Below are 142,672 nucleotides of genomic sequence, written 5' to 3'. Positions count from 1 at the left end.
AAAGGAGATTGTGAGCCGCTCTGAGACTCTTCGGAGTGGAGGGCGGGATATAAATCCAATATCATCATCTTCTTCTTCTTCTTCTTCTTCTTCTTCTTCTTCTTCTTCTTCTTCTTCTTCTTCTTCTTCTTCTCCTCCTCCTCCTCCTCCTCCTCCTCCTCCTCCTCCAAGCCAGTCGATGGGGCAGGGAGGGCTTTGAGAGCCACACAATATGTGTGAAAGAGCCACATGTGGCTCCTAAGCCACAGTTTGGTCACCCCTGGTATAAACCATCCCAGGTTCGATTTGCAAAAAGGTGGGGGGAGCAAAACTGGAAGCTCAGAACAGCTCAGGTGAGCCGTTGAAAAGCAGCCATAGTTTCGGGATCTTACCCACATGCAGGGCTGCTGCTTCTTCTTCTTCTTCTTCTTCTTTTTAGCAGGAACGCACAGGAATGCAGCTCCGGCTGGCTTGGTCTCAAGGGGTGTGGCCTACTATGCAAATGAGTTCCTGCCGGGCTTTCCTATGAAAGAAGCCCAGCTCAAAAATGACTGGCAATTCGCCTCTCTGGGAAGAACGCTTCCCTGCCTTGGTTTTTTTTTACACAGATGCAACAAAGCCTTGATTTATGGCCTGCTTGCTGCTGCAAAATGCAGTGGAGAGCCTAGTTTTTTTTCTTTTTTTTAAGATTTCATGTATTTGCAGAGGAGAACAGATTTATCACCTCTCCCCCCCTCCCCCCCACCCCCGGCTGCTGCTAACCAGATCTCAAACTTCACAACATGCTGGAGTCTGCAAATCCAGATGTGTTATTCAGTCTTCAAAGGCAGCTGCGGGGAAGTGCGGAGATGGATTCGGAAAGCGTTTCTACTGCAACACAATTTCTCTGAGCTACCCCACCACCCCCCAAGTTTGCCTAAGCCCTAGCTGGAAAAACAAAAAGGCCAGGAGTTGAATTCTTCCTGGTGCTGGAGCTTCAAACAGCACTGGATGGGGGTGATTTTCAAGTGGGCTCGGTACTGGGTCCCATGCTCTTTAACTTGTTCATAAATGATTTAGAGTTGGGAGTGAGCAGTGAAGTGGCCAAATTTGCGGATGACACTAAATTGTTCAGGGTGGTGAGAACCAGAGAGGATTGTGAGGAACTCCAAAGGGATCCGTTGAGGCTGGGTGAGTGGGCGTTAACGTGGCAGATGCGGTTCAATGTGGCCAAGTGCAAAGTAATGCACATTGGGGCCAAGAATCCCAGCTACAAATACAAGTTGATGGGTTGTGAACTGGCAGAGACTGACCAAGAGAGAGATCTTGGGGTCGTGGTAGATAACTCACTGAAAATGTCAAGACAGTGTGCGTTTGCAATAAAAAAAGGCCAACGCCATGCTGGAAATTATTAGGAAAGGAATTGAAAACAAATCAGCCAGTATCATAACGCTCCTGTAAAAATTGATGGTGCGGTCTCTTTTGGAGTACTGTGTGCAGTTCTGGTCGCCGCACCTCAAAAAGGATATTCTAGCAGTGGAGAAAGTCCAGAAAAGGGGCAACTAGAATGATTAAAGGGTTGGAACACTTTCCCTATGAAGAAAGGTTGCAACGCTTGGGGCTCTTTAGCTTGGAGAAACGTCGGCTGAGGGGTGACATGATAGAGGTTTACAAGATAATGCATGGGGTGGAGAAAGTAGAGAAAGAAGTACTTTTCTCCCTTTCTCACAATACAAGAACTCGTGGGCATTCGATGAAATTGCTGAGCAGACAGGTTAAAACGGATAAAAGGAGGTACTTCTTCACCCAAAGGGTGATTCACATGTGGAATTCACTGCCACAGGAGGTGGTGGGGGCTACAAGCATAGCCAGCTTCAAAAGGGGATTGGATAAAAATATGGAGCAGAGGTCCATCAGTGGCTATTAGCCACTGTGTGTGTGTGTGTGTGTGTATGTATGTATATATATATATATATATATATATATATATATATATATATATATATATATATATATATATATATATATATATATATATATATATATATATATATATATTTGGCCGCTGTGTGACACAGAATGTTTGGACTGCATGGGCCATTGGCCTGACCTAACATGGCTTCTCTTATGTTCTTATGACTTTTCCCTACCTGTGACCCTGGAGACCCTAAGCTGGATGGGCCGGACTAGCCCAATCACGTCAGATTGTGACACGATAGAGGTTTGCAAGATGATGCACAGGATAGAGAAGGCAGAGAAAGAAGTACTTTTCTCCTTTTCTCACAATACACAAATTCGTGGACACTAAGATTTGCCGCTCTCACGCTCCTCTTTTGCCCCGGGCTTCCGTCAGATTTCACTAGCGTAAGGCTAGTGGGGAATGGGTCTAAATGAAATTGCTGAGCAGTCGGGTTCAAACGGATAAAAGGAAATGGTGATGTACTGAGTTCTGAGACGTTTAGAAGGCAACATGCTTTATTGGCGAGTGCATCACAAAGAAAACATGGCGGGGCCAAGCCCCTGATTTTATACATCTCCCGGAACAACCTCCTTACCTGGCCAGGTCCAATCCTGGCCAGTTAAACTTCCCGGCACAGATCTTCATAGGCGGAGTGCATTTTCGTCCTTACGTCCAGCGACCTGCGGTTCACCGCTGGTCACCTCTGCGGTCACGCACTCGCACTGGGTTCTAAATTCAGGGACCGAATTGCAAGACACAACACTCCTCCCCCCCCCCCCCCCCCCCCCTAGTTCAAGAAACATAGTCTTTCAAATAAGTCGGTGGCCTTCATTCCCTGCTCGACCTCCTAGGTTCAATCCGAAGAGCCGGAGCAGCTGCTGTTGCTGGTTCCTTGTTGTGGGGCGAAACCAGAAGAGCGCTGTCCAGTGCCTGCAGCCGCTCCAGGGACTCCCCTTGCCCCACGCACTGGGGAGCGGTCACTCCAGCCGCTTTGCCCGCAGGGCCGCCGAGGCCAGCACTGGCTGGGTGGCTTCTGGTGGCGTTACCGCTATCACCCCGCTTCCCCCAGCTCTGCTGGTTCTTCTTTCAAGGTGCGACGGCGCAGCAGATCAATGTGTCTCTGGAGGAACTGGCCCCCTTCTGACGAGACCTCGTAAGAGCGGGACCCGGTGACCTGCAGCACCCGGGCTGGTAACCACTCCGGCCCACTTGCAAAGTTCTGCGCATAGACCGGGTCCCCTGGAAAGAACCCCCTAGTGGCTTCTCTTGGGGGAGTGGCGGAGGTCTGTGGCCCTGTCGGGATGCAACCTATCTAGACTAGTGGTTAACCTCCTACCCGGTGGTTTAACCTCCTACCCGGTGGAGAGCCGGTTTGGTGTAGTGGTTAAGTGTGTGGACTCTTATCTGGGAGAACCAGGTTTGATTCCCCACTCCTCCACTTGCACCTGCTAGCATGGCCTTGGGTCAGCCATAGCTCTAGCAGAGGTTGTCCTTGAAAGGGCAGCTGCTGTGAGAGCCCTCTCCAGCCCCACCCACCTCACAGGGTGTCTGTTGTGGGGGAGGAAGGTAAAGGAGATTGTGAGCCGCTCTGAGACTCTTAGGGGTGGAGGGCGGGATATAAATCCAATATCTTCATCTACCTCACAGGGTGTCTGTTGTGGGGGAGGAAGGGAAAGGAGATTGTGAGCCGCTCTGAGACTCTTCGGAGTGGAGGGCGGGATAGAAATCCAATATCTTCATCTACCTCACAGGGTGTCTGTTGTGGGGGAGGAAGGGAAAGGAGATTGTGAGCCGCTCTGAGACTCTTCGGAGTGGAGGGCGGGATATAAATCCAATATCTTCATCTACCTCACAGGGTGTCTGTTGTGGGGGAGGAAGGTAAAGGAGATTGTGAGCCGCTCTGAGACTCTTTGGAGTGGAGGGCGGGATATAAATCCAATATCTTCATCTTCTTCTTCTTCTACCCATGAGCAGCTTGGCAGGGGTTAAGCCGGTGACTGGGTTGGGGGTGATTCGGTTCCCAAAAAGGAAGGCTGCCGGGCGGTGGTCCCAATCCCCCTGCACTATGCGACCCAGGGCCTCCTTGGTGGTGCGCACCATGCGCTCTGCTTGGCCATTGGTGGCTGGATGGAAGGGAGCAGACCGTATGTGCTGGATGAGGTACCTATTCAGGAACTCCTGGACGTCCCAGAAGGTAAAAATGGTACCGTTGTCCATGACTAAGATCTCAGGGATCCCGTGGGTGCAAAAGACCCTCCGTAGGGCTCTGACCACAGCCGCAGTGGAGGTTGAAGCTACGGGAATCACCTCCAACCACTTCATGTAAGCGTCCACCAGGATAAAGAATATTTGGCCCTGGTATGGCCCCGTGAAGTCTAGGTTTAGCCGGGACCACGGCACACAATTGGAAGTCCTTCTTCACCCAAAGGGTGATTAACATGTGGAATTCACTGCCACAGGAGGTGGTGGCAGCCACAAGCATAGCCACCTTCAAGAGGGGTTTAGATAAAAATATGGAGCAGAGGTCCATCAGTGGCTATTAGCCACAAAAAAAATTTGCCACTGTGTGACACAGAGTGTTGGACTGAATGGGCCATTGGCCTGATCCAACATGGCTTCTCTTATGTTCTTCTGTCTGGGGCAAGTGATGCTCTGTGTTCTTGGTGCTTGGGGGGACAACAGTGGGAGGGATTCTAGTGACCTGGCCCCACTGATGGACCTCCTGATGGCCTGATCCAACATGGCTTCTCTTACGACAGATGGCACCTGGGTGTTTTGGCCACTGTGTGACACGGAGTGTTAGACTGGATAGGCCATTGGCCTGATCCAACATGGCTTCTCTGATGTTCTTATGTCGGGCAGTCATGCTCTGTATTCTTGGTGCTTGGGGGGGCAACAGTGGGAGGGCTTCTAGTGTCCTGGCCTCACTGGTGGACCTCTTGATGGCACTTGGGGTTTTTTGGCCACTGTGTGACACAGAGTGTTGGACTGGATGGGCCATTGGCCTGATCCAACATGGCTTCTCTTATGTTCTTCTGTCTGGGGCAAGTGATGCTCTGTGTTCTTGGTGCTTGGAGGGACAACAGTGGGAGGGATTCTAGTGACCTGGCCCCACTGATGGACCTCCTGATGGCCTGATCCAACATGGCTTCTCTTACGACAGACTGGTGAGGTTTCTTCCTGCGTTTTGCACCTTGGTATTTAAAAGTAGGGAACAGATTTTCCCCTGATGCCCCTCAGAGTCTCTAGCAGGCATGGGTGGCGGGGCTTTCCCTCCCCCTACTTTTGCACCCTGGGGAGCAAAAAAAGAAAAGGATCTCTCCTCCACAGACTGGTGGAGTAACCCCTTCTCTGGAGTCAGGCTGTAGCGGCGGCCCAATCTCTCCATTCTATCCTATGGGTCCATAAAATAGAATGGAGAGATTGAGCCATGGCTGCAGGAGATTGTAGGCCGCTCTGAGACTCTGTCCTTGAAAGAGCAGCTTCCGGGAGAGCTCTCTCAGCCCCACTCGCCTCACAGGGTATCTGTTGTGGGGGAGGAAGGGAAAGGAGATTGTAGGCTGCTCTGAGCCTCTGTCCTTGAAAGGGCAGCTTCTGGGAGAGCTCTCTCAGCCCCACACGCCTCACAGGGTGTCTGTTGTGGGGGAGGAAGGAAAAGGAGATTGTAGGCCACTCTGAGACTCTGTCCTTGAAAGGGCAGCTTCTGGGAGAGCTCTCTCAGCCCTACCCGCCTCACAGGGTGTCTTTTGTGTTGGGTGCAAGGGAAAGGAGATTGTAGGCCACTCTGAGTCTCTGATTCAGAGAGAAGAGCAGGGCATAAATCTGTAGTTTTCTTCCGGACTCTAACTTTATTCAAGTACATCCAGTTCATGTCCAGATTGCAGTTGAAAGGAGAGAAGCCTAATCCAAAGCATGCTTCCCCTATCACAAATGGCCAGCTTCCCTGGCATCCTGTGTGAGGGAGTAGGCGGATGTTGTGTCTACAGGAGAGATCTTCCATGTGTCTCCATGGAAGGCCATGTGAAGGAGGGGAGGACAAAGAGGAGAAGAGGGGTCAGAGGACTGCTCCGAGGTTAAGCCAAAGAGAGGCAACCCATTCAAGGAGATACCACGTAGACACACTTAGAGTGATGTAGCACCCCCTGCCATGTTGAGTTGCTCACTCCAACAAGACCACCAAGGAAGTCCAAGATCATATAACTGATATTTCCTCTAAGCTGCAGAGCCTTGCGAGCAGAAATTCCACTTTGTGAGCTACCGGGATTCAAGTTGTGAGATACTCACTGCATAGATTAGTTTGCTCTGGGGCCAATGTTCCTGAGCTGAGACAAAAAAATGTGTGAGCTGGAGGCTAAAAATCTGTGAGCTAGCTTACACTAACTCAGAAGCAGGCAGTGGCCAACCGCTTCTGATCATCTCTTGCCTTGAAAACCCCACCATGGGTCGACATAAATCAGCTGTGACTTGATGTTGTTGTTGTTCAGCTGCACAGTCAAGTCCGACTCTTTGCGACCCCATGGACCAAGTCACGCCAGGCCCCCCCGTCTTTCACCATCCTCCGAAGTTTGCTCAAATTCGTGTTTGTTACATCAGTAACGCTGTCCAGCCATCTCCTCTTTTGCCGTCCCCTTCTTCTTTGGCCTTCTGTCTTTCCCGGCATCAGGGTCTTCTCCAGGGAGTGCTCCCTTCATTGGGTGGCCAAAGGATTGGAGCTTCAGCTTCATCTGACCTTTCATCTGGGTTGATTTCCCTTAGGACTGACTGGATCTTCTTGCAGTCTAAGGGACTCTCAAGAGTCTTCTCCAGCACCACAGCTCAAAAGCATCTATTCTTCTGCGTTCGGCCTTCCTCATGGTCCAGCTCTCACAGCCATACATTACTACTGGGAATACCATCACATTGACTATACGGACTTTTGTTAGCAGGGTGATGTCTCTCCTTTTTATTATGCTGCCCAGGTTCGCCATAGCTGTCCTCCCAAGGAGCAAACGTCTTTTAATTTCATGGCTACAGTCACCATCTGCAGTGATCTTGGATCCCAGAAATGTGAAGTCTGTCACTACTTCCATGTCTTCTATTTGCCAAGGTGTGATGGGGCCAGATGCCATGATCTTAGTTTTTTTGATGTTGACTTGATGGATCCCCCCAAAAAGACTCCAGAGAGCTGCCCGTCAGAGGAAACACCGTGGATTGAATGGTTGGATTCAGTCCCCAGGTCAGGTGGAGAGGCATGTATTCGAGATTCGTGTGTCTCCAGGCCTTAGGGTTGCCAAAGCCCAGGTGAGTATGTCAAGAGAGAGAGAGCTCACAGGTATCAATAGGCAAATACTCTGTGAAGGTTTTTACTAATGCATGTAAGACCAACACAATTTTTATACTAAACAATATCCAATAGTGTTCCAAAAATTCTCTTCTACAAAAAAATTGTACAGTGTTCTCTCTTTGTTTGCAGAGCTACACAAAGTCCAAGAAATTCCAAAATGAGTGTGACTGCTTCCTAGGCATGGCTGCAAACGGACTGCGCTTCTGTCCTCTTTTCGGAGTTTCCTTCTTCAGGCAGGTCACCAAAGGAGTAAATTATTTCAATTGGTCTCCCAATGGATCTGGCTCAATGCTCCTATTTGCCCTGCACTTCTCTTGAAAGGAAGGCAGTTACAATGGTGAGGTCAGGGGTATGACCTATTATGCAAATGAGTCCCTGCTGGGCTTTTTCTACCCAAAAAGCCCTACGCAAAACAATGGTGGTGGAAGGGGTGTGGCCTATTATGCAAATGAGTCCTTGCCGGGCTTTTTCTACCAAAAAAAAGCACTATGCGAAACAATGGCGGTGTCAGGGTGTGTGGCCTATTATGCAAATGAGTCACTGCTGGGCTCTTTCTACCCCAAAAGCCCTACGCGAAACAATGGTGGTGTCAGGGGGTGTGGCCTATTATGCAAATGAGTCCCTGCTGGGCTTTTTCTACCAAAAAGCCCTACGCGAATCAATGGTGGTGTCAGGGGGTGTGGCCTATTATGCAAATGAGTACCTGCTGGGCTTTTTCTACCAAAAAGCCCCATGCGAAACTATGGTGGTGTCAGGGGGTGTGGCCTATTATGCAAAGGAGTCCCTGCTGGGCTTTTTCTATCAAAAGAAGCCCTGTAAATATCCAATACGAATGGAGAGGAGGAGCCAAAATTCAGGAATGGGGAACTACCCCCAAAAAACTGAGGAGTAGCCATAGGCGTGTGGGGTCCTAGTTGTAGCTCCAACAGTTCTTGCTACCTGAATACATCTAGTGAATTCCCTGTGGGAACAGACCACACACTCTATTACGGCCTTCTTCCAAATTAGCCTACCTGCTAATAATAATTAGCATATGGCAGTGTGTGTAATATAGCCAGGAGACCCTAAGATCGTCTGGCAGCCTGAAGTCTTAACTGTTTTAGCACTTATGCACCACTAGGTGGCAAGCGAGACTTCTTTTGAAGGCATGAGACATTTCAGAGGTAGCTTGCCATTGCCCGCTTCTGCGTCACACCACTGGTATTCCTTTGAAGTTGCCCTTCGAAGAAGAAGAGGAGGAGGAGTTGGATTTATACCCCCCTTCACTACCCAAAGGAGTCTCAGAGCAGCTTACAATCCCCTTCCCTTCCTCTCCCCACAACAGACACCCTGTGAGGTAGGTGGGGCTGAGAGAGCTCTGACAGAAGCTGCCCTTTCAAGGACATAGTCTCAGAGCGGCCTACAATCTCCTTTCCCTTCCTCCCCCACAACAGACACCCTGTGAGGTGGGTGGGGCTGAGAGAGCTCTCCCAGAAGCTGCCCTTTCAAGGACAGAGTCTCAGAGTGGCCTACAATCTCCTTTCCCTTCCTCCCCCACAACAGACACCCTGTGAGGCAGGTGGGGCTGAGAGAGCTCTAAGAGAACTGTGAGTGTCCCAGGGTCACCTGGCTGGATGCATGTGGAGGAGCCCTTAACTTTTACAACCTCTACACCAGGACTTTTTTTGGGGGGGGAACAGGAACTCATTTGCATATTAGGCCACACACCCCTGATGTAGAAGAAGAAGAATTGCAGATTTATGCCCCACCCTTCTCTCTGAATCAGAGACTCAGAGCAGCTTACAATCTCCTATATCTTCTCCCCCCCACAAGACACCCTGTGAGGTGGATGGGGCTGAGAGGGCTCTCACAGCAGCTGCCCTTTCAAGGACAACCTCTGCCAGAGCTATGGCTGACCCAAGGGCCATTCCAGCAGCTGCAAGTGGAGGAGTGGGGAATCAAACCCGGTTCTCCCAGATAAGAGTCCACGCACTTAACCACTACACCAAACTGGCTCTCCCAGATGCAGCCAATCCTCCAAGAGCTTGCAGGGCTCTTAGTACAGGGCTTACTGTAAACTCCAGGAGGATTGGCTGCATCAAGGAGGTGTGGCCTTATATGCAAAGGAGTTCCTGCTACAAAAAATAAAGCCCTGAGAATTTTTAAAGATGCCAAGTTGGCTGAACCAATGGTTGCATTCAGTACAAATTGGATACATTTGTTCATCAAACACCTGTATTGTGTATTGCACCTGTATTGTGTATTGCAGCAGCTCCTGAATTGGGTCCTTGTCCACCTGTCCGTCACTGGGAACAGGGTTTCAGCAAAGAAAGGGGCACCCCACTTCCCATAGGGGGCTCAACCTTTTGCAAGGGAGTGCCAGCCAATGGAGTTATGACTGCTAGAGCCTTCCAGCCTCTCGCGCCAGTCAAAGGAGAAGGGATTTGTGTTTCTGCTAGCGTGGACCTGTCTACCTTAGGGACTGTCTCTCCCCGTATGTTCCCCAGAGGGTACTCAGATCTGGGACACAGAATCTGCTATCGATCCCTGGGCCGAGGGAGGCAAGATTGAAGACCACCTGTGAGAGAGCCTTCTCTGTAGCGCCCCCCCCCCCAATTGGTGGAACCAACTTCCGGAAGAAGAAAGAGCTTTGCGGGACCTTGTCCAGTTCTGCAAGGCTTGTAAGACGGCTTTGTTTCAACTCGCTTTCAGTGGGTAGCGATATATGAGGATACTTAAGAAGGCTGATTGGAATTCAATATCAGCACCAAATTGTTTTAATAATGTTTTAACTGTTATATTATTCAAAGTTTTACTTCGTTAATGTTCTTTCCCGTAAATGCTTTCCTTGCTGTAAGCCGCCCTGAGCCTGTTTCGGCGGGAAGGGTGGGATATAAATCCAATAAAATAAAATAAAAATAAATATGGAGAAGGTGTTCTGCTCGAACCCAGACTGCCGAAGCTGCTGAAAATTCCAGGGTGGCGAATAATTCATGAGTTCGGGCCTCATGCAAAGGAATTCCTGCTACAAAAAGAGCCCTGGTGGACACCAAACTGGCTTTCAAGCTAAATTAGCTATGGCCGACCCTACTTACCTTCTGAGATCTGACCAGATCAGGCTAGCCTGGGTTATCCAGGTCGAGCAACCTACCTGTTCACTTCAGTCATCTCTGGAGGCCGTGCTTTAGTCGCCTCTGCCAGCTGACCGGGGTGTGTGTGTGTGTGGAATTCTAGCAGGAGCTCCTTTGCATATTAGGCCACACCCCCCCCCCGATGTAGCCAATCCTCCAAGAGCTTGCAAGGCTCTTTTTGGTAAGCTTTTGGAGGATTGGCTACAACGGGGGTGCGTGGCCTAATATGCAAAGGAGCTCCCGTTAGAATTCCACCCCCGCATCTGGCACTAGGCAGGTGGCGGCAACTCAAGCCAGGACCTTTGTGGTCCCGGCGCCAAAACTTCAGAACAAGCTCCCCCGGCAGATTCGTTCTTCTCCATCTAGCGTCGTCGTCATCTACCAGGGCATTTTTTCTCACTGGTCTCCTCCCCCGGTTGCGTTGCGTTTGCACATCGGCGTGTTCTGGATCATCTTGTCAAATGTGTTACATGTGCATTTGAAATGCTTTCGGAAGTTGTCAGTGTTTTCACGTTCTCCACCTGGAGGTGGTGGGAAGGGCCGTCAAGTGACCGCCGGCGTCAGGGGTGGAATTCTAGCAGGAGCTCCTTTGCGTATGAGGCCACACACCCCTGATGTAGCCAATCCTCCAAGAGCTTATAAAAAAGAGCCTCGGAAGCTACCGGAGGATTGGCTACATCAGGGGGGTGTGGCCTAATATCAGGGCTTTTATTGTGGCAGGAACTTCTTTGCATATTAGGCCACACCTCCCTGATGTAGCCAATCCTCCGGTAGCTTCCGAGGCTCTTTTTTATAAGCTCTTGGAGGATTGGCTACATCAGGGGTGTGTGGCCTAATATGCAAAGGAGCTCCTGCTAGAATTCCACCCCTGGACAACGTACAGTGTCCCTGCGGGGCTGACAAGGCAAGAGACGTGCAGAGGTGGCTTGCCGCTGCCTCCCTCTGCACAACAACCCATCAACCAAGGTGTGCATTCCAGGGTTTTGTAGCAGGAACTCGTTTGCCTATCAGGCTACACCCCCCCTGATGTAGCCAATCCTCCAGGAGCTTACAGAGTTCTTAGTGCAGGGCCTACTGTAAGCTCAAGACAATTGGCTACATTGGGGGGGGGGGTGTAGCCTAATAGGCAAAGGAGTTCCTGCTACAAAAAAAAAAAAACCCTTCCAAAGACGTCTGTTCTAGATATCGAGATGTTTCATCCGTCTTTCTTCAGTTTGGAGGCTTATTTATCCCTGGAACCCAGTCTTTACAATTTATTCAAGTTATATTTATATCCTGCCCATTCTGTACAGACTCAAGGCAGTGAACAGCATAAAACAGACAGTAAACAAAAGCAATATTGGAGCAAAACAATCAGATAAATGACAATGGTGCTACTTCAGGCGGGTCATGTAATATTTTCTTTCTCGACGTGCACAGATCCTAGGCAGTTAGCAATAAAAGCGCCATGGATCCAGACGTGGTGGCAGCCCTCTCCCATTAGATGTTCTATGCCATCCGAAACAGGGCCCCGCGGAACTGCAGTAAATCCCGAAGGGCCCCGATGGCTTCTGGGTGTTCCAAAGTATCGGGGCCGCAACTGAGAAGGCCCTTGCTCTGGTGGAGTTGAGCCTAGCCTCCTTTAGCCCCAGGGGCAGCCAGAAGATTTTGAGAGTTTGATCGCAGTGCTCTCTGGGGAACATAGGGTTGCCAAGTCCAATTCAAGAAATATCTGGGACTTTGGGGGTGGAGCCAGGAGCAAGGGTGTGATAAGCAGAATTGATCTCCAAGGGAGTTCTGGCCATCACATTTAAAGGGACAGCAGGAGGGACGGTGGCTCAGTGGTAGAGCATCTGCTTGGTAAGCAGAAGGTCCCAGGTTCAATCCCCGGCATCTCCAAAAAAGGGTCCAGGCAAAATGGTGAAAAACCTCAGCTTGAGACCCTGGAGAGCCGCTGCCAGTCTGAGAAGACAATACTGACTTTGATGGACCAAGGGTCTGATTCAGTATAAGGCAGCTTCATATGTTCATATGTTCACATCTTTTAAAATGCCTTCCTTCTATAGAAAATAATGAAAAATAGGGGCACCTTCTTTGGGGGCTCGTAGAATTGGACCTCCTGGTCCAATCCTTTTGAAACTTGGGGGGTATTTTGGGGAGAGGCACTAGATGCTATACTGAAAATTTGGCACCGCTACCTCAAAAAACAGCCCCCCCCCCAGAGCCCCCGATACCCGCAGATCAATTCCCCATCATTCCCTATGGGAATTGTTCATGGAGGTGCATAATGGCTGTGGGGATGGGGCTTCCCCCGCCGGCCAGCTGGCTGGGGGAGGGGGGAAGCATGTAAAACTGGGGGATCCCCCGCTGGGACCTGGGGATTGGGAAGCCTAGGGGAACATGTGAGGCAAGGCGGTCCCGCAGATAGGAGGTCGTACGTCCATAGAAGACTAACAAGGTTCAAAACATATCTGTTAGATTTCCAGGTCTTTTAAATGTTGTAACAAGGCTCTAGTTTTGAGAACCTGGAAATCTAACATATGTTTTGAACCTTGTTGGTCTTCTATGAATATATCGTAAAGATTGGGTTCCAGTTGATAAATAAGCCTCCAAACTGAAGAAAGACGGATGAAACGTCTTGATATCTAGAACAGATGTCTTTGGAAGGGCTTCCTTTGGTTCTATATGAACTAAATACTAGAATATTGTTACTTTGTAATTGGAAAGACTGTCTTTGAATTGTCTTCTGTGAATATCTTTTTGGCTACATGCTTTTGTTTATTTGAAGTTCTGTGTGCAAGCTTGGTCAGAACACCACGACCTCTGCATTACACTGTCTGGTGGTTTAAAATTTATGGTGTCTCTTAGCATTTTTTTATTTACACAGCTGTACTCTAAGGTCCTATGGTTTCGCTACAAAAAAAGCCCTGGCATTAACACAGAGGTGGGCGGTGTGATTTCTTGGCTCAAGCCCCTTGAGGGGAGGGGGGCTCCAATGCAGTGTAGAAATCCCCCAGTTTTTAATCCATCCCCATATGCCACATTTCCTCATGGGCCTCAAACGTGTCCCCGCATCACACCAAAACTGAGCCAACTTAGCTCTTCGAACAGGGCCTACTGCCAGCTCCAGGAGGATTGGCTACATCAGGGGTGTGTGGCCTAATATGCAAAGGAGTTCCTGCTACATAGAAAGCCCTGCCCATAAGCACGTGCTGTGAATTCCGTCCCAGGCTCCTTTGCAGCACAGAAGTATTCCGTAGCCCAATGGGAGGAAATTCCGGAAGTCGACGTCCTCTGGAGCGGTGAAATTTCTCAGAGGTTGAAAGGAGACAAAGAGACGGGCACGACAGTCGAAAGCATAGCTTATTTAATTTTTTAATACATTTTTCCTCAATTTTTTTTTTTTGCTCTTTATTTTTTTCCACTTTTTTCCCTTTTTTTTTTAAATTGTCCTTTTGGATTTATTTTTTTTTTTCCTTTTGCATAGGGGGAAAAAAATTAAGAGAGAGAGAGAAAAAGAAAAACCAGCGTCGACTTTCGGTACGTAAAAAGAGAGGCGCATTAGCGAACAGTAATGCATAGAAATGCTTTTGTGAGAGCACCAGGGAACAGAGCCGTTATTGTGAGAGAAGGGAGCATTATTATTGTCACTCAAATGGAACAGAAGGCTACGGCGGCTACATTTCTTGCAACCCGATCGCCAATGGATACAGAAAAGGGAATTTGGATCGCCTGGGGTGGAATTCTAGCAGGACCTGTGCTCACGACCTACCCCTGATGTAGCCAATTCTCCAAGAGCTTACTAGGCTCTTTTTTGTAAGCTCTTGGAGGATTGGCTACATCGGGGGGGGGGGGGGTGGCCTAATATTCAAAGCAGCTCCTGCTAGAATTCTACCCCTGTGGACCGCCCGTTGAACTATTTCTCTGGGTGCTGATGTTGTATGCTTTTTTAAGATCCTCCAAGAGCTTACAAGGCTCTTTTTTGTAAGCTCTTGGAGGATTGGCTACATTGGGGGGTGTGGCCTAAAATTCAAAGCAGCTCATGCTAGAATTCTATCCCTATGGACCGCCCGTTGAACTATTTCTCCGGGCGCTGATGTTGCATGCTTTTTAAAGATAAGTTCCAGGTTTATGTCAATCATGAACTTCCCCCTTGCAAGGAATCTTGGGGATTGTAGTTTGATGAGAGTGCCGAGAACCAGACACAGAAGAGGGTAGAATGATTTAAACCAGTTTCAATTGGGGACTTTTGGGGGTGGGGTGGGGGGTAGATGTGCCATCTGAGGTGAGCTCCTATGGGGGAAGGCGTGGCTCACATTTCCCTGTTGCGTCAGTGTGGTTTTGTACGTGTTAGCATGAAGTAGCAAGCAAGAAGCAAAAAATAAAATAAAATAGAGTAACTATTATTTCTGTAAAAATCTGTAAAATATAAATGACAAAGTTTGGGGGGAATGGGGGTGGGGCGAGGCGAGGCAGAAGAAATATACTCCAAAATTAGAAATACAAAAAAGAAAATGGGGATGGATGGCATACAGAGGGAAGAGAGACGGAGAGGGAAACAGGAAATGGAAAACTCGCCGCTCAGATCTTAGGCATGGCTTCGGAGACGGACATCTGGCTCGTTCTCTTTCCCTCTCATCTGGACTCTGCCTTCAACATGGCCCTCTTCGACAGTAATGCAACCACAGTGGAAATCAAGATCCAAAAGATGAGGTTCCCCAAACCGGTGACAGATTTGGGCGGGGGGGTGTCCACATAAGGTGATGGGGGATATATACCAACTGGGCACTGCTGTCAAGAAGGAACAGAGACAGACTTCATCCCCCTCCCACCCCACCACAATCAGGTTCCCAGGGGAACAAAATGACCTTTGACTTCTGGTCAACATCCAGCCCACCCAAACCTTGTGTGGTTCCCCTCCCAATCCATTCAGGCAGGGGTGAAATTCTAGCAGGAGCTCCTTTGGCTATTAAGCCACACACCCCTGATGTAGCCAATCCTCCAAGAGTTTACAAGGCTCTTTTTTGTAAACTCTTGGAGGGTTGGCTACATCAGGGGTGTGTGGCCTAATAGGCAAAAGAGCTCCTGCTAGAATTCCACCCCTACACTCAGGGTCCATGAAAAAAAGTGAAGGAACCCTGCTCACTTCACTGATACGTTTGCATCCCCACCCCTCTCCAGCCACACCCTTCAGATTCTGCATTAAAATGACCAAACTAGTATGGTGGAGTTTTTTCCCTCCCTTGCTGTAAAATATGCAACCCCAGGGCTTTTTTGGTAGCAGGAACTCCTTTGCATATTAGGCCGCACCCCCTGATGTAGCCAATCCTCCTGGAGCTTCCAGTAGCCTTGTAAGCTCTTGGAGGACTGGCTACATCAGGGGTGTGTGGCCTAATATGCAAAGGAGTTCCTGCTACAAAAAAAGCCCTGTGCAAGCCTATGCACATTTATGGGGGGGGGGACATAAGTCCTATTGAAACATATGGAGCAATTCCACACGAGCAGGCTTCAGATCGTGCTGGCTACTTGCCCGACCGGTTTGATTCACCGGAGAAAATCCTTTTGATCGGTTTTAGATAGTGCCGTGAAATTCAAATCAATTAAAAACCAAATGTGTGCATATATACAAATAAGAGACAATAGCCCTCTCCGAAGAGGCATTTGTCCTTCTCTCACACGGTGAAAGGAATGCCTCAGGAATACCTCTTGAATGATAACTTAAAAGGAGTGAGAATGCCGTTCCCAATGCAGCTCTAGATGAAGCATTCCCCTGTCCCATGTAGGATGGAATGCCTCTTCGAGCACTGACCTTTTTTGCATTCTCGTTTCCCTCACTTGCCTGTTCCTGCTGCTTCCAGGTTTCCTTTCTTTTCTGCATGCGTTTTGCTCCCTCTACTGGTCGATTCGATATCACACTGCTGTATGTCAGGCATTATCTCCCTGCAGATTTAAACTGCAGTTTTTAATGCTGGATATAAAGCAGTGTAATATTGAATTAAGGAGCCCCGTGGCGCAGAGTGGTAAAGCTGCAGTACTGCAGTCCAAGCTGTGCTCACGACCTGAGTTCGATCCCGGCGGAAGCTGGGTTCAGGGTTGACTCAGCCTTCCATCCTTGTGAGGTCAGTAAAATGAGTATCCAGCTTGCTGGGGGGAAAGTGTAGAGGATCGGAGAAGGCAATGGCAAACCACCCCGTTAAAAAGTCTGCCATGAAAACGCTGTGATGTGACATCACCCCAGAGTTGGAAATGACTGCTGCTTGCATAGGAGACTACCTTTACCTTTTTGGGGCCCCATGGCATAGAGTGGTAATCTGCAGTACTGCAGTCCAAACTCTGCTCATGACCAGAGTTTGATCCCGCCGGAAGCTGGGTTCAGGTAGCCGGCTCAAGGTTGACTCAGCCTTCCATCCTTCCGAGGTCAGTAAAAGGACTACCCAGCTTGCTGGGGGGAAAGTGTAGATGACTGAGGAAGGCAATGGCAAACCACCCCATAAAAAGTCTGCCATGAAAATGTCGTGAAAGCGACGTCACCCCAGAGTTGGAAACGACTGGTGCTTGCACAGGGGACCAGCCCAATAGAGGGAGCAAAACACATGTGGAACCGGGGTGGGTGGGGGAAACCCCTGAAGAAACAGGAATGCAGAACTGTGGAAAACAACAATGCAGAAAAGCCCATCTCGGAAAAGGCATTTTTCCTTTCGGACTTAGGAGGAAATGCCTGTTTTAAGATATGCTTACTGTGACATGGGTATGTATGACTGAAAAACGAAATAAGGATCTCCCCTCCCATTTCCAAATGAACGCCATATGCAAATTTAGTTTGTTAATTAATCGATTAAAAAGCATACGATTAATCCACTATTCTTCCTTCAGAGAAGAAACAATCTTAACATGGGCAAAAAACCCAGGGGGTGTAGAATTCTAGCCCCAACCTCCATGTTCTTTCTTGGATCAAGTCCCACTCACTTGATTTCCCCCCAGCCAATCCCAATAGCACACTGCCCCACTGTAAGGGGAAAGGATACATTGGGTGCCAAATCTTCCCCCCCTACCATGACGCCCCCCCCCAAAAAAAAGAAGGCCACAGATTGCAATGTGGGAAAGAAAAAACTCACTGAGAGGAGGGAAAAAGAAATAACAAGCCAGCAGTAAAATGAAGAGGCACGCCTTGCTATTATTATTATTATTATTTGGTATTTCATGTATTTCTGCTGGTTTCTGTTCCTTTTTTCGTTTGTTTTGAACACTTATTACTTTTCTTTTTATCAAGGACTGTAGCCCAGGGTAGAATTCTAGCAGGAGCTCCTTTGCCTATTAGGCCACACACCCCTGATGTAGCCAATCCTTCAAGAGCTTACAAGTCTCTTTTTTGTAAGCTCTTGGAGGATTGGCTACATCAGGGGTATATGGCCTAATATGCAAAGGAGCTCTTGCTAGAATTCCACCCCTGACTGTAACTAACCACTGTGTTTAAGTTGACTGGGGTCATCTCCCAATTGGAGGCAGGGCGTAAGAGGTGCTGGGAAAGACCTCGGGCCAGTTTTGAAATTTCTGAGACAACGTTCCTTTCAAACACACGCACGGAAGCACTCACACACTTGCTCGAGGAAAAACGCACACGAGCACACACACTCCACTAGAAGGTCTGCAGCAAACCTAAACTGGTTTGAATCTAGTTTGAGTTCTACGACGGGGCAGCGGAGAGTCTTCACTGCCACAGAAAATGTCTGCCATAGGAGTGAAACCAGATTCAAACCGTTTTCTGGTTCTGTAGATGGAAACGAGTGTTTACTGATTCTGAGAGTCTGAAACCCTGGGCCAATCACGTTTGGTCCCCATAACAGACTTTTGGGGGGGAGGGGAATCTGACCTTTGAATTGCATCCTTTTAATACAGTGCCAATATTTTTCTGGGGTCTGTAGAAGACTGCTCCCCCGACCCCCGCCGCCCACAGTTCATATCCCACAGCCCTTTCAGAACAAAAACTCTCCAGATTGGCGACTCAAGTTTAGATTATATAATTTTGTTCCTTATTACTCCTTCGAATATACAAGCCACGAACGCTCAGATCCAAGATCAACCATCTGCAAGTCAAAACTGTCTCTCTTAAAAAAAAAAAAAAGCAGCAATTTAATAAACACATATTGCAAAAAGTATTAATTTTTTTTTTAATATACACCTTAGCCTTTCCCCACTTTGCAAAGTTTCCTGGCTTTTAAGGAAGGATTGTCTCGTCAGATCCCGTGGTCGTTTCCCCCCTCCCAGGCCCCCTCCTTTAGCCAGTGACTTCTAAGAATAGGGTTGCCAGCTCCAGGATGTGAAATACCTGGAGATTTAGGGGATGGAGCCAGTGGAAGGCGGGTACAATGCCGTTGACTCCACCCTCCAACACAGCTATTTTCTCCAGGGGGAATTGATCTCGGTTGTCCGGAGATCAACCGCAATAACATGAGATCTCCAGGTGCCCCCTGGAGGCTGGCAACCCTATCTAAGAAGAAAGAAACCCCCACTTTTTATGAAGCCATGATCTTGTTGTCCAGAGTGGGGTGGGGCAGAGATGCGATATACAGCTGACGTGGGTAACTGAATTCCCGGTAGCACCATAAAGGTCTATATAATATTATGTACATTGTTTATTTCCCCCCGTCCTCTTTTCAAACACGAGAGCCCAATCTCTCATCTCCACCCCAAAAATATTTAAAAGTGTCTTAAGGGAAACTTGTAGTGCATGAAAAGCAGGCAAGCGGTCAACCTGACCCGGAAGGGAAACAACCGAGGGCCACTGCCCCTTCCTGTATTGTCGTGCTGGTGGGAATGAGGTGGGCCTGGCAACCGATAGGTCTAACTTTACCACTTCACAGCCTGCTTCCTAGTAGATGCCAACAGCCCCCCCTCCCCCCATTGGATCTCCTTCCTGATTGTCTAGAATAGGAAGCAATATTTGTGGATTTCTGGCATTGTGCAGGAAGAAGATGATATTGGATTTATATCCCGCCCTCCACTCCGAAGAGTCTCAGAGCGGCTCACCATCTCCTTTACCTTCCTCCCCCACAACAGACACCCTGTGAGGTGGGTGGGGCTGGGGAGGGCTCTCACAGCAGCTGCCCTTTCAAGGACAACCTCTGCCAGAGCTATGGCTGACCCAAGGCCATGCTAGCAGGTGCAAGTGGAGGAGTGGGGAATCAAACCCGGTTCTCCCAGATAAGAGTCCGCACACTTAACCACTACACCAAACTGGATCTCCTAGATGACCCTGGAGGTCCCTTCCAACTCTATGATTCTATGATTATTTCCCTGCTCGCCTATAATGGGAAGAATACTAGGCAAAGAACCTTTACAAAAAAAAAAGTTTTTAAATTTTCTTTTTGACTACAAACAGGCAAGCGGGCCAGAAATTTCCCAAGACTGGCTTCAAGATGATGGGGAGGGGGGAACGAATGGACATATCTGGAAAGTCGTTGTCAAAAGTCAGTTGTCGTCAAGCAGAAGCTCCTAGGGAGACTTCGTGCGGATTCCCAGAGGCATAAGGTTGTATCCATGCCTCCCAAATTGTGAACGATACAAGCCCTTACAAGATGGGTTTGGCCAAAGACACATAAAGCAGATTTCGGAGCCCAAGGAAAATATCAAAGTCTCTCACTGCACTGCCACAGCCATCCCATGCCAGCATTTCTGGGATGCGTTTTGCATTCTCAGTTAGCTGCCATTCTGCAAAGGATGCCTCCATCTTTTGAAAAATCTTGCCTACGTATGTGTGTCCAGATTTTTCAGTCTTCCTCACTGCAGCCATGAAACTGGGGGGTGAGGGGTGCGGATAGAGCTAACGGATCTCCAAACAGAAGGGAAGTATGCAAGGATCCCTTTACGATCTTTCCACACTTGAGAAGCTTCGGAATACAAATCCTGGCTCTTGCATTATGGGAAATCTGGCTTCCAAATCCCCGTTTGGAACATTTTGACAGGGAGGACAACACAACTGGTCCATCTTTCCTGGCCTCCTCTCTAGAGGTTGGGTGCAACCTCATGCTTAGATGACATGCTGTGACCACTACCACCACCTCCTCAATTGCACAGGTGAGCAGAGGATGTAGGTGGAGTGCAAATTGTGAGGTTGTGACAGAAAGTGCAAATCAGAGGCCCGCTCTCTCAATTCCATAGGTGGCCCCATCTTGGAGACGGTGGCCGTAGAAGGACATGGAGAAATCTTAGCAGCCTTGCTGGCTTGGGGTAATTAATAAGGTGCATTCATTTCTGAGATTCCTCCTTGGCCAGCTGCTGTTTCAGAAACAAGCAAACCAACCCTAAGCGCTATCTAATAATGATGCTGAGCGCCCTTTTTGTTTGTTTTTTTGGGGGGAAAGTATTCCAATGGGTGCTGCAAACGGGAGCATCCGGTGATGCTGGCCAGGAAAGATTTCTTCCCCACCTCGTAGCACCCTCGCAATCAGGATGGGATGTCTGCACAAAATGGAGAAAGGATACAGGGCCACCGTTACGGCTAATATGTTTGTGTGTGAGCTTGTGTGCAGAGACGGTTCAGACTTGCCAGATCATGGAGTCTGAACTAGACATGGTCAGACGAGGTCCAAGACTGTGCGTGTTCCTCTCATAGGTACAAAATCTGACTTGAGATCGCCGGGACTGTTTGCAATCTCTCCGCATCTCTCCTACTGAGTTATCCAGTGGTCAGTTTTGAAAAGCAAGATAAGGGCATACCCATGGGAAATGCCTCAGACTCGTTTCCCTGAACGAGGGATTCTCAGTGAGCCCTCCTAAGAATGTCCAAAGTTTCTTATATGCTACTCCCTTGACCACTCGGAGCAAAGTAAGAACTCTGTTGGGATTAGCTATTTTTTGGGGGGTGGGGGTCCCATTTTGTGTTGTTATCGTTGCCGGACTATTTTTAAGAAATGAATTACTTCCCAGCTTTAGGGATGAGTCCACTTTTCAAGAGACAATGGGCCACGCTTCTGCCCAGGGGTAGAATTCTAGCAGGAGCTCCTTTGCATATTAGGCCACACACCCCTAATGTAGCCAATCCTCCAAGAGCTTACCAAAAAGAGCCTTGTAAGCTCTTGGAGGATTGTCAGGATCAAGGGTGTAGCCTAATATGCAAAGGAGATCCTGCCCCTAATGGCTTGATGTCAGCTGTTTCCTCATTTCCATAGCGATAGATTTCCCAGCAGAGGAATGATGAAATGGCCTCTGTCAATACACATGCCTATCGAGAAACCTACGACTCCTAGCGAAAGCAGGGAGCACAGACTGACACAGCTATCGCTCTGGAATTTAATGCTGTAGTGTATGCTAAAGAGGGAAATATCACATTAATTTTTTTTTTTTTTAAAAAGAAAAAAAACAGATGCTTTTCTGCAGAACACTCTCTATCACCTGAAAGGAAAGCTGCACAATGAGCATGATAGATATACATTGTGGGAGGGGGGTGGGGGATACTAGTACTCAGAAAGACATTAGAATGCATGCTATATCCTTTGCAGAGAGCAGGTTAATTAGCCACTTCCTAGCACATTATTATCATTAGGTGTGGATCTGTATGTCTCTAGTATCTGGGGACCCCGGATTCCAACATCCAGCCTGGATGCTTGCAATTTCACTGCAAAATCCCTCCCTTTTACACTTGTCCACCCCATGACATGGGAGATATGGAACTGATTATAATTGCAAGGTTCAGATTTGGTGTGCAGGTTCCTAGAGGCAGAAGACGTCCTAGGGCAGCCACTGAGTTCTCCGACTCTTGTTTCTCTAAGCAGCATGCACCGCCAAGATATCATATTCAAGAAGTCAGTCTTTGCATTAAAAAGTTGGGAGAGTTTAGCCCTTGGGAGACCAGTGGTTGCATATGCATCAGTGCCCTCTTCAGGCACAGGAGGGAACTGCAGTGTACTACATTGGCCTTGCCGATTGGCAGGCAATACGGGAACTGGCCACGCCTGATAGGGGGGGTTTATACCGGTCAAAGTCCCTCAGCTTCACACTCTTTTCCCTGCAAGCCAAAGTTCTCCCTGCCCCATGCACTATTCTTGCACAAACAAAATCACTGGACTTTTGCACAACAGCCCTTTTGCAGTTTGCACAAAGTACGACAGGGCTGGCTTCCATCTTGAAAGAAAACTCTACGCAAATAGATAAAAGAAAAAGGAACGAGGGAGGAAGAAGGGGAATCATATCCTACCCTTCCCAACTATCCTAAACACATTCTTTTTTTAAAAAAAGAAAGGAACCCACCCACCCCTTACCCATCCCATAATGCTTTTGACACAAACGTTTTCTCACAAAACAAAGCAAATCTTTCCATGGGCGAGCGGCTCAGGCAGCTGTTATTGTTTGTGGAGTGTGGCAGGATGGGAAACCGTCCCCAGAGCCTGTGATGAACTCCTTTCTATGGACGCTTTGTGATAAATGCAACTAGGGGTGGGATTCTAGCAGGAGCTCCTTTGCCTATTAGGCCACACCCCCTGTTGTAACCAATCCTCCCAGAGCTTACAAAAAAGAGCCTTGCAAGCTCTTGGAGGATTGGCTACATCAGGGGTGTGTGGCCTAATATGCAAAGGAGCCCCTGCTAGAATTCCTCCCCTGACTGCAACATATAAAATGCTGGTTTCCGGTCAAGTGAGAAGTTGCCAAGGAGACCCACGGAAAAGCGGGGATGGCTGGAAATGAAATGGAAGATGGTGAGCCTGAATTCATTCAAAAAATTGACAAGCATTTCAATGCAACCAAATCCTTCTTAAGGCCTGGTAATCAAACTCTTGCCATGAATGACACACTGGGTCTCTAGAAATGGCACAGCTGATGTGTGATCCAAGAAAAGTCTGTTATTTCGGTGTGGGTTTGAGTCTCTGTTGTTGAATCTGAGATGGCTTGGGGCGTGATCCTGCAACGCCAGTCCACAAACTGTGCCCCAGCTAGAGATGTGGAGGCCCGGGAAAAAACCGGAAAAATTTGGGAAAAAAAAAACAGTTTTCTCATTTTTTTCCTGAAGCCTTTTTTTTGTTTTTCCCCCCCGAAAAATTGGAAAAATTGAAAAAAGAAAAAAAAAAAGGATTATGGAACATTTTATTTTAACATGATGAAGAAAATATTTTAAGACAAAGTGTTCCAATAGTAAACAGTTCAGGAGATTGTTGCTCCATTTGTTACAATTACAAATAAATATAATTTAAAAAGTAAATTCTGTTTGTAATAATTGTTTGGATACGCTATATTTTTAATAAGCTAGTGTGATAATTTCATGCCTAGTAAAATTGTCCATAGTCATATTTTATGTTTCTAAAGTAACAGAATTACTTTCAATCTGGAAAAGAAAAAAAGAAGTGCTAACGTAGCATTTTTTTCAATTTTTCCGAAAATTTCCGTTAAAAAACCTCTGGGAAAAAAAGGGGGGGGGGTTTACGAGCTTCAAAATTTCCAGAAATTTTACATCTCTAGCCCCAGCCAACATTAGCCAGAAACATGGTAAAATGATAAAACAGTCACAGCTTGCACTAAGAATTTGAGGAAAGTGTGGGCTGGATGTCCTACGTAAGTACTTGCATGGGCAAATTAACCAATTTAAAAAAAAAACTGGCCATACGCAAAGCTGCATCTTGGGAAGATGGGCAAACAGATACGTGACCTCAAAGCCGTATCATGAATACCAGGCCTAACAACTGAATTTGGAGGTTCCTGTTTGGAGAAATCTGAGAATAGGATTTTGTGAAGACTAGCAACATTTTTCAAGTTGGAGGGGCAATATTTGTCCGCAACGCGAAGGAAAACGTATTGCAGACAGTATGCTTTAGTGTTGCCATCATCTTGGTGTAGTGGTTAAGTGCATGGACCAGGTTTGATTCCCCACTCCTCCACTTGCAGCTGCTGGAATGGCCTTGGGTCAGCCATAGCTCTCTCAGAGCTGTCCTTGAAAGGGCAGCTTCTTGGAGAGCTCTCTCAGCCTTGCCTACCTCACAGGGCGTCTGTTGTGGGGAAAGAAGATAAAGGAGATTGTAAGCCACTCTGAGTCTCTGATTCAGAGAGAAGGGCACGGTATAAATCTGCAATTCTTCTTCTTCTCCCTAGCATGGAACAGTTTGTGGCTGGTGGACATTCCACACCATCCATTCCACACCATGAAATCTGAGACAGCTGCCAAATTTTGGTTCAGATGAAACTCCCAGATACATTTGGAAGTTCTCACTTGGGCAAAACACCCAACAAATTCTGAGGAGAACCAAGCAGAGCTTTGGTGGAATGAGAATGGTTTGGATTGGTTTTCAGCTTGCCTTTGAGATGGCCTGGAAGTAGTTTTCTTATGACAGAAAGGAAATGTCCCACTTGAAACAATAACTTTCATGTAGTGCAGGTTTATTTGTGGTTCTGGTGCATTCTGGGAGCTGGAGAACACTGAGGAGATCTGCAATTCAGGTGTGCTCTGCCTGGGGAGATACCCTTCTTGTCCCAAATCCACTAGACCAGGGGTGTCAAACTCATTTGTTATGAGGGCCAGATCAGACATAAATGAGACCTGGTTAGGCTGGGCCATGTGTGTACCTATTTAAGAGAGGCTTTGCTCTGTAGCTCTACTGTGCGATTGAGCAAGCCTGGCAAAGCAAGCTGGAATGCAGAAGCAAGCAAGATAGAGGTAGAAGGTAGCAGATGACAGCCAGTTGCTCAGGGGCCTGATCCAGCCCCTGGGCCGCATGTTTGACACCCCTGCGCTAGACTAACCTTTGCACCAGAGATACGCAGTTTCTCTGTTTTTAACTCTGTCTTCCAGACACTAGTTCGGTAGGAGTGGAGCCCCTTAAGGTCTACCAGTCCCTCACTGGTAGACCTTAAGGGGCGGCCAGGTTGTACTCATATAACCTATCAGTCCCTACAGTTTGTTGCCTGGCCACAGCACAGACATTCTTCTCTAAAAAGAGATATTGCTGGGCTATTTGGGAAACACATTCTGCTTAAATATGATCTCTTAAGTTTGTATCATATTTACTTGACTGCTAGGACCATTAAAAAATGCTTGGCAGAGTAGGCCCCAAAATCTCTCTCAGTCGGCCATTTTTGGGGTCAGTCAGTCAGTCCGTCAGTCAGTCAATATTTATTATGGTCAAAGACCAGTACACATTTTTGAGGTCTAGAATGTACTGTTCATCTATCAGGTAGGACAATTCCTTTCTGTAATGAGACAGATTCGATAAAGTGAGTTCTGAACCACAAAAGCTGATGCTGTAATGAAACTGTTTTAGATTTTAAGTTGCCAAATGAATCTTTATTGTTTTGTCAACAAGGGACTAACATGGCTGCCTTCTAGAATATGTCCCTCTTTAAATGGAACTAGCTGACTAGTTGAAGGCTGGAGGGAGAAGCAAAACATAACCAGACCGAAAATTCGGACGTGTTTCTATTGAATCTGATATGAAGGGTAAAAGGATTGTTGAATGATGGGAATACCCCATTCGCTTGGGGCTTCCCGCAAGCCACTGCCACAGAAGTCTTTTTTTCCTGTTTTTTTTCCTTTTTATAAAATATTAAGCCCTCGCGACTATCCCATCTGCCCAGCTAAATAAAATGAAGCAAAAATAATTACAAATAAAAGCCAGCAAATCTCTTACTCTATTCTAGTTTCATTTTCTGCCTTTCTACTATACAAATTTAGGTCTGGAATGTTTCCCAACTGGGAAAAACTTTACAGTGTTGGAGAAGTGCAGTGCCGGGGATTGTGGGTTGGATGTAGGGTGTATGGAGTGGGGTCTACCTCAAGGTATCCCATATACACACAACAGGGTTCTGAGACATTCCAAGATTGGCCCCCCCAGTGGATCTGTGATCATTACTGAAATCCAAATTCCCCAAATTTGATAGGTAAGTCATTCTTGAATTAAAACTGAAGGCACACTCTATTGCCCCAAAAGGTTTATTTAAGAGTACATAAAAATTAACTCTGTCCAGGGTCCACCCACTGAATTCCTGCACAAGACTGTTCTGGCGAGCCTCCAGTGACTCATGAAGAGACTCAACAGTCAGCCTCCACTGTTAGCAGACCATCCTTATGTGAAGGAAACAACAAGATTTTTGGGGTGTAAGCTTATGAGAGTCAAAGATCCCTTGGTCAGCTTTAACTATTGTGAGCTTTGACTCTCAAAAGCTTCTACCCCACTTCTTGTTGGTCCTGGATTCAGATGGTCCTGGATTCAGATCTAGCTCAGACCAAGATGGCTGCCCTTCTGAAATAATCATTTTTATAATGGTGATGACAGGATTAGATTCAATGGACAGAGGGGTATAATCACATACTTCCAGCCAAAGCTGGCTGAAAGGACACAAACTCAGAGCAGGAACTCATACAGAGACCCCAGAAGGAGTTTTTTTTTTCCCCATAGGGAAAAGCACTAAGTTCAGAAGTGCTTTAAATTCGTTCATTGTTCATGACATATACTTTATGAATGGAAGCCTGGGCAGCAAAAACCTGGAACAGCTGTCTGATGGGAATGCTGTAGCAGCTGAAAACAAAACAGAAATGCTACAAGGTGACTAGCAAAGGCCAGAGGGTCAAACAGAATCTAATTCTCCACCTCTGCCCTTCCCACGAAGCTGGGCAGAATCTGATTTTTACAAAGCACACTTTAAAACCAAAACATCAACTTTAAGAATTGAAATCAGATTTCAAACTTGGGGAGTCTGACAATTAAGTTGGCCTGCACTGGCTTAACACCAACGTTTTCCACAGGAGGGGGGGGGGGGGACATGATAACAGCGCTTAAACGGATCCAGGAACATTTCCAGACCTAAAAACAAACAAACCGGACTAGAAATTCCAGGGAAACGCACACCCCAAGGTTACAATCCACCCCCTTGCCCTGTACACACATACGCACAGTTTAGCACATCCCCCAAATTAATGGAAAGATATCCCCCGTGTTGCATTTGAACAAGGCCCTCCTTCGAAAGCAAACATTTGTGGGCGGAGGGGTGGCTGGGGGAGGAGATGTTTTAACAATTGCTAATTTTGGTCAACTGAAAAGCAAAGGATGGTACATCTGGCACCCCTTCTCTGGATCTTCAGCCACCACTACTCCTCCCTAGTTTCTTGCATTCAAATAACCACGAACCCCAACCACCCTTCAAAAGGAAGTAGAATGCACATTTGCATGGGCATGTGAAAAGTGACAGAAATGATATCTGCTAGAGATCGATTCACAAGAGCACAGGATATTGGTGCAGGGCGGAGGATAAGAATTGCATATTTATATTTCTGGATGCAATTTGTATTTACAGCTGGAAGACGGTTTGAAAGGCTAGAGGGGTTGCTAGCTGGGGGGGGGGGGTCTCTCCCCCCTGCCTCCTCTCTGAGAGAAAATGAATACATGGCTTAGAAGAAAGAGAAACGCATCCCTCCTCCCACCCCCACCCCCCTCTTGGCACGTATCAAGATAATTTCAAGGTGCCTCACTGGAGTTTCAGTGCTAAACTACCAGTTTCTGGGTATTTTACAACGGTTTTAAAAACTGCTGAACTTTCCATCCACACCCCCAAAGGAACTGAGGGAACTTTAGTAATTGCTACAACCATGAGGCATGATAGAGGGCACCCAAGTTCCCGGGCTGGGTGGGGATTCCAACTGGGAGGTTCCCCGATGTCACTGGCATGATGACATCACTCGCAGTGACATCATCACATAGGCGACGTTGTGTGCCGGACACTCTAGGAGCCTCCCAGAAAGCTCTATGGTTTTCCCAGACGCTCTAGCAATTTGGGAGGGAAAACTCTGTGGTACATAGAGTACCATAGAGTTTTCCCTCCCAAATTGCTACAGCATCCGGGAAAACCATAGAGTTTTCCCGGATGCTGTAGCAATTTGGGAGGGAAAACTCTATGGTCTATAGAGTTTTCCCGGAAACTCCTAGAGTAGCCGGCATGCAACGTCGCCGGTGCGATGACGTCACTTGCGAGTGATGTCATCGCGCTGTGCATGCTCTGCATGTGCGAAGATAGTCCCTCGCTGGAGGCTTCAAGGGACTTGGTAACCCTAGCATGATGGCTCAATAGAACTGCTACATCCAAAGGCAATCTACCATTCACTAGCAAACAGTAGCTAAAAACAGCAGGGGAGGGCTGTAGCCTTCATTACCTGCTTGTAAGCTTCCTCGGTCTAGGCAGCACGGAACCTCTGGATGTTCTCAGAAACCATCAGCCTGCTTTCAGAACTACAATTCTCAAAGTTCCTTGGGGAGGGGGAGGAGCCACAGTACTCAAACTGGACGATGCTTTAAAAACTTTTAATGTAGAGTAACCTCCATATTTAATATGGGCCCAGGTGTCAGGGTTTGGAGGGGGGGCGGGACAAGAAAGACCCTTCTCCTCATCTCTCAGGAGAGTCTTGCCCACTCTGAGTTTCGTACTGGATTGTCGGCGTCTGGAGATGAACTTTAACAAAAAAATCTTTTAAGAGAACTGCAAGTGGCTCTAACTTCTCACAGTGGCACACACAATATTGGATCGGTCACACAGGCACATCTGGTCAAACAGTTCAGCGGGTTTGGGAAACTGTACACCCCCTACCCTCCGCTGGAACGCACAAGCGCCATGCTGTCAAACAGCCTCAGACTTTCTGGGTTGGATCCTGCCCATTCTTTCACTGAACCTTTGCCTGATTCTCTTCTTGTTACAACTCCATTCCCAGGGCTTTTTTTTTTTTTGTAGCAGGAAGTCTTTTGCATTTTAGGCCACATCTCCCTGATGCAGCCAATTCTCACGGAGCTTACAGTAGGCCCTCTACTAAGAGTAGGGCTGCCAAGTTCCCAGGCCAGGCAAGGTTTTCCCCACCCCGGAGGTTCCCAACCCGCCGACCCCCAGTGGGCGGGTGGAGGGATCCTTCCCACGTTGCCGGCATGATGACGTCACTTGCAGTGACATCATCATGCCAGCGATGCTGTATGTCAGTCGTTCTAGGAGCTTCCAGGAAAACTCTATGGCTTTCCCGGACACTCTAGCAATTTGGGAGGGAAAACTCTGTGGTACCTATTGTACCATAGAGTTTTCCATCCCAAATTGCTAGAGTGTCTGGAAAAACCATAAAGTTTTCCTGGAAGCTCCTCGAGTGGCTGGCATGCGACATCGCCAGCACGATAATGTCACTTGATAGTCCCCTGCTGGAGGCTGCAGGGGACTTGGCAACCCTAACTAAGAGCTCTGAAAGGGGGATGTGGCCTAATATGCAAAGGAGTTCCTGCTACAAAAAAAGCCCTGCCCATCCCACATGGCTTCAATTAATGTGGGTCTCACGATCCTCAACACAGTCTTTTTTGAGCGGTGAAAGCAGATCCCCCCCTCCATTTCTCAGCTGTGGAAAAAATTGCGGGATTCAACCCTCTTTTCCACAGCCCAGGATGATTTCCCTCACTTTCAAGGAATTCAGGGGGATCGCCCCAGTTCCATGACACTGAGAATTTTCTGCTAGAGAGCCCTTTGTCTGACCCTTCTGTGCATGTCTTTGGGGGTGCAGAGAGAGAAGAAAATGATGACATCGGAACCCATTTGCCGTTTGTAGTGCAAATGTACCCTTCAAGAGGTAGCAAAGACCGGCCTCATGCTTTAAAAACAATCCCCCCCACCCCAGGTCACATCCTCTCTCCCCACCCCCCACCCAGCACCAGATCACGTTGAAAGAGCATTGAAATTTTAAACCAAACTTGAAGAAATAGAAAAATCTCACATCTCTTCCCCTATTGCAACCTGCCCCATCTTCACACAGCAATCTGCTTATTATTTTTTTTTTAAAAAAACAAGGGTGATGCGTACGGCCCTCTTCCCACCCCACCCCATTTTTTTTCTTTCATTTCCCCCCATACACGCATCAAAAGCATGCAAAAACACACCTGTGCAGTGATCTCGTTAGAGTTAATACGTATTTTGTAGAAGGCAAGGCACATTATGTGATATAAAACTTATTTTTCTTTCCTTTTTTTTTCTCGTGCAAATTAGGAAAACGTGGATTGTTTCTGCCGTCGTCGTCGTCCCTCCTCAGAGAGGCAGACCAAAGGGAAAGGAAGGGGAGGGAGGGGAGGGGGAAAGAATAGCCCCTATACATATTTGCCATGCAAAATCTCAGCCAGCTGATTGGTTGAGCTAGGTCACATGAGTTCCTGTTTCAAAGCACCATGCAATCTATATTTGTAAGGGATATTCTGGTTTGTTTGTTTTTTTCCTTAAACATTTCCTCTCTACCAATTGCGGATTATTACTTTTTTTAAATTTTCACTTTGTAAAAATTTCCTGGGTCAACCACCTTCAGGAACCCCCTTGTTGATCCCACTGTACAGTCTAGCTTGAAGATAATCCTCACGTGGGGTTGCTGGGAAAGTTCTCCGCTTCCTGCCCAGTTTTCACCCTACCCATCCCTAGTTGAACCTGGCATCAATTTTTATCACAAAAGTGCCGGGATTTAAACAAGAGTTGCCGGAAACTGCCTATTCCCCTTTCCCCGCTATTGATGCCAAATTTGGGGTGGGGGAACTAGCAAAGTCTTAGAAGGTAGGAGAGGACAAGGAAGAGGTTTTGCATATGCGAATGCAAGCCCAAGGTGTCTGTTGGACAGATTTCAGCGCTGGAGGCAGAATGGACATTTCATGAAGCATGACGGTTGATGTCAGTGCTGGAGCTTTTCCACCGGAAAGTTTCACCAAAGATGGAAAGTTCTTCAATGGGACGAGATGAGCTTTTATAAAGCTGGAAGATCCACCTGAGAAAGGGTAATGGGTGGCTGCCTCTCCTTGTGCAGGAAAGATAGTTGTCTTTTCTGCCACTTCCAACGGGAGATCCCAAGCAACCTTCAGTTAACAGTACGAGGGTCTCCAAATTTGCGAGGGTTCCACTGGAATGAGAATTGTCCCAGAAGTTCACCATTTGAAGACTCGCACCAGATCAAAATCTGGAACTGGTTGTTATGCCAGGCGCTGGGAACGGACTCTAGAACTGAGCTGGGCCGTTTTGAAACAGGCTAGGGGTGATCTGTGGAACTGGATTTGGGTTCATCTCAGAATTTTTATCTGGTAAAAGGCATCAGTGCCACGAAGGGGATATGGTGACCTGAAGGGGGCTTGTATCCTGATATTCTTCTGCTTTGGAAAATGAAGTGCAACAGCCATCTCACAGCACCTGGAGGGTACATTTACACTGAAAACTGATTCTGTTTTGACATCTGTTTCACCTCTGTGAGCTTCCTCACAAAGGAACCGTGGGACTGCAATTTTGGGGAGAATATGGACAATTCTCCACATGAGACAGTGCTGTTTCCCCTTGCCTAGAACTATGGTTCCAAGGGTCCCTCTGGAAAGAGGAAACTGGCAAACCGGTTCTGGTGATGTACCTTAAATTATTTTTGTTAAAAATGTAGCTTAATTCTTAAGAGTGGAGAAGGTGACCCTTCTGTAGCTTAGGCCAACGCGCAACCTAGAACAGTCACGAGAGTCCACTCGCCATGGCGGAACGTTTTCACTTATGGATCCCACAACTTTCCTGTACAGTCCAAGGAAGAAATCCACTGCTCTCTGCAACCATGGGGCCCATTTGACCTTACTGCGTAGTCTGCTCGTATGGTAAAAACTCTGCTTTGGGGAGATACGCCGAGGAATCCTTCTGTTTCTGCTCATTTCCTTCTTGATCCCAATACTTTGGCACAAGGATTGCCAGGGGGCTTTAAAGTCGTGATCAGCAGCATCGATCCTTGGGGTGGGGGGGGCTCAGAATCCAACCGGTTGCTCACGTGTGGCCGTTATCAACTTTGCCCTCATCGAGGACTGGGAGGAAGGGAAATTGATCCGTGGCATTTAAAGCTTTGGTCTTGGTTAAGAATAGGGTGTATCGAAGTGCAAATAGAGCTCTGTTGTTCAGCTTGACTTGACCGCCCCCCTCCCTTCATCTCATTCCTCCCTCCAGACCAGCATTCTTTGCATCCTGGCAAAGAGGACTGAAGCATTAAGATGTAGGCACTTGAACCAGTCCAAGATGGCTTCTAGACTCGGTGCTGGGGTTTGTGGGGCACAGAGACCAACGAGGGAGGGACTGTGGAATATAGTATTCCTGGCTCCCCACAGCAAATCTAGCTTTGACTTCCTCCTATCCCACCCCATGCGTTTAGTTTCAGATTCATGATCCCCCCCCCCAAAAAAAACCCCCACTAGGAACCCCACACATCCCCACCCCTCACATTTCTTCCTTCCTCTCCCCCCCTCTTCAAAGTGCATTTCCTACAAAAAAATGTGCAATCCATATTAGCAATCGTTTCTTAGCTGGGCTACCATGCATAGCTCCTTGTATACAAGGTTGAGGTGGGGTGGGGGGAGGGAAGGATGGAGCACCCACCCCTCTTTGCCTCGCTCAATCCCTTCCCCTCCCAACTTTGCCACCAAGATGCAAACCGCACAAGCCCCACTGGCTTTCAGTCCATTTCCTGCCTGAGTTTCAGATACAAATACACCGAGAGAGAGAGAGATGTGGGTGGGTGTGTATAAGTATGTGTTTCTTCAAGCAGGAAATCACAGCAGACAGCAACAAGCTAAGTAAGCGCCAGTAGGCCAGGTACACTATGTTCTCCGGCCCTGGGTGCGAGTCCAACTCCCACTGCAGGCTAACAAACTGAACGAAAATAGCCTGGCTATTAGGTCCAACTTTAAAGCAAACATTAAAGTTAGATCTCCAGTCATGGTGGCTGGCGGATGCAGGGGACGCTGGATCAATACAACATGGTAGCAGAATGATTCCCACTCCCAGCAATGTTGTCCCCCCCATCCAACCCCCATCTATCCCATGCTTGTTTTCAGCATTCACAGCCACATTTTTAGTACCTCCCCCCCCCATCAAAGCCCCCTCCATCACACCCAACCCCCACCCAGCCCAGGATTGCACCGTTCCATCTTATTCACTTTCCGTGGCTTAAATCCGTTCCTAACTCTATCTCCACCCCCACCCTCCCCCACCCCTGCTGGCCTCTGGCCCATCTCCCGCTCTCCTGCACTCGGCCCTTTCAAAAGACCACAGAAGCAAAACCATTCCATACCAAGAGTACAGAAAACAAGCTACATGCCCTTTCTGTAGTCTTGATAACGTCCTCTTGGTAATTCCTGGGGCCAAGCAAACCCCAGCCCCAAGGCTAAACGTATTAGGGGAAGAGAGAACAGGTTAAAAGGTGACCCACGTTTTTTTCTCTCCTGGGAGAAAAGTTGTACCAACTCTGCATTGTCTTGCAGTTCCACAGTCTCTTGGTCATCCTGCCGACATCCCTCCCCCGCTCCCCCCCCCCCGAGAGAGTTACAAAAAAACAGGGGGAGGGGTCTGCAGCTGGCCCAGGTGGATTTGTTCTTTCTACTCACAAGAGATGGAAAAACAATCACAAACTGCAGCTTGGAGAAGCTGTTTAAAGGGGCTGTGAGCTCTGTTTAAAGGGACCGCGATCCCTTTAAACACCTTCAGAGTTCACTCGTGGCAGAGTTGTGGCTTTGGAGAATGCAGCAGGTGGGAGTTTCGCTGGAGAGAGGGTCACGATGGCAGGTACCCCCCCCCTCGCTGTCTTCTGTCCGTCTTCCATTGATAGGCGCATAGTGTTTCTGGCTAGAAGCCCCATCCGAGAGGTCTGTTCAGTTGGGGGGGCGGGGTGCTGGCAGGGAGAGGTGGTTTGTAACTTTTTCAAAAAGTCTGAACCTTTCCACCTTGCTTCACGTCCTTCTGTAGTCTCTCGCAATGTTATCGTTGAGTTTCTCTGGCTCTCTTTGCGTTGCCACCAAAGTTTGCGCTGAAGGGGTGGGGGAGGGGTGGGGGGGCTGCATCACTCTCCTCGAAGAAAGCCCATAGCACAGGAGGAAAGGAAGGTGAAGATCCAGCAAGCGGCAACTACCCTAAATACCAGGACTGAGAGAAGACAGTGAAGAGAGGATTGTTTGATGGAGAAATAGTTTTGCCTTCCCAGGATTCCGCCCTCCCACAATGCCCTTCAATTGGGACGGGGGACAGGGGTCATTCCATTTAACTGTTTCCACAAAGTACACAAACAGAATAGCCCTGCCCAACTTATCACCAGCATCGAGTACTCAGAGATACACTGCACCTGAATACGAAGGTTCCATTTATCACTCCTTTCCAAAGCTCTTGACCGGGGGTGGCCAAACTGTGGCTCGGGAGCCACACGTGGCTCTTCCACCCGTATTGTGTGGCTCTTGAAGACCCCACCACTCTGTTGGCCAACTTAGAGAAGGCATTTGTCTCTTTAAATCACTTCTCCAAGCCAAGCTAGCTGGCAACTTGGAGAATGCACTTACAATTAAAGTTGCTTCTTTCCACCTCTCTCTCTCTCCCTTCTCCTCCTTATTTACTTTCCTCCCTCCCTGTCTTGTAGCTCTCAAACATTTGATGCTCATGACTTGCGGCTCTCAAACATCTAATGTCTGTGTCTTGCGGCTCTCAAACATCTGACATTTATTCGATGTGGCTCTTAAGTTAGGCAAGTTTGCCCACCCATGCTCTTGACACAAGTGGAACCAGGTCTGGCAGTGCACCAGCTGCCTGGGTCATAGACCTTGGGGGGGGGCACCAGTTTGGCCCTCCCACGTACCCTCGCCTCCGGTATGAGGGAAACAGCCAGCAAAGGCAAGCGCAGCAGTAGCGCGCTTGCGCTTCAGAGTGCGACGTGAGGCTGCTGTCACTTTGGCTCATGCATCAGACACTGGAGGTGGGGTGACACAGTCTCCTAGTGTGCTCTGAGGTGCAGGCGTACTGCCGCTGTGTTCACCATCGCTGAGGATGGGGCGGGGCGCCTTGCCTGGGGTGCTGGGCTTGTAGCGGCCCCATAGAGCCGGTGCTGAATGGAACCCACCACGTGTGATGCACGGATGACCCAGTGTTCCCTGTTTTATTTCTTTTTCATGTGTTCAGAATGTATAAATCTTTTACGATTCTCCACCTTTTCGGGCTATGCAGCTAGTGCAGAATGCCGCGGCCCGGCTGTTACTGGGTCTCCCAAAGTGGGGACACATTCGGCTGGGTCTTCGGACTCTGCACTGGCTTCCAGTGATATACCGAGTCTGGTACAAGGTGCTGGTTATTACCTTTAAAGCCCTATATGGCCTGGGACCTGCCTACCTGAAGGACCGTCTCTCCCCACATGTTCCCCAGAGAGTACTGAGGTCAGGAACACAAAATCTCCTCACTATCCCTCACTATCTCCAAAAGAATCCCGCTTGAAATCCACCAGAGAAAGGGCTTTCTCCGTTATGGCCCCTACATGGTGGAATCAGCTGCCGGAGGAGGTGAGGGCCCTGCGGGACCTTGTTCAGTTCCGCAGGGCCTGTAAGACGACCCTCTTCCGGCTAGCCTACACCTAGCTAAGATGAGAATTCAATGTAGCTTGGCCAGACGTCTGTTCTATATGTAATTGGAATGTTTGCTGGTTTTTAAGGTTTTAACTGTTTTAAATGTTTAATGGTTTATATATTTAAAATTGCTTAATTTTTTATGTTTGACCAATTTCTGGAAGCCGCCCTGAGCCACTTGTGGGAAGGGCGGGATATAAATCACGAATAAATAAAATAAAATAAAAATGTTTTAACCTGCAACTTTCTGGACTGTCCATTTTCATTGCAAGTATTCCTGATTCGCTCTCTTCTTTAGCATTAGGCCACATACGTTAAAAAATTGCATTAAAAAAATCATAAACTGTATCAGGAGGACAAGTTACAGAGAGAAACGGAGAATGGTGTGAAAAACAAGACCAGGGAGATTGACTTGAAAAAAGGGGAAGAAAATTAAAACAGAATTTTTTGAAGGCGAACCAGAAGGAATGGAAAATTCAACACCATCCTTTTTTATATATTTTTGTCATTCATTTTGGTGACTTTTTGCTTTTGTCTTTATAGATTTGTCTGCATTCTGTGCAAAATCCCTGCTTTGATTTCATTTCTCCCTTGAGCAAATTGAACTTATAGATCTTTACTGGTTTTCTGTTTCTTCCCATAGGTGCCCCATATTTTTTTATTCACAACTAAGGGGGTGTGTTTGGCTAAATTCAAGTTGAAAAAAATATCCAACAAATACCTTATTGATATTTTCTGGCTATTCAGAATTTTTTGAGACTGCCGGATAGTTGAAGTTAAAGGGCATTTAAAGTAATCACAATCCCTTTAAATACCTTCTGGGTGAACCTGCAGCTTGGAGAAGCTGTTTAAAGGGGCTGTGAGCCCTTTAAACACCTTCAGAGTTCACTCATGGCAGAGTTGTGGCTTGGAGAAGGCATTTAAAAGGACCGTGATCCTTTAAAACACCATTTCCCCCTCCACTGATAGAGGATAGGGTCACCTTTTTGAGGACCCATAGAATTCAACCCCCTGGTCCAATTTTTTGAAACTTGGGGTGGGTGAGTTTGAGAGGCACCCGCAGCTATGCTGCAAATTTGATGCTTCTATCTTTGAAAAAAATAACAGCCCCCCCAGAGCCCCAGATACCCCCAAATCAATTCCTTATATTTTAAGGGGACCATTGACTATAATGATCCCCACAGGATATAATGGAGCTGAAAAAATTCAGGAATCCCGAATATTTACTGAATCTGAATATCGTATGGTACTGGGATTCGGAAATATCAGGAAATACCAATATTTTTCAGGTTCAATGTACCTGAAGCTGAAAAATACTGGGGGGGTTTTGTTTGTTTTTGCATTCACAACTGATACGGCTATAAGCTGTTGACAAAAATACGAACAAATAGAAACCGAAACAAAATGGAGAACACTGGCTTATCCCTACAGCGGTGAAGGTTCCTATTTAGTTGCCATTGGCTTGGCTGCTCTAACATCACACAGATGTCCCGTCTAAAACCCCCTGAACAAGGCACCTGTATGATTTTGATGGGGGGTGGGGGGAAGACTTTTTAACAGCAAGATTTTGTGGCGAGTTCTACCATGGGAAACACAGCAAGCATTCACTACGGATCAAGACAACAACTGTTTGATTGAGTTGGACCTGGTCTACCGGATTATCCAGAAAGTTCACAAACAGATGCATGGAGATCAAAGGCACCCCCTCCCATTGTTACGACTCGTGTTCAGGGGTACACTCCTTCTGAATATGGAAGTTCTGTTTAGCCATTATGCCTACACGCTGTTGATAGACATCTCTTCTGTGCCTAATCCCCTCAAAAAGCCGTCTAAGCTTGTGGCCACCACTACATCTTGTAGCAGTGAGTTCCACAAAGTGGTGAGTCAACTGCCCCTCTCCAGACCACTGGCAGTTCAGGGGTCCACTACGCCCTGGCCAAGGCTGGAATAATCTTCTTGTTGTTGATGCCACGATAGGCTTCCCAATCCCCAGGTCCCAGAGGGGGATCCCCCGGTTTTACAGGCTTTCCTCCTCCCCCAGCCAGCTGGCCGGCGGGGGAAGCCCCGCCCCCAGAGCCATCATACACCTCCGTGAACGATTCCCATAAGGAATGATGGGGAATTGATCCGCGGGTATCAGGGGCTCTGCGGGGGCTGTTTTTTGAGATAGAGGCACCAATTTTTCAGTATAGCATCTAGTGCCTCTCCCCAAAATACCTCCCAAGTTTCAAAACGATTGGACCAGGGGGTCCAATTCTATGAGCCCCAAAAGAAGGTGCCCCTATCCTTCATTATTTCCTATGGAAGGAAGGCATTTATAAATTTGTGCAGTCCCTTTAAATGTGATGGCCAGAACTCCCTTGAAGTTCAATTATGCTTGTCACACCCTTGCTCTCGGCTCTGCCCCCAATGTCTCCTGGCTCCACCCCCAAAGACTCCTGGCTACACCCCCAAAGTCCCCAGATATTTCTTAAATTGGACTTGGCAGCCCTATGCCATGAAGTCACAGCCGACTTAATGCTACCCTGTGCGGTTTTCAAGTCAAGAAATGTTTAGAGGCGTTTTGCCATTGCCTGCCTCTGCGTAGCAACCCTGGACTTTCTCGGTGGTCTCCCATTCAACCAGGGGTGGGATTCTAGCAGGAACTCCTTTGCATATTAGGCCACACACCCCTGATGCAGCCAATCCTCTAAGGCTCTTTTTCGTAAGCTCCTGGAGGACTGGCTACATCATGTGGGTGTGACCTAATAGGCAAAAGAGCTCCTGCTAGAATTCCACCCCTGCATTCAACTGTTAACCAGGATCGACGCAGCCTAGCTTCTGAGATCTGAGGAGATCCAGCTAGCCTGGGCTATGCAGGTCATGGAAGAAAATTTTTTACAGATCACCCAAAATGTCAGAGATGGAAGCAAAGGGAGAGGAAACCTGCGCCTTCCTAATATATCATCTTGGTAAACACATAGGGGGGAAAACTCGTAATTTCTGCAGGCCCAGCCCTTATTTTAGGTCAAGCCAAGAAGCCAGAGGAGAACACCAGTGCTCCCCTTGGCTTCTCAGATCGGGGCCCCTATAATTTGCCGCTTAATTTTAGAAAAGGGAACAGAGAGAGGTCGCCAGCCCTTGGGGCCACACCAAGAACATGCTGCCTGCGGAAACCGCGATGGGGGTGTGGAGCCGGCTGGACGGGCCTTTGATGTGGCTTGTGTGGGAAGGGATCGTCAATGGTGTGTGCATGTTTGTGGGGAGCTGGGCAGCAGCACCAGACTGCCAGTTTTAGGCATGCTTGGTGCTCTCCTCTGATCTTGCTCCTATAACAACAGATCTCTACCTGCAAAATCTCTTCCAAAAGGAGAGGAGGGCTGTTACAGCGTAGGGATTTCTCAATTTGTTGATGTTCCCTTATTGTATTGTATAGTTATTTTAACCCGATCCCTTATGGGGAAAACCTTTGCTCTTACTTTCACTTTTCACTTGTCTTCTTGGTTGCTGGCTGTGGCTGGTTATGGTCTAGGAGGGCCCAGACCAGACCTTTCCTATGTTCTAATCAAGATCTGTTCTGTTTTGGTACTGAGTGCAGACGGCATGTTACTAGGACTGCCAAGTTCCTGGGCTGGGCAGGGGTTCTTCCGCCCTGGAGGTTCCCAACCCACCAGCCCAATCCCCTGATGTCACTGGCGCGATGATGTCACTCGGATGCCACTCGCGATGATGTCACTCAAAAACTCTATGGTTTTCCAAGACGCTCTAGCAATTTGGGAGGAAAACTCTATGGTACCATAGACTTTTCCGGGACACTTCTAGAGCGGCAGGCGTGTGACATTGCTGGCACAATGACATCACTTCTGAGTGACAACATCGCACCGTGCCCGTGAAAACAGTCCCCCACCAGAGGCTGCAGGGGACTTGGCAACCCTAGTTGTTACAATGATGACCTTTGAATGCTGGGGAGCCCAAGATCTCTCCCTGGCACCTCGTTTAGATCAAGGGCCCATCCACATCCCCAGATTTGGTGGTTTCTTTGTAGCAGAAACTCCTTTGCATATTAGGCAACACCCCCTGAATGTAGCCAATCCTCCAAGAACGTACAGGGCTCTTCATACAAGGCCTACTGTAAATTCCAAGATGACTGGCTACATCACGGGTGTGTGGCCTAATATGAAAGGAGTTCCTGCTACAAAAAAAACCCCCTGCTAGTAGGGATGCCAGTCCCTAGGTGGGAGCGGGGTATCCCTGATCTCGGGGGCTCCTGCCGGCTGGTGGAGGAATGCCCCACCTCCAACAGCAGCCCCCTCTTCCCTTAAAATCTGGCAGGAGAGTAGAGAGAGGGGCAGCCGCCAGCCGCACCCCTGAATTCCCAGCTGTGAATTTGCCACTTGGGATTCAGGCGCATGGGCCCCGCTCTTCAGAAAGCATTTAAAGGGTCCCTTTTTGAGGAGTGGGGGCCACATGTGCCTGAATTCCAAGCAGCGTGTCAGTTGTGTGCAACCCTTTAAATGCTTTCAGAGAGGGAGTGGGCAGGCCCCTGAAATCCAAGAGGTGAATTTTCCATTTGGGTTTCAGACACATCCTCAATGTGATGATGTCACTTTTGAGTAATTACATGGGGAACATCCCCACCCCCTCCAGGAACACCTCCCAAAGCCCCCCCCCCCCACTGGAGAGGAGGCAGGACCTGGCAACCTTAAGACCTAGGGTTGCCAACTCCATGTTGGGAAATACCTGCAGATTTTGGGAGTGGAGCTTGAGGAGGGTGGGGTTTGGGGAAGGGCGGGTCTCCAATGGGGTATAATGCCATAGAGTTAACCTTCCAAAGTGGCCATTTCCTCCAGGTCAACTGATCTCTTTTATTAGTTGTTGTAGATTTTCTGGGCTGTTTGGCCGTGGTTTTGGCATAATAGTACCTGATGTTTCACCAGCAGTTGTGACCGGCATCCTCAGAGGTATAACACAGAAAGATAGAATTCTCTCTGTGTCAAAGTGAGAGCAGGAGTGGCACTGGAGTTTTTGCTGCCCTAGGCCACCCACAGGGCTGCGCTCTCCCCATGGGGGGTCTGAGCGACGCCGTACCTCCACCTTCCTCCACCTGGCTGCCGGGTGGGGGAAAGGGGCTGCAGGACTGACTGCCTCACTCTGAGGCTGCCTCCCTTTGCAGGGGAGGCAGCTTCAGAGCAACGCCATGCTTCCTCCTTCCTCCGTCTGGCTGCTGGGTGGGGAAAAGAGGCCGCGGGACTGCTTCACTGTGAGGCTGTCTCCCTTTGTAGGGGAGGCAGCTTCAGAGCAACACCGCTCTCCTCTGAGCCCAGCTAGGAAGCCAGGCTTGGAGGAGAGCACAAACTGGGGTGCAGTTCTGTCTGCGACCGTGGGAGCTGAGAGCAGTGGAGCAGTGGGAGAGGGCACCTGAAGGCGCCCTGTAGGTGAGGTGGCACCCGAGGCAGCTGCCTGCCTCGCCGACTCCCATGCGCTGGCCCTGAGTGAGAGGAAAGAAAATGGTAGGAATTCATATCTACTCAGAAAGGTGGGGTAGGTCTGAGTCATTATCTTGTAGGAATTTCCCAGGCTGTGATATGTTAATAGGGGAGCTTTCCTGAGGAGGTTCTTTTGTATATGAAGCTTTCCTGAAGAGGTTCTTTTGCATATTGAGCTTTCCCGAGGAGGTACTTTTGCATATGGAGCTTTCCTGAGGAGGTTCTTTTGCATATGAAGCTTTCCTGAGGAGGTTCTTTTGTACATGGAGCTTTCCTGAGGAGGTTCTTTTGTATATGAAGCTTTCCTGAGGAGGTTATCTGCATATGGAATGGCTGTTGGAATTCTAATCTTATATGTAGTGTTGTTGTAAGCTGTAGAGCATTTTATGTCAGAAACTAGGACTGGAAACCAGCTGCTGACGAAATGTTAGGAACTGCTATGCCAAGACCATGGGCCATACAGCCTGGAAAAATCTACTACTAATGAATTCCAGCTGTGAAAGCCTTAACCTATTGATCTCTTTTGCATGGAGGTTGGCAACCCTACTCAGACCTCTTGTATGTTCCCATCACCTGTTCCTCAGAGTCACCCTACTTTTCATCATGGAGGTTCCCTGGCCAACGAAAACATACAGAACAACTTGGCCGGATCAGACCAAGGGCCCTTTGGGACCAGCGTCCCTCTGGCAGTCAGCGAGAAGCACACAAGCACAGCGCAAAGGCAACGGGGGCATCTTTTTACCTGTTCCCAGCATCTGGTCTTCACCGATATATTGCATCTGAACATGGAGGCTCCATCTTGATTTTCATGGCTACCAACTGTAAGAAATTGCCTTGGCTAGATCAGATCCAAAGAAGTTCCTATTTCTAACAGGGGAGGGGTGGGGCTGGCCCTAGACTGTCTAGCACCCTAAGCAAGGCTAATTTTTGAGTCATTATCTTGTAGCAATTTCCCAGGCTGTGATATGTTAATAGGGGAGCTTTCCTGAGGAGGTTCTTTTGCATATTGAGCCTTCCCGAGGAACCCCTACTCTAGGGAGTTGCCTAGTTTGCTTCCTTTCTCCCATCTTCCCCACTGGCAAGTATTCAGCAGCATTGGATAGAGGAGATTCCATTGAGGCTCCCTGGATAAGAGTTGTTGCTAGAGGACTACTTCTCCATGAACGTGACCAAGCCCCCTTTTAAAGCTCACTCCAGGCAGCAGTATATCTTGCAGGAGTACCCTAAATTCACTGGGGGAAGGAGAGAAAGAATGGAAGGGATCATATGGGGATGCGTATAGGAGGCCGTGGGGCTGGGAAGAAGGCAGAGCCATGGAACATATAAGAGAAGCCATGTTGGATCAGGCCAGTGGCTCATCCAGTCCCACACTCTGTGTCACACAGTGGCCAGAAACCCCAGGTGCCATCAGGAGGTCCATCAGTGGGGCCAGGACACTAGAAGCCCTCCCACTCTTGCCCCCCAAGCACCAAGAATACAGAGCATCACTTGCCCCAGACAAAAGATAAAAGAAGCCATGTTGGATCAGGGCAATGGCCCATCCAGTCCAACACTCTGTGTCACACAGTGGCCAGAAAACCAGGTGCCATCAGGAGGTCCATCAATGGGGCCAGGACACTAGAAGCACTCCCACTGTCCCCCCCCCCCAGCACCAAGAAGACAGAGCATCACTGCCCCAGACAGAAGAACATAAGAGAAGCCATGTTGGATCACGCCAGTGGCCCATCCAGTACAACACTCTGTGCCACATAAGAACAAAAGAGAAGCCATGTTGGATCAGGCCAATGGCCCATCCAGTCCAACTCTCTGTGTCACACAGTGGCCAAAAAAACCACAGGCACCATCAAGAGCTCCATCAGTGGGTCCAGAACACTAGAAGCCCTCCCACTGTTTTCCCGCCAAGCACCAAGAATATAGAGCATCACTGTCCCAGACAGAGAGTTCCAACAATATATTGTGGCTAATAGTTACTGATAGGCCTCTGCTCCAGATGTTTCTCCAATCCCCTCTTGAAGCTGGCTATGGAGGGACGGTGGCTCAGTGGTAGAGCATCTGCTTGGGAAGCAGAAGGTCCCAGGTTCAATCCCTGGCACCTCCAAAAAAGGGTCCAGGCAAATAGGTGTGAAAAACCTCAGCTCGAGACCCTGGAGCCGCTGCCAGTCTGAGAAGACAATACTGACTTTGATGGACCCAAGATGGTCTGATTCAGTAGAAGGCAGCTTCATATGTTCCTATGCTTGTAGCTGCCGCCACCTCCTGTGGCAGTGAATTCCATGTGTTAATCCCCCTTTGAGTGAAGAAGTACTTCCTTTTATCAGTTCTAACCCGACTGCTCAGCAATTTGAGCTGCATTGCTCTTAAAGAATCCCATAAGACAAGCAAATTCTTAACATCTCATTCCACATTTCATTCCGTACAGGGACCCCAGTGGAGGACCAGATCAAATTCAAGGTTCTGGTGTTAACCTTTAAGCCCCTCCCAGGGGCAGACCAACTGTGGTTCATGCCTTTCCCCTCCCCACGAGACAGTAGCAGGATCAGTAGCTTATGTCGACTTATTAGGTTGTTCGCTGTATTTTGAAACGGCATTTCTATGATTTTACCTGAACCCAGCTTCCGCCAGGATCGAACACAGGTTGTGAGCAGAGAGCTTGGACTGCAGTACTGCACCTTTACCATTCTGTGCCACGGGGCTCCTACCCACCCTAAATAAAGGTTATAACAAATACTGCACTCTACAGAATTGCCAATGTGCCCAAAATAAAACCCCTAGATTTTTTTTTGCTATCTCTCATAAGTTTAAAACTGAAACTATAGCTGGGATTTCCTTTTGGTCTTGTAAACGTTCCAAAATAGGGAGCAAAATCGTGAAGGAGTCATTCATCTCGTTACAGTCTGACCCTTGGTTTATTTTTTACATACCTGACAAGTTAGCCATTGCATAAAGATTCCATAATTTGGAACGCCAAAGATTTAAAGGGGGGGGTGTCTTCAGATTTCCATTCATTTGCTATTGCTGATGGAGCTGCAAAAATCAAATAAGCTATCCCATCACTATCAAATAAGCTATCCCATCACAGAGCCAGTTTGGTGTAGTGGTTAAGTGTGTGGACTCTTATCTGGGAGAACCGGGTTTGATTCCCCACTCCTCCACTTGCACCTGCTGGAATGGCCTTGGGTCAGCCATAGCTCTGGCAGAGGTTGTCCTTGAAAGGGCAGCTCCTGTGAGAGCCCTCTCCAGCCCCACCCACCTCACAGGGTGTTTGTTGTAGGGGAGGAAGGGAAAGGAGATTGTGAGCCGCTCTGAGACTCTTTGGAGTGGAGGGCGGAATATAAATCCAATATCTTCATCTACCTCACAGAATGTCTGTTGTGGGGGGGGGGGAGGTAAAGGAGATTGTGAGCCGCTCTGAGACTCTTTGGAGTGGAGGGCAGGATATAAATCCAATATCTTCATCTGCCTCACAGGATGTCTGTTGTGGGGGGGGGGAGGTAAAGGAGATTGTGAGCCGCTCTGAGACTCCTCGGAGTGCAGGGCGGGATATAAATCCAATATCTTCATCTACCTCACAGGATGTCTGTTGTGGGGGGGGGGGAGGTAAAGGAGATTGTGAGCTGCTCTGAGACTCTTCGGAGTGGAGGGCGGGATATAAATCCAATATCTTCATCTACCTCACAGGGTGTCTGTTGAGGGGGAGGAAGGGAAAGGAGATTGTGAGCCGCTCTGAGACTCTTCGGAGTGGAGGGTGGAATATAAATCCAATATCTTCATCTACCTCACAGGGTGTCTGTTGAGGGGGAGGAAGGGAAAGGAGATTGTGAGCCGCTCTGAGACTCTTCAGAGTGGAGGGCGGGATATAAATCCAATATCTTCATCTACCTCACAGGGTGTCTGTTGAGGGGGAGGAAGGGAAAGGAGATTGTGAGCCGCTCTGAGACTCTTCGGAGTGGAGGGCGGGATATAAATCCAACATCTTCATCTACCTCACAGGGTGTCTGTTGTGGGGGGGGGGGAAGGGAAAGGAGATTGTGAGCTGCTCTGAGACTCTTCGGAGTGGAGGGCGGGATATAAATCCAATATCTTCTTCTTCTTCTTCAATAGATGATGGTTTAAAACCCGTTCTCAGGTTTAATAAAATCACTTCTTTTGGGTGCAGTCACACTCACTAAATAATACACTTTCAATCCAGTTCCCAACTGGATTTTTGCCAGTTCACACAGTAAAATCCGGTTGGAAAGTGGATTGAAAGTGCATTATTTGGGATGATAACAGACGGGCATTTGGGGGCGTCCCAAATCTGTAAGGCTCAAAAATAGCCGCCCTGAAGCCTCCACATGCTCGCTTGGAAGCCGTCCCCATCCCGTCCATGGGGTGCACTATTCCGTCACATCCCCCCCCCTACATTTCCAGTAGTCGTGCGCCCATGCGTGCATGCGTGCATGCGCATTGACCACTTTTTGTTTAAAAAGCCAGCTGTGACTTGGGGCAGCTTGGTGGTTTCACACGGCCAAGGCATCTCGCTTGCGCCCTTCCGCTTCCAGATGCCAAGGAGGGAAGTGGCGGGCGGATCAAAAATTTGCAACCACTTCGGAAGTGGTAGCTTTTTGAGTCGCACTGTGGAGGCCGGAGGGTGGGGGTGAGTACGGGATAAGGATGAGCAGCAGATGTTTGTGTGTGGAAGAAGAAGAACTGCAGATTTCTACCCCGCCCTTCTCTCTGAATCAGAGACTCAGACCGCCTTACAATCTCCTACGTCTTCTCCTCCCACAACAGACACCCTGTGAGGCGGATGGGGCTGAGAGAGCTCTCCCAGAAGCTGCCCTTTCAAGGACAGAGGCTCAGAGCAGCCTACAATCTCCTTTCCCTTCCACCCCCACAACAGATACCCTGTGAGGTGGGTGGGGCTGAGAGGGCTCTCACAGCAGCTGGCCTTTCAAGGACAGTCTCAGAGTGGCCTACAAACTCCTTTCCCTTCCTCTCCCACAACAGACACCCTGTGAGGTGGGTGGGGCTGAGAGAGCTCTCCCAGAAGCTGCCCTTTCAAGGACAGAGGCTCAGAGCAGCCTACAATCTCCTTTCTCTTCCTCTCCCACAACAGACACCCTGTGAGGTGGGTGGGGCTGAGAGAGCTCTCCCAGAAGCTGCCCTTTCAAGGACAGAGGCTCAGAGCGGCCTACAATCTCCTTTTCCTTCCTCCCCCACAACAGACACCCTGTGAGGCGGGTGGGGCTGAGAGAGCTCTCCCAGAAGCTGCCCTTTCAAGGACAGAGGCTCAGAGCAGCCTACAATCTCCTTTCTCTTCCTCTCCCACAACAGACACCCTGTGAGGTGGGTGGGGCTGAGAGAGCTCTCCCAGAAGCTGCCCTTTCAAGGACAGAGGCTCAGAGCGGCCTACAATCTCCTTTTCCTTCCTCCCCCACAACAGACACCCTGTGAGGCGGGTGGAGCTGAGAGGGCTCTTCCAGAAGCTGCCCTTTCAAGGACAGAGTCTCAGAGTGGCCTACAATCTCCTTTCTCTTCCCCTCCCACAACAGACACCCTGTGAGGTGGGTGGGGCTCAGAGAGCTCTCCCAGAAGCTGCCCTTTCAAGGACAGAGGCTCAGAGCGGCCTACTATCTCATTTCCCTTCCTCCCCCACAACAGACACCCTGTGAGGTGGGTGGAGCTGAGAGGGCTCTTCCAGAAGCTGCCCTTTCAAGGACAGAGTCTCAGAGCGACCTACAATCTCTTTTCCCTTCCTCCCCCACAACAGACACCCTGTGAGTTGGGTGGGGCTGAGAGAGCTCTCTCATCAGCTACCCTTTCAAGGACAACCTCTGCCAGAGCTACGGCTGACTCAAGGCCATTCCAGCAGGTGCAAGTGGAGAAGTGGGAAATCAAGCCCAGTTCTCCCAGAAAAGAGTCCGCGCACTTAACCACTACACCAAACTGGCTCTCTCTGGAAGGATTTTTGGGGTCGATTTTCGAGGCGTCTCTGAGTTGGCCCAAAGTGCCGGTCTGTTAGCAGCCTTAGTGCGTGTGACTGCGGATGCAAATTTAACTTCATATCTGCCATAACTTTGATTTTATTCCAGCACCTCCACTTGAAAAGATAAAGTCACAGGGGATGCAAAAGACCTCCACTTGAGACCCTGGAGAACTGGCCTAGAGAGCCGGATGAGAGAAGACAGCCCTTTGGGTAGCTTCATGTGTGAATGAGCCCCAGCATCAAAGTTCTGGGGCGGCATAGACTCCAGCCAATCAGAATTTTCAGGGCTTTTTTTTGTAGCAGGAACTCCTTTTGCATAATAGGCCACACCCCCTGATATAGCCAATCCTCCAAGAGCTTACAGGGCTCTTCGTACGGGGCCTACTGGAAGCTCTTGGGAGGATTGGCCGCATTAGGAGGTGTGGCGTAACATGCAAAGGAGCTCCTGCTACAAAAAAGAACGCCCTGCCACGATGGGGATTCCAGATGTGTAATTTGGCCCTAAAAAGAATTCAGAGGAGGCAATGTCAATTGAGGATGGGGGAGGTTAACTTTTCCCCTCCCTACAGTTTCCTGAATCAGATATTCTCGTTTCCCAAGGCTTTAAACTCTGATGGAAGGAAAAGCACAGTGCTGCGATCTGTGTGGGTTAAAGCATTTTGTCAGGGGCGTATTTTCAATCAGGAATTCAGTGCTCCTCCAGTAAATTTACCCTCCTCTGAAGAAGTGAGCAGTGACTCGTGAAAGCGCATCCCGGGTGACAAATTTTGTTAGTCTTTTAAGTGCTACTGGACTCTTGTCTTTTCTTCTACCTCCTCCCAGGGCTCTTTTTCCATAGCAGGAGCTCCTTTGCATATTAGGCCACACACCTCTGATGCAGCCAATCCTCCAAGAGCTTACAGGGCTCTTCGTACAGGGCCTACTGCAAGCTCCAGGAGGATTGGCTGCGTCAGGGGTGTGTGGCCTAAGATGCAAGGGAGCTCCTGCTACCAAAAAAAGCCCTGAGAATTTTAAAAAATGCCGAGTTGGATGAACCAATGGTTCCAGGGGTGGAATTCTAGCAGGAATTCCTTTGCATATTAGGCCACACACCCCTGATGTAGCCAATCCTCCAAGAGCGTACAGGGCTCTTTTTTGTAAGCTCTTGGAGGATTGGTTACATCAGGGGGGCATGGCCTAATAGGCAAAGAAGGTCCTGCTAGAATTCCACCCCTGTAGCCAATCCTCTTGGAGCTTACAGTAGGCCCTGTACAAAGAGCCCTGTAAGCTCTTGGAGGATTGGCTACACCAGGGGTTGTGTGGCCGAATATGCAAAGGAGCTCCTGCTAGAATTCCACCCCTGAAGGGTTGCATTCAGTACAAATTGGATTCATTTGTTCATCAGAGACCTGTACTGTGTATTGCAGCAGCCCCTGAATTGGGTCCTTGTCCACCTGTCCATCGCTGGGAAAGGGGCTTCAGCAAAGAAAGGGGCACCCCACTTCCCATAGGGGGCTCAACCTTTTGCAAGGGAGTGCCAGCCAATGGAGTTATGACTGCTAGAGCCTGCCAGCCTCTGGCGCCAGTCAAAGGAGAAGGGATTTGTGTTTCTGCTAGCGGCCAAGATCTTGGCCGAAGCAGAGGCCATAAATATGGAGAAGGTGTTCTGCTCGAACCCAGACTGCCGAAGCTGCTGAAAATTCCAGGGTGGCGAATAATTCATGAGTTCGGGCCTCCAAACGGGCGGGCCAAGCTTCAAAGGAAAGCTCAGCACGGTGTTCTTGGCAGGGGGTACTGCTGGAGCAGGAGGGGGGCACCCGCACTCAGGACGAGATCTTTACTAATGCAACAGACTGGGGGCAGGGGAGAACACATTGTAAATGCCGGACTATTGAACTGCTGCCTGACCTCTTCGGTGAGCTGTTTTCAGACACGCTTCCAGTTGGGTTGCTGCCCCCTACATCTGGAAGCCCTCATCCCCTACATCCGAAAGCCCTCGTCCCCTACATCCGGAAGCCCTCATCCCCTACATTCGGAAGCCCTCACCCCCTATATCCGGAAGCCCTTGTCCCCTACATCTGGAAGCCCTCGTCCCCTACATCCAAAAGCCCTCGTCCCCTACATCCGGAAGCCCTCATCCCCTACATCCGGAAGCCCTCATCCCCTACATCCGGAAGCCCTCGTCCCCTGCATCCAGAAGCCCTCGTTCCCTGCATCCAGAAGCCCTCATCCCCTACATCCGGAAGCCCTCATCCCCTACATCCGAAAGCCTTCGTCCCCTACATCCAGAAGCCCTCATCCCCTACATCCGGAAGCCCTCATCCCCTACATCCGGAAGCCCTCATCCCCTACATCCGTAGTTAACATAAATATATGAACATATGAAGCTGCCTTATACTGAATCAGACCTTCAGTCCATCAAAGTCTGTATTATCTACTCAGACTGGCAGCAGCTCTCCGGGGTCTCAAGCTGAGGTTTTTGATGCCTACTTGCCTGGATGCTTTTGAGTTGGAGATGCCGGGGATTGAACCGGGGACCTTCTGCTTCCCAAGCAGATGCTCTACCACTGAGCCACTGCCTTTCCCCACATTAAGCTGATGGGATGAAATACCCACTTTCACCAAGTACGGCTATATATCCACAGTATTCCAATGTGTTTCTTTTTTAGGATAGTGTATCAGAATAACGTTTTTGTATTGACACATTCAAACAAGGGATATTGGCTGTTTATCTCATGACATATACTAAATCCATCTTCCACTATATCTTGATCTGTTTTTTTTTTCCTAATGGCAAACTAGAATGATGTATATATTTACGTTACATGTTAAAAGGTAAATTAGTTGGACAGGAAAAACTTCTGGGAAAGAAATGCCCTCATTTTGACCCAGGCTTATTAGCAATAGAATAATTAACAGACATTCTCACTACAAATACAAGTTGATGGGGTGTGAACTGACAGACTGACCAAGAGAGAGATCTTGGGGTCGTGGTAGATAACTCACTGAAAATGTCAAGACAGTGTGCGATTGCAATAAAAAAGGCCAACGCCAGGATGGGAATTATTAGGAAGGGAATTGAAAACAAATCAGCCAGTATCAGAATGCCCCTGTATAAATTGATGATGTGGTCTCATTTGGAATACTGTGTACAATTCTGGTCACCGCACCTCAAAAAGGATATTATAGCATTGGAAAAAGTCCAGAAAAGGGCAACTAGAATGATTAAAGGGTTGGAACACTTTTCCTATGAAGAAAGGTTAAAACGCTTGGGGCTCTTTAGCTTGGAGAAACGTCAACATGATAGAGGTTTACAAGATAATGCATGGGATGGAGAAAGTAAAGAAAGAAGTACTTTTCTCCCTTTCTCACAATACAAGAACTCGTGGGCATTCAATGAAATTGCTGGGTTAGAATGAATGAAAGGAAGTACTTCTTCACCCAAAGGGTGATTAACATGTGGAATTTACTGCCACAGGACGTGGTGGCAGCTACAAGCATAGCCAGATTCAAGAGGGGTTTGGATAAAAATATGGAGCAGAGGTCCATCAGTGGCTATCAGCCACAGCATATTATTGGAACTGTCTGGGGCAGTGATGCTCTGTATTCTTGGTGCTTGGGGGGGGTGTGATCAAAGTGGACGGGCTTCTAGCCCCACTTGTGAACCTCCTTTTTTTTCGGCCACTGGGTGACACAGAGTGTTGGACTGGATGGGCCATTGGCCTGATCCAACATGGCTTCTCATGTTCTTATGTGACACAGAGTGTTGGACTTGATGGGCCACTGGCCTGATCCAACATGGCTTCTCTTATGTTCTTATGTGACACAGAGTGTTGGACTGGATGGGCCACTGGCCTGATCCAACAGGGCTTCTCTTATGTTCTTATGTGACACAGAGTGTTGGACTTGATGGGCCACTGGCCTGATCCAACATGGCTTCTCTTATGTTCTTATGTGACACAGAGTGTTGGACTGGATGGGCCACTGGCCTGATCCAACAGGGCTTCTCTTATGTTCTTATGTGACACAGAGTGTTGGACTTGATGGGCCACTGGCCTGATCCAACAGGGCTTCTCTTATGTTCTTATGTGACACAGAGTGTTGGACTTGATGGGCCACTGGCCTGATCCAACATGGCTTCTCTTATGTTCTTATGTGACACAGAGTGTTGGACTGGATGGGCTACTGGCCTGATCCAACAGGGCTTCTCTTATGTTCTTTTGTCACACAGAGTGTTGGACTGGATGGGCCACTGGCCTGATCCAACATGGCTTCTCTTATGTTCTCACAGGTTAACGTAAGAACATAAGAGAAGCCATGTTAGATCAGGCCAATGGCCCATCCAGTCCAACATTCTGTGTCACACAGTGGCCAAATACACACACACACACACACACTGTGGCTAATAGCCACTAAAGGTTACTGTTTTATTGGTTTCCCACGCCTATGCAACCCAGATAAAAGGTTTTCTGCATTTGTTAATTTTACTAGAACAAAGCAGTCGACAAGACTGCACCTTTAAAACCAACTAAGTTTTATTCAGAATGTAAGCTTTTGTATGCTCTAAGCAGACATTTCCATTACTCTACATACCAACTCACTGTCCACTTTCTCTGTATTAAGGACTGCTTGTTATTCCATTTTTGTCTGATGAAGTCTGCTAAGAGCATACGAAAGCTTCCGTTCTGAATCAAACTTAAAGGTGCAAACTGTCTACAGCTTCGTTCTACTGCTTCAGACCAACACGGCTGCCCGCTTGGAGCTGTTAATTTCACATATTCTGCTATTGGATTTTAACTTTGTGCCAGTTTGCATTCTAAAGCCTTTGCATTTTAAAGCCCTATACGGCCTAGGACCTGCCTACCTTAGGAACCGTCTCTTCCCATATGTTCCCCAGAGAGTACTGCGATCTGGTTCTCAAAATCTCCTTGTAATCCCCGGGCCAAAGGATGCCCGGTTGAAGTCAACCAGGGACAGGGCCTTTTCAGTCACAGCCCCTTGCTGGTGGAACCAGTTACCGGAAGAGGTCAGGGCCCTGTGGGATATTGGACAGTTCCGCAGGGCCTGTAAGACAGTCCTCTTCCGGTTGGCCTATAACTGACCGGTACCAAAATACTGAAGGAAGTCTATAGATAGCGCACTGTTGGATTGATGTATTGATTTTAATGTTTTAATTATGTATATTGCTATTGTATTTTAAAATTTGAATTTTACTGTTAGAACCTTTATGTTGTGATCCGCCCTGAGCCCGCTTCGGTGGGGTAGGGCGGGATATAAATCAAGTAAAATCAAATAAAAAATAAATAAATAAACCCCACAAGCTCTGCTTAGTGTACCTCATTCCTCGACTTGAAGAAGTGTGCATGCACACGGAAGCTTGCATTCCGAACGAAAGTTTTGTTGGTCTTAAAGGTGCCATCTGACTCCTGCTGACGGGATGTCAACCCTGCCATTCTGTACATTTCCAGTAGGTGGCAGTGCGAGCCTCTCCTAGCGCTATCCAGGGCTGACCCCGCCCCCCCCCAAATGGTTTCCCAGACCAGAAGTGCCCGCCCCCCCATCTGTTCAGTTTTGGAATCCCTCTTTTTAAAAAGAAATAATTGCACACAACCCATTTTCCAACTTTGCACATCCAATCCATCCGAGCAACAATCCTTTTGCATGCCCGCATTTTCAACAATCCTTTTGCATGCCCGGATTTGTAAACTTTCATCTATTCACGCCGTAGATAAGCAAATTTATGCTGATGGAAGCTTTTAACAATGTGTTAAGAGAACTGGAATAGATTAATGTGAAAAAAAAAATCAAACCAGCTTAGAGCGGGGGCCAGAATTAAATCGCATTCCAAAGGATGACCATGCTTGAAAGTGGGTGGATATATGAAGTTGGTTCATTGGGCTCAGTGCTGTCAACTTAGAGTCTGGGGCTGATTCCCCAACTAGCCTTGTTGCGGTTTTGTGCTCCTTTTTCACCCAGCGCTTCTGCCCGATTTTGCACACACTGCCGTGGAGATGTGACTTGCCCTGCCTTTTTCCAAAGTTCCCTCCGTGGCTTCAAAATTCAGAGAATTTTCAGAGAATCCTACAGCTGTGCAGGGAACCTGAGAGCCAGTTTGGTGTAGTGGTTAAGTGTGCGGACTCTTATCTGTGAGAACCAGGTTTGATTCCCCACTCCTCCACTTGCACCTGCTGGAATGGCCTTCGGTCAGCCATAGCTCTCGCAGAGTTGTCCTGGAAAGGGCAGCTTCTATGAGAGCTCTCTCAGCCCCACCCAAATCACAGGGTGTCTGTTGTGGGGGAGGAAGGGAAAGGAGATTGTAGGCTACTCCGAGACTCTGTCCTTCAAAGGGCAGCTTCTGGGATAGCTCTCTCAGCCCCACCGCCTCACAGGGTGTCTGTTGTGGGGGAGGAAGGGAAAGGAGATTTTAGGCCGCTCTGAGACTCTGTCCTTGAAAGGGCAGCTTCTGGGATAGCTTTCTCAGCCCCACCCACCTCACAGGGTGTCTGTTGTGGGGAAGGAAGGGAAAGGAGATTGTAGGCTACTCTGAGACTCTGTCCTTCAAAGGGCAGCTTCTGGGATAGCTCTCTCAGCCCCACCCACCTCACAGGGTGTCTGTTGTGGGGGAGGAAGGGAAAGGAGATTGTAGGCTACTCCGAGACTCTGTCCTTCAAAGGGCAGCTTCTGGGATAGCTCTCTCAGCCCCACCGCCTCACAGGGTGTCTGTTGTGGGGGAGGAAGGGAAAGGAGATTTTAGGCCACTCTGAGACTCTGTCCTTGAAAGGGCAGCTTCTGGGATAGCTCTCTCAGCCCCACCCACCTCACAGGGTGTCTGTTGTGGTGAAGGAAGGGAAAGGAGATTGTAGGCTACTCTGAGACTCTGTCCTTCAAAGGGCAGCTTCTGGGATAGCTCTCTCAGCCCCACCCACCTCACAGGGTGTCTGTTGTGGGGGAGGAAGGGAAAGGAGATTGTAGGCTACTCCGAGACTCTGTCCTTCAAAGGGCAGCTTCTGGGATAGCTCTCTCAGCCCCACCGCCTCACATGGTGTCTGTTGTGGGGGAGGAAGGGAAAGGAGATTGTAGGCCGCTCTGAGACTCTGTCCTTCAAAGGGCAGCTTCTGGGATAGCTCTCTCAGCCCCACCGCCTCACAGGGTGTCTGTTGTGGGGGAGGAAGGGAAAGGAGATTGTAGGCTGCTGAGACTCTGTCCTTGAAAGTGCAGCTTCTGGGATAGCTCTCTCAGCCCCACCGCCTCACAGGGTGTATGTTATGGGGGAGGAAGGTAAAAGGCGTTTGTAAGCCACTCGGAGAAGAGCCCTGTGGCGCAGAGTGATAAAACTGCAGTACTGCAGTCCAAGCCCTCTGCTCACGACCTGAGTTCGATCCCGGTGGAAGCTGGGTTCAGGTAGCCGGCTAAAGGTTGACTCAGCCTTCCATTCTTCTGAGGTTGGTAAATGTGTACTCAACTTGTTTGGTGGGGGGGGGAAGCATAGATGACTGGGGAAGGCAATGGCCAACCACCCCGTAAAAAGTCTGCTGTGAAAACGTCGTGATGCGACGTCACCCGAGAGTCGGAAACGACTGGTGCTTGCACAGGGGACTGCCTTTACCTTTTTAAAGCCACTCAGAGTCTCTGATTCAGAGAGAAGAGTGGGATATAAATCTGTATTCGTCTTCTTCTTTTTGGGAAAGAGGCGGGGCAAGTTGCAGCCGTCAGCAGCGTGTGTAAAATCCGGCAGAAGCGCTGCGGGGAAAAGGAGCATGAAACTGCGCCAAGGCTAGTGGTGAATCGGTCTGATCTTTCCCATCACCAACTGCCTGATCCCTTGAACTGGGAGTGCTGGGGATTGAACTCAAAGCCTTCTACATGACAAGCAGATACTCTGCCACTGAGCTATGGTCCCTCCCCTACAGAGGCCAGGCAGAGACGTCAGAAAAGTGGCTCGACAAGATTTTATTTAATTTTTTTGCACTGCACCTTTTTCCCCAGTGGGGGACCCAAAGCAGCATCCAGCCTTCTCCTCTCTTCCATTTTATCCCCACAACAACCCAGCAAGGTAGGTCAGGCTGACCGATTGGGACTGGACCAAGATCGCCCAGTAAGCTCCCATGGCACAAGTGGAGATTTGAACTCAGATCTGCCACATACTATCCCAGGGGTGGCCAAACTGTGGCTTGGGAGCCACGTGCGGCTCTTACACACATATTGTGTGGCTCTTGAAGCCCCCACCCCACCCCATTGGCCAGCTTGGAGAAGGCATTTGTCTCTTTAAAACTCTTCTCCAAGCCAAGCCAATCAGCAGCTTGGAAAATGGATTTCAAATTAAAGTTGCTTTCTTTCCACTTCTCCATCCATCCATCCATCCATCTCTCTCTCTCTCCTTTCTCCCTCCCTTGCAGCTCTCAAACATCTGACTATTCTACGTGGCTCTTACATTAAGCAAGTTTGGCCACCCCTGTACTAGCCTAACATTCTTCACCACTACGCCACACTGGTATGGGGTGGCGCTTCATTATACCCCAGAATTCCTTGCCTGTCCCTTTGTCTAGCAAATCTATGACAAAACCAAGAGTCATTTCTGGAAACGGGTCCAATGGCCATCGTTTCCACAAGCTGCAAGACTTCCTTAGGGCACTGGGTCTGATATTATTAACCTTCTCAATTATAACATTAGAAACCTGCGTTGGTCCTGAATTTACTAACTTTGATCGTTCTCACTAAAAACCGGACTCACCATGCTCGGGGCTAGCCTATCTCAGATTACCTATTGGTGATACAGGAGTTCAGGGACTGGAATAACCAGGGCTTTTTTTGTAGCAGGAACTCCTTTGCATATTAGGCCACACCTCCCTGATGTAGCCCATCCTCCAAGAGCTTACAGGGCTCTTCATACAGGGCCTACTGGAAGCTCCAGGAGGATTGGCTACATCAGGAGGTGTGTGGCCTAATATGCAAAGAAGTTCCTGCTACAATAAAAGCCCTGATATTAGGCCACACCCCCCGATGTAGCCAATCCTCCAAGAGCTTACAGGGCTCTTCTTACAGGGCCTACTGCAAGCTCCAAGAGGATAGGCTACATCAGGGGGGTGCGGCCTAATAGGCAAAGGAGTTCCTGCTACAATAAAAGCCCTGATATTAGGCCACACCCCCCCGATGTAGCCAATCCTCCAAGAGCTTACAGGGCTCTTCATACAGGGCCTACTGCAAGCTCCAGGAGGATAGGCTACATCAGGGGGGTGCGGCCTAATAGGCAAAGAAGTTCCTGCTACAATAAAAGCCCTGATATTAGGCCACACCCCCCCGATGTAGCCAATCCTCCAAGAGCTTACAGGGCTCTTCATACAGGGCCTACTGCAAGCTCCAGGAGGATAGGCTACATCAGGGGGGTGCGGCCTAATAGGCAAAGAAGTTCCTGCTACAATAAAAGCCCTGATATTAGGCCACACACCCCCGATGTAGCCAATCCTCCAAGAGCTTACAGGGCTCTTCATACAGGGCCTACTGCAAGCTCCAGGAGGATAGGCTACATCAGGGGGGTGCGGCCTAATAGGCAAAGAAGTTCCTGCTACAATAAAAGCCCTGATATTAGGCCACACCCCCCGATGTAGCCAATCCTCCAAGAGCTTACAGGGCTCTTCATACAGGGCCTACTGCAAGCTCCAGGAGGATAGGCTACATCAGGGGGGTGCGGCCTAATAGGCAAAGGAGTTCCTGCTACAAAAAAAAAGCCCTGGGAATAACAGATATCATTTTTGGCCAAAAAAGCAACTCATTGTGCAGGAGGGGGCTTACAGATTAGGGTGTTAGCGCCGGGTGGGTGGGCGGGTGGAGATTAAATCTTCCTTCCCACATCGAATAAACTCCTGCCCTTGTGACTCCCTTCCTGCCACCCCTGTTTAAAACATTGTGTGTGTGGGGGGGTGTTATTTCTGATAAAAGGAAATGACACAACAGCAAGAGTTAACCCCCTCCCAGCACCACAATCCAATCCGGACTCCCCCCTTCCCCGGGACAATGCTGGGTTTTTGCTTTTTTTGGAGCCAATACTACGTCTCGAGTTCCAGCTGGGTAATTCCGGCATGACGTTCGGCCCCGCAATATGGAGGAAGGACAGCACTCCTATGTATTGCTTGTGAATTTCACTACAGGCTGTCCTCGGAAACTGAAGAAGGGGGGAGAGAGAGACACCGTCGCACGAGGCTTTCTACTGCACTCAGCCTGCGGTTTTGCAACATCAGCAATTCCGGGCTGGCAAGAGAGATTCTCTCTCTCTCTCTCTGATCCCACCAACCTGTGCAGGAACAGCCCCCCCCCCCCTTTGCTGCAGGCTGCGGAGGGATCAGACGCATTTTCTCACTGCTGGGAGATTATGAACCACAGAGCAGGGATGAATTAGGTTCCCCCAAGTCTCCTCCTTCCAGGAGAGGTCAAATCAATCCCACAACCCTGAGCATTCACCCCCTCCCGGTAATGGGCAATCAATCCCACATCTTTCTTTCTTTCTTTCTTTCTTTCTTTCTTTCTTTCTTTCTTTCTTTCTTTCTTTCTTTCTTTCTTTCTTTCTTTCTTTCTTTCTTTCTTTCTTTCTTTCTTTCTTTCTTTCTTCCTTTCTTTCTTTCTTTCCAGCTGGAACGCACAGAAATGCAGTTCTGGCTGGCTTGGCATCAGGGGGTGTGGCCTGATATGGAAATGAGTTCCTGCTGGGCTTTTTCTACAAAAAAAGCCCTGTGTGGAACAATGGAGATGTCAGGGGGTGTGGCCTAATATGCAAATGAGTTCCTGCTGGGCCTCCTCTACATAAAAAGCCCCGTGCGGAACAATGGTGATGTCAGGGGGTGTGGCCTAATACGCAAATGAGTTCCTGCTGAGTTTGTCCTAACTAAAAAAGCCCCACGTGGAACAAGGGAGGCGGAAGGGGGTGTGGCCTAATATGCAAACGAGTTCCTGCTGGGCCTCTTCTATCTAAAAAGCCCTATGTGGAACAATGGTGATGTTAGGGGGTGCGGCCTAATATGCAAATGAGTTCCTGCTGGGTTTTTCCTTCCCAAAAAGCCTTGTGTGGAACAATGGAGACGTCAGGGGGTGTGGGCTAATATGCAAATGAGTTCCAGCTGGGCTTCCTCTACCAAAAAAAGTCCATCTCACTACTAACCAGGGCCAACTTCACTTAGCTTCCAAGATTTGATTAGAGAGGGCTCGCTGGGGCTCTCTCAGCTCAAGGCAAAGACCAACAGAGGTGGTTGGCCACTGCCCCAGCCTTCCTTCATGGTCTCCCACCCAACTGCTAACCAAGGCTGACCTGGCTGACCTTCTGAAGTCAAGAACCTTACCTGCCTCCCCCGCCCCCAGGTGAAAACGACGGAGGCCGTGTCCAGCTCTCGCACCCCCTTTGTGTTTCCAGCCCACGTGACGGATGATCCACCGCCTTCCCAGCGGTGCCACGCCCCCTGCCAGGTGCCTGGCACAAGCCCCCACCCTTCTTCCCCAGCTGCACCGCTCATTGACACAGCTTTCCAACTCGCAGCCCCTCCGGGTGTGATCGGGCTGGCAACTCTTCCCCGCTGAGCACATTTGTGCAGTCTGGGGCAACATCCCTGAAGCCTGCCGGCCAGGGGGAAACAAAACAACGCCCTCTCCACAAAAACCCCCACCTCTATATTCAAAATCAGTCCCTGAAACTGTGGGGGGGGGCAGGCAGAGAGGAGAATAGTTGCTGCCTTTCCACCACACCTTCAACTGAAGCGGTGCTTAACGGCCAGTGCCAGGTGCCAAGTATGCAAGGGGGGGGGGGAGAGGAGGAAGAGAAATCCCATTGGCCGGCAGCCATCATGTGAAGAGAGCCAGCCAATCCTATCCGGCCAAGCCGAGAGGGAAAGTGGGGGGAGGAGGGGAAACGGGGTTTAGATTCGGCCTGCAAACTTGCTTCCTGCCAAGGTTTCCCCCCACCTCCCTTTCTTTTCATTGGCATTTAACATTTTTTTTAAAAAAAGCTCTCCTGAGGGTGCTTGGAGAGCTGCCAGTTGAGATCCTGGCAGGACTTGCTCAGCAAAAACCGGAGAATCAGAGCCAAAACACGGAGATGGAATCCGGGACGAGAAGGGACTGGGAACTGGGGGATTAATCTGAAGCAGGAGACCAGAACTCTGGTTTTAAACGGCGCTCGACAGCAAAACAGAACTTCCATATTCAGCGCAGTGTACCTCTGAGTTACAGATGCCAAGGGTCATTCATGGGGGGGACCATAGCTGCTTCTAGACCCTCCCCCTGTCTAGGCATTCATGTAGCATGTGTTCAAACCAGGGCTTTTTCTGTAGCAGGAGCTCCTTTGCATATTAGGCCACACCTCCCTGATGTAGCCAATCCTCCAAGAGCTTACAAAGCTCTTTTTTGTAAGCTGTCGGAGGATTGGCTACATCAGGGGTGTGTGGCCTAATATGCAAAGAAGTTCCTGCTACAAGAAAAGCCGATATTAGGCCACACACCCTTGATGTAGCCAATCCTCCTGGAGCTTACAGTAGGCCCCTGTATGAAGAGCCCTGTAAGCTCGTGGAGGATTGGCTACATCAGGGAGGTGTGGCCTAATATGCAAAAGAGTTCCTGCTAGAAAAAAAGCCCTGGTTAAAACAAGCATTTGTGGAAAAGAAAGATCCTGCTTTTAAGCTGAATTGACTTTAAAACTAAATGGAACTTCCAAGATCAGTAGCAGAATACCTGTGAGAACTGGGATCAACCAGTGGGAGGTGGTGGTAAGGGGGGGTTTGCCTGACCCCTTTGCTGGAGTCAGTTGCCCAACCATTGCTGGAAACCAGGGGTGGAATTCTAGCGGGAGCTCCTTTGCATATTAGGCCGCAGCCCCCTGATGTAGCCAATCCTCCCAGAGCTTGCAAGGCTCTTTTTTGTAAGCTGTTTTAGGATTGGCTACATCAGGGGCGTGTGGCCTAATATGCAAAGGAGCTCCTGATAGAATTCCACCCCTGCTGGAAACAACACTGTTAGGATGAATAAACTGTGCACAGACACACAAAGGGTGCGACAGACATCGAAGGAGAGCGGCAGCTCTACCCGGCCAGACGACTCTTAACATCCTAATAAAGACGTGCCTTCCTGGGCGGAGAGGCCGTACAGGCATTCAAGGGCAGAGATAGCCTGCAGGTGCAGTCTATCCTAAATCCCAGCTGCCAAGGGGACAAGCCAGGAAGGACTTCTGTTTGTTGGGCTCCCCCCAGAGGCTACTGGATGAGAAGGACCACAAGTTTGAGGCAGCCCGGGTGGGTCGCGAAACGGCTCCGAGAAAGGTCCTCTTGCACTCACCTGGGCCTGATAGATGCTGCCAGGATCCCGTGGTCCTAATCCCACGAAGCGGTTCGCAGGGGGTGTGCCTGGGGCGGAGTAGGCTGTAGGGAGGAGGGCAGCGGGAAAGGGGAAGAAAGAAACAAAGACTATTTTTCAAACTCAATCAATGCCCAGGTCGACGCCGAATCCCGCTCCCGATCTAGGGGTGGGCAGACGTCCCCCTGCCTCCTAGCCCCGGTCCTTTCCCGCTCTAAAATCCTAGTCTTGGTTTAACTAGGGACATTTCTAAAATTTAACCTCGGGAGAGGAGCAAGCGCAGACAGCCCCAGTTTCCAGTCCCTTCGTTGCACTAGCGTCCTCCCCACCACCACGCTGCCAATGGGGGTCAAGCACATGGGTCCGTCACCGTAAGCACAGAAACCCAGATGCAAAGGCATTCAGACTCTTTGCATGTGGCATTTTGCTAACATGCATGTGCACCGCATGGAACGAGCGAAACGGCTGGAGAAATTATTACGTGCACTCGGTACGTTTTTTTTTTGTAGCAGGGACTCTTTTGCATATTAGGCCACACCTCCCTGATGCAGCCAATCCTCCTGGAGCTTACAGTTAGGCCCTGTCCGAAGAGCCCTGTAAGCTCTTGGCGGGCTCTCCTTCCTTGGAGGTTTTTAAACACAGGCTAGATGGCCATCTGACAGCGATGAAGATCCTGTGAATTCGGGGTCGGTAATTGTGGGTTTCCTGCATTGTGCAGGGGGTTGGACTAGATGACCCTGGAGGACCCTTCCAACTCTAGGATTCTTGGAGGATTGGCTACATCAGAGGGGTGCGGCCTAATATGCAAAGGAGTTCCTGCTATTAAAAAAGAACCGGGTACGTTCACATTTTCGCTATGCGATCTGACCATCAGGAAAGAGGGACACGGGGAGATGTGAATGAAGGCGGAGAGCCGAAATCTGTGGCAGACAGTAGTAGAAGAAGAAGAGCTGGCTTTATACCCCACCTTTTACTACCCAAAGGAGTCTTAGACTGATTTTGTACTAGGCTTGTTCCAGATGGAAAGCCCTTTTGCTCCTGAGGTTTCTCTCCATTTTTGCACAAGTCGGCCCACCGCTTTTCCATAGCAAGCAAGATCTTCTGACAAGCAGTTTCTGCTTGCTGCAGAAAAGCGGTGAGCCAACTTGCAGCTCCAGGGCAATTTGTGCAAAAAAAGAGAGCAGCCCTGGGGGCGAAAGGGCTCTCCTCCACCCGGAACAAGCCTAGTGCAAAATCTGTCTCCGAGAGGCTTCCAATCTCTTTCCCTTCCTCCCCCACCACAGACACCCTGTGAGGCGGGTGGGGCTGAGAGGGCTCTCCCAGAAGCTGCCCTTTCAAGGACAGAGTCTCAGAGCGGCATACAATCTCCTTTCCCTTCCTCCCCCACCACAGACACCCTGTGAGGCAGGTAGGGCTGAGAGAGCTCTCCCAGAAGCTGCCCTTTCAAGGACAGAGTCTCAGAGGGGCCTACAATCTCCTTTCCCTTCCTCCCCCACAACAGACACCCTGTGAGGTGGGTGGGGCTGAGAGAGCTCTCCCAGAAGCTGCCCTTTCAAGGACAGAGGCTCAGAGCGGCCTACAATCTCCTTTCCCTTCCTCAGCCACCACAGACACCCTGTAAGGTGGGTGGGGCTGAGAGGGTTCTCACAGCAGCTGCCCTTTCAAGGACAAAGGCTCAGAGCGGCCTACAATCTCCTTTCCTTTCCTCCCCCACAACAGACACCCTGTGAGGTGGGTGGGGCTGAGAGGGCTCTGAGAGCACTGCTCTGGAGAGAACAGCACTGAGAGAGCTGCGACTGTCCCAAGGTCACCCAGCTGGCTGCCGTGTAGAGGAGGAGGGGGGGAATCAAACGTGGTTCTCCAGATAAGAGTCCACCGCTCTTAACCACTGCACCAAGCTGGCTCTAGAAGCATGCCCTCTGTCCCAAATTCAGAAAACGATCCAAAGGGAATCTAGCAGGATCGGTCTTGTGCCTATTCAAAAACAAAGCCAGATACAATCTAGAGACAAACTCCAAGAACTCCCAGCTCTTCTCCAATCTTGATTGCACAGAGGGTGGTTTGAAAGATAAACACCTGGCTGCAGTGTAGCATTTCTTCTTAACCGAAAAAGCTTACACTGGATTTTTTTCCCGCCTGAACTATTCAAGGCCCTGCATTTCTTCCATCCCAGAGCTGCCTCTGTATGCCACGGAAAGTGAAGCATCGTTTGCGAACGGCTTCAGAGGCTTAAACATTTTATTTGGTGTTGCCCTGGGGTTCTGAGAACGGACCGATTTCTTTCGTTGCTAACCTGAAAACTAGTAACGTGCTTTCAAAACAAAGAAGAAGAATTGCAGATTTATACCACGCCCTTCTCCCTGAATCAGAGACTCAGAGCGGCTTACAATCCCCTATATCTTCTCCCCCCACAACAGACACCCTGTGAGGTGGGTGGGGCTGAGAGGGCTCTCCCAGAAGCTGCCAATTCAAGGACAGAGTCGCAGAGCGGCCTACAATCTCCTTTCCCTTCCTCCCCCACAACAGACACCCTGTGAGGTGGGTGGGGCTGAGAGGGCTCTCCCAGAAGCTGCCCTTTCAAGGACAACTCTGTGAGAAGTATGACTGACCCAAGACCACTGCAGCAGCTGCAAGTGGAGGAGTGGGGAATCAAACTTTCTTTGTAGCAGGAACTCCTTTGCATATTAGGCCACACCCCCTTGATGTAGCCAGGCCCTGTCCCAAAAGCCCCGCAAGCTCCAGGAGGATTGGCTACATCAAGGGGGTGTGGCCTTATATGCAAAGGAGTTCCTGCTACAAAGTAAGCCCTGGCAAAAGCTCATATCCTGCCACCAATTTTGTTAAAGTCTTTGAGGCGTTACCAGACTCTTGCTCTTTTCTACTCTTTCCCATTCTGATATGGTAGTTTCCTCTCTGGAGCTGAGAGTTCAAATCCTGCTCACTTCCCTGCCTTTTGGTTCTTTAAAGGTAAAGATAGTCCCCTGTGCAAGCACCAGTCGTTTCCGACTCTGGGGTGACGGTGCTTTCACAACGTTTTCACGGTAGACTTTTTACAGGGTGGTTTGCCATTGCCTTCCCCAGTCTTCTACACTCCCCACCCCACCCCGGCAAGCTGGGTACTCATTTTACCGACCTCGGAAGTATGGACGGCTGAGTCAACCTCGAGCCGGCTACCTGAACCCAGCTTCCACCAGGATTGAACTCAGGTCGTGAGCAGAGTTTGGACTGCAATACCACAGCTCACCACTCTGCGCCACGGGGCTCTTTGGTCCTTTACCGGTTCGTTATTTCTAAGCAGCCTTTCACGCAAATGATTCTCAAAGCAAATAACTGCGGCTAAAGTAAATTAAAACCATAGCGATAAAAGCAGAGGGGAAAGTAAACCTTCCCAGCTAGCAGCCAGCCAAACATTGGCCAACGAAGCCAAATAAAATTAAGCAACCATTTTAAGCAGCCAGATCCTGTTGAAATAGATAGTGAAAGTCTGTTTTAAAAGGTCCGAGGGAGGAATCTCAGCAAGCAGCTGTTTCTGTGCTCTAGAGGTCAACACTGAAATTAACCGGTAACAAAAATAAAAATCTATTGTCCCCGGTGTGTTCTAATGTTGGAGACAGGGTTTTCAATATGCCAGAGTTTCAGGGGACAGAGTGTCCTTTTAAGGAATTGCTTTTGGGGGAGGCACGATTTTGAGCTTCAGGGATTTCAGCACCTGAAAAGAATGCCCTGTTGAAAAAATTCTGACCAATTTCCCACTAGGGTTGTTCTGGCATTGCAGCACTTCCCACCGCCCACGATGCTTCCATCCGATTTTGCACAAGTTGCCGCAGGGCTGTGACCTGACCCACCTCTTTCCGGTGGCAAGCGAGGTCCTCTGGAAACCAGGTTCTGCTTGCTGCTGGAAAGGGGCGGGGCAGGTCGCAGCCTCGCGGCAGCTTGTGCAAAATCGGGGGGAAGTGTTGGGGGGAAAAGAAGAAGATATTGGATTTATATCTTGCCCTCCACTCCAAATCTCAGAGTGGCTCACAATCTCCTTTATCTCCCTCCCCCACAGCAGACACCCTGTGAAGTGGGTGGGGCTGAGAGAGCTCTCACAGAAGCTGCCCTTTCAAGGACAGAGTCCCAGAGTGGCTTACAATCTCCTTTACCTCCCTCCCCCCACAACAGACACCCTGTGAGGTGGGTAGGGCTGAGAGGGCTCTCCCAGAAGCTGCCCTTTCAAGAACAGAATCTCAGAGCGGCCTACCATCTCCTTTATCTCCCTCCCCCACAACAGACACCCTGTGAGGCAGGTGGGGCTGAGAGGACTCTCAGAGCAGCTGCCCTTTCAAGAACAGAGGCTCAGAGCGGCCTACCATCTCCTTTATCTCCCTCCCTCACAACAGACACCCCGTGAGGTGCGTGGGGCTGAGAGGACTCTCACAGCAGCTGCCCTTTCAAGGACAGAGTCTCAGAGCGGCCTACCATCTCCTTTATCTCCCTCCCCCACAACAGACACCCTGTGAGGTGGGTGGGGCTGAGAGAGCTCTCCCAGAAGCTGCCCTTTCAAGAACAGAGGCTCGGAGCGGCCTACCATCTCCTTTATCTCCCTCCCACACAACAGACACCCTGTGAGGTGGGTGGGACTAGAGAGGGCTCTCACAGCAGCTGCCCTTTCAAGGACAACCTCTGCCAGGGCTATGGCTGACCCAAGGCCATTCCAGCAGGTTCTAGTGGAGGAGTGGGGAATCAAACCTGGTTCTCCCAGATAAGAGTCTGCACACTTAACCACTACACCAAACTGGCTCTCAATGCCGCCAAAGACAGTCAAAGAGCTCCGATGCTGGAACTAGCCTAGTGGGGAATTGGTCTCTCTCTCTTTCTCTCTCTCTCTCTGTGCGTTAAGTGCCATTGACTCCCTCCTGACTCATGTGAATTGACCACCTCCAAAGGATCCTGTTGTTAAAAGCCTTGTTCAGGTCTTGCGAACTGCGGGCCGCGGCTTCCTTGCAGCACCAGATTAAACCCCGCGGAGGCCCCAAGGCAGTCAAAACCTCGGGGGCCCCCTTGCAAACTGTCTCAGAGCCTGAGGGCCCGCCTCACTGCCCGTGGTCCCCGCTGCAGCCTCCAACGCCCCTTCGACAAAGCTGCAGGGGAGAGGGAGAGAGAGGCAAATCGGGTGACAACGCCAGCAGCAGCCGCACCAGGCAAGCTGGGCAGAGAGCGGCTCAGGCGCTGGTTGTGTGTGCAGACTGGGAGGGCTGCAAGCAGGGGGGAAACTGGGGGGGGGGGACTAGCCCAGGGCCCCCAAAGGCGTGGGGGCCCATAGGGCAGTGTTGACTCTGCTTCCTTGATTGAGACCGTCCGTCTCCTGTTAGGTCTTCCTCTTTTCCTGCTGCCCTCTCAGCTTTTCCTAGCGTGGCCGTCTTTTGATTTGATGTGGAGGAACCCTCTCGTGAAATTTAAAAAAGGAACCTCTCTTCTGTGGCCCTTTAAAGTCCTAAAATTCAAATAGGGAAAGAAGGCCGTGTGACTTACTGGGGCCACAGCGGAACCTCAAACCGCAGTCCTGGATCGCCATGGGGTCAGTGGATCCCCTCCGTTCTTTACTTGGCCTTCACAAACACGGCTACCCCAGCAGGGCTCTTTTTCTAGCAGGAGCTTCTCTGCATATCAGGCCACGCCCCCCCTGATGTAGCCAATCCTCCAAGAGCTTAGAGGGCTCTTCGTACAGGGCCTACTGGAAGCTCCAGGAGGATTGGCTACATCAGGGGGGAGTGGCCTAATAGGCAAAGGAGGTCCTGCTAGAATTCCTTACAGGGCTCTTCGTACAGGGCCTACTGGAAGCTCCAGGAGGATTGGCTACATCAGGGGTGTGTGGCCTAATAGGCAAAGGAGGTCCTGCTAGAATTCCTTACAGGGCTCTTCTCACAGGGCCTACTGGAAGCTCCAGGAGGATTGGCTACATCAGGGGTGTGTGGCCTAATAGGCAAAGGAGGTCCTGCTAGAATTCTTTACAGGGCTCTTCGTACAGGGCCTGCTGTAGGCTCCAGGATGACTGGTTACATCAGGGGGTGTGGCCTAATAGGCAAAGGAGGTCCTGCTAGAATTCCTTACAGGGCTCTTCGTACAGGGCCTGCTGTAAGCTCCAGGAGGATTGGCTACATCAGGGGGTGTGGCCTAATATACAAAGGAGTTCCTGCTAGAATTCCTTACAGGGCTCTTCGTACAGGGCTACTGTAAGCTCCAGGATGACTGGTTACATCAGGGGGGCGTGGCCTAATACGCAGAGGAGCTCCTGCTAGAAAAAGAGGCCAGCCTACGCTATGGTTCGTTCTAGGCTTGCCAATCCCCAGGTCCCAGAGGGAGTTCTTCCCCTTTCCCAGTCTCCTTCCCACCCCCAGTCAGCTGGCCGGAGGGGGGAAGCCCCTCCCCCAAAGCCACCATGTGGTTTTTTTCCCCTCCGGAGGCTCCAGTCTCTGATTGAAAGGCTTCATATGAACATATGAAGCTGCCTTATACTGAATCAGACCCTTGGTCCATCAAAGTCAGTATTGTCTTTTCAGACTGCAGCGGCTCTCCAGGGTCTCAAGCTGAGGTTTTTCACACCTATTTGCCTGGACCCTTTTTTGGAGATGCCAGGGATTGAACCTGGGACCTTCTGCTTCCCAAGCAGATGCTCTACCACTGAGCCACCGTCCCTTCCTCTTGGGATGGGGTGTCTGTGTTACTTGGAAGAAGTTGGCTGCAACTCGTGAGTAGAGAGGCCAATCCCTCACTTCAGAGTTGCCAGAAAATGGGGCGGGCGGGGGGGGAGGGGAGGAACGTCTGCTGAGCACTTCATTATTCCCTATGTGGATGTCGATTCTCATTGGATATAATGGGGAATTGATCTGGAGGTTTCAGGGGCTCTGGGGGAGCTGTTGTTTGAGGTAGAGGCACCAAATTTTCAGTATAGTATCTAGTGCCTCTCCCCAAAGTACCCCCCAAGTTTCAAAACGATTGGACCAGGGGATCCAATTCTATGAGCCCCCAAAGAAGGTGCCCCTCTCCTTCATTATTTCCTATGGAAGGAAGACGTTTAAAAAGGTGTGCTGTCCCTTTAAATGTGATGGCCAGAACTCCCTTAGAGTTCAATTGTGCTTGTCACACCCTTGTTCCTGGCTCCGCCCCCAATGTCTCCTGGCTCCACCCCAAAGTCTCCTGGCTCCGCCCCCAATGTCTCCTGGCTCCACCCCCAATGTCTCCTGGCTCCACCCCCAAAGTCTCCTGGCTCCACCCTCAAAGTCCTCAAATATTTCTTGAATTGGACTTGGCAACCCTAGTTGGTTCACATTTCATTTTTTCCCTCCACCCTTCCTTCTGGAGGTCCCAAATTGGGTGCCCCCTTGTGACTTAGTGACATTATCAGTGCAGGGAGGGGTGCCAAAAGTTAGCCTTTTCTAGGTAACTAACTAGGGTTGCTATGTCCCCAGCTTCCTGTCATAACCCAGAAGTAACATCATCAAAACGGTGGCGCGTGTGTGGGGCCACTGTAGGCATTTCCAGGAAAACTCTATGGTTTTCGTAGACACCTGAGCCATCTCGAAGGTAAAAACTCTACGGTGCCATAGAGTTTCCCCTCCCAAATGGCTAGAGAGTCCGGAAGTTCTCCCCGCCGGACCTATAACTAACATGAATTTGAGCGGACTTTGGAGGATGGTGGAAGACAGGAGGGCCTGGCGTGACTTGGTCCAGGGGGTCTCAAAGAGTCGGACTCGACTGTGCGACTGAACAACGACAACAAAAGGGTGCCAGACAGCCTACGGCTAGCCTTGCGGAGGCAGAGCCTGCCCTGGCCCCAAAAGCCAGAGAATGACTGCTAGGCTGCTGTGCCCAGATGTGGATTCCCAGTGGCAAAATGCAGCCAGCCAGGGCATCACAGAGCTTCAGAAGTCTTCAGAAGCCTGCCGTCCCCACAGAAGGAAGGGCAGGGACTGTTAAGTCATGCCTCCTGTCCCATTTCTCTTATTTAAAAAAACATTAAAGGGCCATTGGTAGGAGGCCGTGCCTAAACCCAAATAGAATCCTGAAGTTTTGAGAGAACTTTTTCTTACTCCTGGAGTTCCAAGAGGGATTTGTTTTTAATTTGAGCCAAAAAGGCAAATTTCAGGTATAATTTTGCCTTGGGTATTCCAGATGCACGCTCCTATCGGACATCATCGAGTCCCTGATTTGCACACAGTCGGTCCTGGGTTCAAATCCACGTGTCTCCTGTGGAAGAGTGCCCGGTAACTAGGTGGTGGCCATTCTTCACCGGAGAGGCGGAGAACAGCTGCCCAGTTTGGCTGCAAAAAGAAACTTGTGGGCGGGAGGAGTCATCGTAATGATTGGGACGCTAAGAAAGGTGCTGTTAACTCTTTGACCAATTTTGCACTCACCTTACGCCGCTCTCACGTTCGTCTTCTCGGCGTGGCTCCCTTCCAATTTCCCACTAACTGCCCAGAGGCTGTGGCAAAGATCGGTGTTTTCGTACAGCAAACAGAAACTGGTTTTTAGCGGTTTCCGTTTGCTGCGTGAAAATGAATATCCTTGCTGCAGCCGCAGGGCAGATAGTGGGAAATCAGCGCTGAGAAGACAAACGTGAGAGCGGCGTAAGGTGAGTGGGAAATCAGTCTTCGTCTCCCTTTCCCTGCCAGAAAATATCCACTTCAGGAATGAAAAAAGGCACGACGATATCTATTTTCCCTGATAGGAATTCAAGACGCTAGGGGTGCGCTTTTAAGTCAAGAAACGGCATGGAAGTTAACCCCTGGTCCCTGGGGTCACGGGCAATGTTCCTTCTAAGCTAGCTCACAGATTTTTAGCCTCCAGCTAACACATTTTTGTCTTCGCTCAGGAAGGATGACCCCAGAGCACAATAATTGAGGCAGTAAGCTCACAACTTTCATGCCAGTAGCTCACAAAGTAGAATTTTTGCTCACAAGACTCTGCAGCCTAAAGGGAACACCGGTCGCCGAGCCCTCCCCGGTTCTGAGTTCGAAAGGGGGGGGAAAGGGTAGCAACGCACACCACCCCAGTTTGCAACGCTGGTAAATTTGCTGTTTCAAGGTTGCCCCAGTCGCTTTTCAGCCAAGGACAGGTAGGGAACCAGCAACGGCCCATGAATGTGCCTTGGGGAGAAGTCTAAGGAAGATAGACCCCTGCAGAGAAGACAAACTCTGCTCCACCCTGATGTATGCTGTCATGAGGACCAGAAACTTGCTTTGCGCATGAAGGCAGAGATTTCTCAAACGTATCAAATCCGGCACCAGAAACTTATAATCTCCGCCTCCCCCAACTTTACACATAGGGTTGCCAATCCCCAGGTGGGGGCAGGGGATCCCCCAGTTTGGAAGCCCTCCCCCAACTTCAGGGTCATCAGAAAGCAGGGAGGGGGAGGGAAATGTCTGCTGGGCACTCCATTATTCCCTTTGGAGACCAATTCCCATAGGCTATAATGGAGAATTGATCCACAGGTAACTGGGGCTCTGGGGGGACTGTTTTTTGAGTTAGAGGCACCAAATTCTCACCATATCATCCAGTGTCTCTCCCCAAAATACCCTCCAACTTTCAAAAAGATTGGACCAGGGGGTCCAATTTTATGAGCCCCCAAAGAAGGTCCTTCATTATTTCCAATGGAGGGAAGGCATTTTAAAAGTGGGCAGCCCCTTTAAATGTGATGGCCAGAACTCCTTGTGGAGTTCCATGATGTTTGTCACAACCGAGCTCCTGGCTCCACTCCCAATGCCTCCTGGCTCCGCCTCCCAAGACTCCTGGCTCCACCCCCAAAGTCCTCACCAGTGTTCCCTCCAAGCTGAGTGAGCGTGAGCTAGCTCACAGATTTTTAGCCTCCAGCTCACACATTTTTGTCTTCGCTCAGGCAAAATGGTCCCAGAGCACAGTAATTTATACAGCAGCTCACAACTTTAATGCCAATTCACAACTTTACTACTTTACAATTCACAACTTTACTACTAGTAGCCAGGGCTTTTTTTGAGCAGGAACACACAGGAACACTGCTCCGGCTGGCTTGGTGACAGGGGGTGTGGCCTAGTATGCAAATAATTTCATGCTGGTTTTTTTCCTACAAAAAGCCCCATGTGAAACAATGGTGCCATCAGGGTGTGTGGCCTAGTATGCAAATAAATCCATGCTGGGCTTTTTCCTACAAAAAGCCCTATGGGAAACAATGGTGCCATCAGGGGGTGTGTCCTAGTATGCAAATAATTTCATGCTGGGGTTTTTCCTACAAAAAGCCCTATGTGAAACAATGGTGCCATCAGGGGGTGTGGCCTAGTATGCAAATAAATTCATGCTGGGGTTTTTCCTACAAAAAGCCCTATGTGAAACAATGGTGCCATCAGGGGGTGTGGCCTAGTATGCAAATAAATTCATGCTGGGCTTTTCCCTACAAAAAGCCCTATGTGAAACAATGGTGCCATCAGGGGGTGTGGCCTAGTATGCAAATGAGTTCCTGCTGGGCCTTTTCCTACAAAAAGAGTCCTGCTGGTAGCTCACAAAAGTAGAAATTTTGCTCACAATACTGCAGCTTAGAGGGAACACTGGACTCCCCAGATATTTCTGGACCTGGCAACCCTATTTACGCAATACCTCGCCACCGATACACACACACACAAGACATGCCCCCCCCTCCAATTATATTCCAAATGCAGCAGCAGCAGCCACTCCTCCAAGTTCTGCAAAATGTATGACTTTCCCCAAGGTCAAGGAGTGATTCTGGGTCAACGGAAAGGAGACTCTCCGCCCAATCCTTCTGTCGTTTGTATATAGAGGGAGGAAAATAAAGGGAAGCAGAATGAGGCAGGGAAGCGAACGAAATGATTCCCCAGTCTTGATATCTGGCCTAGTTTTCCTCAGAGCGAAGGACCAAGGAAAGACTCCAAATCACCTGATCCTGAACAGGAAAAAAAAGCACAGAGCTTTGCAAGACCTTTGTTTCGATGCAACTGCAGATAAAGAAAACAAGCTGTGCACTAATAGAGGGGAGGGGGGGGACATCTTGCATCCATTAAGGTGGAACTGCAGGGATACGGGTAGGGTTGCCGAGTCAAATTCAAGAAATATCTGGGGTCTTTGGGGGTGGAGCCAGAAGACTTTGGGGGTGGAGCCAGGAGACATCGGGGCGGAGCCAGGAACAAGGGTGTGACAAGCATAATTGAACTCCAAGGGAGTTCTGGCCATCACATTTAAAAGGACAGCAGACCTTTTTAAATGACTTCCTTCCATAGGAAATAATGAAGGATAGGGGCACCTTCTTTTGGGGCTCATAGAATTGGACCCCATGGTCCAATCGTTTTGAAACTTGGCGGATACTTTGGAGAGAGTCACTAGATACTATACTGAAAATTTGGTGCCTCTACCTCAAAAAACAGCACCCTCAGAGCCCTCAAAACCTCCAGATCAATTCTCCATTATACCCTATGAGAATCGATTTCCACATAGAGAATAATGAAGTACTCAGCAGACTCCCCCCCCTGCATTTCTGGCAACACTGAAGGGGGATCGGCCTCTCTACTCACGAGTTGCTGCCAACTTCTTCAAACTAACACAGACACCCCATCCCAAGAGGAAGCCTTTCAAGCAGCGACTGAAGCCTCCGGAGGTAGAAACGCACCTGGTCCTCTGGGAGCGAAGCTCCCCCCCTCCGCCGGCCAGACTCCCCAAGGAGACGCCTGTAGCAGCCGGAAAGGATGCAAGGATTACGAGTCCCAGCATGCATCTCGCGAAGGGAGGCCGTGCCGTTTCCCCCCCCCTCCCGCTTTCACATTCTTGGAGATCGCGGGGAAAGGCTCCTAATCCAGGGGTCCCCCGGCAGGGCGGGGGGGTTGGGAACCCTAGCTTACAAATAAGAGCCTTGGAAGCTCTTGGAGGATTGGCTACATAAGGGGTGTGTGGCCTAATAGGCAAAGGAGGTCCTGCTAGAATTCCTTACAGGGCTCTTCGTACAGGGCCTACTGTAAGCTCTTGGAGGATTGGCTACATCAGGGGGGTGTGGCCTAATATGCAAAGGAGGTCCTGCTAGAATCCCTTACCGGGCTCTTCGTACAGGGCCTGCTGTAAGCTCCAGGAGGATTGGCTACATCAGGGGGTGTGGCCTAATATGCAAAGGAGGTCCTGCTAGAATTCCTTACGGGGCTCTTCTCACAGGGCCTGCTGTAAGCTCTTGGAGGATTGGCTACATCAGGGGTGTGTGGCCTAATATGCAAAGAAGGTCCTGCTAGAATCCCTTACAGGGCTCTTCGTACAGGGCCTGCTGTAAGCTCCAGGAGGATTGGCTACATCAGGGGTGTGTAGCCTAATAGGCAAAGGAGGTCCTGCTAGAATTCCTTACAGGGCTCTTCATACAGGGCCTGCTGTAAGCTCCAGGAGGACTGGCTACATCAGGGGTGTGTAGCCTAATATGCAAAGAAGGTCCTGCTAGAATCCCTTACAGGGCTCTTCATACAGGGCCTGCTGTAAGCTCCAGGAGGACTGGCTACATCAGGGGTGTGTAGCCTAATAGGCAAAGGAGGTCCTGCTAGAATTCCTTACAGGGCTCTTCGTACAGGGCCTGCTGTCAGCTCCAGGAGGATTGGCTACATCAGAGGGGTGTGGCCTAATAGGCAAAGGAGCTCCTGCTAGAATCCCACCCCTGCCCCTTGGGGATTCAAACCAGGTTGTCAACCACCAGGTCGAACAGCCTTGTCCAAAACCGATCTCTCCAGCGGCTGCCCCGTCCGGAAGCCCTCCCCCCAAACTTTGCCCCTCCCAGCCGGAATTGCACAGTGCCCTGAGATTGAAAAGATGGCAGAGGATGGGGCGTGGGGGATCAGCAAGGGGAGGCGGGAAGGGCTTGGGCATTGAGGAGTGGGTAGGTGGGCGTCAGGCAGCGGGGCTTGCTTGCTTACTGGGTGATGTCGGCGAAGAGGTCCCTCCCTCGGAAGTTGTCGTGGTGGATTTGGTATCAGGTGAGATTGCCAGGCGGGGCATACCAGGGGGTGGTGGCGCCAACATCTGTGTGGGAAGATAGTGCCCGGGCACCTTCACTTGGCCACTTCCATTTAACTAGGGACACAACACAAAATAAAAACAACAACAAACACACACACACACACAGCAAGCCGTTAGGACCCCCCGCTGGAGCTGCCTGCCCTGCCCGGGAATACCTCCCCCCTCACAACGGGATGGGCTTCCGCAGAGACCGCATCGGCCTCTTGGGGGCACTACGGGCTGGCTCGTCTGCCTCTCCGCGTGGCGGCCCCACCAAAACGGTCATAGCTAACGTGTCACTTTGGGGTAAATGCCATAAAAAAAAAAATCCGACAAATCCTTCCTCGACTGTCTGGTAGCGCAGTTTGACTAGTGATGTGCTCAGAGAAATGATCCTGCCCACGTTTATTGGGCCAGAGAGAGATAACAAGCTGTTTCCAGGGTGGGCTACCTGGGGTAGGGAACATTGGCTCTCCAGAGGTTTTTTTGCCTACAACTCCCATCAGCCCCAGCCAGCTTGGCCAATGCCTGGGGCTGATGGGAGTTATAGGCAAAAAACATCCAGAGAGCCAACATGGCCACCCCTGTCCTATATCTCCTCCCCCCCCCCTCAACAAACACCCTGTGAGGTGGGTGGGGCTGAGAGAGCTCTCCCAGAAGCTGCCCTTTCAAGGACAACTCCTATGAGAGCTATGGCTGACCCAAGGCCATTCAGCAGCTGCAGGTGGAGGAGTGGGGGAATCAAACCCGGTTCTCCCAGAGAAGAGTCCACACACTTAACCACTACCCAGGGGTGACCAACGGTAGCTCTCCAGATGTTTTTTGCATACAACTCCCATCAGCCCCAGCCAGCATGGTCAATGCCTGGGGCTGATGGGAGTTGTAGGCAAAAAACATCGGGAGAGCCAACGTTGCCTACCCCTGGAGCCGCTAGACGATGGGTTACAAACCCAACAGACCCGGGCTGCTTTTCTATGTTGCTGAACGTGTACTTAGGGGGTGGCGATCCCGGGGGTAGGAAGCAGAAAGGGGAGAAAGAGCTTTTTTTTTATTTTTAGGGAAGGGGGGGGGAGATCAGAGAAGTATCTTTTTTTCAAAAAGATGCTTTTGAAAGCTCTGCCAACAAGAGATGAGATGCAAGGTTAAGTTGAAGATACTGTTTCTGACGGAGAAGCGGACGATGCCCACAGCCAGGGCTGGCATGGGCGACAGAGACTGGCATCATGACTTGGCTAGTTCCTTGGCAGATGTGCGGCTGAGGAGAGTTTGGGGAAATGTAGGGCAGCCCAGAGAAGGAAACAGAATGCGATGGAATCAGAGATCCTTCCATCTCCTCTGAGTGTCTCTCCAATCTGAAAACGGTGGTATATTTATTATATACAGGGCTTTTTGGGGGGTAGCAAAAACTCCTTTGCGTGTTAGGCCACAACCCCTTGATGTAGCCAATCCTCCAAGAGCTTACAGGGCTCTCAGTACAGGGCCTACTGGAAGCTCCAGAAGAATTGGTTACATCATATGAACATATGAAGCTGCCTTATACTGAATCAGACCCTCGGTCCATCAAAGTCAGTATTGTCTTCTCAGACTGGCAGCGGCTCTCCAGGGTCTCAAGCGGAGGTTTTTCCCACCTATTTGCCTGGACCCTTTTTTGGAGATGCCAGGGATTGAACCTGGGACCTTCTGCTTCCCAAGCAGATGCTCTACCACTGAGCCACCGTCCCTCCCCTAGGGGGGGAGGGGCCTAATATGCAAAGGAATTCCTGCGACACAAAAAGCCCTGATTGTATATATGTACGTAACTACATAATGGAACAATCCATTCCTCCCCGAATATCTGTGTGATTTAGTTTGGTCCTGTTGGGCAGAGCTCTTGTGTCCAGTTATGGCAGCTGAAGTTGCTGGTGGTTGGAATGGTCTCCTAGCAAATGAGTGCTTGATGCATTGAGCCAGCTTGTCTCTGCTGAATGAACCTGAGAACAGGTGCCTGAGGCAGTGCTCTACCTTGGGAACCCACAACCAAAGAGGGGGCATTACAAAAAACAAGCTATTGCCTTCAGAGAAGGATGAAATTGGGGTTCCTTTTAAACCTCTGCCGGGCTTTTTTCGTAGCAGGAACTCCTTTGTATATTAGGCTGCACCCCCAATTAGGCCACACCCCCGTGATGTAGCCAATCCTCCTGGAGCTTACAGTAGGCCCTGTACAAAGAGCCCTCTAGGGGCATTGGCTACATCAGGGGTGTGTGACCTTATATCAGGGCTTTTATTGTAGCAGGAACATCTTTGGATATTAGGCCACACCTCCCTGATGTAGCCAATCCTGGAGCTTGCAGTAGGCCCTGTACGAAGAGCCCTGTAAGCTCTTGGGGGATTGGCTACATCAGGGGGTGTGGCCTAATATCGGGGCTTTTATTGTAGCAGGAACATCTTCGGATATTAAGCCATACCTCCCGATGTAGCCAATCCTCCTGGAGCTTCCAGTAGGCCCTGTACTATGAATCCTGTAAGCTCTTGGGGGATTGGCTACATCAGGGGGTGTGGCCTAATATGCAAAGGAGCTCCTGCTACAAAAAAAGCCCTGAACCTGTGGGATGACAGGGCAAAAAAGGAATCCAAGAGATTCACACTCTGCAACTGCCCTCAATCACAGAATCTATTTGTGGGGGAGCGAGGAAGAGGAAAGCAGAGGGGCTGAAGAGGGACCTAGAAAGGGACATCAAATCACAGCAGAATCAGAGCAGTTAAGAATGCTGGCCTAGGGCTGAGGAGATGCGGGTTCAAGTCCCCCATTCAGCCGTAACGCTCAGTGGATGACCCCGGGGGGGTGGGGGTGGGGCCAGCCGCTCTCGCTCAGCCTAACCTACCTCGCAGGGTTGTCGTGAAGATAAAAAGGGGAGAGGAGGCCCATGCATGGCGCCCTGAGATCTTTGAAGGAAGGGCGGGGTAAAAACTGCAGGAATGTTGGTGGCGCCTATTCTGGAAAGGACGCCATTTTGAGATGAAAAAAAAATCTAAAAGCAGAACACAAAACAAAGAGAGAGAGAGGAGGACACGAGAAGGATGCAAAGGGACATATTTCCAGAGAACCAATAAAGAAACGAAGGGCAGAGACCAGTCCTGAGGGGACCTCTTTGCTTAGCCCGGAGTTCGGGCAGGGCAGATGAGCAGGGCTTTTTTCTACAGCAGGAACTCCTTTGCATATTAGGCCACACACCCCTGATGTAGTCAATCCTCCAAGAGCTTACAGGGCTCTTAGCACAGGGCCTACTGGAAGCTCCAGGAGGATCGGCTACATCAGGGGGTGCGACCCAGGGCTTTTTTTGTAGCAGAAACTCCTTTGCCTATTAGGCCACACACCCCTGGTGTAGCCAATCCTCCAAGGCCTTCCAGGGCTCTTCGTACAGGGCCTGCGGTAAGCGCCAGGAGGGTTGGCTACCTCGAGGGGGTGTGGCCTAATATGCAAAGAAGTTCCTGCTACAAGAAAAAAGTCTTGCTCCAGACACTTTTCTTCCTAAGGAGTGGAGACTCACGGAGACCGAGACCAGGAGGTTAACACTGTTCTCTTCCGGCTCTTTCCGTCGGCCTTCCCCACACCCACATGCCATCCGCTTTGCTAGCAAAGATTCTGCCTTCAACGCACAGCTGCCCCTTCATCGCACGAAACGTGTGCTTCATCATTTACTTTTAAAGATTAGGGATTCCAAGTTTTTTCCAGTCCTCCCTATTTAAAGCCAGCTTGCTCGTCGCCACTGCATCGGAGATCGTTAATCCCAGGCGCTTAAGCAGTGGGTGGAATTCCAGCAGGAGCTCCTTTGCATATTAGGCCACACCCCCCCAATGTAGCCAATCCTCCAAGAGCTTACAAGGCTCTTCGGATAGGGCCTGCTGTAAGCTCCAAGAGGATTGGCTACATCAGAGGGGTGTGGCCTAATATGCAAAGGAGCTCCTGCTAGAATCCCACCCCTGCACCTGCATGCACACAAGGGTTCGAAAAATAGACCCGCAGGTGAGGAGGGTTCTGCAAAGCTTCAGGGATGCCCATGGATCATGTAAGCGAAGACAACAACACATGTAGCTGCCTTATACCGAATCAGGCCCTCCATCCATCCAAGTCAATATCGCTTCCTCAGACCAGCAACGGCTCTCCAGGGTCTCAGGCTGAGGTCTTCATACCCCCTTCCGTCTGATCCTTTTTAACTGGAGATGCTGGGGATTGAACCTGGGACCTTCAGCATGCTAAGCGGCAGCCCTCCACCGAGCCACGGCCTCGCAAGTTGGGTGTACACAACCTCCCCCCACAAAGTCCACGATTTTCATTGCAAATTTGTCACGATTCATTCATAATAAGGGTGTGTGCATGTGTGTGTTTTTGCGGTGCGATGGTTAAGGTGTCATCAAGGCTCACTTTGTAACAGGGGCTCCTTTGCATGTTAGGCCACACCCCCTCGACGCAGCCAATCCTCCAAGAGCTTACAGGGCTCTTCTTACAGGGCCTGCTGTAACCTTCTTAAAGGATTGGCTACATCAGCGGGGTGCGGCCTAATATGCAAAGGAGCTCCTGCCCTGGGCGTCGTATTAGGATTGTTAGATCCAAGTCCATTCGCATCTTACACACCAACAAGATGTGCAGGGTGTAAGCTTTCAAGAGCCGAAACGTTCTTCAACACGACTCACTGATTATACCCTGAAAATGCGCTGATCTCAAAGGAGCTACCAGACTTGAATCTAAGCGTTCTGCTGAAGACCAAAATGGCTACCCTCTGAAACCACGTTAGGTCTGACGTAGGGCTGCCAAGCCCCTGGTCTGGTCCGCTGGCCCACATTGGTACCTACTGTACTCTATGGTACCTATTGTGCCATTTTGATGATGTCACTTCCGGGTGACATCATCGCACCGGTGATGCAGAGGGCCGGCAGAGGAGACCTCCCTCTGCGTCACTGGCACGATGACGTCACTTCCAGGTAGGTCCCAGGTTCAATCCCCTGCGTGCATCGGCCCCCAAACTCAAAATCAAAATGGTGCTACAGTTACCATAGAGTATTAACTTCCCAAATGGCTAGAGCGCCCAGGGAAACCATAGAGTTTTCCCAGAAATGCCTAGAGTGGCCCGTGCGCGTGCCACCATTTTGGTGACGTCACTTCCGGGTGATATCATTTCATTGCGTGTGCACAACATGCGTGTGCGGATGTCCCCCGCTGGAGCTTGAAGAGGACTTGGCAACCCTAGTCTGAGAAGACCCAGGTTCAAATACACCAAAATACACTTTAATCCGCTTCAGGGCCGCCCCTAGACTATCTGGCACCTTTTGTTGTTCAGTCGCACAATTGAGTTCGACTCTTTGTGACCCCATGGACAAAGTCACGCCAAAGTCCTGTCTTCTACCATCCTCCAAAGTATGCTCAAATTCGTGTTTGTTACATCAGTAATGCTGTCCAGCCATCTCATCTTTTGCCATCCCCTTCTTCTTTTGCCTTCTCCCTTTCCTAGCATCAGGATCTTCTCCAGGGAGTGCTCCCTTCCCATTGGGTGGCCAAAGTATTTGAGCTTCCGCTTCAGCATCTGACTTTCCAGGGAACAGTCTGGGTTGATTTCCCTTAGGACTGACTGATTGGATCTTCTTGCAGTCCAAGAGACTCTCAAGAGTCTCCTCCAGGAAGTGCTCCCTTCTCACTGGGTGGCCAAAGGATTTGAGCTTCAGCTTCAGCATCTGACCTTCCAGGGAACAGTCTGGGTTGATTTCCCTTAGGACTGACTGATTGGATCTTCTTGTCCGAGGGACTCTCAAGACTCTTCTCCAGCATCTGGCACTTTAGGCAAGGCTAAATTCTGGCTCCCCCTCCCCCTGAACTGATAACATCACCAAGTCACATGGGGGTGCCCGATTCAGCGCCCCCAGAAGGCCGCGCCCTAGGCAATCACCAGCCCTGATCCACTTCCAATGCACTTTAGTTCTCATTTGCAAGTGGATTTTGCCATTTCGCACAGCAAAATCCAGTTGCAACGTGCATGGAAAGTGCATTATATATTTTGCACGCATGTTCCCTTAATTTCCAAATGCCCTGTTGCCTTTATGCTAGCCCCTCTCTCCCTGTCTAGCCTACCTGATAGGGCTCTTGGGAAAATTAAAAGGAAGGTGGGGAGACACCCCCCGCCCCAGTACTCTGTTTATGCCACCATGAAGTGTCGGGGGATGGGGAGGCAGGGAGGACAAAATCCTAATGCAGGGGTGTCAAACATCTGGCCCAAATCAGGCCCCTCTGAGGGGTCCTATCAGGACCCCAAGCAACTGGCTACCATCTGCTTCCTCCTCCTTTTCTCTTGCTTTGCAAGGCTTGCTCAATCGCACAGGAGCTACAGAGCAAAGCCTCTATTTTCTCCATTGGCTGAGGCTCCTCCTTGGGGAGGAAGAGGGGGGGGGAGGGAGAGCTTGCTTTTGCCAGGCTATCGCAATTGCACAGCAGAGCAATCACCAGCCCTGATCCACTTCCAACGCACTTTAGTTATCATTTGCAAGCCTCTCTTTCTTCTATTGGCTGAGGCTCCCCCCTCCAGTCCCTGGGAAAGGAAGGAAGGAAAGAGCCAGAGCTTCCTTTGCCCAGTTTCCTGGATCCCATGGGAGAGATGCAAAGCAAACACCTTTAAGACCAATGAGGGCTAATGTTTTAAGCATGTTTTAAAGGGTTTTTTAAAAGCTTTAATTGTGTTTGTCTGTGTCCTTCATATCTCTGCTATCTAATCTTAAATAGGTACACATGTGACCCGGCCCGACAAGGTCTCATTTATGCCCAATCAGGCCCTCAAAACAAATGAGTTCGACACCCTTGTCCTAATGGAGCCCAACAGAATTATTTTTAATCACCCAAAGCGTAAAATGGCGCCTGGGGGCAGTGTGAAAACAAAGGCTTCGTTCACGGCGGTGACTTCTATTCGGCCCGCCATCGCCTCTGGCTAAAACAGATTCTGCAAAGCTGCTAAAAACCGGGCAAAGGTAAGGCATTTCTGGGTCGGGCGATCCACCTTCCCAGCAAGGGTGTCTCCACCACCGCACCCCCTCTGGCTCCGGTTCCATCTCTGGCTTGTGGGAGGGGAGAGGAGGGGGCACAGACCCCCTAGCAGCAAGGACAGGTTAAAAGCCTTGGATGCCCGGCCCGCCCCCTCCTCCAGTCACCCTTTGATGCGACCACCTGCTGAGGTGGAGAAGGTCCAGCCGTACATCAAACGGCAGACTCCCGTACGCGTGTGCAGGTGTGTGCGTACATGGACGAAGGGAGGCGTCGCGACTGCGGGGGGTGGATTCGATAAGGAGCCCCCCCCCCTCCCAGCTTTCAACGTCTTCGCTGAGATTTCTCTTAACAGGAACGCAGGAAGGGGGTGGGGCTTTTGCGATTCTGGGGATGTAGGGCTAGAGGCCGATTACACAGGCGCTTTCGTTCTCTCGCCCCTCTTCTGTCCCCCCCAGCACGCATCAGCTGTGGTACCGCTGGGGGCTCTGCTGGACAAAGTAGAAGTTCTCAACCCTGGGACACAATGATCGTCCCTCCCGAGAGGGACACAATGACCGTACCCTCCCGAGAGGGTAACCGAGCACCCTGGTTTCTGAGCAGCTCCAACACATAACCTCATCTTGAAGAGCACCTAAGGTTGCCTTACTTCACTCTGAAGAAGGGAGCGGAGACTTGCGACAGCTCATTCCCACCCCGCCACCCCGCCACAAATTTTGTTCGTCTTTAGTGCGTGTCCTGTATGACTGCAAGGTGTACAACATTCACCGCGAAATCCTTCCTTTCCCTGCCGTCTTGCCTACCACTCTTAATCCAAAAATGCAATAACCGAAGGATCTTCTGAACGATAGGAACCCTAGGGTTATACTCAAATTAGCTAAATTTGGCTGGCTTGCCGCCAGAACTAGAAAGTCACTCGTAGCTCTGAAGGGTAATAGCTAGGCATTTACTTCCGCTCTCTCTTAGTTGGTAGTTTTTAAAAGGTTTAATCCCATTATAAACGGTATGTATGCTTTATAATAGATTGTAGCAATTTTACCTCTGTTCTCTCAGCACAAATTATATGGGTTACTCTAACCGGCACTGGTTTTATCTGTATTGTTTTGGAACATATATGAACATATGAAGCTGCCTTCTACTGAAATCAAACCCTCGGTCCATCAAAGTCAGTATTGTCTACTCAGACTGGCAGCGGCTCTCCAAGGTCTCAAGCTGAGGTTTCTCATGCCTAATTTCCTGGACCCTTTTTTGTTGGAGATGCCGGGGATTGAACCTGGGACCTTCTGCTTCCCAAGCAGATGCTCTACCACTGAGCCACCGTCGCTCCATCTCCATCACCTACTGCCTGGGCCCTTTTGAGTTGGAGATGCTGGGGATTGAACCTGGGACCTTCTGCTTCCCAAGCAGATGCTCTACCACTGAGCCACCGTCCCTCCATCTCCATCACCTACTGCCTGGACCCTTTTTAGTTGGAGATGCCGGGGATTGAACCTGGGACCTTCTGCTTCCGAAGCAGATGCTCTACCACTGAGCCACCGTCCCTCCATCTCCATCACCTACTGCCTGGACTCTATTGAGTTGGAGATGCCAGGGATTGAACCTGGGACCTTCTGCTTCCCAAGCAGATGCTCTACCATTGAGCCACCGTCCCTCCATCTCCATCACCTACTGCCTGGACCCTTTTGAGTTGGAGATGCCGGGGATTGAACCTGGGACCTTCTGCTTCCCAAGCAGATGCTCTACCACTGAGCCACCGTCCCTCCCTCCTTTGTTGGCTTTTGCTGTGAATAAACTTAAGCTTGTTAGTCTTTAAGGCGCTACTGGACTCTGGCTCTTTGATATTACTTCACCTGGCTTCCTACAGACCCACCTAGGGCGTCCTTGCAAGCTACAAAAAAGCAAACCCCACGTTCTAAGGTGGTATGGGTTTCACGGCTGCAGTACAGAAGTCAAACAGTAAAACAAAACAAAACCCCACCCAAAATGAAGCAAGTTGCTAGACCTCATGACAGCAGAGCAAACGTGCAGAAGTGGGTGGGACGGTGGTGGGGCTCGTCCTAGAGGCATTTCAGAGAACCAGGTTGACTGGTCCCCCCCTGTGGCAGCCTGGATTTCCCCAGCCCTATCACGTGTGAGCCCAGAAAAAGGGTGGACGTAGCCCTTGGCAGCTCCTTACCGGTCCTGGCTGTTGGTTGGACGGGTCACAGGCCAACGAGACGAGGTCTTTCAGAGGATCCTGCGGATTCAGATGAGGCGGGTACCTTATGGCTGTGTGGGGGAAGTAGGTGGAAGCCGTCTGGGGCAGGATCGAGGTGGTGGGGAAGTGCAGAGCGGAGGAAGGGTGGGGGCTTCGGGCGATACCTGCAGGGGGCGAGAGAGACAGAAAGGAGACCGGGCGGCTTTGGTCGCCAGCACGCACCCAGCCCCTCCTGCTCCCGGGCACCGCTGCGGAGACGACGGGGGGGGGGGGAGCACAGCAGCCCCACGTGCCCCTTCCCAATATCCTCGGGGCAGTCGCCAGACCTTTTGAGAATATCTCAGCTTTGCCCCCCCTCTTTTCTACACTACGTACCTGGCTGAAGGAAAGGGTCCAGTCGGCACTGATAAAACTCTTGTGTCCCTTGGCAACTGGCACCAAGATTGCTTCCCTACCAACACTGTGACTGATTCCCCTCTAGCTGTCACGGTCCTCTTCTCTACGGGGCTTCCGTCAGATTTCACACTATCTGCCCCGGGGACTGCGACTCACTTTGCCTTTTTCGCGCGGCAAACAGAAGCTGGTTTTTAGAGGATCTTGTTTGCTGCGTGAAAGAGGCAAAGCGAGTTGCAGCTCCAGGGCAGAGAGTGTGAAATCCGACAGAAGTCCCACCAAGAAGAGGAGAGTGAGAGCAGAGAAAGGCTAGTGGGAAATCGGTGCGAGCCGAGTTGCAGGAACCACACCCTCTCCTTGTACCTCCCCCCCCCCCAAAAAAAATTCAACACGAATAGACGTGATGTGACTGCATCGAGGTTATTTTGGTGTGCTGTTTCCACAATGTGCACATGTGCTTCTTACTTTGTGTTTTTTACCAATTCACACATGTATTCAGCGCTTTTTTTTGTAGCAGGGACTCCTTTGCATATTAGGCCACCCACCCCTGATATAGCCAATCCTCCGAGAGCTTACAAGGCTCATTTTTGTAAGCTCTTGGAGGATTGGCTACATCAGAGGGGTGTGGCCGAATATGCAAAAGAGCTTCTGTTGGAATTCTATCCCTGCTGATGCCCGTGAATGTTTCCGCCGCTTCTGTCTTCCCGTAAATGCCAGCACGCCCAAGTCAAATTCCCTGCACATTTAAAAGAAATGGTCACATTTCAAAGGACATCCGAAAATGTTAAGGTGAGATTTGTGGGGGTTGGATCCTTCAGATAAAGCAACTTTATTTGATCACTGGCAATCACTTTGAAGGCAACCAAGAATTCGTTTGCCCAATTCCGTCTCGAACACCAAAAGTGATACACACGTGATACCAGAAACACGATGTTATAACCCCCCATAAATCACTGCTTTTTGAAGAAAAGATCTGAATTGAATTTTTGCAAGAGTTGAATTTGACCAGGGGACATTCCAGGCTTTTCCTGCAGCTTTCGAATCGAGCTCCCCTAAAGGCTGAGTGAACCTGCTGCTCTCCCTTTTCTTTCTCTTTCTTTCTTTCTTTCTTTCTTTCTTTCTTTCTTTCTTTCTTTCTTTCTTTCTTTCTTTCTTTCTTTCTTTCTTTCTTTCTTTCTCTTTCTCTCTCTTTCTTCCTTCCTTCCTTCCTTCCTACAAAATTCTGTCCAGTGTCTCAATTCAGAATTCATTACCGCACTTCGAAAAATTAAATTCTGCAATTAGAATCTCCTCAGCTTTTAATTCTTCCTGCAAAGTTGACCTTGAAAAGGTAAAGGTAAGTCCCCTGTGCAAGCACCAGTCGTTTCCGACTCTGGGGTGACGTCGCATCACGACGTTTTCACGGCAGACTTTTTACGGGGTGGTTGGCCATCGCCTTCCCCAGTCCTCTACACTTTCCCCCCAGCAAGCTGGGGACTCCTTTTACCAACTTCGGAAGGATGGAAAGCTGAGTCAACCTGGAGTCGGCTACCTGAACCCAGCTTCCGCCGGGATCGAACTCAGGTCGTGAGCAGAGCTTAGGACTGCAGTACTGCAGCTTTACCACTCTGAGCCACGGGGCTCTTAAAGTTGTCCTTATCCATTCACAAAGCTTTGTTGAAAAGTAAGTTTGACATGATTGTACAGATTTCCACGAAAATTCTTTTGGTGCAGTATTTTACTGACACACACATGAATTCCTGAACACGAGGCATATATGCACTCGTGGACATGGTGCTTGACTGAAACAAACACGCACATTCCAGCACATGGGGTGGAGAAACTCATCACGCCAAAAGAATCCTAATGTAACCCAGCATACAATCACATCAAAGATGGACTTGGCACACATTAATAAGGCAGGTGCGTATGAACAGAAAGTTGTGGTCAATCACACACGTGTGCACCCTGCACAAATTTCAGGAATTGGGGGGGGGGGGAAATAACCAGAACAATGAAAATTCCCTAACATCGGAAACAAAGGCGGATACTTCGGATCTTCAAAATCGGTGCGGAAACTCAAATGCCGAGAATTTCGGAAGCAGCCCCCACACCCAGCTATGATAAAAGCAAGCTGGAATGTGATTTGCAAGCTGCCAGAATCAGGCAATTAAAAAAGGTCAAGCTATGTCATATTCAGCGAGAGAGAGAGAGAGAGAGAGAATGTGACTGATTTCCCACTAACCTTACGCTGCCCTCACACTCCTCTTCTCTGAGGAGCTTCCATCCGATTTCACACTATCTGCCCCGGGGCTGCAACTAGCTTCGCCTTTGCGCGGCAAACAGAAACTGGTTTTTAGAGGATCTTGTTTGCTGTGCGAAAAAGGCAGCGCGAGTTGCAGTTCTGGGATAGATAGTATGAAATCCAACAGAAGCCCCGCAGAGAAGAAGAGCATAAAGCTAGTAGGAAATCGGTCAGAGAAAGAGAGAGAGAGGTCAATTTTGCACTAGGCTTGTTCCGGGCGGAGAGCCCTTTTGCCCCGGCGCTTCTCTCCATTTTTGCACAAGCTGCCGCGGAGCTGCTTGTTGGCATGCCGCTTTCCCGCAGCAAGCAAGCAAGATCCTCTTACAAGCGATTTCTGCTTCCGCGGGAAAGCAGCACGGCAACTCACAACCCCGCGGCAGCTTGTGCGAAAACGGAGAGAAGTGCCAGGGGCAAACGGGCTCTCCGCCTGGAACAAGCCCCAGCATGAAATCGATCAGAGAGAAAGCTCTGATCAGATTCCTAAACCGACTTTTCCCCAGCTTTGCAACTGAAATGATGGGCGTGCATAGCAACACGCGGCCTTTTCCATCTTTTTTAGAAAGCGCGACATGCATTTGTCAGCTAATTTGTCACCTGATTCATTAAAGTGTGGGGGTAGACACACATTGACCGATTCCCCACTAGCCTTATGTTGCTGTCACGCTCCTCTTCTCCGCGGGGCTTCTGCCGGACTTCACACTGTCTACCCCGGAACAGGATCTTCTAAAAACCGGTTTCTGTTCTCCGAGGGAAAAAGGCAAAGCGCGTTGCAGCCCTTGGGCAGATAGTGTGAAATCCAACAGAAACCCCGCAGAGAAGAGAAGCACGAGAGACTAGTGGGAATTGGTCTTTCCTTTTTCAAAAAAAGGGCAAAAATGAACTGCAGATATTGTGTGTGTGGGTGGGCTGGGGGGTACTTGGTCGACATCAAAGGTCATGGAGGGGCAGCCGATCAGCCCCCTGATTCTCCTTGAAATCCGTAGTTTGGCAAGAGTTTCCTTCCTGGCACTTGACTTTGGACAGGAATCCTGGTGTGATTGTAGAAAAGGGCACTTCCAGAACATCCCTTTTTTGCTCAGCCAGTGCGGCGTGTGACTTTACCCACTAGCCAACTTCTCCTCTAATCCCCCCCCCCCTCTGCTGAGCGAAGCAGTTCTCATTCAGAGTAGAATTAGTAAATTATGTAAATTATTATGTATTTTAACTCTTAGACCCTATTGTTAGAATTTCAGTGTTGTGAGCCGCCCTGAGCCCGCCTCGGTGGGGTAGGGCGGGATATAAATCAAATGAAAATGAATATAACTCCTGTTATCTTAGAATGGGTTACGGGCAGCGCAAGATCCTGCAGGTTGCTGTTGAGCGGGGCTTTCTGTGTCAATGAGCAGTTGCTCTGGTGCACAGCTTAGAGGGAACACTGCTGATACCCTTTCTTACCCAGCGTCCTTTGGGATGGGGTGATAAAAAAAAAAACAGCCTGGGGAGCTGAGCTGAGTGTTTTAGACTGGCAGACATCCCATAATTGTTCAGGATCCTTCCATTCTCTCTGGAGAAATTAGCAGTCCAGAGCCTCAAAGGTAAAGATAGTTCCCTCTGCAAGCACCAGTCATTTCCAACTCTGAGGTGACGTCGCTTTCACGACGTATTCACGGCAGACTTTTTACAGGGTGGTTTGCCATTGCCTTCCCCAGCAAGCTGGGTCCTCATTTTACAAACCTCGGAAGGATGGAAGGCTAAGTCAACCTTGAGCTGGCTACCTGAACCCAGCTTCCACCGGGATCCAACTTAGGTCATGAGTAGAGCTTGGACTGCAGTACTGCAGCTTTACTACTCTGCGCCACGGGGCTCTTTAAAGGTAGTCCCCTGTCTAATCACCAGTTGTTTCCGACTCTGGGGTGATGTTGCTTTCACGACGTTTTCATGGTAGACTTTTTAACGGGGAAGCCATTGCCTTCCCCAATCATCTACATTTGACCCCCAGCAAGCTGGGTCCTCCTTTTACCAACCTTGGAAGGATGGAAGACTGAGTCAACCTTGAGCCAGCTACCTGAACCCAGCTTCCACCGGGATCGAACTCAGGTCATGAGCAGAGCTTGGACTGCAGTACTGCAGCTTACCACTCTCCGCCACAGAGCTCCTACAGAAGGTTAAAGATCTTGTCCGTTCTACAAGTCTGTGTTGGCTTTGTGCCATTTTAAGGGTTACAGCTGCACCCAACAAAGAACCATGGGAGTTGTAGTTTGGCAAGAATTTCCTGGAACGGATCCTAAGAGTCATCCCTTAGAAGACCACAGATCCCAAGGCTTTCCTAGAACAGGAAGTGAGTGTTAGGGAAAATAAACCAGGTTAAGTCTGTAGCACGCTGTATTGCAAGACACAAGGAAAGAAGTCTGACTTGGAGAACTGTACCCCCAAAGTCTGGATTTGTAAGATCTCACTCACCCAGCAGAACAAGGTAGGAGAATCCCAGAGTGATGGAATGAACCATGCTATTATCAAATTCAACTCCCTGCAAGTAGAAAACTAGCACCACAGCGAGAAGAGGCCAAAAGAACCCTGAAGTGCTAGATTTCTGCTTGTAGGGAGGTGTTTGGAGGTTGTTGTTTTTTAAAAAAAAAAAAATGCGGGGCTGACGTACCACTGTGAACGGCAATGACAGGCCGGTGATGCTGAGTGAAGCTGGTCAGCCGGGGTGATGAATCCTGCGGTGACGGGCTGTTGAATGGAGACTTGTCCATGTCCTTTTTGATAGTCGGGGAGATGCCTGAGTGGGGAGGGAAATCAAAGCAGAATTGGCCACCATTCATTACTAACAAATTAGATTCTGTTGACAAAGCAATAGCAGATCAGAACACCATATTCATACCCATTCTGGCCACTGGGGTAGACTACCTTTGAACATGGATACTCCACTTAAGTACCACTGTATTTATTTAAATGAACCATCAATGGCCATCAATAGCCCCTTCCTCCACGAACCCTCACGAAGAAACCTGACTTGGAGAATTGTACCCGTGAAGCCTGGATCTGTGTTTGATCTCACGCACCCAGCAGAACAAGGTAGGAGAATCCCAGAGCGATGGAATGGACCGTGCCATTTGCAAACCCAACTCCCTGCAAGTAGAAAACTAGCACCACGGTGAGAAGAAATCAAAAGAACCCTGAAGTGCTAGATTTCTGCTTGAAGGGAGGTGTGAGGGTTTTTTGAAATGAGGGGTTTAAAATGGCCCTGTCCGACATAGCACAGCTCTCATATGAACATATGAAGCTGTCTTATACCGAATCAGACCTTCAGTCCATCAAAATCAGTATTGTCTCCTCAGACTGGCTCTCCAGGGTCTCAAGCCGAGGTTTTTCATGTCTACTTGCCTGGACCCTTTTTTTTTTTTAGTTGGAGATGCCGGGGATTGAACCTGGGACCTTCTGCTTACCAAGCAGATGCTTTACCACTGAGCCACCGTCACACCATCCTTGCTACCAGGCCACTCTCTTGCATTTGCAAACTGAGCCCAAGTCCAGCAATCCGCCTTCCCCAGCCTTCCCCCAGTGTGTATTTGTTTTTGCTGTTGCCGTCAAATCCCGGCTGATTTGTGGTGGCCCCGTAAGTTTCTCAAGGCAAGAAAGGTGGTTTGCCATTGCTCGTCTCCGCATCACAACCCTGGTATTCCTTAGAGATCTCCCATTCGAATTCTACCCAGGACCGACCCTGGTTAGCTTCCAAGACCTGATGCAATTGGGCTAGCCTGGGCTACAGGTCAGCGATGACTGCAGATAGAATCCCCCTTTTCAAAAGCATCTAAGCTTGAAGCTATCGCAAGACCCTGTGGCAGTGAGTTCCGCAAGCAATTTAAAATTTCGGGTATTTCACAAGTTGGGATGATAAAGAGGTGAGCGTTCTTGTTTTTTTTAAATAGATTAAGAATATACAAATCTGGTTCTGTAATATGACAGATACGAATTTGGAGTTTGTTACTAAACACTTTGCAAAACAGTAGGATTTTATAAAAAAAAATACTAGAAGGTCACAAAATGTTTGTAGAATCTAAAGGTAATACTTATGCGATAGTTCTGTACACTCGCAGGTATAACGAACTGTATACCTTTTCCTCTTCTTTTTGTAGAAATAATTGTAATCTCTTTCTCCTTTTTTGTATTCTTTCCCCTACCCAGTTTGGTGTAGTGGTTAAGTGTGAGGACTCTTATCTGGGAGAACCAGGTTTGATTCCCCTCCTCCACTTGCACCTGCTGGAATGGCCTCGGGTCAGCCCTAGCTCTTGTAGTTGTCCTTGAAAGGGCAGCTGCTGTGAGAGCCCTCTCCAGCCCCACCCACCTCACAGGGTGTCTGTTGTGGGGGAGGAAGGTACAGGAGATTGTGAGCCGCTCTGAGACTCTTTGGAGTGGAGGGCAGGATATAAATCCAATATCTTCATCTACCTCACAGGGTGTCTGTTGTGGGGGAGGAAGGTACAGGAGATTGTGAGCCGCTCTGAGCCTCTTTGGAGTGGAAGGCGGGATATAAATCCAATATCATCTTCTTCCCTTTTCCCACACACCCTCAATTTTCCCTCTATGAAACTCAGACCGATTTCGCACTACCCTTGTTCTGGGGTGGAGAGCTCTTTTGCTACCGGGGCTTCGCTCCATTTTCGCACAAGTTGCCCCGGAGCTGTGAGTTGGTGTGCCGCTCTTCCGCAGCAAGCAGAAACTGCTTGTCAGAGTATCCCCATTGCTGCGGAAGAGTGGCACACCAACTCACAGCTCCGGGGCAACTTGTGCGAAAACGGAGCAAAGCCCCGGGAGCAAAAGGGCTCTCCAACCCGGAGCAAGCGTGCGAAATCAGCATCAATAAAAATTTGAAGAGAATGTGGAAAAGACATTGCTAGAGAAGCTGTTTTGACATGGAGGGAACAGGTGAAGTACAGGGCAAAAGGGGTTAATCTCCTCCCTCCTCTCCCCCACTCCGCCCCCCCCCCTACCAATTTATCTGGGCCAGTTGGCTGAAGCCGTGCCACTAAAGGGTTTAATCCTTTCTCAGACGCTCATTTAGAAGGATTTTATAGAACATCCTGTACAGGATTGAAACTAACCCTTTCCTGCACAGTGTCACGGTACATCTGTGCTCAGGGGAAAGGCACAGTGGCGCTCCAAATGCAGACAGACAAGAGCTAGCGTTAGATTTTTAGGCAGAACGCAGTTTGTGGCTGTCATTACGACTGCTATCATCAACATCAACATCGTCATTAATAGACTATAATCCATATTATTATTCACAATAGTCGTGCAGCTGTGCTTGATCTTAGCCGAAAGGCTGTGAAGCAATATTAATAACAGTAACAAAGAGGGGTGTAGGGGAACGCTCATTTATAAAGCACTTTTAGACTGTTCAGAGTGCATTGGCTTTGTTATCATAACGATCCTCATGGCTTTTTTTTTGTAGCAGGAGCTTCTTTGCATATTAAGCCACGTACCCCTGATGTAGCCAATCCTCCTAGAGCTTACAGTAAAAAGGTAAAGGTAGTAGTCCCCTGTGCAAGCACCAGTCGTTTCCAACTCTGGGGTGATGTTGCTTTCACGTTTTCATGGCAGACTTTTTACGGGGTGGTTTGCTGTTGCCTTCCCCAGTCATCTGCGCTCCCCCCCCCCCCCCAGCAAGCTGGGGACTCATTTGACCGACCTCGTAAGGATGGAAGGCTGAGTCAACCTCGAGCTGGATACCTGAGCCCAGCTTCCACCGGGATCGAACTCAGGTTGTGAGCAGAGCTTCGGACTGTAGTATTGCAGCTTTACCACTCTGCGCCACAGGGAGCTTACAGCAGGCCCTGTACGAAGAGCCCTATAAGCTCTTGGAGGATTGGCTACATCAGGGGTGTGTGGCCTAATATGCAAAGGAGTTCCTGATACAAAAAAAGGCCCTGAGGATCCTTACAGCCAAGGCTTTTTTTGAGCAGGAACGCAGTCCCGGCTGGCTTGGAATCAGGGGTGTGTGGCCTAATATGCAAATGAGTTCCTGCTGGGCTTTACCTACATAAAAGCCCTGTGCGAAAATAGTGGTGATATAAGTGGATGTGGCCTAATATGCAAATGAGTTCCTGCTGGGCTTTTTTTATATAATAAAAGCCCTGCTTACAACCATCCCTGCAAGACAGGTCATGTTATGATCGCCACAAGGTAAGGGGTCTGTGACAATCACGGCAGGAAGGGGGAATAAATTATTGGGAAACTGCTGTCTCCCCCACTGAACTCCTCTGAGATGTTCTCAGTTCCTCTGGCCTTGTGGACTGACATCTTTACCTCCTCTGTCCCCCTTCCTCCTGCCCCTCAACTGATTCTCAGCTGCACTCAAAATTCTCAGGGCAATGCTCAGTTTTTCTTGAGAAGCCATATGAGGTGGTCACTCTCTGTCTGGGGCAAGTGATGCTCTGAATTCTTGACGCTTGGGAGGGGCAACAGCGGGGCTGCTCTGAGACTCTGTCCTTGAAAGGGCAGCTTCTGGGAGAGCTCTCTCAGCCTCACCCGCCTCCCAGGGTGTCTGTTGTGGGGGAGGAAGGGAAAGGAGATTGTAGGCTGCTCTGAGACTCTGTCCTTGAAAGGGCAGCTTCTGGGAGAGCTCTCTCAGCCCCACCCACCTCACAGGGTGTCTGTTGTGCGGGAGGAAGGGAAAGGAGCTTGTAGGCTGCTCTGAGACTCTGTCCTTGAAAGGGCAGCTTCTGCGAGAGCTCTCTCAGCCCCATCTACCTCACAGGGTGTCTGTTGTGGAAGAGGAAGGGAAAGGAGATTGTAGGCTGCTCTGAGACTCTGTCCTTGAAAGGGCAGCTTCTGGGAGAGCTCTCTCAGCCCCACCCATCTCATAGGGTGTCTGTTGTGGGGTGGAAGGGAAAGGAGATTGTAGGCCACTCTGAGACACTGTCCTTGAAAGGGCAGCTGCTGTAAAAGCACTCTCTGCCCCACCTAGCTCACAGGGTGTTTGTTGTGGGGGGGGGGGAAGGTAGCGGAGATTGTGACCACTCTGAGAATCTGAGATTCAGATTTTAGGGCGGGATATAAATCCAAAATCATCATCTTCTTCTTCTTAGAAACCAACAGGATTTTCAGAGTGTGAGCTTTCGCGAATCAAATTAGCCTCTCGAAAGCTTAGACCCTAGAGATCTTGTTGAGTCTTTAAGGTGCTTCTGAACTCAAATTTGACTGTTCTGCTGGAAACCGACACAGCTCCCCTTGGAAACTATCTCTATGGTTAGAGTTTCTGCTGAATCCCGCGTTCATTCCAGAAATGACATCACGCTGTCGACACATCTAACCCCAAGTGCCAGCCACCGGCTGGAGCCCCCGTGTGTGTAGAAACTCTGATCTCGTCTGTGGGTAGGCTGTTCTCACTGCTTTTGGGACTAGCACAGGGGTCTGGCCACTGGACTATTCAATATTATGATAATTAACGGCGCTGCAAACGAGGGCGGAAACTACAGCAAAGGGAGGGCAGCTGGTTCGACAGCCACTTAGTGCATTCATAGCCGAAGCAAGATTCGAGGAAGAGAAGAGGGGGAGGGGACAGCGGGGGGAAACGCAACGGGCAAAACCAATTAGGGATAATATTCACTTAATATTCATTTAATGGATTATTCCCCAAACGTTGCTGTTATCTTCAGCTGGGGAAATTATCGAACTCTTGTAATAAAGACAAACAGCAGACCTGTGCAAACTTACGTGAGAGCAGGGGTGGAATTCTAGCAGGAGCTCCTTTGCATATTAGGCCACACACCCCTGATGTAGCCAATCCTCCTGGAGCTTACAGTAGGCCCTGTACGAAGAGCCCTGTAAGCTCTTGGCTACATAAGAGGGGTGTGGCCTAATATGCAAAAGAGCCTTGTAAGCTCTCGGAGGATTGGCTGCATCAGGGGTGTGTGGCCTAATATGCAAAGGAGCTCCTGCTAGAATTCCACCCCTGCATGAGAGTAATTCCCATTCAAATTCAACAGGGCTTACTTCCAAACACATGGGTCCAGGATCAGCTGACAAATTTGCTTTCCTTGGTTGTCCATTGGTAAAACAACAGCAGATGATTTCATCGTAGACCACGCTGCTTTATGAAGGAGGCCCCGGGGAAAGGGGGAAGGCCTGTAGTTGGATAGGGTGCCAATCCCCTAGGGGTTCCCCGAAGGAGTGCTGTGGCCTCTGTGATACCCAAGTACAGGGTGGCAGAGGACCTTGAGGCCTGGCCTCAGAGCTGGAGACGGGGATTGGGAGTCCTATTCCTCTCAATCCGAACCCCTAGACTGAGCAGGTGGTGGCAGCGAGCCCAAGTGGCCGGAGGAGAAATAGCTCCCTCCAAAAAGGGGAACGGGGTCTGGTAGGCAAACCAGGGCTGTTCCGTCACAGTATACAACAAGGGCCAAATAGAGAATCGGGACAAATGTCTCTTCAATTCCAATATCTTCTGGGGCTGGGGCTTCTGTCCTTCCGGACAGCTGCAGGACAGGACTACCCTAAAGGAACTGAGAACTGCTGCCACTCCCAAAGGGACCGCTGAGAAGATGAGTAGCCTATTGGCAGAAAGTGAGGAGGATCTAAAGAACCTCTTGTTGAGGGTGAAAGAGGAGAGCACAAAAGGAGGCTTGAAACTCAACATCAAAAAAACTAAGATCGTGGCATCCGGCCCCATCACTCCTTGGCAAATAGAAGGGGGAGACATGGAAGTAGTGACAGAATTCACATTTCTGGGATCCAAGATCACTGCAGATGGTAACTGCAGCCATGAAATTAAAAGTCGTCTGCTCCTTGCGAGGACAGCTATGCCGAACTTGGGCAGTATAATAAAAAGTAGAGACATCACCCTGCCAACAAAAGTCTGTATAGTCAAAGTGATGGTATTCCCAGTAGTAATGTATGGCTGTGAGAGCTGGACCATAAGGAAGGCCGAGTGCAGAAGAATAGATGCTTTTGAGATGTGGTGCTGGAGAAGAATCGTGAGAGTCCCTTGGACTGCAAGAAGATCCAATCAGTCAGTCCTAAGGGAAATCAACCCTGACTGTTCCCTGGAAGGTCAGATGCTGAAGCTCCAATACTTTGGCCACCAAATGAGAAGGGAGCACTCCCTGGAGAAGACCCTGAAGCTGGGAAAGACAGAATGCATTGGTCTGACCCAACTAGGCTCTTCTGATGTTCTTATCAGTTGAAGGCAAAAGAAGAAGGGGACAGCAAAAGATGAGATGGCTGGACAGTGTTACTGATGTAACAAACACGAATTTGAGCAGACTTCAGAGGATGGTAGAAGACAGGAGGGCCTGGCGTGGCTTTGTCCTTGGGGTCGCAAAGAGTCGGACTCGGCTGTGCAACAGAACAACAACAGTCTGGCAGCACAAGCATAACGCCACTCCTCACTGGTCTTCCTTCAAGTGGTAGCAGTTGCCAGTTTTTAGGAGATGGTTGCCAAGCCAGAGAAGGGGGGAGGAGAGAGAGGCAGGTGAGGGGGCTGACCCAATGGCATCTTAAGGTCCCAAAAGAACATAAGAAGAGCCCTGCCGGATCAGACCAGGGAGGGTCCATCTAGTCCAACATCCTGTCTCACACAGAGGCCAGTCAGTTCCTCTGGAGGGCCAACAATAAGGCACAGAGGCTGAGGCCTTCCCCTGAGAAGAACATCAGAAGAGCTCTGCTGGATCTGACCAGGGAGGGTCCATCTAGCCCAGCCTCCTGTCTCACACAGTGGTCAACCAGTTCCTCTGGAGGGCCAACAACAAGGCGCTGAGGCTGAGGCTTTCCCCTGAGAAGAACATCAGAAGAGCTCTGCTGGATCTGACCACTGGTCTATCCACTCCAGCATCCTGTCTCACACAGTGGCCAGCCAGTTCCTCTAGAGGGCCAACAACAGGGCAGAGAGGTCAAGCCCCCCCAGTAAGAACATAAGAGACCTGATGGATCAGATCAGTGGTCCATCTACTGCAGCACCCTGTCTCACACAATGGCCAGGCAGTTCCTCCAGAGGGCTAACTACAGGGCACAGAGGCTGAGGCCTTCCCCTGAGAAGAAGATCAGAAGAGCCCTGCTGGATCAGACCAGTGGTCCATCTAGTCCAGCATCCTGTCTCAAACAGTGGCCAACCAGTTCCTCTGGAGGGCCAACTACAGGGCAGAGAGGCTGAAGCCTTCCCCTGGGAAGAACATCAGAAGAGCCCTGCTGGATCAGACCAGGGAAGGTCCATCTAGCCCAGCCTCCTGTCTCACACAGTGGCCAACCAGTTCCTCTGGAAGGCCAACAACAGGGCAGAGAGGCCGAAGCCTTCCCCTGAGAAGAACATCAGAAGAGCCCTGCTGGATCAGACCAGGGAGGGTCCATCTAGCCCAGCCTCCTGTCTCACACAATGGCCAACCAGTTCCTCTGGAGGGCCAACAACAGGGCATGGAGTATGAGGCCTTCATAAGAACATCAGAAGAGCCCTGCTGGATCAGACCAGTGGTCCATCTAGTCTGTCATCCTGTCACACACAGTGACCAACCAGTTCCTCTGGACGGCCAACAACAGTGCACAGAGGCTGAGGCCTTCCCCTGGTGTTGCCTTCTGGCTCTGGGATTCATAGGCTCGATACCTCTGAATGTGGAGGTTCCCCTCAGCCACCGTGGCCAGTAGCCACTAATAGACTTATCTTCCATGAATCTATCTACTCTCCTTTTAAAGCTGTTTAAAACATATGAACATATGAAGCTGCCTTATACTGAATCAGACCCTCAGTCCATCAAAGTCAGTCTTGTCTACTCAGACGGGCAGCAGCTCTCCAGGGTCTCAAGCTGAGATTTTTCATGCCTACTTGCCTGGACCCTTTTGAGTTGGAGATGCCGGGGATTGAACCCGGGACCTTCTGCTTACCAAGCAGATGCTCTACCGCTGAGCCATTGTCCCTCCCCTGGAGCTTACCCTTCTCCCCGATACAGACAGACTTGATCTCTCCCACAGAGTGGACAGAAGGCAGGTTTCTGCCCCACCAGCACCAAGAAAAATCCTCACACGCTTACCCCCTTCCATGTCTTCTGTCCAGTTGCGGCTGCTACTTGTCGGTGAGCTGGGAGAAGTGTAATATTCACCACCGGGACTCGTATCCAAGTCATCCTCCATGGAACCCGACTTGTGCCGTTTACTCCTGCAGGGGGAACAAAAGCCACAGTTGGCATCCTTCACTCCACCCAGGGCTTTTTTTGTAGAAGGAACTCCTTTGCATATCGGGCCATGCCCCCTGATGTAGCCAAGCCTCTTGGGAGCTTACAGTAGGCCCTGTATGAAGAACCCTGCAAGCTCTTGGCTACATAAGAGGGGTGTGGCCTAATATGCAAAGGAGTTCCTGATACAAAAAAAGCCCTGATTCTCCACCTAATACTAGAAGAGCTGATAACAAAAGCAGCAGAATGCGGCCAGCCACCAGGCAAGGCTGGGGTCTCTGGAAGCTTGAAGATTTTCCAGTAGGCAGAAAGTGAGCAATTCATGAATAAACCCCAAAATAGGAAGCCCCCACAAAATGACCTAATAAGACCTCAGTGTGTTCCAGAATGCATTGAATGTTGACAGCATTTGAGAGATTATTGGCCCAGACCTGTCTCTACACTGCTTATTCTGTAAAACGCATGTAAATTTAGGAAGGATGGAAGAAGATATTGGATTTATATCCCACACTTCACTCCGAAGAGTCTCAGAGTGGCTCACAATCTCCTTTCCCTTCCTCCCCCACAACAGACACCCTGTGAGGTAGATGAAGATACTGGATTTATATCCCGCCCTCCACTCCAAAGAGTCTCAGAGCGGCTCACAATCTCCTTTTCCTTCCTCCCCCACAACAGACACCCTGTGAGGTGGGTGGGGCTTAGAGGGCTCTCACAGCAGCTGCCCTTTCAAGGACAGAGATAGAGCGGCCTACAATCTCCTTTCCCTTCCTCCCCCACAACAGACACCCTGTGAGGTGCGGGGGTGCTGAGAGAGCTTCACCCTTCACTCTGAAACTCAAGGTCTCAGAGCGGCTTACAATCTGCTTTCCCTTCCTCCCCCACAACAGACACCCTGTGAGGTGGGTGGGGCTGAGAGGGCTCTCCCAGAAGCTGCCCTTTCAAGGACAGAGATGGAGCGGCCTACAATCTCCTTTCCCTTCCTCCCCCACAACAGACACTCTGTGAGGTGTGGGGCTGAGAAAGCTCTCCCAGAAGCTGCCCTTTCAAGGACAAAGATGGAGCAGCCTACAATCTCCTTTCCCTTCCTCCCCCACAACAGACACTCTGTGAGGTGTGGGGCTGAGAAAGCTCTCCCAGAAGCTGCCCTTTCAAGGACAGAGATGGAGCGGCCTACAATCTCCTTTCCCTTCCTCCCCCACAACAGACACCCTGTGAGGTGCGGGGGTGCTGAGAGAGCTCTCCCAGAAGCTGCCCTTTCAAGGACAACTCCTGCAATAGTCATGGCTAATCCAAGGCCATTCCAGCAGGTGCAAGTGGAGGAGTGGGGAACCAAACCCTGTTCTCCCAGATAAGAGTCCGCGCACTTCACCACTACACTGAACTGGCTCAGCATGGCACAACAGGCAAAGCCTCCCATCACCACATTCCATTCTGAATCCTTAGTCGGAGACGGGGGAGGTGACAGTTCTTCGAGTTAGTGCCTGGATGGGAGTCAAAACTTCTGAGCACCCCAGAGACTGGAACAGAAAACGTACTCTGCATATGCTCAGAAGTGCCTTGGTCTCCAGACATTCAGAGCCAAAAACTCCCACAGGGATGAAGAAGTCCTGTTAGCATGGCCTTAGGAACGTCTCCCAAACAATCCCAGTTGAGACTTACCCACTGGAGGAGGTGCTCGGAAGTGTCCGTCTCATCCCTGTGCTGGAGGGGTTGAGGTCATAAGCCAGGTGTCCTTGTAACTCCCCCAAGGAGAAATTTGGCCCCGTGCCCGTCACCACTGGCGCTGTAGAGGACACAGAGATGGAGGCCCATCAACGCACAGCCAGGTGCCCAGTTCAAAGGAGAGGAGGACAAAATCCGGTTTCCCATCTGTTATCAGGAGTGGAATTCTAGCAGGAGCTCCTTTGCATATTAGGCCACACACCCCAAATGTAACCAATCCTCCGAGAGCTTACAAAAAAGAGCCTTCTAAGCTCCTGGAGGGCTGGCTACATCAGGGGTGTGTGGCCTAACATGCAAAGGAGCTCCTGCTAGAATCCCACCCCTGTCTGTGATACTGAATAGCTCAGTCTTCTTTAACATGACAGGACTTCTGTGCTTTTCTGCAGAGATACACAGAAAACTCCCCTTCCGCCTTCAACCCCCCTGAAGGAACGGAGCCTGACGGAGTCAGACACCCCTGTGCCTCCCAACCCGGGGGTCGGGAACCAAAAGTGGGTCATGAAGACTCAAAAAGGAGGTCGTGGGTCAGCCCTCCTTAACGGCTGCCCCGCCCTTTACACCTGACCTCCCTTCCTTCCATTCATGATGGACATTTTCAGGGCTTTTTTTGTAGCATGAGCTCCTTTGCATATTAGGCCACACCCCCTCGATGTAGCCAGTCCTCCGAGAGCTTACAAGGCTCTTTTTTGTAAGCTCTTGGAGGATTGGTTTTATTTGGGGGTGTGGCCTAATATGCAAAGGAGCTAACGCTCAGGGCTCTTCTTACACGGCTCTTCTTATAGGGCCTACGGTAAGCTCCAGCAGGATTGGCTACATCGGGGATGTGGCCTAATATGCAAAGGAGTTCCTGCTACAAAAAAAAAAGCCCTGGACATTTCACCATAACACCATCATCCAGTACCAGAGACCGCGACCTGGCTTGGGAAAGCTTCATACCACCTAACGGCAGGGGTGGAATTCTGGCAGGAGCTTCTTTGCCTATTAGGCCACACCCCCCTGATGTAGCCAATCCTCCAAGAGCTTACAAAAAAGAGCCCTGTAAACTCTTGAAGGATTGGCTACCTCAGGGGGTGTGGCCTAATATGCAAAGGAGCTCCAGCTATAATTCCACCCCTGCCGAATGCCACGCACAAATTAGAACTTAAAGGTACTTGGGGAAATTTATTTTCCAGCCTTCATGAACTTCGCACGATTGTTTCGCCTCCCGAAATTGAGTTAGATGGAGAACAGCTGTTTGTGAGCCAAACAACATACATGACGGAAACTCCTGATGTATGATTTGTCCCTAAAAGCTACAATGTATGATTTGTCCCTAAAAGCTAAAAGCTACTGGAACTGGGGAGGAGGCGGGGCTTTTTTTGTAGCAGGAACTCCTTTGTATATTTGGCCACACACATCTCCCCTGATGTAGCCAATCCTCCTGGAGCTTACAGTAGGCCCTGTACTAAGAGCCCTGTAAGCTCCAGGAGGATTGGCTACATCAGGAGGGTGTGGCCTAATATGCAAAGGAGCTCCTGCTGTGGAAAAAAAGCTCTGGGAGGAGGTAGAAGAAAAGACAAGAGTCCAGTAGCACCTAAAAGACTAACAACATTTTTTGGCAGGGGATGCGCTTTCGTGAGTCACTGCTCACTTCTTCAAAGGAGGATAAATTTGCTGGAGGAGCACGGAATTCTTGATTGAAAATACGCCCCTGACCAAATGCTTTAACCTACACAGATCGCAGCATTGTGCTTTTCCTTCCATCAGAGCTTAAAGCCTTGGGAAACAGGGATATTTGATTCAGGAAACTGTAGGGAGGGGGACGGTTAACGTTCCCGTGTTCCCCATCCTCAATTGACATTGCCTCCCCTGAATTCTTTTTAGGGCCAAATTACACATCTGGAATCCTCATCGTGGTAGGAACTCTAGCTCTGGGTAAAGTTTGGCCCGGAGACAAGCCAGGAAGCCATTTCTACTGAAACCTAAATTTAGTATCCGAAGATCTAGTCAGGCTGAACAACCTGAACTATACGAAAAGGATTAAAAGGGGTGGCAGTGGGTCGGAGGAGAAAATCAGAATTTTGAGCTGGGTCGTCTCAAGGGTTAGAATCCGGGGGGGGGGGGGGTTGTAGCAGGAACTCTTTTGCATATTAGGCCACACACCCCTGATGCAGCCAATCCTCCAAGAGATTAGAGGGCTCTTCTTACAGGGCCTACTGTAAGCTCTAGGAGGACTGGCTACATCAGGGGGGCGTGGCCTAATATGCAGAGGAGCTCTTGCTAGAATTCCACCCCTGCTTATGAGTGACTGAATGCATTGGTAGGGTCAATGATGACACATCCTGCATTCTTGACATCTTTCAATTGTATTCAGTTTTCAGCACTAAAATTACTGCAGTCAGTATCCTATCTGTATCTTTATTAGGAATGTGCACAAAAAAAACCCCTCACAAAACCATTTTGGGGTACAGATATACTGAATCCGAAAGATATTGGTATTTCCGAATATTCCTGAATCCCAATTCCAGTATGGTATTCGGATTCGGTAAATATTCGGGATTCCCAAATTTTTTCGGCACCCCCGAAGCACTCTGTAACACAGAAGTCTTCATCTTTAGGGCAGCCTTCTGTTTGCAGCTGCAAGACATTCCTAGAGGAAGCCAGTGGAACAAGAACTTCTCCAAGGTTCTTCTCCACAGGGATCAGGAATCAGGGACAATAGTGGGCTAGTTTGGGGCAGTTCCAGCCCTTGCAGGGAGGCCTCCAGAGAATACCAAAGTCAGAAGGCAGAGGCAGGCTATCAATCCCCGTCTCTGAATATCCTCCACGCCCCAGTTGGAGTAGTCAGAGGTCACCATGGCTTCCAGGCACGTGCATACACACACACACGCAAATGCAGTGCCGGATTAAACCCTGTGGAGGCCCCAAGGCAGTCAAAATCATAGGGCTGCCCCTCACAAATTATCTCAGAGTCGGAGCACTGCTGCAGCCAACAGGCAGCTTCTCAAAATCCCTTTGGACAAAGCTGCGGGGGAGAAGCAGAGAGAGGCAAACTTGGTGATGACCCCAGCATCAGCCGCACCAGGCTAGTCAGGCAAAGAGTGGCTCAGTTGCTGGCTGTGCGTGCAGGCTGGGAGGGCTGCAAGCAGGGGGGAAGCTGCGGGGAGGTAGCTGACCTGGGACCTCTAAAGGTGCGGGGGCCCACAGGCCAGTACCTACTTGGCCTAATTATTAATCCGCAAACAAACCAACAAACCCCAAAAGCCATCCTTGCACACAACCCCACAACCTCACCCCTGGAAAGAAGCCACTGTGAACTACTCACTTCGAGAGACTTGGATAAGCTCTGTGACGCTGAAGACGCCTGACGTAACAAAATTTTCTTGGAAATCTGTTGCATCTGCACAAAAGAGATTATTTTCACACATCAACAAAAATTTAAAAAAAATCCCTTTTCATTCATTCCCCACCCCCCACCCGAATTGTTAAAATATTGAGTTTTTATACTTGGAGAGACAACAGAAATATTAAGATGGGTTAGCATGTCAATTTAGCAAGTTGCCCATCACTTTCTCTGTGATTTCATGACATGTATAAGCATGACCTTTCTGTACACTGAACATATGAAGCTGCCTTCTACTGAATCAGACCCCCCTGGGTCCATCAAAGTCAGCCTTGTATACTCAGACTGGCAGCGGCTCTCCAGGGTCTCAAGCGGAGGTTTTTCACACCTACTTGCCTGGACCCCTTTTAGTTGCAGATGCCAGATTGAACCTGGGACCTTCTGCTTACCAAGCAGATGCTCTACCACTGAGCCACCGTCCCTTCCCTTAGACATATGAACATATGAAGCTGCCTTTTACTGAATCAGACCCTCAGTCCATCAAAGTCAGTCTTGTCTACTCAGACTGGCAGCGGCTCTCCAGGGTCTCAAGCGGAGGTTTTTCACACCTACTTGCCTGGACCCCTTTTAGTTGCAGATGCCAGATTGAACCTGGGACCTTCTGCTTACCAAGCAACAACAACAACAACAAAATTTTATTTGTATCCCGCCCTCCCCGCCGGAGCAGGCTCAGGGCGGCTAACAGCATAATTCAAGTCTTAGTTATACAGAAATGAATAAAATTACATTTAAACATTATGAACATTTTAATTAAAATTCTGATTAAGTTTTAAAATTAAATTAAATTAAATTAGTAAAAGTGCTAATGCTACGTTTGCTTTTTATGATGGCGGTTTTCCTTAGTAGTTTCCTTTTTCATCAGCGAAAGCCAGTCGGAAGAGGAAGGTCTTGCAGGCCCTGCGGAACTGTTCAAGGTCCCGCAGGGCCCGCATTTCCTCTGGAAGTTGGTTCCATAGGCTCGGGGCTATAGAGGAGAAGGCCCGGAAGCAGATGCTCTACCACTGAGCCACCGTCCCTTCCCTTAGACATATGAACATATGAAGCTGCCTTCTACTGAATCAGACCCTCAGTCCATCAAAGTCAGTCTTGTCTACTCAGACTGGCAGCGGCACTCCAGGGTCTCAGGCTGAGGTTTTTCACGCCTCCTCGCCTGGACCCTTTTTAGTTGGAGATGCCGGGGACTGAACGTGGGACCTTCTGCTTACCAAGCAGATGCTCTACCACTGAGCCACATTGTCACAGACATCCTTGCAGACTTGTTGCTTACTCTGATGCTGTGTTTTCCCAAGTTGCAGAAAGTCAACCGGAAAAAAAAAATCTCCCGTGAATACAGAACAACACAGAACAAATTGAAAAAGTCCTGGAATCGATTCATACAAGGGAAATTGAAATGGAAATTTTCAGGCCAGAATTTCAAGATTGTAAAATGCAATAGTTGGGCCTATTTAGGGAGGTCAAGTCAAACTTTTCTGAAGCCAGCTTTTGTGTGTGATTGATCTTTGGTGTGTGATTGATCTCAGTTGGCTTATTTTTAGTTTGCTATTTTTCATAGCTGGTGTGGAGAAACGCCATCTGAGAGTGTTGGTGCTTCATCCAAAAAGGCAGGGATCAGTAAATCCATTCAGCCGGCTTTGTAGCCTTCCCCTCACTTCCCCCCTCCCTTCCAGAGCCAAACCAACAACGCTAGGGGGAAAGCCTCCTAGAGAGGCAGGAAGTGCTGTTGTTCTTGCCATGTGCCAGGCAGGAAGAGAGTCTCAGTTTGCAGCAGGCGCTCGGGAAGGGAGGCTGCTTGGCTGTGAGCTCCTGCCTGGGAGGCTCCAGGCAGCAAGGCAACGTAAGTAATTCTCAAGACAGGACAAGTCTAGACCAGGGACAGTAGAAAGCGTTTATAAACAACTTTCCTTTGTTATGCTGTTTGCTGTGCTGTGCTGTGCTGTGCTAATTTTGTAGATGCAACTGCTTTTGTTTTGTTTTTCTTTTCCTATCATTTTTACTGTTTAAATAAATGTTTTTTTCTGTTTTAAATACTGGCAGTCAATCTCTGTACCACATAGATCCCCAGACCGCTTTAGACCACGCTGTTTTTAAGAAGGGGGCCCCAGGGAAGGGGGAAGGCATGCAGTTGGATAAGGTGCCAATCCTCCAGGGGTGCCCCAAAGAAGCGCTGAGGTCTCTGTGAAACCCAAGTGCAGGGTGGCAGAGGGCCTTGAGGCCTGGCCTCACAGCTGGAGAGGGGGATTGGGAGTCCTGTTCCTCTCAATCTGAACCCCGGGACTGAGCAGGTGGTGGCAGCGCGCCCAAGGGGCAGGAGGAGAAATAGCTCCCTCCAGGAGTTGGCGACTCCATAGGGAGCTGACGGGACCGGGTCTGAAGGCAGAATCGGGCCGGTTCCGTCACAGCTGGTTTAATCCGTATGTGTGGGGGTTAACATTCTCTCCTCGGAGAACTCATTTCGAGATGGAAAGCTAACGAAAAATCTTCAGATAACTAAAATACTTGCATAACTTACTCCTCCCTTCCCTCCCACATACACCAGAACCCCAAAAATACCAATTCTTAGGTTGTTAATTACTAACAAACCCTACATGGCTACCCAACTGAACCTAAACTTTACAACAGATCGATTCAGCTGGGTATCTGTGTTGGTCTAAACAGCTGAACAAAGTTAAGAGTCCAGTGGCATGAACCTTTAAGACCAACAGAATTTTATTCAACATATAAGGTTTTGTGTGCAAGCACACGACACTATATCTGAAAAAGTGTGCTTGCACACAAAAGCCTTATACCTTGAATAAAATTTTGTAGGTCTTAAAGGTGCCATTGGACTCTAACTTTGTTCTCCTACATGAGATTGTTTTGCAAAATTCCAGAATTAACTTGACCGCAGTTAAAAAAAACTTAGGGTGTGTTTTAAAAGGTAAAAGGTAAAGGCAGTCCTCTGTGCAAGCACCAGTCGTTTCCGAATCTGGGCAGACTTTTTACGGGGTGGTTTGCCATTACCTTCCCCAGTCCTCTACACTTTCCCCCCAGCAAGCTGGGTACTCCTTCCACCAACCTTGGAAGGATGGAAGGCTGAATTGACCTTGAGCCGGCTACTTGAACCCAGCTTTTGCCGGGATCGAACTCAGGTCGTGAGCAGAGCATGGACTGCAGTACTACAGCTTTACCACTCTGCGCCAGAGGGCTCTTAGGGAGCATTCACGCTATGCTAAATAATGCATTTTGAAACTGGATTTTCGCTGTTCTTACGCAGTAAAAATCCAGTTGCAAAACACATTATTTAGTGTAGTGTAAACATGCTTGCAGAGGGGACTACCTTTACCTTTAAATGCAGCTAAGAGCTAACTACATTGGACTACTTGCCATTGCAGTTGTAAAGATCGCAACAAGATTCTGCGTGTAAAGCATTTTAAACACTGAGGGAGCATTCACACACTGCAATAAATAATGTATTATGAAACTGGATTTTTGCACAGTAAAAATTCAGGTTCAAAACATTATTTAATGCAGGGGCGTCAAACATGCAGTTCAGGGGCCAAATCAGGCCCCCGGAGGGCCCCTATCAGGCCCTCGAACAACTGGCTGTCATCTGCTTCCTTCTCCCTCTCTCTTGCTTCCTTCTGCATCACAGCTTGCTTTGCAAGGCTTGCTCAATTTCACAGGAGCTACAGAGCAAAACTTCAATTTTCTCCATTGGCTGCGGCTCCTCCCTTGGGGAGGAAGGGGGGAGGCAAAGCTTACTTTGCCAGGCTCTCTCAATCACATAGCAGAGCTATTGCGCCAAGCCTCTCTTCCATCTATTGGCTGAAGCTCCTCCCTCCCCCGCCCCCAGTCCCTGGGGAAGGAAGGAAAGAGCCAGAGCTTCCTTTGCCCAGTTCAAAGAAAGCCCGACTGCTCAGCAGTTTCATGGAGTGCCCACGAGTTCTTGTATTGTGAGGAAAGGAGAAAAAGGACTTCTTTCTCCACTTTCTCCATCCTATTTGGTTCCAGAATTTATTTCCTCCTGTTTCCTTCCCACTTGCTGCTATTACGTTTCATTGATGTGTTTCTAATTCCTAATTGAATGTATTGCATTGATTTTTCTTTCCTTTTTCTTTTTAAACTGCACTTCAGAATGTAAGGCAGGCCAGCCAAGAAAGAGAAAAAAATGGAGGCCGGTCAAAAGGCGGGGGAGTGGGCAGTAGGGCTGCTAAGTTTCCCGGCCGGGCGGGGGCTCTCCTGCCCTGGAGGTTCCCAACCTGCTGACCCAGATCGGGCCGGTGGGGGAATCCTCCCCCAACATCGCCGGCGTGATGGCATCACTCAGAAGTAGGGTTGCCAATCCTCAGGTGGGAGCAGGGGATCCCCCGGTTTAGAGGCCCTCCCCCCGCTTCAGGGTCATCAGAAAGCGGGGGGAGGGGAGGGAAATGTCTGCTGGACACACTATTATTCCCTATAGAGATTGATTCCCGTAGAAAATAATAGAGAATTGATCCACGGGTATCTGGGGCTCTATGGGGGCTGTTTTATGAGGTAGAGGCACCAAATTTTCAGTTCAGCATCTAGTGCCTCTCCCCAAAATATCCCCCAAGTTTCAAAACGATTGGACCAGGGGGTCCAATTCTATGAGCCCCAAAAGAAGGTACCCCTATCCATTATTTCCTATGGAAGGAAGGCATTGAAAAGATGTGCCGTCCCTTGAAATGTGATGGCCAGAACTCCCTTTGGAGTTCAATGATGCTTGTCACAGCCTTGATCTTGGCTCCACCCCTAATGTCTCCTGGCTCCACCCCCAAAGTCTCCTGGCTCCACCCCCAAAGTCCCCAGATAGTTCTTAAATTGGACTTGGCAACCCTATTCAGAAGTGACATGGCTTCTCTTAGGTTCTTATGTTCTTAAATGGCGCTTCCTCAGACTTGTGTCAGAATACAGGGAGCCAAGCTAGACATGATTCCTGCGGCCAGAGGCAGAAATCTAGCAGGAGCTCCTTTGCATATTAGGCCACACCCCACTGATATAGCTGATCCTCCCGGAGCTTATAGAAGGCCCTGTAAGAAGAGCCCTGTAAGCTCTTGGAGGATTGGCTACATCAGGGGTGTGTGGCATAATATGCAAAGGAGCTCCTGCTAGAATTCCTTACAGGGCTCTTCTCACAGGGCCTACTGGAAGCTCCAGGAGGATTGGCTACATCAGGGGGGAGGGGCCTAATATGCAAAGGAGGTCCTGCTAGAATTCCTTACAGGGCTCTTCTCACAGGGCCTACTGGAAGCTCCAGGAGGATTGGCTACATCAGGGGTGTGTGGCCTAATATGCAAAGCAGCTCCTGCTAGAATTCCTTACAGGGCTGTTCTCACAGGGCCTACTGGAAGCTCCAGGAGGATTGGCTACATCAGGGGGAGTGGCCTAATATGCAAAGGAGGTCCTGCTAGAATTCCTTACAGGGCTCTTCTCACAGGGCCTACTGGAAGCTCCAGGAGGATTGGCTACATCAGGGGTGTGTGGCCTAATATGCAAAGGAGGTCCTGCTAGAATTCCTTACAGGGCTCTTCTCACAGGGCCTACTGCAAGCTCCAGGAGGATTGGCTACAACAGGGGTGTGTGGCCTAATATGCAAAGGAGGTCCTGCTAGAATTCCTTACAGGGCTCTTCGTACAGGGCCTACTGCAAGCTCCAGGAGGATTGGCTACAACAGGGGGGTGTGGCCTAATATGCAAAGGAGGTCCTGCTAGAATTCCTTACAGGGCTCTTCTCACAGGGCCTACTGGAAGCTCCAGGAGGATGGGCTACATCAGGGGTGTGTGGCCTAATATGCAAAGGAGGTCCTGCTAGAATTCCTTACAGGGCTCTTCTCACAGGGCCTACTGGAAGCTCCAGGAGGATTGGCTACATCAGGGGGGAGTGGCCTAATATGCAAAGGAGCTCCTGCTAGAATTCCACACCTGCCTGCGGCAAACTGGGTTGGGGGTTCCCTGATTTACTGACACACGCGACATCAGGAAACGAAGGTTCCCAAACAGATTGGGGCCTGATTCGGCTCGAGAGCATGGTACAGGGGAAGAGGGGACTTCAGCCTTCCTCCCCGTGCTGTTTTTGTTGTGTACTGGACTCAAGTGAAGAGTGTTCTAGGAGTTCCTGCCTGGCTCATTGGAGCGGAACTTGGGGACTCGGCAAATCCCTGAAAGCAGAGACCCCCCCGGCTGGTTTGAATGACCCAATAACGTGTTTGCACGGGAACCCAGTGTTGTATATAGTTGGCCCCATTGGCCCAGTTCTGCGGTCTTTGTAGTGCAGCCACATGCGATGCTGTATCTAATCAAGAGCTTGTTATCGCTACCACCTCGCCTCTTCAATTAATAGAACCCACTCCATCAGGGGTGTCAAACATGCGGCCTCTTCTCCCTAGGGTTGCCAAGTCCAATTCAAGAAATATCTGGGGACTTTGGGGGTGGAGCCAGGAGCACAGGTGTGACAAGCAGAATTGAACTCCAAGGGAGTTGTGGCCATCACATTTAAAGGGACAACACACCTTTTAAAATGCCTTCCTTCCATAGAAAATAATGAAGGATAGGGGCACCTTCTTTTGGGGCTCGTAGAATTGGCCCCCCTGGTCCAATACTTTTGAAACTTGGGGGGCATTTTGGGAAGAGGCACTAGATGCTATACTGAAAATTTGGCACCTCTACCTCAAAAAACAGCCCCCCCAGAGCCCCCAATACCCCCTGTCAATTCCCCATCATTCCTTATGGGAATTGTTCATGGAGGTGCATAATGGCTGTGGGGGTGGGGCTTCCCCCTCCGGCCAGCTGGCTGGGGGAGGGGGGAAGCCTGTAAAACCGGGGGATCCCCCGCTGGGACCTGGGGATTGGGAAGCCTACTTCTCCCTCTCTCTTGCTTTCTTCTGCACAACAGCTTGCTTTGCCAGGCTTGCTCAATCGCACAGGAGCTACAGAGCAAACCCTCTGGTTTTTTTTCCCATTGGCTGAGGCTCCTCTCTTGGCGAGGAAGGGGGGGAGGAATAGCTTGCTTTGTCAGGCTCTCTCAGTCACACAGCAGAGCTCCTGAGCCAAGCCTCTCTTCCGACTATTGGCTGAGGCTCCCACCCTTGCAGTCCCCTGGGGAGGGAAGGAAGGAAGGAAGGAAGGAAGGAAGGAAGGAAGGAAGGAAGGAAGGAAGGAAGGAAGGAAGGAAGGAAGGAAGGAAGGAAGGAAGGAAGGAAGGAAGGAAGGAAGGAAGGAAGGAGCCGTGCGTCCTTTGCCCAGTTCCCTGGATCCCATGGGAGACATACAAAGAAAGCATCTTAGAGACCAATGAGTTTTAAGCATGTTTTAAATTTTTTAAAAAAATATATTTGTGTTTGTCTGTGTTTCTTATAAAATTTATATCTCTGCTACCTAATCTTAAATAGCTACGCACATGGCCTGGCCTGACATGGCTCAGCCCAACCCGACACGGCTCGGCCCCTCAAGGTCTCATTTATGTCAGATCCAGCCCTCATAACAAATGAGTTCGACACCCCTGCGCTATATTATAGTTTTCCTGAGCCGAATCCAGCCTCAGCACCCGAAGCAATGCTGGTTCCCTGCTGACATATCTGTCTGTAAGTTGGAGAATCCCAGCTCGATTTGTGGCTGACGTCACATCTAGTCTGACCCCAAGTGAGACCGTCGAAGTGGACAAACAACATTCCCTCTAAGCCGCAGAGTCTCGTGAGCAAAAATTCTACTTTGTGAGCTACTGGCATGAAAGCTGTGAGCTCCTGCATCAATTATTGGGCTCTGGGGTCATCCTTCCTGAGCTAAGAAGAAGAAGACTGCAGATTTATACCCCGCCCTCCTCTCTGAATTAGAGACTCAGAGTGGCTTACAATCTCCTATATCTTCTCCCCTCACAACAGACACCCTGTGAGGCGGATGGGGCTGAGAGAGCTCTCCCAGAAGCTGCCCTTTCAAGGACAGAGTCTCAGAGCGGCCTACAATTGCCTTTCCCTTCCTCCCCCACAACAGACACCCTGTGAGGTGGGTGGGGCTGAGAGGGCTCTCACAGCAGCTGCCCTTTCAAGGACAACTTCCTGATAGCTATGGCTAACCCAACTAAGCCGCCCCAACTCAGGGTATGCTGATGCTAAGATGGAAATGTGTGAGCTGGAGGTTAAAAATCTGTGAGCGAGTTCACACTAACTCAGATGAGAGGGAACACTGGACAGAAAATGGGGGCTCTGTGAAGTACCAGCTGACTCTTATCACAGTCAGGGGCTGTGGGGGCCCTGTACACAGAATACCCATTTAAGCACTCTGCTAATTAGCGGGAACTGGCCTAACTCTACCACTTAATCCCAACACTTCTTACCTGCCAATGCATGGGCTTGTGCACCTTTTCCTTACTCCTCCCTACCGCTCAGGCTCACGGCTGCCTGCATCACCAGCACGCCCTTTCCCTGACACTTCTGGGCAGTGTATACAGTTGGAAGCATGGACTGCAAAGGCTTCCAAGCGGATGGATGGGGGTGGAACTCGCACGTGGGCAGCTGAAAAGGCACATGGGTCAGCTGGTCACCTCCAGTGGGTCTCACCAGATATCTGGGCCCCAGCAGCCGCCCCAACTCAGGGTGTGCTGACGCTGGCCCTGAATGCAGCTGCAAGAGCCCCTGAATGTGCCCAGGATGTCAGGAATGGAGAGGAGGAAGAAGAAGACCGTAGATTTATATCCCACCCTTCTCTCTGAAGCAAAAGCTCAGAGCAGCCTACAATCTCATTTCTCTTCCTCCCCCACAACAGACACCCTGCGAGGCAGGTGGGGCTGAGAGGCCTCCCAGAAGCTGCCCTTTCAAGGACAGAGGCTCAGAGCGGCCTACAATCTCCTTTCCCTTCCTCCTTCACAACAGGCACCCTGTGAGGTGGGTGGGGCTGAGAGAGCTCTCCCAGAAGCTGCCCTTTCAAGGACAGAGTCTCAGAGCAGCCTACAATCTCCTTTCCCTTCCTCCATCATAATAGACACCCTGTGAGGTAGGTGGGGCTGAGAGAGCTCTCCCAGAAGCTGCCCTTTCAAGGAGAGTCTCAGAGCGGCCTACAATCTCCTTTCCCTTCCTCCATCACAACAGACACCCTGTGAGGCAGGTGGAGCTGAGAGAGCTCTCCCAGAAGCTGCCCTTTCAAGGACAACCTCTGTCAGAGCTATGGCTGACCGGAGGCCATTCCAGCAGGTGCAAGCGGAGGAGTGGGGAATCAAACACAGTTCTCCCAGATAAGAGTCTGCGTGCTTAACCACTACACCAAACTGACTCTTGCAGGTGCTGTGCTGACCTTCTTCCCCTGTGAGTTGTTCCTCAGTCCAAATTCTTCCTCTCACAGTCTGCTTTTTTCCTCTTAAGGGAAAAGATGCATCGGTCCAGAGCAACAAAGCAGAATGAGAGAACAATTTGGGTACGAAATATTTGGAAGATAAAGGTTTGGGATCCTCTTCCTGTCCCTTCCCTCAGCTCTTTCACTCAAAACTCCACACAGCTATATTGCAGTTTTTTAAGAAGTCACAAGACATTGTACATGCGTCCTGCAAGCTGAATCATAATTGGCTTTTCCCACCCTTCTGTGCATTGATTAAACTCTGTGGGGGGAAAGAAAAGATCCTTGATGCAAACACAAACAGGGACCGTATTGTTTAGTTCAGGGGTGGAATTCTAGCAGGAGCTCCTTCGCCTATTAGGCCACACACCCCTGATGTAGCCAATCCTCCAAGAGCTTACAAAAAAGAGCCTTGTAAGGTCTCGGAGGATTGGCTACATCAGGGAGGTGTGGCCTAATATGCAAAGATGTTCCTGCTACAATAAAAGCCCTGATATTAGGCCACACACCCCTGATGTAGCCAATCCTCCAAGAGCTTACAGGGCTCTTCATACAGGTGTGTGGCCTAATATGCAAAGGAGTTCCTGCTACAGAAAAAGCCCTGACCGCATAGAACCTCCTTGTGCCAAAGCAGTATATCCCCAAATGTCACTTTCTGGAAAGGGGGGGAAAATAGCAGGATCTTCTTTCCTTGCTTCCAGAGGTATCTGGGTGGCGACTATGTGGAACAGGACGCTGGTCTAATTTTAATTTCATGTTTTAAATTTAATTTTTCAATTTATACCCCGCCCTATCCCGCAAGTGGGCTCAGGGCGGCTTACAGCATTAAAACCGCATTAAACGAACCCCATCAAATTAAACAGTATCATAAATACAAAATGTCACATACAATCGAAAGACCATAATCCGCACAATTGGCAGCAAACCAAACTACAGCACAGGGCTTTTGTTTAGCAGGAACACACAGGAACGCAGTTCTGGCTGGCTGGGCATCAGGGGGTGTGGCCTGATATGCAAATAAGTTCCTGCTGGGCTTTCGCTACAAAAAAGTCTGGTGAAACAATGGCGGCATCGGGGTGTGGCCTAATATGTAAATGAGTTCCTGCTGGGCTTTTTCTACCAAAATTTTTACCGAGAGGGGAATTCTAGCAGGAGCTTCTTTGCATATTAGGCCACACCTCCCTGATGTAACCAATCCTCCAAGAGCTTACAGAGCTCTTAGTGCAGGGCCTACTGTAAGCTCCAGGAGGACTAGGGTTGCCAAGTCCAATTCAAGAAATATCTGGGGACTTTGGGGGTGGGGCCAGGAGATTTTGGGGGTGGAGCCAGGAGATATTGGGGCAGAGCCAGGAGCAAGGGTGTGACAAGCATAATTGAACTCCAAGGGAGTTCTGGCCATCACTTTTAAAGGGACAGCACACCTTTTAAATGCGTTCTTTCCATAGGAAATAATGGATAGGGGCACCTTCTTTTGGGGCTCATAGAATTGGACCCCCCGGTCCAATTGTTTTGAAACTTGGGGGGTACTTTGGGGAGAGGCACTAGATGCTATACTGAAAACACCTCTTCCTCAAAAAACAGCCCCCCCAGAGCCCCCGATACCCGCGGATCAATTCCCCATCATTCCCTATGGGAATTGTTCCTGGAGGTGCATAATGGCTGTGGAGGTGGGGCTTCCCCCGCCGGCCAGCTGGCTGGGGGAGGGGGGAAGCCTGTAAAACCGGAGGATCTCCCGCTGGGACCTGGGGATTGGGAAGCCTAAGGAGGACTGGCATATATGCTGGAAGCTTTCAGCAAAAGCTTGAGCACTTTCATAGTTGGGCGCTGGGGGGGGGCGGAAGCGATGACTTCGGAGGATGCCCGCTGGATCAATTAAAAGCCTGGTGGAAGAACTCCATCTTGGAGGCCCTGCAAAACTTGGATAAGTCCCGCACGGCCCAGGTCTCCAGCGGGAGCTCATTCCACCAGGTAGGGGCCCGGACCAAAAAGGCCCTGGCCTTTGTTGAAGCCAGTCAGGTGTCCTTAGCACCAGAGATCACAAGGAGATGTTGTGTAGCTGACCTCAGAGCCAGTCTTGCACTTTGCTTTGCCAAATATAGCCTTCTTTCATTTTATACTTGGAGCAAAGAGTGATACAAACCGATTCCCAGGGACACACACACCTAGGGGTTGAATTCTAGCAGGAGTTGCTTTGCATATTAGGCCACACCCCCTGATGTAGCCCATCCTCCAAGAGCTCACAAAGAAGAACCTTGTCAGCTCTTGGAGGACTGGCTACATCAAGGGGATGTGGCCTAATATGCAAAGGAGCTCCTGCTAGAATTCCACCCCTGTAGCCAATCCTCCTGAAGCTTACAGAAGGCCCTGTATGAAGAGCCCTGGAAGCTCTTGGAGGACTGGCTACATCAAGGGGATGTGGCCTAATATGCAAAGGAGCTCCTGCTAGAATTCCACCCCTGTAGCCAATCCTCCTGAAGCTTACAGAAGGCCCTGTACAAAGAGCCCTGGAAGCTCTTGGAGGATTGGCTACATCAAGGGGATGTGGCCTAATATGCAAAGGAGCTCCTGCTAGAATTCCACCCCTGCACACCCCCAAAACACACACATCTCGATGCTTTCGATTCTTGCTTACCCAAGGTGATGATGGGTTTGCTGTCCTCTTGGTCTGACCCGATCCCCGTCCTCGGGCTGCTACTCTGATCTGAATCTGAAAGGGAAAGCCACAAGTTGTGCATGAGATTGGTGCCTTTTGCAGGCATGTCTTTGCTACCTTTCGAAAATGCAAAACAGAGAGATTTTAGGGCTGAATTTAGGGCCAGGCCGAAGCCAAGAATCAGCCCAGGTCACTTCTAAAAAGTCAAGGTCGTCCCCTGTGCAAGCACCAGTTGTTTCCGACTCTGGGGTGACGTTGCATCATGATGTTTTCACGGCAGACTTTTTAACGGGGTGGTTTGCCGTTGCCTTCCCCGGTCCTCTACGCTTTCCCCCCCAGCAAGCTGGGTACTCATTTGACCGACCTCGGAAGGATGGAAGGCTGAGCCAACCTGGAGCCGGCTACCTGAACCCAGCTTCCGTTGGGATCGAACTCAGATCGTGAGCAGAGCTTGGACAGCAGTACTGTAGCTTTACCACTCTTTGCCACGGGGTTCTCTTATAGGTCACTTCTAGGACAGCTGAATCCCAGGGGTGCCATTGAAATAACACATCTTTGCCACGGAGACACTATTTGTGTTTACATTTTAAAAATACGATCATTTCTTTTGCGCTTTAGGAGCACCGATCCTTTTAAACTCATTCCGGCTCTCCAGGGGTGGAATTCTAGCAGGAGCTCCTTTGCATATTAGGCCACACACCTCTGATGTATCCCATCCTCCGAGAGCTTACAAAAAAGAGCCTTGTAAACTCCTAGAGGATTGGCTGCTTCAGAGGGGGTGTGGCCTAATATGCAAAGGAGCTCCTACCAGAATTCCACCCCTGCGACTACCCGCTCAAGGATTTTAAGAAGCATGTTTGAATGCTTCTCAGTTTAAAAATGTCAAGGTTTGAAAGGGAGGGTGGAGGGAATACTTTAGTGATCAAACAGCAAAATCCCAAACGGAATAAACTTTCGATGTTTTTTTCTGCTCAGGATGGCATGGTTGGTTTTCTCATGGCAGGGAATTTTAGTTCAAATCCCTGTTCAGCCACTATGTGGCGGACTTGTGAAAGGGCGAAAAAGTATTGGCAGATGATCCAGCAAGAAATGTCTAGGATCTTGGGATATGAATTCAAGAAAGCTGCAGAGACTTTTTCTGTTGGGATTACAAATGGAAACATTTCCCAAAGAAGACAGAACTAAAATTTGGTACTTGCTCTCAGCTGCTAGGGACACTATATGCGCAGTTGTGGAAGCAAGAAAAAATACCAGAAAAATGGGATTGGCTTGTAAAAGTTATGACATGGAGTGAGATGGACAAATTAACAAGAACTTTAAAAGACTATGATTGAGAAGATTTTAAAAGGGAGTGGAAAAAATTTAGAAGTTATGCAGAAGACGAGTGGAAAGCAAAAGGACTTTGGACAATTTTTGATAATGATTAAACTTTAGAAGAAAGAAGAATATTAATTTTAGTTCTTAGGAATTAAGGGCACCTTTTAATGTTAGTATTTTGAGTAAATAACACTGGCGGGGGTCAAGTAACAGGGGGAGGGGGTGATTAGAAAGAAGCATATGGGATAGATGAAAAGAAGTTATTAATGGAAATTGTTACCATATGTTATCAATAAAATTGTTTAAAAAGAAAAAAAAATCCCTGTTCAGCCACTAAACTTAGCAGATGACCTCACACCAGTCACGTACTTGCAGTTTAGAATAATTCACAGGCTTGTTGCAATGGGGCGGGGGGGGGGGCGTTGTCAAGTAATGCTGCCTTGATCTTCTTGGAAGGAAGATGTCTGCTGAGTACTCCATTATTCCTTATGGAGACCGATTCCCGAAGGATATAATGTAGAATTGATTGGAAGGTATCTGGGGCTCTGGAGGACTGTTTTTTTGAGGTAGAGGCACCAAATTTGCAGCATAGCATCCGGTGCCTCTCCTCAAAACACCCTCCAAGTTCCAAAAGAATTGGACCAGGGGGTCCAATTCTATGAGCCCCCAAAGAAGGTGCCCCGATCCTTCGTTATTTCCAAAGGCATTTAAAAGGTGTGTGGTCCCTTCAAATGTGATGGCCAGAACTCCCGTTGAGTTCAGTAGTGCTTGTCACAATCTTGATACTGGCTCCACTCCCAGTGTCTCCTGGCTCCACCCCCAAAGTCCCCAGATATTTCTTGAATTGGACTTAGCAACCCTAATTGCAGTGCTGGAATTGTTTCTAACTGATACATCTTAATCTTATATATGTTCTATTTATTTTATGTTGAAACCCGCTCTGAGCTCCACATTAGTGGGGGGAGAGTGGGAATATAAATTGAGGAAGAGGAAGAGGAGGAGGAGGAGGAAAAGAAGAAGAAGAAGAGTTGGACTTATACCCTGCCCTTCACTCAGAATCTCAAAGCAGTTTACAATCTTTTTCCCGTCCTCTCCCCACAACAGACACTCTGTGAGGTAGGTGGGGCTGAGAGAGCTCTGAGAGAACTGCTCCTGGGAGAACAGCTCTGAGAGAACTGGGACTGACCCAAGGTCACCCGGCAGCTGGAAGAGGAGTGGGGAATCAAACCTGGTTCTCCCAGATTAGAGTCCCCAACTAGTGAAGAAGAAGAAGGCAAAGGAGAAGAAGGGAAGGAGGAGGAGGAGGGGAAGGAGGAGGAGAAGAAAAAGGAGGAGGAGGAGAAGAAAACGGAGAAAGAGGAGGAGGAGGAGAAAGAGGAGGAGGAGGAGGAGAAGGAGAAGAAGAAGGAGAAGAAAGACGAGGAGAAGGAGCAGAAGGAGAAGGAGGAGGAGGAGAAGAGGGAGGAGGAGGAGAAGGAGGAGAAGAAAAAGGAGAAGGAGGAGGAGGAGGAGAAGGAGGAGGAGGAGGAGGAGAAGGAGGAGGAGAAGAAGAAGGAGGAGAAGGAGGAGAAGAGAGGAGGAGGAGGAGAAGAAGAAGACATGTCCAGTAAACTTCTGCCACCGCTTGTGGCAGAAGGTTTCTTTAATGCAAATTTTAACATTTTAACAAAATATGGCCGCTATAAAGGCGGGGTGGGGCACACGGCCACTCCGGTGATACATCCTCACACAGTTCAGAATCAAACAGTGGCTGGCCACAAGCCTGCCATCTGGGTCCGCTCTGGATGCTAATGGCTGATCTTTGCAATATCATTTTAGCAGTAATGGACAATTTCACCCCCCCCCCCCCAACCCGGTGCTCCCCCGATAGCACTCTCTTTGCTACCGGCGTGGTGATTAACAAGCTGCCGCCACAGCATGGAGCTCCCCCGCCTCCTCCCTTCCCCGGCTGCCAGAACCAGACGCAGGCCTGACCTCAGAACCTCCGCGGCGCCACAAAGCCAGGGCAGGCGGCACCAGTGCGGATCCTGAATCGGCTACGAACAACGTGGTTTTGCTTGGCGTCATACAAATTCCACACCTGGGCGGTGACCTGTGTTTGGGGCTTACTTCTCGCTCCCCCACCCCCCCAAAAAATAATAATCATCAGAGAGATTAGTGATGATGATGCTGCAGGCTGATTTGGAATACTGTGTACGGTTCTGGTCGCCCCTCCCCCCCCTCAGGAAAGCTAATATAGCATTGGAGGAGGGGCAGAAAAGGATCGACTAAAATGATTAAGGCCAGGGGCGGCCAAACTTGATTAATATAAGAGCCACATAGAATAAATGTCAGAACTCTGAGAGCCGCAAGGTGTGGACGTCAGATGTTTGAGAGCTGGAAGGGAGGGAGGGAAGGGGAGGGTGGGTAGGAGGGAGTATGAAAGGAAGGGAGGGGGGAAGGAGGGAGGGGGAAGGGAGGGAGGGAGGAAGGAAGGAAGGAGGGAGGGTGGGTAAAAGAGATGGGGAAGTAAGGGAGGGAGGGGAGGGAGGGAGGGTAGGAGGGAGGGAGGGAGGGAAGGGAGGGAGGGGGGAAGGAAGGGAGGGTGGGAGGGAGGGAGGGAGGGAGAAATGAAGGAAGGGAAGAGGGAGGGTAGGAAAGAGGTGGGGAGGAAGGGAGGGAAGGAGGGAGGGGGAAAGGAAGGGAGGAAGGAAGGAAGGAGGGAGGCTGGGTAAAAGAGATGGGGAAGTAAGGGAGGGAGGGTAGGAGGGAGGGAAGGGAGGGAGGAGGGTAGGAGGGAGGGGGGAAGGAAGGGAGGGGGGAAGGAAGGGAGGGTAGGAGGGAGGGGGAAGGAAGGGAGGGAGGGATGAAGGAAGGGAAGAGGGAGGGTAGGAGAGAGGGGGGAAGGAAGGAAGGAAGGAAGGAAGGAAGGAAGGAAGGAAGGAAGGAAGGAAGGGAGGGAGGGAGGGAAGTAAGGGAGAGATGGGGAAGGAAGGGAAAGAGGGAGGGGGAAGTAAGGGAGGGAGGGAAGTAAGGGAAGGAGGGAGGGTAGGAGTGAGGGGGGAAGGAAGGGAGGGAGGGAGGAAGGGAGGCTAGGAGGGAGGGGGAAGTAATGGAGGGATGGGGAAGGGAGGAGGGGGGAAGGAATAAAGAGAGGGAGGGAGGGAGGATAAGTGGGAGGGGGGAAGTTAGGGAGGAAGGAAGGATAGGAGGGAGGGGGGAAGGAAGGGAAAGTGGGAGGATAGGAGGGAGGGAGAAAGGAAGGGAGGGAGGGGGGAAGTAAGGGAGGGAGGAAGGAGAGAGGGAGGGAGGAAAGAGATGGGGAGAAAGGAAGAGGTGAAAGAAAGCAATTTAACTTTAAAATGCCTTCTCCAAGCCCCCCCATGTTGGTTGATTTGGCAAAAGATTTAAAGAGAGAAATGCCTTCTCCACGCTGGCTGACAGGGCGATGGGGGCTTTGAAAGTCATACAATATGTATGCATTGTGCAGGGAGTTGGACTAGAAGACCCTGGAGGTCCCTTCCAATTCTATGTGAGAAAGCGCCACATGTGGACCCCCGAGCAGTTTGGCCACCCTGATTAAGGGGATGGAACATTTTTCCCCAGGGCTTTTTCTGTAGCAGGAACTCCTTTGCATATTAGGCCACACCCCACTGATGTAGCCAATCCTCCTGGAGCTTACAGTACGTCCTGTACGAAGAGCCCTGTAGGCTCCAGGAGGATTGGCTACATCAGCGGGGTGTGGCCTAATATGCAATATGGCCTAATATGGAGCTCCTGCTACAAAAAAAGCCCCGACTTTCCCTATGAAGAAAGGATAACGATGTTAGGTCTCTTTAGCTTGGAGAAACGAAGACTGAGGGGTGACATAGTTTGAATCCAGTGGCACCTTTAAGATCAACAAAGAAATTTCAAAACATCCTAGGAACTGGGCATGCACATGAATGCTCATACCTAAAAAAAAAAACCGCTTGGTCGTAAAGTTGCCACTGGACTCAAATTTTGTTCTAAAGCTCCGGACCGACCTGGCTGCTCGCCTGGATCTCTCTTCATGCGGGGTGACATGATAGCTGTTTACAAAATTACGCATGGGATCGAAAAGGCAGAGAAAGAAGCACCTTTCTCCTTTCCTCGCGATACAAGAACTCGCAGTCGTTCGATAAAATTAATGAGCAGTAGGCATAGAACGCTAAAAGGAAGTCCTTCATCAATCCAAGAGTCATTATCACATGGAATACACTGTCGTGGGAAATAGTGGTGACTTCAAGCATAGACAGCTTGAAGAAGAAGAAGAAGACGATGACGACTGCAGATTAATACCCCACCCTTCTCTCTGAATCGGAGACTCGGAGCGGCTTAGAATCTTTTCTCTTCCTCCCCCATAACAGACACCCTGTGAGGTGGGTGGGGCTGAGAGAGCTCTCCCAGAAGCTGCCCTTTCAAGGACAGAGGCTCAGAGCAGTCTACAATCTCCTTTCCCTTCCTCCCCCACAACAGACACCCTGTGAGGTGGGTGGGGCTGAGAGAGCTCTCCCAGAAGCTGCCCTTTCAAGGACAGACTCTCAGATTGGCCTACAACCTCCTTTCATTCCTCTCGCCACAGTAGACACCCTGTGAGGTAGGTGGGGCTGAGAGAGCTCTTATAGCAACTGTCCTTTCAAGGACAACTCCTACGGGAGCTATGGCTGACCCCAAGGACATTCCAGCAGCTGTAAGTGGAGAAGTGGGGGAATCAAACCCGGTTCTCCCAGATAAGAATCCACGCTCTTAACCACTCCACCACTACACCAAACATTTGGAGCAGAAGTCCATCAGTAGCTATCAGCCACGAGGCAAAGGTCACCCCAGAGTTGGAAACAACTGGTGCTTGCACAGGGGACTACCTTTACTTTTTTAAAGATGGAAGCTGGGTTCAGGTCGCCAGCTCCAGGTTGACTCAGCCTTCCTTCCGAGGTCGGTAGAAGGAGTCCCCAGCTTGCTGGGGGGAAAGCGTAGATGACTGGGGAAGGCAATGGCAACCACCTCGTAAAAAGTCTGCTGTGAAAACGTCGTGATGCGACGTCACCCCAGAGTCAGAAATGACTGGTGCTTGCACTGGGGACTACCTTTACCTTTTAATAGATGAAACACTCTGTCTCGGGCAAGTGATGTTCTTATTCTTGGCGCTGCAGGGGGGGGGGGTGCAACAGTGGGAAGGCTTCTGGAGTTCTGGCCCCTCTCACGGCACCTGAGTTTTGGCCACTATATGACACAGAGCATTGGACTGGATGAGCCAATGGCCTGATCCAACATCTCTTATGTTCTTACTTTTCTTACGATTGAAAGGGGTATCTGGCATGAGCTGGAGGGCCTCCTTCCCAACCAAGCAATTTTCTCTGCGTCTCTAACGAAGGTCAAATAAAGGTGTGGAAAAGAAAGAAAGAAAGAAGAAAGAAAGAAAGAAAGAAAGAAAGAAAGAAAGAAAGAAAGAAAGAAAGAAAGAGGGAGGGAGGGAGGGAGGGAGGGAGGGAGGGAGGGAGGGAGGAAGGAAGGAAGGAAGGAAGGAAGGAAGGAAGGAAGGAAGGAAGGAAGGAAGGAAGGAAGGAAGGAAGGAAGGAAGGAAGGAAGGAAGGAAGGAAGGAAGGAAGGAAGGAAGGAAGGAAGGAAGGTTCGACTGGGTATTCAGTTAGAATGTCCCGATCAGCGGGTTAATAAAGATGCTACGACAGCGATGCTAACAGCAGCCCGATAAGGTAGCTCAGCATTATTCTCACTGCCATACTTCGAACGGCTGCAATCTGTGCAGGGGTGGAATTCTAGCAGGAGCTCCTTTGTTTATTAGGCCACACACCCCTGATGCAGCCAATCCTCCAAGAGCTTACGAGGCTCTTTTTTTGTAAGCTCTTGGAGGATTGGCTACATCAGGGGTGTGTGGCCTAGTATGCAAAGGAGCTCCTGCTAGAATCCTACCCCTGAACCTTTGCACACCCGCCTTCGATTCTGGGAAGCTTAATCCCACGGGAATCTGCTTTTGAGTTATCTGCAGAGGCGGGAAGAGGGATGGCTCGCCAAAGGCCACCGAAAAAATTCATGGATGGCAGGGAGGAGATATGAACAGGAGATTCCTCTCCCTCCGTTGACCTGTGGGACAACGCAAAGCCCCAAAACATACAACTTTTGGGGGGATCCCACTTCAATCCCCCCTCCGTCTACCATGAAGTTCACTCGGGGATAAGGTTGGTAATTCCAGGTTGGAAAATTCCTAGAGGTTTGGGGGCGGAGCCTGGGGAGGCGGGGTTTGTAGAGGGGAGGGACATCAGCAAGGTACAATGCTGTCGAGTCCACCTGCCAAAGCGGCCATTTTCTCCTTGAGAACTGAACTCCATCGTTTCAGGAGACCTCCACATTCCACCCCGAGAGTGATAACGCTAGAGATCTCTAGCCGGTCGCATTCTATCTTACTCATCCTAACCTATCTCAAGGGCTGTGGGGAGGCGGGGGAAACGGAGAAAGGGAGAACCCGAGTTCCTTGGCAGAAAGGCAGAATAAAAGTGTAAGAGACTCACTTCGAACAACCCGGCTTGGCCATTGGTATGAAAGCTTGAAAGCACAATGTACAGAGATGCACGAAGGCAGCGGCCCTCTAAGTACTGCAGCCAGGGGTCGTTTTGTAGAAAAATAGGTGGTGGAACTCATTAGCATAACTCACTAGCGTGCTGCTCCCTCCCCAGCCAAAAGCAACCCAATGCGAGATTGGAGAGCCCCAGGTGAGTGAGGCTGGCTAGAGATCCTTGCTCACCTGGGGCTTTCCTGGGCCACCCCCCCCCCCACAATCAAAAGGCCAGCAAGCAAAAGGCCACATCAGAAGTGGAGAAAGGGTGGTGTGGGCTTCTCCCGGGGTTAATGAGGGCTGCTGGGGGTGTGGCAAAATCCCTGGTGGCTGGCTGGCTGCCCGCTCTCCTAATCCAGGGATTGTTATGCAGCTGCACCCACTATTCAACAGAAAAGGCAGGTGGGGAGGAGGAGGGGGAGTCCCCAGAAGGGTTCAGGAGCTCTTCTCCGGTGAGCTCCTGCTGAATCCGAGGCCTGAGTCTTAGTATGCATTTAAGTTTAAAAAACAAATAGGAGGGGAAGACACGGAAGTCGCGACAGACTTCACATTCCTGGGATCCAAGATCACTGCAGATGGTCACTGCAGCCATGAAATTAAAAGACATCTGCTCCTTGGGAGGACAGCTATAGAGAACCTGGGCAGCATAATAAAAAGTAGGGACATCACCCTGCCAACAAAAGTCCGTATAGTCAAAGCGATGCTATTCCCAGTAGTCATGTATGGCTGTGAGAGCTGGACTATAAGGAAGGCCGAATGCAGAAGAATAGATGCTTTCGAACTGTGGTGCTGGAGAAGACTCTTGAGAGTCCCTTGGACTGCAAGAAGATCCAATCAGTCAATCCAAAGGGAAATCAACCAGACTGTTCCCTGGAAGGTCAGATGCTGAAGCTGAAGCTCCAATGCTTTGGCCACCCAATGAGAAAGGAGCACTCCCTGGAGAAGACCCTGATGCTGGGAAAGGCAGAAGGCAAAAGAAGAAGGGGACGGCAAAAGAGGAGATGGCTGGACAGCGTTACTGATGTAACAAACCCGAATTAGAGCAGACTTCGGAGTATGGCGGAAAACAGGAGGGCCTGGAGGGACTCGGTCCAGGGGGGTAGCAAAGAGTCGGACTCGACTGTGCGACTGAACAACTAAAAAGTTTAAAAAGGAAAGGGAAAAAAAAAGTCCACTTGGGGCCTGGGGGTGCAGAACATCCTCCAAGGCCACGAGAACTTTTTTGTTCCTCCATCGTAAAGTTCGGAAGCCTCAGGAAGAGTGGCCTACAGACCACGTGGCTCCCTTTGCAGCTTTGCAACCCGACGCCACGCTGCACGCCTGCTTCCCTTCCCCGCCCTTTCCTCGAGAAGGAAACGGGCTCTGCCATTTGGACGGCCAAAAAAAAAAAAAAGAAAGTGCAAAAGAAAGGAACCTTGCCGCAACCCTCCTCTTCTCCCCACACCCCCTCCCTCCTGCTTTCTCTTCCTCATCAGGAACACAGCTCACGCTTCATGCGGGCTGCAACCCAGGACGTGGCGTGCTTTCCTTTCCATCTTATCTAAAAATAATCAAGCTCTTTGGGCAGCCTCTGCAGACGCTGAGCTCAGCATTATCGGCTCCTACTGGCATCCTGGATGAGCCATCCGCACACCCGCACACACACACACACACAAACTTCCAATTCACTCTCCACTTTCTCTCTCTCTCTCCCAGCTCCACACACACAGAGAGAACTCAGATTCTGCTGCGGAAACCTTTGGCTGGGACACACACGTCCCTGAATATCCTTGATGCAGGAGTTTCTTTAAAAAAAGGAAAAAAGCAAGAGGACGTGGCAGAGAGGCTGGTGGGACCTCTCAAGTCAACCAGGGATCAATCCTTTGTCCCGATGCCCATCTAGGCAGGCCTTGAATTCAGCAGGAGCTCAGCTCCTGAACCTTTCTAAGGGTTCCCCCTCCTCCTCCCCACCTACCTTGTCCGCTGAATAGGAGGTGCAGCTGCATAACAATCCCTGGATGAGGAGAGCGGGCAGCCAGCCAGCCACCAGGGGCTTTGCCACGCCCCCAGCAGCCCTCATGAACCCCTGGAGAAGCCCGTGCCACCCTTTCTCCACTTCTGATGTGATTTTGAGTGGCACGTGGCTTGCTGGCCTTTTGACTGTGGAGGGGGGTGGCCCAAGAGAGCCCCAGGTGAGTGAGGCCTGCTTGGGCTGACTGGATCTCTAGCCAGCCTAAGCAGGCCTCACTCGCCCGGGGCTCTCCTTTCTTGCATCAGGTTGCTTTTGGCTGGTGTGGGGGGGTGGCATATGCTAATTAGCTCCACCACCTATTGTTCTACAAAATGACCTGTGCAGCTAGGGTTGCCAGGTCCAATTCAAGAAATATCTGAGGACTTTGGCGGTGGAGCCAGAAGACATTGCTGGTGGAGCCAGGAGAAAGGTTGTGACAAGCGTAACTGAACTCCAAAGGGAGTGCTGGCCATTACATTTAAAGGGACCGCACACCTCTTAAATGCCTTCCCTCGATTGGAAATAATGAAGGATAGGGGTGCCTTTTTGGGGGGCTCATAGAATTGGACCCCCTGATCCAATCCTTTTGAAACTCAGAGGTATTTTGTAGGGAGGCACGGGATGCTCTGTGAAAATTTGGAGACTCTACCTCAAAAAAACCCCAGCCCCACAAGAGCCCTGGATACCCACAGACCAGTTCTCCATTATACTCTATGGGGATCGGTCTCCATAGGGAATAATGGAGTGGTCAGCAGACATCTCCCCCCTCTTCCTGATGACCCTGAAGCGGGGGGAGGGCCTCCAAACCGGGGGATCCCCTGCCCGCACCTGGGGATTGGCAACCCTAGACACAGCTCAAGTCCAAAATGAATCCCCTGCCAGAGGATGTCGTGATGAACACAGGAATATACAGCTTTAAAAGGGGATCGGATAGATTCATGGGGGCAAAGTCTGTCAATGGCAACTGGTCACAGTGGCTATGGAGAACCTCCACACACAGAGGCATTAAACCTTTGAATCCCAGGGCCAGGAGGCAACATCAGGGGAAGGCCTCGGCCTCTCTGTCCTGTCGTTGGCCCTCCAGAGGAACCTATTGTTGGACCTCCAGAGGAACTGGCTGGCCACTGTGTGAGACAGGAGGCTGGACTAGATGGACCCCCACTGGTCTGATCCAGCAGGGCTCTTCTGATGTTCTTCTCAGGGGAAGACCTCGTCCTCTCTGCCCTGTTGCTGGTCCTTCAAAGGAACTGGTTGGCCCCTGTGTAAGACAGAATGCTGGACTAGATGGCCTAGTGTTCTGATCCAGCAGGGCTCTTCTGATGTTCTTATCAGGAGAAGGTCTCGGCCTCTATACCTTGTTGTTGGCCTTCCAGAATAACTGGTTGGCCTCTGTGTGAGACAGGACGCTGGACTAGATGGACCCTCACTGGTCTGATCCAGCAGGGCTCTTCTGAGGTTCTTCTCAGGGGAAGGCCTCAGCCTCTCTGCCTGTAGTTGGCCCTCTAGAGGAACTGGTTGGCTACTGTGTGAGACAGAATGCTGGACTAGATGGCCCAGTGGTCTGATCCAGCAGGGCTCTTCTGATGTTCTTCTCAGGGGAAGGCCTCTGTCTTTCTGCCCTGTTGTTGGCCCTCCAGAGGAACTGGTTGGCCACTGTGTGAGACAGGATGCTGGACTAGATGGACCGCTGGTCTGATCCAGCAGGGGTCTTCTGATGTTCTTATGAAGGCCTCAGCCTCTCTGCCCTGCTGTTGGCCCTCCAGAGGAACTGGCTGGCCACTGTGTGAGACAGGAGGCTGGACTAGGTGGATCACTGGTCTGATCCAGCAGGCTCTGCTGATGTTCTTATGAGTCCGCTCTTTCCCATCCATCTCACGTCTCAGAACCCCCTATCCATCTTTCAAATATTGCTTGGTATGTTCAGATTGTGGCCATTTCTTTAAAAGCCGCCCCCCCCCCCCCGGACCCAAAGTGCAAGTCAGTTTATTATTTTTTTAAAGGCGACGTTTACGATCAGCTTGCTTAAAAATATATATACATATATCCTCCTGCTAAAGGATTGTAGGAACATCCCTTACTAAATAAATGAAGACAACATCAAGGAGGCAGAGAAGAGCCATTAGGAAAGTCAGCAAGGAGTTGGTAGTGAACTTAGGTGTGGAAATAAAAATGTTTGGATAAATGATTAAAGACTGTGGTCTGTATTGCTGCGTTTAGCTTATTGCTAAGGAGGATACTCTTTATGTTATGCAATACGTATGCTAGGCTTCAGGTCCTTCTGGAGGTTCTAGAGGTCCTTCTGGAGGTGGGGGGTGGAGCACTGTGCTGGGGAAGGGAAGAGAGGGGGCAGGTGGCGGTGGGGGAGACAAACAGGCAATAGTCTTGGGCAGGGGGAGAGCCTAATTCAGCGCCCCCTTCCTGGCGTTCTAGGCCATTGCCTAGTTTGCCTAGTGGGCAAGCCGGCCCTGCCTGCGTGAGGGAAGTGTCGCTCTCCAGCAAGGGTTGTAGGTTGCGAATAAGAGCTCGGTCTGGCTGGAGTTGTGAGTGGCCCTTTCATGCATCAGCAGTGCCCCCCTCCTTCATCGGATAAACATGCCAGACCAGGGGTGGCCAAACTGCGGCTCGGAGACCACATGTGGCTCTTTCACATAGATTGTGAGGCTCTTGAAGCCCCCTCTGCGCACTGGCTGGCTTGGAGAAGGCATTTGTCTCCTTAAATCACTTCCCTAAGTCAAGCCAGCTGGCAGCTTGCAGAACACATTTAAAGTTAAAGTTGCCGTCTTTCCACCTCTCCCTTCCTCCTTCCCACTCCTCCATCTCTTTTCCTTCCTTCCAACATCTGACATTCATATATTGCAGCTCTCAAATATCTGATGTTTATTCTATGTGGCTCTTATGTTAGGCAAGTTTGGCCACCTCTGCTCTCGACTTTTAAAATCATAATGCACTGCTTATTGAAGTCCCATTTTTTGTGCTTGTGCTGCTTCACAATATTATTTTTTTTAAAAAGCAGTCCCCTGTGCAAGCACCAGTCGTTTCCGACTTTGGGTGACGTTGCATCATGGCGTTTTCATGACAGACTTTTTTTATGGGGTGGTTTGCCATTGCCTTCCCCAGTCATCTACACTTTCCCCCCTAGCAATTTGGGTACTCATTTTACTGACCTCAGAAGGATGGAAGGCTGTTAACCTTGAGCCTGCTACCTGAACCCAGCAAGCTGGGTTCTCATTTTGCCAACCTCGGAAGGACAAAAGGCTGAGTCAACCTTGAGCCGGCTATCTGAACCCAGCTTCCGCCGGGATCAAACTCAGGTTGTGAGCAGACCTTGGACTGCAGTACTGCAGCTTTACCACTCTGCACCACGGGGCTCCTTCACTATATGTAATGCACCTTAAATCCCTGTGAAAAAAGGTAGACTATAAACAACACATATAAATAAATAAAATAAATATTGGAAATGCATCTATTTTTTTCTGTGAAACATAAGAAAAAGAAGAAGAAGAAGATGATGATGATATTGGATTTATATCTCCTTTCCCTTCCTCCCCCACAACAGACACCCTGTGAGGTGGGTGGGGCTGAGAGGGCTCTCCCAGAAGCTGCCCTTTCAAGGACAGAGGCTCAGAGCGGCCGACAATCTCCTTTCCCTTCCTTCCCCACAACAGACACCCTGTGAAGTGGGTGGGGCTGAGAGGGCTCTCACAGCAGCTGCCCTTTCAAGGACAGTCTCAGAGCAGCCTACAATCGCCTTTCCCTTCCTCCCCCACAACACCCTGTGAGGTGGGTGGGGCTGAGAGGGCTCTCCCAGAAGCTGCCCTTTCAAGGACAGAGTCTCAGAGTGGACTACAATCTCCTTTCCCTTCCTCCCCCACAACAGACACCCTGTGAAGTGGGTGGGGCTGAGAGGGCTCTCACAGCAGCTGCCCTTTCAAGGACAGTCTCAGAGCAGCCTACAATCTCCTTTCCCTTCCTCCCCCACAACACCCTGTGAGGTGGGTGGGGCTGAGAGGGCTCTCCCAGAAGCTGCCCTTTCAAGGACAGAGTCTCAGAGCGGCTCACAATTTCCTTTACCTTCCTCCCCCACAACAGACACCCTGTGAGGTGGGTGGAGCTGGAGAGGGCTCTCCCAGCAGCTGCCCTTTCAAGGACAACCTCTGCCAAAGCTATGACTGACCCAAGGCCATTCCAGCAGGTGCAAGTGGAGTGGGGAATCAAACCCTGTTCTCCCAGATAAGATTCCACACACTTAACCATTACACCAAACTGACTCTCAATAGACGCTATTGCAGAACATTGTTATTTACTCAAAAACAGGGATGCTTGAATTCTCTCACTGGTTCAGCTTCAGTCCCATTCATTATCATGAAGAGGGCGTAGGGATGGCACAGAATGCAAAAATGGTGGTTCGTTTCAATTTCTGGTTCACTGCTTTGCCTGAATTGGCGGCTTGGTTTTAGTAGGTTTATTATTTTCTGAACGAATTGTCGTTTGCTGGTTCGTTTGGTTCAGGAGGACGAGAAAGCGCTGGTGCGCTGCAAACGTGCCCAGCATGATGATGGCACCCGGAAGCGATCCTATCGTGCCAGGCATGGTTGCTGGGTGATGTCATCACGTGGGCACGTTGTGGCACGAAGGAGGATCCCTCGCCAGTAATGACACAGACAAACCGCCCCAAAAACAAGACGTTTCGTTTTGCGAGTTGTGCATAGCGTGAGTATTTGAACCGATTCGGAACAAACCACAAACTGGCTACGTTAGGCACGAATTGCGTTTCGCACTTTGATTCGTGCCCATTCCTAACAGGGAATCTTTTTTGTATTTTTGTGTGTGTGTGTGTGTATGCATGCGTACGAGCATGTGTGTGCACCTGGAAGACATGGCAATCTCTGCTGACTGACCCATACTAAGGGCCTGGAGGTTATTCAGAGTGGTAACTGAATAAAGCTTGCCCCCACCTCCCAATTTCTGGTATCCCAAGGAGGTCTCCCATCTAAGTGCTTGACAGAGTCAACCCTCTTTAGCTGCCGAGATCTGATGAGATTGGGTTTGCCTGGGATATCCAGGGCCGGGCTTTTTTAATATATATAATTAGTTCAACTGTTCATTGACCTGTTCATGAGAGCCAGTTTGGTGTAGTGGTTAAGTGTGCGGACTTATCTGGGAGAACTGGGTTTGATTCCCCACTCCTCCACTTGCACCTGCTGGAATGGCCTTGGGTCAGCCATAGCTCTTGTAGGAGTCGTCCTTGAAAGGGCAGCTTCTGGGAGAGCTCTCTCAGCCCCACCCGCCTCACAGGATGTCTGTTGTGGGGGAGGAAGGGAAAGGAGATTGTGAGCCTCTCTGAGATTCGGAGTGGAGGGCGGGATATAAATCCAATATCTTCTTCTTCTTCGCTGTTTAGCAGGTTGCTTTCTTTTATTCCTTCCTAACCATACCATTCACTGCAACCAGCTTTTCGCAGATGAGCATTCTCACGAGATCTACCATTACCTGTCTTTGCATCAGGCAACCATTTAACTAGACAATTGGGATCAGTCATAAATCATACAAATTGGTGATAAATAAATGCTGTGTTTTAATAAAATCCTAGCTGTTGGGGCCCATCTGAGTAATCCTCGGTGACACGAACGGCGGCCGACCGGTTTGAATTTTGTTTTCATTTGCCGGCATTACAGAGATTTTAAATGGTGGCCTTTCACATTTTTTTAAAATAAACATTGCTTTATTTACATTGCACACGCCTTGAGTTCCACAAGACAGAAAGCCAGCTAACAAATGCTTTGAATAAAGAAGCAGATAACACATTTTTGCGGGTGCACGGTTTTCCAAGAAACGCGATACACACCCATTCAGCGGCTATTTGTGGCTGTTCGTCACGAACCAAACAGGCTGGGTACTTGGGTCATGATTGGTTAGGACGAGGGCTTTTTGAGTAGCGGGAATGCCTTTGCATATTAGGCCACACCCCTCTGATGTAGCCAATCCTCCTGGAGCTTCCAGGAGGCCCTGCACTGAGAGCCCTGTAAGCTCTTGGAGGATTGGCTGCATCAGGGAGGTGTGGCCTAATATGCAGACAAGTTCCTGCTACAAAAAAGGCCTGGTTAAGATTGCCAACTCGGGGTTGGGAAATTACCGGAGATTTGGGGATGGAGTCTGGGGAGGCGGAGCTGGGGAGAGACTTCTGCAAGGTATAATCAATTTGTTTCTGCAGGACGTTCCGAGCCGAATTGTTCAGGTTGGCCTTTGGAGTGTCATTAGGGAGGTCACCTGAGGATTCCCTGGAATTACAGCTTGTCTCCAAACGAAAGAGATCACTTCCCCTGGAGGAAATGGATGCTTTGGAGGGGGGATGCTATGCTTTGTACGCCACTGAAGATCTCATCTCCCTCATCCCAAAGCTCGAGGACATGCCAAACATGCGGCCAAAACACCGAATCAGGACCCCAGAAGGCTGCTATCAGGCCCTCGAGTAACTGGCTATCCTCTGCTTCTTTCTTCCTCTCTCTTGCTTCCTTCTGCATAACAGTTTGCTTTGCCAGCCTTGCTCAATCGCACAGGAGCTACAAAGCAAAGCTTCTATTTTCTCCATTTGTTGAGGCTCCTCCCTTGGGGAGAAAGGGGGGAGGAATAGCATGATTTGTCAGACTCTCAATCGCACAGCAGAGCTATTGAACCAAGTGTATCTTGCTTCTACTGGCTGAGGCTCCTCCCCTTCCTGGTCCCCTGGGGAAGGAAGGAAAGAGCCAGAGCTTCCTTTGCCCTGTTCCCTGGATCACACGGGAGAGATACAAAGAAAGCACCTTTAGGACCAGTGACTGCTAATGTTTTAAGCACGTTTTAAGGATTTAAAAAATAAATAAAAAAAACCCCTTTAATTGTGTTTGTCTGTGTCTTTTATAAAGTTTATATCTCTGCTACCTAATCTTAAATAGGTACACTCATGGCCCAGTCCAACAAGATCTCAAGCTATTCCTCCCCCTTCCTCACCAAGGGAGGAGCCTCAGCCAGTGGAGAAAATAGAGGCTTTGCTCTGTAGCTCCTGTGCGATTGAGCAAGCCTGGCAAAGCAAGCTGTTATGCAGAAGGAAGCAAGAGAGAGGAAGACAGGAAGCAGATGACAGCCAGTTGCTCAGAGGCCTGATAGGAGCCCTCCGGGGGCCTGATTTGGTCCCCAAACTGGATGTTTGACACTTCTGGAAGACTCCATGTGGCATAGCAAAAAAAAGGTAAATAACTCCCTCCCCCCACACCACGCGGCATGCCATTTTGGCATTGGAAAATGGCTCAGGAGGGGGTGGATGTGGAAGCCTTTCCTCCCCCCCATGGTGGCATTCTGAGCAAATTTGGGCTCTCCTTTTTAAAAAAAGTCGTTCCCTGCAACTGTCGTGTGGCTGCAGGAAACCCAAGGTGGATCTGGGAAGCCTGGGCCTAATCTATAAAAATCCAGGCACGTTGTATGGCCCTAGCCTACCTCACAGGGTTGTTAAAAGGATAAAAATGGGGAAGGGAAAACTACAAATGCTGCCCTGAGCTCATCAGAGGAACGCTGGGAGAAAAAACGGACTCGATTTAGGAGGAGAACAGTTTTATCCAAAGTATAAGTCGCAATCCATGTGGGGCAGAGGCGGGGGGTGGTGGTGGCGGTGAATAATGCCAAGTCCATTCCCAAAGGAGAGCATTGGTGCAGCGACCCGACTGGATTCGGCGCCAAAATCAGTTCCTGCCAGTGAGGGCCGTTCTTGCTCTTCCCTAAAAGTCTGGCCCACTGTTTCCTTCCATCCCAGCCTACGCACAGCCTCAGAAACTGGTCAGGAGCCAGAAGGCCTTGCCAAAATATTTCTTTCCTATCTCCTTCCATCTCCCTCTGACACACACACACACACACAACTCTTTTTTCTTTCTTTCTCTCTCCACCATCCCCCCCCCTTTCGCCCGCCGGCACAGCCAATGGCATTTCACGGCCTGAGGCCAATGTGGGGATCAATTGCGTGATTGATAGGGGTTTGTGTGTGTGGGGGGGGGAGAGGATTTGAAAAACCAAGAGGACCCAAACACGCCACAATCGTTACACGGAGCCCCGGTTCTGCCACGCAATCTGGTGGTTTCTCTGCATACTCTGCCCTACCATGTGCTTTTCTACGCCATCTCAAAAGAGGGTTTCAGAAATGCGCACTATACTCCCTCGGCGGTGAGAGGGACAGAAATCTGGTGTGGGTATGAGCTGGTTTCCCCCCTTCCCCTCCGAATTTTTGGCATACGATAATTTTTAACCACTTTGTGGGTGATGGGAACTCAAAAGCCAGGAGAGAGAGGGTCCCCGGGGGAGGCTTTCCAGCACCTCCTCGTGGGTGAACGTCACCGGCCGAGGCAGCCATTTTGTTTTTTCCCCTCTTCGCTTGCCAAACGTTTACTCCCCCGTGCGGCCATTTTGTGCTCCTTTCGCCACAAAATCATCTCCGGGGGAAAATGATACCCAAATTTAATTTCTCTCAAGTGTCCTCCTCCACACACACAAACACACACACACAAAGGACAATTGTTATACCAGCACAGGCAAACTTTTCCTCCCTCCCCCAAACCAGTGTTTCACTCACAAACTCACAGCCGTCCCAAAAAAAAAGAAAAAGAAAAAAAAAGCACCCGTTCTTAATTTAAAAGCACAACGCTTTTTAAAAAGAAATCCCGTATTATGGGCAAAGCAACGTCCAGAATTCAGAGCTATCAAAATCCTCTTATATGATATCCTTCCTATCATGGGACAGAGAAATAAAAATTTAAAAGAGGGGGTGGGTGGATTGAGGGTTTGCAAAAGACCGGGGAGGGGGGAGAGAACGCACAGTTCACGGGTTGTTTACTTTGGAACTGGAATTTTGGCTCTTGGTTTCATCCTCCTTACACAACGTAGGCATTTTTTCTCCCCTCAGATTTATTTGCAGCCCCCCCCCCTCGCATTCTCCTCCCCAGCTTCTTTCCAACTTCTCCCCTCTCAGAAAAATGCACACACCACTGCCATTCACGGGCAGCCATTTTGAAAGGAAAACCAGAAGCAAACACTGTGAACCGCGCGCTCCAAAACAAAGTTTCTCCCGCCCTCCCTTCCTTTCCCTTCTTGGCAGCCATTTTTTTTAAAAATTGTCATGAACTCCTGCAGCTGTCCCGGAGGGCGGGGGACACACAAACGATATGTCAGCCAAGGGAAGAAAAGGGTGCCAGTGATCAGAGAGGGCGAGAGGGGTATTCGTTGCCTCCCGCTCCTTTCCTTTTCGGTTTTTAAACTTAGTAACAAGCCGCTACTCCCTGACAGAGAGAAAAAGAGAAGACTAAACCCTCGGGAAGTCTCAGGGGGTGTGAACAATTTGAGCCAGGGCAGAAATCGAAAGGCGGCAGGAAAGCACACTGAGGGAGACATTGTGCGAGGAAAGGGATACCCGGGAAGGCACTCCAACGCACATATGCCCTTCTGCTCACACTCAAACTGAGGCGCTCTCCCTCCTCCCCCCTCCATGTGTGGTTTGCAAAAAGTTTAAAAACACACACACAGCTGCTTTCTGGAAATCATTAGCGGTGGAGAACCGCCAAAGCACGAAGCCCGGGGATCGGGTGGCGTCTCCCATTTGGCACAGGTTAGCCGAAGGGGAGTCCAGGTTCCTAAGCCTGGGAAGAAGGGGCAGCGATGTAGAGCGGTTAGGGCACCCGAGCAATGGGGAAACGAAGATATGGCATTTGGCCACGCAAAATAAGAGAAAATGGATTCTTGCACAGAGGCAGCCCTCCATCAGAGGGCAACGGTGGAGGGCCAACTGGGCTGTAGAAACAGAGCTGCAGGCCCCTCACCCCTTGGCTCATACTCAGCAAGTGGAAGCGTCAGTGTGCCACCACTGGCAAGGTCCTGTCTGGCTCCTGGTTTCCAGCACCCCTCCAGAGCACAGGCCCACCGAGAAATTTCCCAGTAAGTTAAAGAGCCTGGTGATGACATGCTAGCTCACACACACCCGTGTCCACCAAAGGCCGGGCCGCTTGATGCCACGGAATACTGACAGACGGTCTAACTTCTGAGAAGGAAGCTGCCGGCAATCAAATGAATCGACATTGCTGCTTTCGGAAGTTAAAGGAACGGATTGGGGGAAGGGGTTTTTTTTTGGCTTTTACCGTATCTCGTTTAAGGCAAATGGGAAGAGAGAGATGGATCAGCGTGCGACAAAGAGGAACAACACCGCATCTTGTAAAAACATAACAACCGGTTTCTCATTAGGGCTTGTTCCAGTCTTGGAGTCCTTTTCCCCCTGACACTTCTGAACATACGAAGCTGCCTTATACTGAAACAGACCCTCAGTCCATCAAAGTCAGTCTTGTCGACTCAGACTGGCAGCTGCTGAGGTTTTTCATGCCTACTTGCCTGGACCCTTTTTAGTTGGAGATGCTGGGAATTGAACCTGGGACCTCCTGCTTACCAAGCAGATGCTCTACCACTGAGCCACTGTCTCTCCCCTGTCATATGAACATATGAAGCTGCCTTATACTGAAACAGACCCTCAGTCCATCAAAGTCAGTCTTGTCGACTCAGACTGGCAGCTGCTGAGGTTTTTCATGCCTACTTGCCTGGACCCTTTTTAGTTGGAGATGCTGGGAATTGAACCTGGGACCTCCTGCTTACCAAGCAGATGCTCTACCACTAAGCCACCGTTTCTCCCCTATCATATGAACACATGAAGCTGCCTTATACTGAATCAGACCCTTGGTCCATCAAAGGCAGTATTGTCTACTCAGACTGGCAGCGGCTCTCTAGGGTCTCAAGCTGAGGTTTTTCATGACTACTTGCCTGGACCCTTTTGAGTTGGAGATGCCAGGGATTGAACCTGGGACCTTCTGCTTACCAAGGAGATGCTCTACCACTGAGCCACCACCCCTCCCTTAAAACAGGTTCAAATGAACATATATGAACATATGAAGCTGACTTATACTGAATCAGACCCTCGGTCCCTCAAAGTCAGTATTGTTTTCTCAGACTGGCAGCGGCTCTCCAGGGTCTGTAGCTGAGGTTTTTCATGCCTATTTGCCTGGACCCTTTTGAGTTGGAGATGCTGGGGATTGAACCTGGGACCTTCTGCTTCCCAAGCAGATGCTCTGCCACTGAGCCACTGTCCCTCCCTCCAGAACTGTCTACTCAGACTGGCAGTGGCTCTCCAGGGTCTCAAGCTGAGGTTTTTCATGCTTACTTGCCTGGACCCTTTTGAGTTGGAGATGCCAGGGATTGAACCTGGGACCTTCTGCTTACCAAGCAGATGCTCTACCACTGAGCCACTGTCCCTCCATCTCCATCACCTACTGCCTGGGCCCTTTTTAGTGGGAGATGCTGGGGATTGAACCTGGGACCTTCTGCTTCCCAAGCAGATGCTCTGCCCCTGAGCCACCGTCCCTCCCTCCAGAACTGTCTACTCAGACTGGCAGTGGCTCTCCAGGGTCTCAAGCTGAGGTTTTTCATGCTTACTTGCCTGGACCCTTTTGAGTTGGAGATGCCGGGGATTGAACCTGGGACCTTCTGCTTACCAAGCAGATGCTCTACCACTGAGCCACCGTCCCTCCCCAAACTTTTGTCCGATTTTGCACAAGGTGTTGCGGGGCTGCGATTTGCCCCACCTCTTTCCTACAGCAAGCAGACACTAGTTTTCAGAGAAACTTGCTTGCCACAGGAAAGAGGCGAGGCAAGTCACAGCCCCGCCAGCAGCTTGTGCGAAATTGGACAGAAGCGCCGGGGGGGAAATGGGATCTGAAATCAGAACAAGTCTTAGTGAGAAATCGGTCAAGGAGAATGACTGCTTAGGACTGCACTCGAATGAGAGACTGATTTTCCCACTAGCTTTACGCCGCTCTCGCGCTCCTCTTCTCGGCGGGGCTTCCGTCGGATTTCCCACTATCTGCCCTGGGGCTGCAACGAGCTTTGCACGAGGCAAACAGAAACTGGGTTTTAGAGGATCTTGTTTGCTGCACAAAAGAGGCAGAGCTAGTTGCAGATAGTGTGAATTCCGATGGAAGCCCTGCGGAGAAGAGGAGTGATAGCGGCATAAGGCTAGAGGGAAAACGGTCAGTGTTTTTCAACTCCGGAAGTTTATGCAGTGCTAGAAATGTGGGGAGGGAAAGCTGATTCATGCATCACCAGAGTGGTGTCAAGTCTGCTTTAACTCTGGTCAAGCCTGCATTCAATCTTTGGTTCAGGAGAGATGTATCCTGGGTAAAGCCACACTGTGTGCCAATGCTGCTAGCCTGAACTCTCCTCACCTCCCTCCTTTCCTTTGTTATGTAGTGTTGCTTTGAAATGGGAATATGGGAAAGAGATTATGGTGCCTTCTCAGGCAGGGCGTCGGGGGAGGTTGGAGTCGGGAAGACGCTCAAGGCCAAGCCGGGCCTGAGAACGAAATGGTAACATCAATGTGTGAATGTGCCCTGCATAGTGTGCCCCTCCCTCAAGAATCCTTTTGATGTGTACCTTATATGATTGCTTTTACTGTATGATCTTCAGTCTTTCAATCTCCTTGTAGTCGAGAACCATGATATCAATAAACTAGCTACTTTGTATCAACAAGGCCTTGTTATTGAGTCAGCCGACTTGACAAGTGGACCCCCATATTCACAGATTTCTCACAGTCGGGGCAGCATGTGTCGAACGTCAGCTCCCGCAGTAGTACCGCAGTCATTTGCAGTGCACACGTTAAATCCTTAGATGCAAGAGGAAGAGGTACGAATCTCCTAGTATCAGCCTTCCCGAGTCATCAGGTGTGGTGGATTAAGGCAGTACAGATTCCAACTTGCTAAGTGTTTATGGAAATTCCTGAACAACTTATTTCCTCTTGCAGCGTAATGAGTCAGTGGGGCCAAAGAGCGCAGGAAGCGGAGACGACAAAAGCCCTTTTTGTCCTCCCTGTCAGATACGTCCAACCTGCCGTGTCTGAATCCAGCCCCCTGTCTTCCCAAGGCCAACCAAACAACATACGCCGGACACGACGGATGTGCCATGCATTCGTCACAATCTCCAGCCGCCTGCAGCGTTACTGAGACGAAGACGCTTGTTCGTTCTGCCAGACGACATGGAGTTTCTTCTAGATTCCGGAAGGTTGTGCTTCAAGGTGCCAGGGGGAAATCAGCCAATACAGAAAGTTTACAATGGACTTTCTAGTTACAAGGCCATTTTCCAAATCCAAGGCACTGTACATCCATTCTCCCTTCTTGCTTATTGTACTCTTTCTTCCCTCGCTCCCTCCCTCCCTCAGCCAGCCCCACCACTAGACAAACTAGACAATTGCCTAGGGCGCCGCCCTTCTGGGGGCACCAAATCGGGCCTGTTCAAGAACAACTCCTGCCAGAGCTATGGCTAACCCAGGACCATTGCAGCAAGTGCAAGTGGAGGAGTGGGGGACTCAAACCCAGTTCTCCCAGATGAGCCCGCACACTTAACCACTACACCAAACATTGGTCACAGCACAGCCTTACAGTCACTAATTATTTGGTTACGATCAAAACTCCCAAACACAGATCTTTTGGCAAGACAACATTTGACCCCGACAGCTGAATACCCAGGAAGGTTTAAAAGTGTTTTCTTCTGCATCTGGATCAACATTTCATATGCAGTGTTCCCTCTAAGCTGAGCTAGCTCACAGGTTTTTAGCCTCCAGCTCACATATTTTTTGTCTTAGCTCAGAAAGGATGACCCCAGAGGACACTAATTGATGCAGGAGCTCACAACTTTAATGCCAGCAGCTCACAACTTTAACGCCAGTGGTTCACAAAGTAGAATTTTTGCTCACAAGACTGTGCAGCTTAGAGGGAATACTGCACTGTTACACTGTCCTCTGGTTACTGAAGCTAGACGTGATATATTGGGATTTCTTGTCAACCCTGAGATCCAGTGCACTAGTAATTCTATTACTCCGAAACTGTCGTTTTCAAATGATGTGAGCTGGCGGGAAGCCATTGCTAGATTTCTTGCCTGTGTTTTAAAATGATCTTAACTATTTATTGTTTTATCGATCTGCGCTGTTTTCCTTTTCTCCGTAATCCGACCAACCTATGGCAGAAGGGATTGAAAATGAAAGAAAGGCTTGTAAAGCCTCTTATTTCAAGATTCCAACCGTTTTCTGTCAGTCTTTTAATTTTTAGCAAGTGCCAACACGACGGCAGCTGCTTCAAAACGCTGTTTCAGACAGCTTTAGATGGGTAGCCGCGTTGGTTTCCAATAGAAGAGCAAAATTTCAGCTGAGAACATTGGGCTACCAAGTCCCCAGTCTGGGCATTCATCCGCCTGGGAGGTTCCCAATCCGCCGGTTCACATTGGGCCAGCAGGGGGAAGCTCTCCCTACGTTGCTGGCGTAATGACGTCACCCGGAAGTGATGTCATCGTGCCAGTGATGTCGCACAGTGACCCCTCTAGGCATTTCCGGGAAAACTTTATGGTTTTTCCGGATGCTGTAGCCATTTGGGAGGGAAAACTCTATGGTACAATAGGTAGCATAGAAATTTCCCTTCCAAATGGCTAGAGTGTCCAGGAAAACCATAGAGTTTTACAGGAAACACCTATAGCGGCCACGCATGATGTCACTTGGGAGGAAAAACTCTATGGTACAATAGGTAGCATAGAAATTTCCCTTCCAAATGGCTAGAGTGTCCAGGAAAACCATACAGTTTTACAGGAAACACCTATAGCGGGCACGCATGATGTCACTTGGGAGGAAAAACTCTATGGTACAATAGGTAGCATAGAATTTTCCATTCCAAATGCCTAGAGTGTCCAGGAAAACCATAGAGTTTTACAGGAAACACCTATAGCGGCCACGCACGGTGTCACTGATGCGATGACATCACTTCTGCGTGACATCATAGCATCGTGCACGCGAAAATCCCCTGCTCCAGAACGCAGGGGACTTGGCAACCCTACGAGTACACTGAGAGCTCCAGGGAACAAGCTTTCGAAACTTCCCAACTTGTACCTGACGCAAGGTGCTCTCTCAAAAGCTTATACCCTGGAGATCTTTAAAGTGCTGCTGGGCTCAAATCTGGGCCCAATTCCCCACTAACCTTGTCCCGGTCTCACGTTTCTCTTCTCTGCGGGGCTGCCGCGGGGCTGCGACTCACTCAGCCTCTTTCCTGCGGCAAGCAGAAACTGGTTTGCAGAGGATCTTGCTTGCTGCGAGAAAGAGGTGGAGCAAGTCTAGGGTTGCCAATCCCCAGGTGGGGGCAGGGGATCCCCTGGTTTAGAGGCCTTCCCCCCACTTCAGGGTCAGCATGGCCAATGGCTGGGGCTGATGGGAGTTGTAGGCAAAAAACATTTGGAGAGCTACCGTTGAACACCCCTGCCATAGGGGAATAATGGAGAATTTATGTGTGGGTATCTGGGGCTCTGCGGGGGGCTACTTTTGGAGGTAGAGGCACTAAATTTGCTGCATAGCATCCGATAACTCTCCTCAAAACATGCTCAAAGTTTCAAATGGATAGGACCAGGGGGTCCAATGCTATGAGCCCCAAAAGAAGGTGCCCCTATCCTTCATTATTTCCAATGGAGGGGGAGCATTTAAAAGGCATGCAGTCCCTTTAAATGTGGTGGCCAGAACTCCCTTTGGAGTTCAATGGTGCTTGTGTCACAACCTTGTCCCCTGGCTCCGCCCCCAAAGTCCTCAGATATTGGACTTGGCAACCCTAAGCAAGTCATAGCTTGTGCGAAATTGGATAGAAACCCCACGGAGAAGAAATGCGTGAGACCGAGACAAGGCTAGTGGGGAATCGGCTTTATTCTTCATACTATTTTGAATAGTCTTCCTACATAATCCCCATCCTACTTTGATGCAGTGGTTAAGTGTGCGGACTCTTATATGGGAGAACCGGGTTTGATTCCCCCCTCCTCCACTTCCACCTGCTGGAATGGCCTTGGGTCAGCCATAGCTCTGGCAGAGGTTGTCCTTGAAAGGGCAGCTGCTGTGAGAGCCCTCTCCAGCCCCACCCACCTCACAGGGTGTCTGTTGTGGGGGGGGGAGGGAAAGATTGTGAGCTGCTCTGAGACTCTTTGGAGTGGAGGGTGGGATATAAATCAAATATCTTCTTCTTCTCTGCCTCTCAAACAAACTTTGCTGGCCTCTTTTGGGGGCAGAGATGGGACAATGTGGGTTTCTGGTAAGCACTGCCTTCATTTTCTGGGCTGGCCACTTCTAATCTATGGAGACACCTATATTCTATAGAAGAAGAAGAAGAAGAAGAAGAAGAAGAAGAAGAAGAAGAAGAAGAAGAAGAAGAAGAAGAAGAAGAAGAAGAAGAAGAAGAAGAAGAAGAAGAAGAAGAAGAAGAAGAAGAAGAAGAAGAAGAAGAAGGACGACGACGACATTGGGTGGGTGGGGCTGGAGAGGGCTCTCCCAGCAGCTGCCCTTTCAAGGACAACCTCTGTCAGAGCTATGGCTGACCCAAGGCCATGCCAGCAGCTGCAAGTGGAAGAGTGGGGAATCAAACCCGGTTCTCCCAGATAAGAGACCTATGGCTGACCCAAGGCCATTCCAACAGCTGCAAGTGGAGGAGTGGGGAATCAAACCCGGTTCTCCCAGATAAGAGAGCTATGGCTGACCCAAGGCCATTCCAACAGCTGCAAGTGGAGGAGTGGGGAATCAAACCCGGTTCTCCCAGATAAGAGAGCTATGGCTGACCCAAGGCCATGCCAGCAGGTGCAAGTGGAGGAGTGGGGAATCAAACCCGGTTCTTCCAGATAAGAGAGCTATGGCTGACCCAAGGCCATGCCAGCAGGTGCAAGTGGAGGAGTGAGGAATCAAACCCGGTTCTCCCAGATAAGAGAGCTATGGCTGACCCAAGGACATTCCAGCAGGTGCAAGTGGAGGAGTGGGGAATCAAACCCAGTTCTCCCAGATAAGAGAGCTATGGCTGACCCAAGGCCATTCCAGCAGCTGCAAGTCGAGGAGTGGAGAATCAAACCCGGTTTTCTCAGATAAGAGTCCGCACACTTAACCACTACACCAAACTGAAAGGTATTTTTTCCTGTGAGGTTTTATGATGACAATTCTAATTCAAGAAGCATTTGAAGGTAGCTGCTGAGCTGATACAATTTAGTCCACCTTCCAGTGATGTCAGGGGTGGGTGGCATATGCAAATGAGTTGTTCTGATGAGCTCCGGCACCTCTTTTTTCTATGAAACGATCCTTGGTGCTCTTTATAAATGGTACTCATGAACAACAAAATAGGGACTTGCTCTGTATTGACTATTGAGAGATGCTTGTAACTGATTATATCCAAGTGTAATTGTAGAGGTTGCATCTGATGTTTGGCAGGGAGAAAGAAAGTAATATGGAGTTCTACTGCAAATTTTTAGAAGTGTAAAGATAGTCCACTGTGCAAGCACCAGTTGTTTCCGACTCTGGGGTGATGTCGCATCATAACATATTCACGGCAGACTTTTTTACGGGGTGCTTTGCCATTGCCTTCTTCAGTCAGCTACACTTTTCCCCCAGCAAGCTGGATCCTCATTTTACCGACCTCGGAAGGATGGAAGGATGGAAGGCGGAGTCAACCTTGAGCCAGCTACCTGAGCTCAGCTTCTGTCGGGATCGAACTCGGGTCGTGAGCAGAGAGTTCGGACTGCAGTACTGCAGCTTTACCACCCCGCACCACGGGGCTCCTCACGCTGCAAATAGTTCCCCCCAAAAGCAGAATGAATTTAGAACTGGGTCCCACTTCAACAGGGTTCGAGAAGCGCATACTCCATAGTCCAGATTCTGTCGGACTCCATTGCTAACTCTGCCCATTCTGTTACCAGCTCCACTCTTAGCGGCCCTGATTTCCTACAAACTATCCCCCACTCCCCAAAAGATGTCTCTGTCTCAGGGAGATTCGCTTGTCTTCATCCCTGCTGTTTTTTCAACTGTCTCTGCATTGCCCAAACCTTCAAACCGAAAGGACTTGCGAGATCCGAGTTGCTTCACAAGCACTAACTTTGCAAAAACCTGAGCCGTAGCCAGAAGCGTCTGTAAAGTAAGATTTGCAAATCAAGGTTTGCTAAATCTGAGGTGTGGCTGCTTTCCTGGACTCACACCAAGATGTCCAGAGCTTCTGAGTAACTCTGGACATCCTTAATTGTGTTTATCTGTGTCCTTTATAAAGTTTGTATCTCTGCTACCTAATCTTAAATAGGGACACCCATGGCCTGGCCCGACATGGCGTGGCCCGACAAGGTCTCATTTATGTCTGATCCAGCCCTCATGAGTTCAACACCCCTGCTCTGGGGCATAATGCCCCCACTGAGGTCTTTCTTGCCCTGCCCTCCCTGGTCCCCCTCCCAAATCTCCAGGAATTTCCCAACCCAAAGTTGGCAACACTATACAATCCAGCTCTCAAAATCTTCTGGCTGTCCCAGGGCTGAAGGAGGCTAGACTCAACACCAGAGCAAGGGCCTTCTCGGTTGCGGCCCCCCAACACTTTGGAACACCCAGAAGCCGTCAGGGCCCTGCGGGATTTATCGCGGTTCGGCAGGAGCTGCCAGACAGAACTGAAGTAGCACCATCGTTATTTATCCGATTGTTTTTGTTCTCATATTGCTTGTGCTTGCGGCGTCTTTTATGCTGTCTGTACAGAATGGGCGGGATACAAATATAACGTAAATAAAAAATAAATAAATGCTGGACTATACATAGACATTCAGGAGTCTGGCCAGTTTCCACGGGTTCTAAGGAAACCATTGATTCGCCATTCCTTTCTTTGAAGCCCCTCATCCCCCTTGGAGAAACTCAAGAAAGCTTCTCCACTTTCACTGACCCGGTCATTCGGGTTTGCAGGTCACAAAAACTAGGGACACATTCGCTTCCATTTATCATAGATTCGCCAATGGGTCTGGCATTCTGCCAATGGGTCTGACAGTCTTCAATGGGGCTGTCAGAGGTTCACTCTGTATTATAAGTTATGCCATTTCAGCATCGACTATACCTATCACATTGAACATATGAAGCTGCCTCCTACTGAATCAGACCCTCGGTCCATCAAAGTCAGTATTGCCTACTCAGCCTGGCAGCGGCTCTCCAGATTTTTCACACCTACTTGCCTGGACCCTTTTGAGTTGGAGATGCCGGGGTTTGAACCTGGGACCTTCTGGTTACCAAGCAGGTGCTCTACCACTGAGCCACTGTCCATCCATCCATCCTTCCTTCCGAACATATGAAGCCGCCTTATACTGAATCAGAACCTTCTTTGGTCCATCAAAGTCAGTCTTGTCTACTCAGAATGGCGGCAGCTCCCCAGTCTCAAGATGAGGTTTTCCACGCCTAC

At 49.8% G+C, this 142,672-nt stretch overlaps 1 protein-coding gene and 1 non-coding gene across 2 annotated transcripts; both read right to left on the bottom strand.

The window, feature by feature from the left end:
• Window positions 1–33,905: 33,905 nt before the first annotated feature.
• On the bottom strand, window positions 33,906–118,860 carry LOC132567452 (nuclear factor 1 C-type-like). The gene is made up of 11 exons (XM_060233127.1): window positions 118,821–118,860; window positions 113,479–113,616; window positions 101,452–101,526; window positions 98,085–98,208; window positions 96,285–96,409; window positions 87,920–88,045; window positions 82,587–82,771; window positions 76,272–76,418; window positions 73,329–73,485; window positions 60,406–60,488; window positions 33,906–34,228 (listed from the first exon to the last, which is right to left on the bottom strand). The coding sequence occupies exons 1-11, from the start codon at window positions 118,858–118,860 to the stop codon at window positions 34,211–34,213; spliced, it is 1,218 nt and encodes a 405-aa protein (XP_060089110.1). The 3' UTR covers window positions 33,906–34,210.
• Window positions 81,881–81,947, bottom strand: TRNAP-CGG (transfer RNA proline (anticodon CGG)). The gene has a single exon. It is a non-coding gene; the product is annotated as a tRNA-Pro (tRNA).
• Window positions 118,861–142,672: the final 23,812 nt, after the last annotated feature.

The sequence above is a fragment of the Heteronotia binoei genome, chromosome 2, assembly GCF_032191835.1.
Source record: "Heteronotia binoei isolate CCM8104 ecotype False Entrance Well chromosome 2, APGP_CSIRO_Hbin_v1, whole genome shotgun sequence".
Lineage (NCBI taxonomy): Eukaryota > Metazoa > Chordata > Lepidosauria > Squamata > Gekkonidae > Heteronotia > Heteronotia binoei.
Note: the sequence above shows the minus strand (reverse complement) of the source record. Positions and strands in the feature narration are given on the sequence as shown.

What these genes read in the sequence shown, in the direction of transcription:
- LOC132567452 (XM_060233127.1), bottom strand. Translation starts at nt 118,860, where the DNA reads ATGTCACCCCGCATGAAGAGAGATCCAGGCGAGCAGCCAG. An exon ending in AGATCCAGGCGAGCAGCCAG is followed by an intron (nt 113,617 to 118,820) that starts GTCGGTCCGGAG and finishes CATTTTCGAAAG; the next exon opens with GTAGCAAAGACATGCCTGCA. An exon ending in TGTCATTGCCGTTCACAGTG is followed by an intron (nt 82,772 to 87,919) that starts GTACGTCAGCCC and finishes CGCCCCCTGCAG; the next exon opens with GTATCGCCCGAAGCCCCCAC.